This window comes from Lissotriton vulgaris, chromosome 12 (genome assembly GCF_964263255.1).
Source record: "Lissotriton vulgaris chromosome 12, aLisVul1.2, whole genome shotgun sequence".
NCBI classification, from domain to species: Eukaryota; Metazoa; Chordata; class Amphibia; order Caudata; family Salamandridae; genus Lissotriton; species Lissotriton vulgaris.
The window spans coordinates 749083548-749227726 of NC_141700.1; the positions used below are offsets into that span (position 1 = coordinate 749083548).

The following is a 144179-nucleotide window of genomic DNA, read 5'->3' on the forward strand; positions in this document are numbered from 1 at the left end:
AGTGTCTTGATACTAAAACCCAGAGGGAGCGCCAGGCCCGGTTCTGCCACATTGTCATCAGACAACCATGTGTCAGTTAGAAAAAGGGCATCTGGCTCTTCATCCTGTAACAGGTCGTAGACATTGGCGTGATGTTTAACTAAGGAACGGTAGTTGAGACCAGCGTCGGATTGGTAACGCGGGCATTCGGGCAATGCCCGAGGGGCTGGTGTCCGAGTTCTGCTGTGGGCTGCTTTTTTTTTTTGTTTTAGCAGTCTGGGGGCCATTTGGGCACTGTCTCTGTTCTTCTGATACAGTCAGCGGCCCAGTGGGTGTCTGAGTGGCCTTTCTAGAGGCGGATGGGCGCTCATTACCTCCGTTTAGCAGAGGTATCACTCCTCCCTTTGTCTCTCGGGCCGGCCCATTAATGTCTGCACATACTGAGCGGGGGCAAGGGGCCTGAGTAGAAGTGGCCTCACTTGGTTCTTTTACCAGTGTAAACTAATGCATGCATTTTTTTACACCCCCCACTAAAGTTTACAGTGGGGAGTGTAAAGATTACACCAAAGCAGTGATGAGGAGTGTTTATGCAAATGTGGGCCGTTTTTTTTTTTGCGTGCCCGGGCCGATTTTCATTCCCAATCCAACCCTGGTTGAGACTAAGCAGTTTTTTACTGGGGCTGTTGCTGAGTAGAGGGCCTGGGGGAACAGGCGATGCCCAAGAGTTAAAGCCACAGTGAAGACAGCAGAAAGGACCCTCTGAGGTGATATGTGGAGGGTGTCTGCAGGAGCCTAAAACTCTCTGAAAAGATAAGAGACCCGCTACAGAGTAGGTAATCCTACCTCTGGTGAAACCGGCAGCGTGACTGGCATCTGGCAATGGCCAGGCGCGGACGGGCGCAGACGGGCTTGCGTTTGGCGCACCTTTGGCGCACCAGTGGGGCACCCGCTCCACACATCTGCTGCACGCTCGCCAGGGTATCGGGTTAAATGGAGACAACCCAGAAATGCCTCAAATGCGCGCCCGACCAGCTGACCCTGTTGACATGCCCTCTGCACAATCGGCACTCAGCCGTGACTGAACGGTGCGGAAGTCAGGGAAAAGTGCGTGATTCCTACTTGTTTCAGGGAGAGACAGAAGCACTGCCCTGAAAACAAGGAAGCCTAAAAAAGAAACCCACCTCCCACTTATGAGCACACGTGCAAGCAGAGTATGCAAGAACAGTGAGTAGACATAAAATCAAATAAAAGACAGTGTAGCTGTAAATTTAAAACTGAGAGCAACAGACCTCAGCGCATCCGCTGCATGCTCGCCTTGGCATCGGGTTGAATGGAGACAACCCGAAAATGCCTCAAATGCGCGCCCGGCCAGCTGACTCTGTTGACACGCCCTCTGCACAATCGGCACTCAACCGTGACGGAATGGGGCAGAAGTCAGGGAAAAGTGCGTGACTCCTTCTGGTATCAGGGAGAGACAGAAGCACAGCCCTGAAAACAAAGAAGCCTAAAAACGGACCCCACTGCCCACTTATGAGCACACGTGCAAGCAGAGTATGCAAGAACAGTGAGTAGACATAAAATCAAATAAAAGACAGTGTAGCATTTACAGTGTTTGATTGACTAGCCATGGCATCAACAAACCTTCAAATACAATATAATAACAATAATATATTGCAACAAATAAGTGGTTGTGACTGTAGTATGTTAAGGGATAAAGAATTTTATATCATATTGATGCCACCTGCCTCTTCCTAATTAAATACTCTTAGAATTTTCTATATGGTCTCAGCTAAAAAATGGCATATGATATTCTACAAAACAAATCAGAAATAAGAGCCAAGCACTGAGGAGGGTAAGCATGTCGCAGGTAATTAATTTAGACCTCATTGAAGGAGTCTTTATTTTCGCTGCTGGGTCAGTTGAAGTGGGTTTGGGCTAATCACATTCAAAACATATTGTGAGGTCAAGAGTCGAACGTGCCAGTGGCTACAGAGGTGGCTATGTCTTAAACATAGATGAGGAACAGTGTTTTTGCTGAACTGCTTCATCTTCCACCCAACCTTCCCAGGCCACAGTTGTGTTATTTGTGCATGTCACTCTTCCTGGATCAATCCCTTTTAAACCGATTCCTTCATCGGGGACAAGCAATTGTCAGTATTGAAGCTGAATGCTTTAAATCCTTTTCACCTTCATGCTCTTGCCTGCATCCTGACCCATCAGATATTCCTTTGTGTTGATCTCTGATCTAAACAAGAAGATGTAACATTTGGGGAAGAATAAACAGGAAACCAAGGATGAGCTAGAAGATAAGATTGCAAAAATCTCCATGGCCACCATGTACTTGCCTCGAGTGCTGAGATAGGCTGGAATAAATGAAAGCCATACGCTGAGGAAAGCAAGCATGCTGAAGGTGATGAATCTGGCTTCGTTGAAGCTGCCAGGCAAATTTCTAGCCAAGAATGCCACAATGAAACTGAGAAGAGCCAGAAAACTAAGATATCCCAGCATGCACCAAAAAGAAATGGGAGATCCTTCATTGCACTCAACTATTATCAGCCCAGGATGAATGTGAATGTTATATTCTGAAAAAGGGGGAGAAAAAACCAACCAATGGACACAGAGAACTACCTGAATGAGGGTACTGGCAATGATGATCGTATACGACAGTTGAGGGCCAACCCATCTTCTTAAGTTACTGTTTGGTTTGGTGGCTTTAAAGGCAATGACCACCATGACGGTTTTGGCCAAAATGCAAGAGACACAAACTGCAAAAGTAGTGCCAAAGGCTGCCTGCCTCAGGAGGCATTTCATATCTGTGGGGCAACCAATGAAAGTCAGTGGGCATAGACAGCACAAGGTAAGGGACATGAGCAGGAGGAAGCTGAGGCTAGTATTGTTTGCTTTCACGATGGGCGTGTTCCTGTGGTAATAAAAGAGTGCCATAATAATAATAGGAATCACTGAAGAGAAAATGCTGCTTGCTGCCAAAATAGCTCCAAAGGGTTCCTCATAGGAGAGAAAGTCGGTGTTTTTTGGAATGCACCAATCTCTGTTGTCATTGGACCACTGATCCCAGGGGCATTTAAAGCATTCAATGGAATCTAGAAAAGGAAACATGGAGAAATACATAAGAGCTCTTTCCTTAACAAATTTAATATTTTAACAGAAGGTCACTCATGTGCTGAGCGTCCTACCTGTCTGATTTGATATCTCCCCTAATCTGCATGGAAAGCATTGAAAGCAACAAATTGGCTTTCCTGGTCTGATTGCTTTTCGGAATCCTTTTCGACAGCTGGGAGAGCAGACAGAGACAGGGACCTGAAAGCAAAACATAGGGCCATGTTTAACTTTCATGAATATGATTGGCTGAAGCAGTGATCATTACTGGCATTGAATCATCACAGAGATCTGCTTGAAAAAGAGCTTCTACAAAATATAGCAAAGCTACAGAAATATGAGCCTGCTAGGCACAATGTGAGGCTTTGGTATTCATCTGTAAAATATACTTATTTTCACTTTTCATAATGAGAACAAATGTTTTGCGAATGGCTCTGGTTGATGGGCTTTTGCAACAGGGGACAATGATGGTGATACTGTCAGGCTAGTGAAGGACACGGCCTCAGTTGATAACAAGCCACAGATTACAACAGGCCTAAAGATGGCCAGCATGACTAGCTTACAAAGTTCATTTAGGTTTCAAATCCATGGCTACAGACAGGGAAATGCATCATGGTAACCTCTTTGCCACATTTCCCAGTTATGTGACAAATATTATATTGATCAGGTGGGAGCTTTCTGCATGTCTTTCTATCATAGACCATGCCGTTCACCATGATGGTAAAGGTGGGCAGGTCAGAACATTGTGAGGAAGAGTTAAGCGTTGTGGCGCGTGGCAGACAGGCTGCTCACATGACACAGTTCTTAGTGTGTGCTGTGTGCAGCTCGCTCTGTCAACTTGAACGTGTCCATTAGGACAGTTTGGTGTTTGGCTGACAGAGTGAGGCATTTGCCAGCAGCAGGAGTGGTGATTGATAATCTGCTATCCTCAGGGCTACTATCTTCAAATAAATCTACCTATTGAAATCACCTATGATCCAGTGTGGTTTGCTGTAGCACCTAGCCAGAGGTCTAAGGGCCGGATGTAGGTAGACATTTACCGACCGGTAACGGCCGATTCGGCCGTTACCAACCGGTAAATGGCTATTCTAGATGTAGATGGCCTATTTTACTGAATCGGTAAATTTACAGAATCAGTAAAATACCGAATCAGTATTTTCCGATTCGGTAAATACCCATTCCTACAGAATCAGTAATTCAATTACCGATTTGCCCTACATCTCCCCCCTTCTATTTTACCGATTCATAAATAGCGAATCGGTAAAATTCGTTATTTATGAATCGGTAAAATTAACTTACCTACATCTGGCCCTAACTCTTCTAACTAAGTCAAAGTGTGACTTTCTGGTGACCATGTCAAATTTTATGCAGTAGGACAAAGTATAACACAGACAATGAGCCAAGTAGTATATCACATTGCATTTGCAAAAGGGTTTGCTTAACTGAATTTACAGGCATATATGAGACATATATTGTTCTGAAATCTTGCATAGCTGTTCCTACACATAAGGTCTGTGTCAGAGCGGAGCAATCTATTGCTTGAGCCAAGCTCACACCTTCTTTTGGATGCCAACTTCTATGTCATTAGGACATATTGATCATCTTGCATATGTTTTATTAGATGGGTTCCATTTTCCCTCACAGTAATGTGTATGATTGATTGAAGGGGACATTTGGAGCAAAGCAACAAGACACATCTGATTGATGGGACTCACTGTGCCCTCCAGTAATGATCTGAATAGGATCTGTCTCACGAATATTCGAATATTAGTATTATTTTTTGGCATCAATACATTGTTAGCTGCTGCTCAACTGACCCTGCTAACTACTGTGCTCTTGTCGGTGAGCGGCTCAATGACCTGCCCAATTTTGACGTAAGCCACCACGCTTTGATCACACATATTGAAATGCATATTGAGGCTAACTGAGTGTTACAGGGGCTGGGTGAAGCCGTGTCTTGTTCTTCTAAGCTGTATCCAAGTTTCTCTAGACGATGTGGGAACAAGCTTTGACTACCTAATCTGCTTGTCTTTGAACATCTTGACTCCTTCTTTCATTTTATTATCTGCGATGAACTCAGAGCCCAGAATAAAACAACAATCGAAATGGGTCTAATGGTTCACCACAATGGCTGACAAAAAGGACTATAGAGATATGAAGGACCACAAAGACAGCAAGGAACAGAAAGCTTCTCTCAAAAGGGCTAAACAAGATCTTCCACCATTGAATTGCCTGTCAAGCCAAAACAACCCTTATATGTCAAGAATAAAATGAAAAACCCTGGGAGGAGCTGGCGTAGTGAGACTACGCGGAGGTCCATGGAGTTGGGGGGAACTGCATGGAACTCCGCTACGCTCTGCTCTGCCACCCACCTCCACCCAATTAATAAAAAACAGTTAAAAATTGATTTAAAATTAAATAAAAAACAGTTACCTGTCCTGTGGTGTCCCTGGGCTGCCCTCCTCCTTCTTGCCACCTCTCTCCTACGTGGGGTACATTTTGAGAGAACTGTGCATGCGTGCATGCACGCAGATATGCATTTCTCAAAAGCTGCCTTCCAAGAAATGCGCATGAGCGCACACATGCACAGTTCTCTCAAGATGTAACCCATGTAGGAGAGAGATGGCGAGGAGGAGAAGGGTGCCTGGTGACGCCGCAGGGCAGATACGTTTGATTTTATTGAATTTTAAAATAGTTTGTAACACTGTATTTCTGGGATGGAGCAGGCTGGCTAACTCCACTCCGCTGCGGAGTCAGAGTTTTGCCCTATACTCCGCATTCCCAGCAGTGCGCGGATTGTGCAAATTTCTGCACACTCCACTGGCAGAGCAGAGTATATACCAAGGGTTCAACATTTACCTAATTCTTTACAATCTCTCCTCCCTTCAAAACTGGCACAATGCAACAAAGCTAACACTGATGTCTCCCAAACTGAGTTATCCACCAAGTGAAATTACCTCAAATCCCTACACACACATACAGGTGAGGCTGAATCAAGAATAAGTATGCTTGAAGGTGAAAACAGCAAAGATAAAAAAACTCACCTATGACACAGTCAAACAGATTAGCGCCCTCTCCAGAAACATTACTGACCATGAAAATAGGAACAGAAGAGAAAACCTAAGAATTTTTCGACTGCCCGAAGGGACCAAAATCAAGTGTCTTCATGAGTCTCATTCCTAGAACAATGGATCCCGTAAACCCTAGGTATCAAATTTGTGAGGCCAATTGTAATCAAAAGGGTACACAGAGTTCCCAATAGGCCTACCCTGGATGCAAGAATCCCATGCCTGCTCATCTTCAGACCGCTCAGACTCCAGCACCCTGAGACTATCCTGTCACACATGAGGAAATCAAAATCTCTAACATGGAATGACACAAAGATCAGAATATCCCAGCCCTATGCAAAAAAAACAATTATCAGGAGGAAAGTCTTTTTTAGCCCTGCAGAACTCATTCACTCCTTTGAACATCAGGCTCTTGTTCATCAGCCCAGATGGATTCAAAATCATCAACATGGGGAAGACTTTTATTTTTGATTACCCAACTGAACTTGACTCTTACATCCAAAATCAGCAACAAGACATGTCCTTATGAACAAACCTCCAAACTGGTCCTGTGCTAGGATCATTTGATGACAGTTCAGATATGCTCTCCACTCATTCAGATAAGACTCAGGGCCTGATTATGATGCAGGTTGGATGGTCAATCTGAATTGAATAGCAATGAGGCCCACAGTCCGCACATTCTCCCAACATCTCTCTACTCTTTCTTGATGTATTGTTTTTGTAGATGATGCATCTGATGTTTCCATTACTTTTAAGGTATCTGACACTATTGAGGTGTTTATGTTTCAACTAACATGTAGACGCTACAATATCTAGGTTATGTATGCTAACCATACAACCTAGAGTCTAAAGCCTGCATACACACACCTCTAAGACTCCAGGGATTTTAGCTTACATGTAAGCATGTCAGCTCTTCTCACTTTCCCTCACATGCACTACTTCAATACAGAAGCTGGGCCCTCCACTGCAAAGCGGCTCTTGCACATGTTATCTTGCACTAGTGGATAACAATTCAGATAAGGGGGGCGCTCAATCAATCAAGATAAGCCCACGTCCTAATCGGCTACCTCCTCACCTATCTATTCACATTGTGGTTGGAGGTGAAATCAACACCAACGAATGGGAAGGAGGAAGATTCACTCCACCAGGAAGACAAAGGGCAGTACAAGGGGTTAGAGGTGATAGTGCCCGCGCAGTGCCCCTACCTTCCCATCAACAACAGAGAGTATCGGTAAGAGAAAGTCGGAGTAGCTAGTCCAAGTCATATCTATAACATGATGAGGTCCAGAAGATTAAGGAAAGAAACAGTAAAACATTGCAAGATGCAAAATAAAGAAACTATCAAAGAGCCTACGTATATAAGTGTGGTTCTAACATCCCAAATCTTTGTGCAACTTACCCCGACCCCTGGGCACTCAGCCTCCCTACCTCAGCATCTAGAACAGGGCCCAAATCTCTTCTGGCTGTACAACAGAAGTGGACATTTTAACACTACATGATGAATCGAATACTCAAGACAACAAGGGAAAAGAAATAGTAGTTGATGCACAAAAGAGGACCCTGAGAGATTACTTCAAGAAAAGCAGAACTAAAACTTCAGTGTCAAATGGCCCCAACAAAATGACAGCACCGCGTATACAGTTCTAACAAGCATGCCTGATAGCAGATCCTGTGCAAATCAAAGATCATATATGATTCATGAGCAGCCACACAGGCAGAGCTCCTGTTTACACCCAGATGGTTTATTTAAAGAAGAAAAATACTCTACCCCAGAAACCTTAAGTTAAGAGTAACTTCTCATTCATGGGATGACACTAACCACCAGTTGCCAACTCTACAAAGTCCCAACATACAAAGTTGTTCTCCAATTACCATCTCAAGTGAGGACTCTTCCAATAATCTGAGGCCACAACAGAAATTTAACCCACATACTGACAACACAGAATAAGCTGGAAATAAGAATACTTTCAGCTCCCAATGGACCAGAATTTCTCCAGGTAATATCAAACTACTAACCCCAATAACGCCACAAGCCCCTGTTAACTATGACCACTCTGAAATAATACTAGGAGAGCCCAACGATCAATCCTTATTAGATCTATTATTTATTTGTTATTTATTTATTTTTCTGTTTTATAGAGCGAAAACTTGACCCGTTAGGGTATCAGTGTGCTTTACAGGATTAATAGATTGTACTCAAAAGACATGGAGGAGGAGTGGAAAAATTTGGGATAAAGACAGGTACATACATTTGACAAGACCGAGAAGTCCAAGAGCCCAAGGGTGGGATGCCCCGAGGTGCCGGGTGGGTAGCAACCTGTAAATTCAAGGTGTAGCAGTCATCGGATATAAAGCAAAGTTGCTGAAGGGAATGCAATGCAGGAATCTAGGTGAGGAATTTGCCCATTAGGAAGTTGTTGGCCTCCTTTTTAAAACCTTCCAGAGTCGGAATTCCTCTAATAGCAGGCGGGAGTGAGTTCAATATTCTTGGTGCGGCCCCCAGAGAAAGCCCGATTGTACGATTTTTTCTTTCACAAGCGCGGAGGCTGGAGCAAGAGGTTTCCAGGGGACCAGGAATTTCTGCCTCCTCCGGATACCATGAGTTTTGTGGCGAGAGCGGCAGGGGATTTGATGTGAAGAGCCTTGTGAGTGATGCAAGCCAGTTTAAGTTGAATCCTGGCCTCTAGAGGGAGCATCTTCAGAGCTTTCAGGTGTGGTGAAATGTGGTCAAATTTCTTTCATCCTGTTAGGTGTCTGGTGGCGGCATTGAGACAGGCTTTTAAGGGAGCCAGAGAGATCTTGGGTAGGCCTGAGAGCGTAGAACGTCCATATTTGAGACTGGAGATGACTAGTGCCTGGACTGCCACTTTTAGGTCAGGAGTGTTGAGGAAAGGTTTGAGTTTTCTTAGATAGATCAGGTGAAATCTGGGGGTTTGACCATCGAGTTGATGTGGTCACGCATATTTAAGCTGCATTCTAGGGTTTGTCCATTCATGTATGTCAGTGTTGGTCTTGGGTGGGGAGATTAGAAGAAATTCTGTTTTTTTTGCTTTAGGCTCGAGCTGTTTAGGGATAAGCCATTGGTCAGTTAGCTTCAAGGCTTCATTCAGGGAGAGAATCTCCTCAAGAGAAGAGATTTTGATGTAGATCTGGGTATCGTGGGCATACATGTGGTAGGAGATATTGGCGGTCCCAAGAACTTCTGCTAGCGTTTTGAGGAAAAGATTGAAGAGGGTAGGGGAAAGGGTTGATCCTTGGGGGACTCTGAGAGTGGTTTTGAAGGAAGGACCTAAATCATTTGAGGACTGGGCCACCCAGTCCCATCCTGAGATTGAGGCATTCGAGGAGTATTTTGTGGTTGACCCTTTTGAGAGCCGAGGATAGATCTAAGAGGATAAGGAGACAGGTTTTGCCTTGGTCAAGGGCTTGGAGGGCATCATCCACGATGTGGAGAATGGTGGTTTCAGTGCTTTGTCCAGGCCTGAAACCGGATTGGAAGTCGTTTAGCAGATGGAAGTTGGTAATGTGTTGGCTCAACTGCTGTTGCACACATTTTTCCAGAACTTTGGCATGGAGTGGTATATTAGATCTACTCTAAAGTTGTCAGGGGAAGCTGGGTAGGCAGGGTTCAGCATAGGTTTTTTAAGATAGGGTGACTTGACTGGCTTTTAGAGAGTCGGGTATCGACCCTTGAAGAAGGGAGGCGTTGATTATTGCAGTCCCACTAGAAATGATAGATTGGGAGGCAGAGACTAAGCAGTTTGAGGGGAGTGGGTCATTAAAGTGGTTGTTTGTGTTTAAGGAAGGTAGCATTTTTTAGATGGAAAGGTCGTCGTACACTTTAAAGTTGGATCAGTGCGCTTTTTGAGTGAAATCTGGGGGGGCAGTGCAGAGAGATGAGGCAGTGTCAGAGGGGGTTGGGAGTAGGAAGCTGATCTAAGTTTGTTTCCTAGGGCAGTCATTTTTTAAGAGAAAAAAGAGGAAAATTCCTTGCATGTTATTAGAGATTTGGGGGTTTCTTTGGAGGTTTTAGGCAGTTTGTTAGATTGGTGTTTGACCATTTTGAAGAGCTTGCAGGGTCTGTTCATGGAGTTCCCCAGTTCTGATCTGAATAATTCTTTTCTTTAATTAAGGATGTTCCTATTATAGGCATTTCTGGTCTGGCAGAGAAGTTTTAATTGGGATGCTGAGGGGTGTTGTCTTCAGTTTCTTTCTGTCTGCCGGAGGGTTCTCCTTTCATTGTTGAGGAATCCGTTGAACCAGGGGTTTCTGTCTTTGATGTGGTTTCTTCTTAGCTTTAGCGGAGCAAGATTATCAAGAATATTAGCCATAGTAGTGGTATAGTGATTTGTGAGGTTGTTGTATATTAGCAGGGATGCGCTGCTTATTGTGCGCCATGCCTCCGTCACCGACTGGGTGTGAGTGTTGGATTGATTCAGATGCTTCGTCCATCACCACCCCCTTTTGTATTCCTTTTGGTCCCCATAAGTGTGGCAGGGTATGCTCAGACGTGAGTCCCTTGCTCACTTTGCCACTGGATTCAAGCAAGCCGGGCTGAAGACGGCTGGAATGCCAAAAACCGGTCCTCTGTAGCTTGTTTCTGGTCCAGGGAAGACATGGCTTGGCAGTTCGGGCTGGACTGTTCTCATGAGGCACAGGGTCAGACTGATTTGCATATAGCATGTCTGAACTGGGGTGGCAGAGTGGGCTAAAGAACAGTGATGGATTAAATCCAGATCTTTTGACTGGGTATGAGTGTTTGATTGATTCGGATGCTCCGTCCATCACCACCCCCTTTTGTACTGCATTACAATGAGGCGCACCAATGGGCAAAAACGCCACAGATGCATGACGCATCTGTACGTAAAGCTGTGTCAATCCTTACGCCTGCTTCAAGCAGGCGCAGGGTTTTGACGCAGCATGGGCCCCAAAGTGACTAAGTGAAGTCTTGTAGATTTCACTGAGACACTTTTAGGAGGCATTCCTGCGCAGGAACGCCCCCCCCTGCGCAGGAACGCCTCCTTTTTGCGCAGGGCTTTACAACGTGACGTAACATTGTAAGTACCCCGCACCATGGCGCATCTTTTGCGCCGCTGCTGCATCAGAAAAGTGATGCAACAGCGGAGTAAAAGGGGCGCAAGGGGCTTGTAAATCTGCCCCCCAGTGTCTCTAAGCCAACGTTTGGGAATTACAGGTTGCAGTGCCCTTGTCTTGTGGTTGCCAAGTAAGTGGAAGGTAATAGTATGGTGATCAGACCAGTCACATGGGTTATCGAGATAAGCTTGACCGCTGATTCCTTAGCTATGATCCAGTCAAGAGTGGCACCTTTCAAGTGTGTTGGGAGTGTGCAGGAAGTCTTTGATGGCGTTGACCTGAGGGTCCTTGAGGTCATTCCAATGCAGATTGAAGTCACCAAGTTTCTTTCTGTCTGCCGGAGGGTTCTCCTTTCATTGTTGAAGAATCCGTTGAACCTGGGGTTTCGGTCTTTGATTTGGGTTCTTTTTAGCTTTAGCGGAGCAAGATCAACAAGAATATTAGCCATAGTAGTGGTATAGTGATTTGTGAGGTTGTTGACCATTATGCTATAAGGGGGGAGGTCAATCTTGCAGTGTGCAGCCAGTTTCCCGAGATCAAGGTTCTTAGTGTCTCTTACCCAAGGTTTTTGAATCACAGGTTGCAATGCCCTTGTCTTGTGGGTGCTAAGTGGAAGGTAATAGCAGGGTGATCAGACCTGCACATGGGTCATTGAGATAAGCTTGACCGCTGATTCCTTAGCAATGATCCAGTCAAGAGTGGCGCCTTTCGAGTGTGTTGGGAGTGTGCAGGCTTGGGTAAGAGCTTGGTCAGTCAGGAAGTCTTTAATGGTGCTGACCTGAGGGTCCTTGAGGTCATTCCAATTCAGATTGAAGTCACCAAGGGAAATATCTTTGGAATTGGGGGAAACCTTGACTGTGATGATTTCAATGAGGTGGTCAGTGAAGGTGTCCTTCATGCCTGGGGTGTAGTAAAAGATGTTCAGTCTGCACAGTTGAGTGGCATTGCTGCATATGAAGAGTACAAGGTATTTGCAAGAGTCTGTGGGATCTGCCAGAAGTTCAGATAAGAGGAGGTTAGAGCGGTAGATGCAGGCAATGACTCCCCCTTTTTATTTTGATTGCCTGTCTAGCCTTGTGATATTATAGTTAGGAGAGACTAAGAAGTCTAGGCAGGGAGATGAGGATTTATTGAGCCAAGATTCTGTCAGGATTGATTTGTCAGATTTTTGGCTCAGGATGAGATCAGCAACATCGGCGGCATGCTTTACTGCAGAGCGGTAGTTGATTAAGAGGCTGGACAGAGAGGTGTCAGGGTGTGTGTTGCGATTTTAGGCGGAAATGGGAACTTGTGCTAGGCTGCTATTAATAATTCCTCTGTTGTGGAGAGTAGCGGATCTGTTGGAGTTGATTGCAACGGTATAGATACAGTGTTCGTCACTCAAGTCAAGAGGACTTGGGGTTTCGAGGGCAGATTTGTAGGTGACCTCAACAGGATTGCTGAAACACACAAAGGTCGTGATATGGCTGTGATCGAGTTCAATGCACCCTGTCCTCGACTTCTGTAAACCCTACAATCCACAGTAACTGCATTAACTTATCATTCTGATAAACTTGACTTACAAGTCGATCTTTCAAATACACTTGCAGTATACACGGCAGGGATAGACCACAAACTGGAATGTCTTAAAAACTGATCATAAAAGCACAATCCAATGCTAATATGGTAAAATCAGTATGTTGTTGTTCTGCAATAATCTACAGGCTGTCCTCCCTCCCTCATACCCCTGCTACAGTCCTGACAGAAATCAGGAAACTATCAGAAGCGCTGCAGGACCAGCCTCAGTACCCCCATTCACATCCAACTGATTCCACTGCCCAGACAGTCTCTAATGAGCTTAGGGTAAAGCAAGAAATTAATACAGGAAACAAGGACTTAGTTGCAAGCGCCATCACTCCACTGAAAGACACCTCAGGAGTCACCCTATCCCCGGTAATCAAGCTGAAACCACTAAGCGCAGAACTTACCAACAATTTAAACTAGATAATTAGGACCAAACAGTGTTGAAGACAGAACCACAGACCACCTTAAAGACAAGGCATAGGGGATCCTGGGGATACTGGTTCAGGAAATGGAATAATGAATAAACCACCACAAAAACAACAGCTGAGTAAAAGGGAGAAAAAAAGATTGCCAAAAGAGCACAATAAGTAGAGTGCTGCAATATAATGCATCTTCAGCGATTAATTTCCTAAACATAAAAACAATACATGATCTGTCTTGATAAGCACTGAAAGTACCAATAGAAGCTCCTTTCTGTCTTAACAATCATCCCCAAAGCATTCAGCTGTGCTGACATGCAATGTGACATCCGCACAATGCCACTATAATGAACTTAGGCAAACGTCTGGGCATCAGGGGGAAGCACCACCAAAGAAATCACCACCTTGACCCCAGTTGAGTTAAAAAAGGACTCTGAGCAAGTTTTTTCATCAAATTCTTTAGTGACTGGAATTGAAGTCCCAATAAACCCCATGAGCACGGCAAACATGATCAAGTCAAAACAAAGAAAGGTAGTCTGAGCAACACAATGATGAATTAAAGTTAGGTGGTAAGGAGAGCCTTTGGATAACACTCGCAAAAAACCCGGATACTGCAAACACGTGCAAAAATGTTCCTAATATTTTGGTCTTCCACCCTCACAGTGAACAAGAGGAACATATGCAACAAGTAACCATCGATCAAAGGAGGAATGATCTATCGCAGAAAAAGGACAACAGCAACTACATGGCCCCATGAGGGGTTCCAACCACAATAAGTCCAACATATTAATTGCTATTTATCCTGGAATACTCTCCCCAAGGGCTGCATGATATCTTGAACAGAGAGAACATCCTTCAATTGTTCAACGTTTCTACGGAACTGCGTAATCTTGAAACCAGTGATATAATATCTATTGAATTCAAGGTAAACAAACCATTGAACCAACTTTATTTACACTGGCATGAGCAGCAATCAAGGAGTTTGGCAATATCAAGGTCTGACCAATTCAGCAGCTGGGGTATCAAAATAACTCCTTAAATTGAACTGTGGTACCAGTCGGTACTTTCAATACCTTTGGCTCCTAAAGATAATTCCAGCAATCCAGCTTTTTCAATATTAAAATCGGCTCAAAGTTGAGCTCCTGCATTAATTAACCAATCAGCAACAGAGAAGTCAACGACTATGAAGGAGGACTGGGCCTGGTGCCAGTGGCCCTTTCCGAGAGAAACCATGATTGAAATAGCACCCAACTCAGACTTTCAGTGTGTTCTTGGGATTATAAATGGACTCATCATGAAACCCCAGTCATTGGACGTGATAAAGTTCCTAAAAAACCATGAGGTCACACTTCTTCAGGAAACATGGTACTAGGAAAGCCTCCCAATAGAAGTGCACTTGGAATATAGGTCGCCTCGCTCTAAGATCGCACAATTTCGGCAGACCTATGTTGCCGGCAAGCTAAATGCAAACATTGACCAGCTATCATTTGAAGGAGATTCGATTACCGGTATAAAGATAAGAAGTTCCAAATCAATCAAACAAATGCTTCTGATTAATATATGTGTATATATATGTGTATATATTCCAAGAATAATCCGATGGAGCGCAGAGCTTTCCAGACAGCTGCAAAAACGGACTCGAACCCAAAATTTTGTGCAAATTGATGATTTATTTAGCAGATGGTGTTCCCTTAGTCATCACGACGCGTTTCGCGCTTCACAGAGCGCTTGATCATATGTGTATATATATATATATATATATATATATATATATATATATATATATATATATATATTAGCTCCGACGTTTGTACCACTTAATGCACACTTCAGGCACTCTCGGGGAAAGTAAAAGCAGACTCTTTTAATTATAGCAGACGCGTTTCAGCAGTAGCTTTCATCAGTGCTTTTAAAAGAGAAAACAATGTTCGAATGTTCAGCGCGTTTTTTTAAGCACATTAGGTCTCTCGTGATTGGCGCTTTCAAAAGGTGGTGATTAAGGAAGGACTCCGATGTAGTTATCTTCCCCAAACTGCCTGCACAGCAAGAAAGTATTTAAACAGTCATATCGACTTTGTCATGTTTTATAAGGTAAAAATCCAAGTTCTTACTGTTGCGGCATGTTTTTAGTTCTTGCACACATTTCCGATGTTTTCACCACCAAAGTGCTGCGCATTCAATCCCCTCGCCAAGCCTCCGTTCAAGAAACAGGATGTGTCTGGTGGCAGCAGTACGATTACCAATTGCCATGAATTTGGATAATTCACAACTTGCGTTGACAGAGGCATCCCGTGGAGACGGTTCTCACTCCTGCTACATACCACAGCTCCGATTTTTCCATCACAGCAGGTTTTTGTAGAACTCTTAAGGCGGGTGCCATGCGAATGTGAGGATGGAACTCACAAATAGATATTAGCTCCGACGTTTGCACCACCTAATGCACACTTCAGGCACTCTCGGGGAAAGTAAAAGCAGACTCTTTTAATTATAGCAGACGCGTTTCAGCAGTAGCTTTCATCAGTGCTTTTAAAAGAGAAAACAATGTTCGAATGTTCAGCGCGTTTTTTTAAGCACATTAGGTCTCTCGTGATTGGCGCTTTCAAAAGGTGGTGATTAAGGAAGGACTCCGATGTAGTTAGCTTCCCCAAAAATCACCAAATGCTAGAGAGAAAAGGACCAAGCTAGACCATCTGATCCGGATTATGGTCATTCTATTAAGTGAATATAGAAGTATAGCCTGTCTAATTTCAGGGGATTATAACACAAATCTCTTCCAAGATCCTCCAGATGAGCACAATGAAACATTCATGTGGAGATATAAATATACAACGGAACAAATAAACCCAATCAGCAACAAACACAGCAAACTAGCAAACCAGGTGACTACATGGTGTTGCAGCTTAGCATTCTGGGCTACACAACCCTGAACAGTCACTTTCTCATGGACAAACCCTAAAGTTGGACAACAACACATTTTCATACTCATTCTTTCTTACTACACTATATGCAATATGGAAATGTTTTCTTTGATAGAAAATTACTCTATTGGGGCACGGGGAGAAAGTGATCATCGACCCCAATTACCCTGTCCTCCAGTGTAGCACAGCATGCCATGACAAGCCTGACAACAAGCGGAATATATACAGAGAACCTTAAAAGGTTAAAATGGACAGACTTCTCTACACCAACAATAATGACAACATGTAGATTTCTGTTATGTGCAAGGGGCCTTGACGACATTCCACTCACTACAGTATGGGGGACTTTTTCCAGTCAACTGCTTAAAAAATTCTCATTCATCCCACAAAAAATCATAAGAGACAACTCAACAATCGCATCTGTATAGACTTAGAAACTAAAAAATCTACTTAATTTGCCATTAAGACAAGCACAGAGGTGCCTGGGGGACGAACAGTAATATAACATCTACAAGCAAGCTCAAAAAGCATTTAGGCAAGCAGTATTCCTAGAGAAACAAAGATTTTCCGACTAGTTCTGGACAAAATTAGTCCACGCAAGCATAAACCCTAATCCAAAGGATTTTTAGCCCCTTGTGAATGGGAGAATCTATGGACAAAGCAGTGCAAATAAGTGTGAAGACGAATGCATATTGTTTTCATTGGCTCATCTCAAAGTGTCTAAAAAGGAAGAGGGTCCATTTGTCAAACCCATGCCATCGGTCCTCTCAACCAATCTAAGTCAACTGCAGTCTGCCCTAGGCACAACGAGTTGCGGGACATCTGAGCAGCTAGTATATATGTCTACCTAGATACCATCAATACCCGACACGGAAACCCCTCCCCAGCCAGAGGAGCCTCCTCAAAAGGCACTAAAGGCATCATAAGCACTGACTACCCAAACGGCATGAATCATAACCAGTGGCCATTCAAATTGGGCCCCTGGACCAAATGCCCTCTCTCAGGCCTTATATAAGCAGGATACTGAGTTTTGGGATGAACACCTGGTACCCTTATTTGTCTATTGTTGGTCTAGTCAGCTTATTCCAGAGTCCTGGCGTGGAAGCATCATACATACAATCCACAAAGGTGGCAAGAGATGCAACCCCATAAACTATAGGATGATAGCTCTTTTGGATGTTGTATCTAAATACTATGCCAGTCTACTGCTTGAAGGCCTGTAATTGTGGGCCACAGAAAACCATCTTCTACCTTTTAATCAGACAAGATTCATGGCAAAATCAGGAACTATAACAAATTTGCTTGTGATATTAGTACTGATGGATAAAGCATCGGCCTCAAGAATGCTAATTCATTGCTACTTTGTTGACTTCAAGACAGCGTTTACTCGTGTACCTAGGGGACAGCTATGGTCCAAACTGCAGAAATGGGGATTCCATCCACCCTCTTAAAGGTTAAAATTCACCACCATACAAACACATGGTTCCGTATAAAATTGGGTAATGGATCTCTAACCTCTTTAACTCAGATCTATCACAGTCACTGAAAGATGTTAATTCCCACCCTCTCAAACTTGGAACCTGTGTCAGTAACTTGCTGTATGCAGATGACCCAGTCCTGCTCAGTCAAACAAGGGTTGGCTTACAGAGGCTGCTCGATCGGTTGCTTTCCTACACAACCTGCAATGAGTTGGAATTAAATCTATCAAAGACAAGGACAAGCACAGATGAGACAAGAAAACATCAAGGTGTTGGCTGGCAGTTAAACTATAAAGGGATTAAAAGCACCGCCTCCTACTAATACCTTGGTGTTCAATTTGACTCAAGGTACACCTTCTCAAAACATAGGGATGAGGTCTGAGCGAAAACACTGACAATTCAGGTAGCACTTACAAAGCTTGCAAGGCGGCTATCCGGTTCAAGTCTGACTTCTTTAATAACCGTTATGAAGAGTAAAACTTCTAACTATCTATATTAGAGTCAGGAGATTATGCTGTGGGAAGATATCAAATGAACAACAAAGAGAGAGAGAGAGAGAGAGAGAGAGAGAGAGAGAGAGGAATAAGAAGAAGAAGGGAGACGTCCTTATCCCCAGATCCAATAGATCAGCAACAAAGTGGACTGACCTGATATCGGAATCCAGATACATGGATGCCTCAATGCCATACACAGGAATGGGTAGGTTTTGAAGAATAACCCTTACCCACCAAACTAGTTGGTGGGGTGGCATGCCTCATCATTGGGTTCCCAGCTGGGCTGCCAAATGCAACCCAGCTGTGTTACAATGCCTGAGTTACAGTGAAATTGGGGTTTTTTTGTGTGAAAGGAGTGATTTTACTGCGGTTTAAAAATACCTCTAGGATTCTAGGATTAAAAGCAAAGAGGGGATATCATGAAGATAGAATTAATCTTCATTAGCCCCATAAAATGGTCAACATGTTTCAGCCTCACCAGAGATACTCAGGCTTTCTACAGGACCAAGACTAGTGAAGTGCATAAAAAAATTGAGTGACTACGTGAAATTTTCAGCACACGTGCTAAGGTGCGCTGTGGGTGCAAAGGTGTAGCCGTACTTATGGTTCCCACTGTCAGGTGCAAAAATCTGAAAAACAAAGCACAACATAAAAGACATACAAAACAAGTACACTGAAATAGGAATGATGGCAGGTTTTGCAGCCACTTCCTCTAATATGTGAAGGAGTACTATCAACTGTATACCAGTGCAGCCATTGAGTCGTTCTATTTGATACCTGGATTCTAAGGCAACATACTTCACACCTGGGTATGCAAAATACACATAGTGTTTGCTGAAATATTGCATGGTGGGTAGTGCACACAAACATGCCTCATAGTGAAGGGAAAAACATGTGATGGCCTCTAATCCACAACTGTGGGTGAAGCCATAATAGCATTTCTTGGTGTGTGTTCAATTTGAGGTAACATGCGGGTGTGATTGGTTTAATTAAAATAATCTGCTTAATCGATGTAATATGGTCAAGACTAATGGGGTTTTACTGCACTAAAGAAAACCCGGATTAAAACTTGTGTAGGCAGCAGAAAATGACAACAAAAAAGTGACATATTGGGGAGAATAGTCTTACAGAAGCTTCGTAATTTAGGCAGCTAATAATAATCCCAGAGGGAGAGATGAACAAGGGAGACAGTTATTCTCAAGAGTAGGTCATCGATTTAACCCGGAAAGGAACATGAAAAATTATCACCCAGCTAGCCCCCAAAGCTTACTCCATCCAGGAAACCTGTCCGCTGTCAATACCTAGTGTGGTACTGTTTGGGATCCCAACAGTATTGTGGCGTGGCGGAGTCTCTGAATATGAAAACAACTAGAGCATCTAAAGCCCTCTAGGTAGAGATAGAGGGCATGCACCATGAATGACGGCTAAGGGATACGTTGTCCATGAAAAAAGGGGGGCACAATGCTTGGGAAGTGCTTAAGTAAAAAATGTTGTGTAAAAATAGACGAGTTACTGTTGGTAATGCAGTTGTGAAAATAGAAGTTGGGGATTATTATGCCATGACATTGAGATCGCATAAGTGCTCAAATGTTAAAGGATCTGCAGAGCCGCCAGGGGATCTGCCAAAATTGCTTTGGACACCATTCCATCATTTACATGAGATAAAATAAGGGCGATTGATAAAGAGCAAAATCCTCAGGAGGCCGGGTATGATGAAACACGTACAGTGCCACCTTCTAGTGTGGCACAATTAATGATGCAGGAGTCCAGAAAAATGCACAAAGTATTTCGTCAAAGGATGCAGTCTCAACACATTTTAACATTTTGAGTATGGTTTGAGAGCTTGAACATCTCAAGGCTATTGTAGTGATTATGAGTTCTTTGTACTAGAATGTATGAGCTGTGTCTTGGCAATATCTGATAAGTATGCTATTGCCAGGAACCGCTGTGTGCGTAGCTTTATTTCAGAATTTATTTAGTGAGTTCCAAGGGATATTGTCATTTAGACCTTTTTTATTAGTTGATAGGCAGTAGACCCACCATTGCTCTTTTTCAAAGAGATGGTTCTGAAGGTTATTGGCGTTTTTATCCAACTGCTCAATGACCACCCATTGGAGGTTGTTAGTTGTATGTCCTGTCTCCGGATAATAGTCTGTCATCCTAGTGGTGTTCCACTTGAATCTGATATTGTTCCGAAGCTCGCAAATGATGACATTGATTGTCCGGCTGGTCATTCCGACATAGCGGAGGCCACAGGGGAAGGTGATCAAATAGATCACATTGCAAGAGTTGCAATAAGTATGTTTCATGATGTGCCATGTTTTTCCAGGTTCCAGATTGAGAGTTTTTACTGGTTTAGTTAGATGACACACACTACAGTTCCTGCATGGGAAATGTCCAATAACTTTAAGCCCCCAACTTTACGAATATTGCAGGTTGAGTAGTGGGGCGAGTCGCGGCCAGACTGTCCGTGAGGCTCTGTGCTTTTCTATAGAAATCACATCTGAGTGGGGCTAAGTGAACTTTGGTGGTTCCTGTGAGGATAGCATACCATAGTCAATTTTGGAGAGTACCAGGGATTGGACAACCCATTTGAAGTCTTCCGTTGGAATAAATGGTTTGATTTTCTTCAGATGGCAGAGAGTAAAGAGAGCTCCTTTAGCAGAGTTTTTTATGTGTTCGGTAAGGGTTAGATTTGTGTCGATGATAATACCAAGTGATTTCACTGAATTGGACAAAGAGAGCGGACAGTTGAGAGAATTGAGATCGGATATCCAGGTTTGGATTGGACCCTTCCCCACCTCTTCCCCTACTTGATGCCCCACGCCTACTATTATCTAATTATGCCTTACCCGCAGTCCAGCACAGAACCCTTTTTTTCTTCCTCTGTCACTCCCTATGTAAATGTATCTGTGATTATTGTTTCTATGTTTATAAACATCCAAGGAGTGCCTTTTCAAGTGTATTGCCCTTGGCTCATTTCAGTTTGATTTTACTTGCTTTTATGAGTTGCTATTGAACATTCCTTTATTTGTCCTGTAATTTTGTTTTTGCACATGTAAATTACTCTAATAACCCCGGGTCTAGCCAGCGCTCTATAAAACTTTTCAAATAAATAAATAAATGCTTAATGACCAAAGGACGATGTTTTGGGGTGAATGGAACAACTTGGTGTTCACTCCTGCTGACAAGCCATCCTTGCATCCATAAACCCAGAGAATCCGATGCTCTTGTCATGAGAGCAGCAACAAGGCTTACCCAATGGGAGAGCCAGTAAGTCAACAATTACAATCCTGCATTGGGCTGCTTTAAATCCAACAAGACCTCAATTGGCATATTTTACTGCACTAATTGATAGTGGCACGGTCTGGTACACTGGCTGCCCTTTTCAAGGCTCTGTGTTTCTTGGGATTTTAGAGTTTTTTCCATCTTCTGTAGGGATTTATTCTTTTATAAATAGAGCACTAAAGCCTGTGGAATTGCTAGTAGGATTTTAATGATTAGAGCCCGCTCCCCTTGTTTTAGTATAAAGTTAAAATGTAATCATCTATTACTGCTCCCTAACTGTGATCCAATTGAAAGAGTTTTCACAATATAATTAATCCTACAACTCTTTCAAAATACAGTTCTAAGCAGAAGTAGCATAGAATTAGAAAAACTATGAAATTGTAACAGGTGCTGACTTGGTTTTATGTAAGTATCTATCACTTAATATCTCAATCTTTTATCATTTGCTATTTAAATGTGATGTTACTAATGGATTAAGGGCTATATTTAGGATTTTTACTGAATGTGAAGAAAACATGCAGTATGGTTTTAGAAACTGACGAGTTGTTTTTCAAAAAATGTTCTCTATTATAATGATTTTTACTAATCAATTAAGCATGTATACCACTACTGTGTGAGGATTCTAACCTTTCAATGGTTCTAATACTGGATAGACTATCCACCTGTAAACGTAGATCAGAAAATCCCATAAACAAATACAAAAGATAACCACTACACATAATCTTACTGACATCTGGAGGCTTTTTCACACCACAGGTAGCGAATTAATTTTCTACTCAAACCCACATAATTTTCACTCGAGGGTCGACTATATACTAACCAATAAGAAACTAACTCTCTCCTGTCTGAACCCTAGGATTGAACCAATTCTCATCTCTGACCATGCTTGCATCTCTGTAGATGTCATGCTATGTAACATCCAAAATTCTAATAAGCATTGGTGCCTCAATGACCCCCTACTAAATGGTCCCACCTGTAGAGAAGGAATATTTCTGCTATTGTCAACTACTTCCAAGTGAATGCCTCTGCAGGTGTATCTTGAGAAACCCTCTGGGAAGCAATGAAAGCCACACTCGGGAGCAAACTATCAGTAGTATGACTAACAAAAAAAAACCTTCCAACAAAAACTTGAAGGAACTCAAATCTGAACTCAAACAGCTTGAGCGCCTCCTAATTTCAAAACATTCTTTAGAAACAATCAACAAACTCAAGACACTAAAATATTGATCCAATAAACTGGATAGCAGATACCTGGCTATATACATACGAGGCAAAAAAAGATGTAAATTTAACAAGGGCTGGAATTCCTTACAAACTGCCTAAAAGTGAAAATCCAGAGCTCCTCGATTTTTGCAATCAAAGGCAAATTCAGTCGAACTGACACTAAGACTAACAAATAGTGAGCCGCTTTTCACAATATTATAAAGAACTCTATAATCCAGATTGGCACCCTAACATCACAGACACCGAAAATTACCTCCGAAACATAAATCTCCGTTCTCTTAAAGAAGCAGCCCAAGTAGCCCTTAATAAACGATTTGAACAAGAAGAGCTAGATAAGGTGATCCAAAAACTTAAAATAAAGAAAGCTCCTGGGCCAAATTGCTTCATAAGCCTTTTTTACAAAAACGTTCAACCTCTACTCATGCCACAAGCAACATTCCACTTTGCCTTTTAAGCCTCCAAAGACAAAACGCTTTCTAACTTCACAAAAGCAATAATACCAGTCATTCACAAAGACAACAAAGACACATTAGACACTAAAACTACAGACCAATCTCATTGCTTAATGTAGTCAGTCAGTCAGTCAGTCAGTCAAATATATTTATTCGGTTTATGTGCAAACCATAAAAGCATTCTAAAATACAAGTTTTGTCAGCAAATGTAAAACCTTAATATATAAAATACAGTTAATACTCATAAGTACATATAAAATCAATAAATACAAGTGGTACAAACTGATTACATTTTGACACAATGATAAAGGTATACATAGTTATAAAATATTAAGTTATTCTCCTCAGGGTTCTTACAGCTGCAGACAAAAAATTTGCAATATTAAAGGTTTCCCATTCATTTGTCAGCATTTGCAGATAGAGAAGGGCTGGTCTCACTTGCATAAAACCTTTGCTAACTAAAATTGGAAAAATGAAACGCTTCCTAATGACAGTAAGGTGCTCACAGAAAAATATAAAGTGTATGATATCCTGCCCCGAAAAATTATCACAGGTACAGGGCCCAAGGTCATCTACCTTCTTCCAACCTTTCTGTTCACCGAGAAGAAAATGAAATTGATTAAATCTAAATCTGATCAATAAAAATCGGTAACAAAGCCTAGATATGGTTCCATGGATATTGTTGTTTTACATAGCTGGTGGGCCCTTACTGTCGCCTTTTCCAGCTCTCTCTCTTCTCTATCCATGGTGGCTATGCGCAAGTATGTATCCTTGGACCATTTTATATCTCCCTTCTTTAATGTTTCCGGGAAATTATATAATTCTGGTCTACCCAGCTTGACTGACAGCTTCTGGACGTATTTGAGCCAGGGTATACATAGCCCACGGTCGAGTGACATGCAATCTTTCAAAATATCATGGTTTAGAACTAAATCAGGGTTTAGCCAAGTAGCTATCCATTGCTGTAGGGGTGCCACAGCAATTGCATTTTCAACAAAGCCAATTCCACATTCCTGGTGGACGATGTAATTGGCTGTTGTTTTTGGGACAGTTAGGAGATTCTTTAAAAACCTATCTTCGACAATCTGGATGGCCTTCGTATTTTTAATGCCCCACAAGTCTGTCCCATACATTGCTAGTGATATACACTTCACTATATATATTTGAATTAGGGCCTTCATTGGCCTAGCTCTTCATTTCCTGGCAAAGCCCAAAACATCCGATGTGGCTCTGATCAGAACAGTTTTTTTCGCTGTAATTTGGGTTCCCCAGGATCCTTGGTCGTCGAATAATACTCCTAAATATGGGAATGACGACACCCTGGTTAGTATATGCCCCTCACAGTAAAGGGTTTTGACCTTTAGGGATCTCTGACCAATGGCCATTATATGAGATTTCGAAAAGTTTACACTTAAGTCTAGTGAGGAGTTTAGCAGTAACTGGAGTCCCACTGCCGTTCTGGCTAAGAGTGCGGCGTCATCCGCATATAGAAGTGCGGGAATCATGCGTTTCCCTGCACAGGGACTCTTTACAGGAGGCAATTAGGAAGGAGTCTAGGTTGTTAATATATAATGTAAAAAGCAGGGGCGCCAAAATGCACCCCTGCCTAACTCCATTTGAAATGGGTATAACTTCCGTACAATTACCCAGCTGGTCATACCTCACGTTGCAGATAAATCCCTGTGCAGGTCCGCTAGAAAATAGACGATGTTTTTGTCTACGCCTAAAGTTAGAAGATTGGACCACAGCTTTGACCTGTTTACTCGGTCAAAGGCTGAGGACAGGCCCATGAAGGCCAAAAACAGTGCACCCTTCTTCGCCACAGTATATTTGCCTATCAATAGTTGCAGATTTAGGCATTGATCTATTGTGCCCATCCCTTTTCTGAAGCCATACTGGGTGACAGAAAGCGTTCCCGTCTCCTCAAGCCATCCAGTCAGTTGGCTTAAGACCACCCTGCCTTGTACTTTTACAGAGGAATCAATTAGTGATATCGGACGATAGCAACTCGGATCTCCTCTGTTCCCTTTCTTGTAGATTGGTATGATAACAGATCTTGCCCATGTAGATGGCAGGGCCAATTGACAAGCGTTGACAAAGACATTATACAATATCTTTGTCCAGGTCTTAACATTTGCTTTAAAAAGGTCTGCCGGCACACCATCTGGTCCCGGGGCCTTGTTGCTCGTCATTTGCATTATTGCTTCTGTTACTTCTAGCTCTGTAAATGACAATGAATATTTTTCCATGTTTAGGTCTGGACCTGCGGGCATCCCTTCCCCATCATAGACCTGTTTCAAAATGACTGTGCCAGCCATGTTCCTGTATACCACAGTCAAGCTCACTATTGCTTTTGTCCTGGAAAAATGGCTTATTGACCACAGCCCAAAATGTGGCGCTATTTTTGATCACATCAATGGATAAAAGCTCATTCCAAGCCTCCTCCCTAATTTCCTTTTTCTGTTTTTTTGGTGCCATTTTGTATAAATTCCTAAGTATAGCTACTTCCGCTTTATCAGGAGGGTTGGATTTCAGTGCTGCCATCAACTTCCGATGGGCTATTGAACAGTTCTGGTCAAACCATTTCTCCCCGTTCCATGATTGACCCTTAACTACTTTTTTAAGATCACAATCGATCTGGGTACAAATTCTACTGTAGGCCATAAGGACCTCCTCGCTGACTATGCCGTCTGTCAAGCAGGTAGACATTTCTTGGCCAACTTTTGCCAGCAAGTTGTCCTCGAACTCCTTAGGCATCACCCAGCACCATTTTAATCGTCGTGCTTGGTCGGTGGGTCTTAAATCTAACATATCAACTGTCAAATTGGATTTATCATTTTTCTTTAGGTCATCTACCAGGGTCAGCATTACCGGGTTATGATCACTATAAGTGGACCAGGAAACATTATACTGGCATACCTTTGTTTGCCACATTTAGGCTGACAAAGATATAGTCAATAGTTGACCCAGAGCCTTTGCCTCTAAAAGTTGGGACGTCCCCCTTAGATTGATTTGGGTAGATCAGATCATTTCCAGCCACCAATTCTTCTAAATATGATCCCTGCGGGGAATGCTCAAAATGAATATTATCTTGGTTAGCTGGTCCTAAACTGTCCCAGACATAACAATTACCATTGCAACAATGAACATTAAAATCTCCAAGCACTATAACCGAATAACAGTTTGTATTGTTAACATTATACAATTCTAAGAATTCATATAGACTGACTAAATTTTCATTAAAAAAGGCCTTGTCAAAGGAGTTATAGAAATTAACAATGAGCCAGATACCAGTGGTTTTGGTTGAAATTTCCACGGCCAAACAGTAAGGTGTACCTGTCTCCACTTTAGTGTAAGTGCCCTCAGTTTTTAATGAGATAAGGGTTAAAAGACCACCCTTCGCCCTCCCCATGGGGGATGCAACTGCTGGCGACCAAAATGCTGCATACCCATCCAAAAGAAAAGTATCTTTAGTATCCCAAGTTTCCTGGAGCCCGATGATATCACAATCAGTAAGACAGTCCATCCACTTAAGATCATTTGCCTTACTATTTAGCCCGGCAATGTTCCAGCTAAGGATCCTAGTTCCTGGTCGAGAGACCCTAGCTGGAGGGGTTATACCAGAGGTCTCTATGTTTACAACGGTTCCACTGGGCATTTTAGAATCTTCTGATGAATTGTAATCCAGTGAATTGTTCTCCTCAAGGTTAGAACGGGACTCATATCTATTTTTTGTTGGGGATGCAAAACACATTGGGAACCTGTGTATTAGTCTCTAGCCTGGCAGGACCTAAAGCATTTTTAGGTGGATAAAAGAAGCCTAGTGGGAGAACATTAATAGAATCGTTATTTATCCTATAAGAGTCTGTCTGTCTTAAAATATGTTCCACCAGAGCAGGAGATGAGAAATTTACCACAATACAATCCCCAAGAAAGTTTTTCCTTGTTTCCCCCACCCAGGTCACTCTTCTCACATCTTAAATTTTTTGCAAAGGTTTTGTCCCAGGACTGTTTTGGTATTCAAAAAGTGAAGGGCTTTATTTTTAAGAGACACCCAATTCTCAGGCCTGCCGGTTGATACTTTTGGTACTTTAGCCAGAATAATAGTGTATGGGCATGCCTCAGGAGGGAGATGGAGAGGTGGTTCATCTGGGAGGCCATTATTCAGATTGCTCTGGCTCACAACTGGGTCTCTGGCCCTGGGCATAACTCCGGTTTTATTTATTGTATCCGAGGCCACAGTATTAGCAGTTGACCCTACTGGGGCCACTGGAGCTTTACTAGGTCCTGAACTTGGTAATATTGTGACATGATTTGGGCTATCGTCAGGAGTTGATCTGTTGGACTGAGGTGAATGTTCTTTAAGAAAGAGCTCATCAAGGGCCCCCAGTCTCAGATCAATCGAGGCCAGCTTATCCATTACAGGAGAGATTAAAGCTCTCAACCTGTCCTCCAATTGGGTGAGAAGTGCTGAATTAAATGCACCCCTGTTCTCGTCTAGATCGAGGACGGCAGGATTATTCCCACCTACAACAACTGGGACTGTCAGTTGGCCTTCATCTGACTCGTCTTCTACTCCCAACCCGAGTATGGGGTTCCCTTTTTTAGCATGCTTTGCACTAAGTCTGGGGCCTTTAGGGGCACTAATCGCCTTCCTTTTCCCCGGGGGCTCCCGACTCTTAGAACCTACTGCACCCCTTAACTGTCTGGAAGGGGTGATGGGAAGAGAAGCTGTGGGGCTCACTATAGGCGGACAAGCAGAATTAGTTAAGTTAGTAGTCAAAGCAGCATCATTTTCTAGGGGGTGTAAATAAACCTGCCTAGGGCTCTGTGGAATATTACTACTTCTTGTAGCAGGGTCAGGGTCCATAATTATAGGTGAGCAAAGCGGGTCGGTTGAGAGCCTTCTTCCTACGAGTTCGATCTCCTTGTCCACAGCTATCTCTGCTTGTTGGAGATAGGCATTGAGTGTCCCGATTCCCCCTTTGCAGCTAGTTTTACTCATAGCTAACCTTCACTATATTAAAATCACATGGAATCCACAATCTTCGCAAGGCAAGAGCTCGACCCAAAAGTTGGACTACAAAGGCAATATAAGCACAAGTCACTTATCTTGTCTATAATCCCAGTCTCTAGCTCGAAGTCTTAAGGGGCTAGCCCAGCCCGGCCTTGTCCGGACCCCCGACGGCCTCAGACGGCCCGCCCTTTGCCCGGGCTTAGCCCGGCGCAATACCGCAACGTGGGGGCTGACCTCCTTTAAATGCGACTCCTGGCGTGGCAAATACCGGTGGCTGCGGCTTCCGCTTCAGGGCGTCTGGGAAATGTAGTCCCTGGACCCTGGTGCCCTCTGATCCCTCTGAACCCCCTCCTCTCTGCGGCGGCTGGCAGGAGGAAGCGGCGGCGGGAGGGAGACAGAAGGAAGTGGCAGGAGGTAAGGCTCCAACCAAACAAAGGTCCCATTGCTTAATGTAGATTGCAAACTGTATACAAAAACTATAGCCACCAGGTTGGAAAAACTACTCCCATCAATAATTCATCCCTCACAAACAGGCTTCATTAAAGGGAGACTGGCTTGATATAACATCAGACTATTTGCACATACTTTAGAAAAAGCTCCCTTCCTCCATTTCCCTGCACTGGCCATGGCCTTAGATGCAAAAAGGACTTTGTCAAGATCAGCAATGCGCAATTTTGACTGTGGCACCTGCTTTGAGCAGATGGTATTTCTACTGTAGGATAATTCCTGGGACAAAGTAAGGGTAATTGGCTCCCTCTCTGAAAAATTCAATCTATCTCAAGGTACGAGGAAAGGTTGCTCCCTCTCACTAGTATGCTTTCTTATAGCCATCGAAGCCCTTTTTCTGAACTATGTCATCTTAGCTCTATCATCAAAGGCATCCCATTTGACTCTACAACTCACAAGGTAGCTTAGCATCTTATGCAGAAGATGTCCTCATCTTTTCTGAGAATGCGGAATCAGCCATCCTGGAAATCCTTAACCTGATAATACCTACTCCAATGCCTCCAGTTACACACAAAACAAGGGCAAAACTGAGGTCTTCCTTCTCAACCCTATATGTACCCCAACACATCTCAGAAATACCAATCTCAGATGACAAAACTGCCACCTTAAATACCTGGGCCTACAATTAGGCAAGTCAATGCCTAAATCTTGCACACACATTAAATACAGGTCCTCGTTGAGACATGGTCTACCAAGCACATGACCCGGTGGGTCAGACTAGAATGCACAAAATAATAATAGCTCAGCAGATGAACTTTATAATCAGTATGTTCCCTCTTAAATTATCTGACTCTTTTTTAAACCACTCAGCATGGCCCTTACCCAATTCATTTGGTGAAGTAAAAAACCTAGAATTGCTACTAAGATCCTATTACTAGACAAAGAGAAAGGCAGAGTGGGGCTTCCAAACTTAAGTAAACTCCAAATGGCATATCTGCTCCAGCAATCCATACACTGGTTCCTTCCCAACCCCCTGCTCCCACCGCCCATTTGGACAGCAATTGAGTAAGACCTCTTTCTACCATTCACCCCCTTTGCCGCCATCTGAATTACCCACTTCAAACCCCCACACTATACAAATATAATTAGCGATACAATATTTCCAGTGAAATATTTAAACAAGAAATGCACTGTCAAAGCCAAACACTCTTCCTATTCATCACTTTGATGCAACTTTCTAATAAAAATTGGTGGTAAAACCCTTCATTGGCACTCCTGGTAAACTCACAATATCCTAAACATTAAAGATGTCATTGACAGATTCAACCCTTTTCTGTTATCGTTCTACAAGCCTCCTTCAGTATTCCCAACAAGGAATTCTATACCTTCCTAAAACTCAAAGTTGCAATCAATCGCAACCACGTCTTCCGGAACCCACAGAACCCAAGCATACTTATTAAATTTGCCTTACTCGCCTCCTAAGACCACCAAGCCTCAAAAAGTTACAACATTCTCCAGCTATTTTTGTCCAACCCTATACTTAAATACCAAAAATAATGGTCTGACTTGTCTTAGGGAAGGCTAGTCTCACCTAACAGAAGACAATTGGTCGCTTAATTTGGAAATATGATACTAAGCTCGATATCTCACCTGTTATGCTTCAATGCAAATCTTAGTTATTGCAGAGATCCTTTTGGACCACAGCAAAACTGTACAAATCGGACATATTAAACTCTAACAAATGCTGGAAATATTCTTCAGAGGTTGGCAACCTCAAACACATGATTTTTTATTGTCCTTTGCTCCGCTCCTACTAGAAGGATATTAACAATACTATTAACAATATCCTCCCCGAAAAGTAACTCTGGACCCAGTGCTAATCTCCTTCCCCATTGCTCCACCACTCAATACAACAGAACTCCTACTATTTGATTTGCTTCTCACATTGGGTGTCAGAATGATCCTTTTCAATTGGAAACATTGCAAATCTATTTCTTACAACACTTGGCGGGCCTGGGTATGCTTCCCCAGAACAGTGGACCACACTATCCTTAATCAAAACTTCAAACATGAAAAATTGAGAATTGCTTTGGTCACCCTTAGACACTCACATACAAACTAACTCTTCTCCCCAAAAAAGGTACTGAGCGGCAAATTCCTGACTAATTTTCCCACTCAAAGTGTGATATCCACATACACTTCCAGTTTCCAACTACATACCTCCTATCCTCTCTTCTCTATTAACTCTTCTTTCCACAAAAATTAAATCCCCACCTGACCAATGGACATATTCTGGCAGTTGTAGCAACCAATGGATGTTGATGTCTGCAGTCCCTCAATGGCCTGTACTATTCTAATTAGGTTGATGTCTGAACTATATAAACAGTCTTTCTTTTACTGGACTTGCAGGTGAATGAATGAATTGGGAATTTATATGGCGCAGGCATCAAGGCGCATCTGATAGAAAAACAGCTGAGTGGTCGGAGGCATCAGTAGGAAGCAGATATTACAGGTAGGATTCTGCAAATAGCCAGGTTTTTAGATTTTTCCGAAAAAGGGCAAGAGATGGCTGGCCCTTAAGGTCAGCTGGAAGCGTGTTCCACAGTTTGGGGTCGAGGGAGAAAAAAGCCCTCCCTCCCCACCTGGCCGTGGCGATCCGGGGGATCGTCAGAAGGTTTTTGTGAGCCGATCTCAGGGCACTGCCCGGGGTATAGAAGGACACGAGGGACCCAATGTCCTCAGCACCCAGGCCATGTAGAGCATGGTAAGTCAGAACCAGAACCTTAAAGTTAATCCTGGCTTGTACAGGCAACCAGTGGGGATTTTTTCTGATTCCTGTGACAGAAACACGTCTGGTGGCATTCACCACAAACCTGGCTGCAGCGTTCTGGATGATCTGGAGGTGATGAATAAGCTTTTTGCAAATGCCAAGGTAGAGGGCATTGCAATAGTCCAGGCGAGGTGAGATGAGGGCCACAACAACCTGTTTCCGAGCATCTGGGGAGAGGTAGTGTACTAATTTCCTGAGGATCCACAAAACCCCACAGGAGGTTGAAACAGTTTTGTTCACTTGTTTTATCAAACGCCAGTGTGGTGTCAAAGGTGACCCCCAAATTTCTGGCAACCAGAGACGGCTTGGGACAGGTTCCAAGGGAGGTTGGCCACCAGTCATCAGACCAGAGATCTTGATTGCCACCAAAGATGAGGATCTCGTTTTTTTCCCCATTAAGCGTGAGGAAGTTTGAGGACATCCAACTTGCCACGGCTTCCATGCATTTCTTAAAATTAAGGGCCGTGGACTCCACAGAATGGGATAGGGAGACCATTATCTGGGTATCGTCAGCGTACAATAAGACTTCCAATCCGTAAAATCTAACAAGCCTTGCAAGTGGGGCCACATATATGTTGAACAGTGTGGGGCTCAAGGATGAACCCTGTGGGAACCCACAGTGCAAAGGGTTAGCAGAGGAAAGGAAGTCACCCAGTTTGACCTTTTGGGCACGTTGGTTAAGGAAGGATGTCAAAAGTCCGAGGGACGGTCCTTCCACTCCTATCTCACCGAGGCGCCTAGTCAAGATGGAAGGAGACAGGGTGTCAAAGGCGGCAGTGAGGTCGAGCAGGATCAAGATGGTAGGATGACCTCTGTCGACCTTAGCGCGGATGTTGTTGACCACCACTGTGAGGGCCGACTCGGTGCTGTGCGCCTTTCGAAAGCCATGCTGTGAAGAATCTAGCAGGTTGGCATTGTCCAGAAAGGCGCTGAGGTGGTGATTGAGGTGGGCCTCAAGCATCTTGGCTGGGGCAGGGAGAAGGGATATAGGACGAAAGCTTTTAAGGATACCAGGATCCAGAGTAGGTTTTTTCAATAAGGGTTTTACAATAGCCAGCTTCCATGATGCAGGGAAGACGCCATTTGAAATTGCTGAATTCATTACATCAAGGTAAGGGGGGAGCGGGACTTCTCTGCAGTCTTTCAATATTTTGAGAGGGCAGGGGTCCAAGGGGGATCCCGATTTAAGTTTATCAAGAAGAGCATTTAAAACTTCATAGGATAGGAGGGGGAAATTGGACAGGCGTCCTAGAGATACCGAGAGCAAAGTAGGACGGGGCAGGGGGTAAGGCGGAATCCTGAGTGGAATTGAGGGCTTCTAAGGCGGAATGAATATCCACGATCTTGGTGTGAAAAAACATGGAGATCTGGTCGCAGAGTTCTTGAGACGGGACAGTGGGATCTGGAGACGGAGTGAGAGACAGAGAGTCCACAATTTTAAAAAGATCTCTAGGGGAACTGAGGGAGGTGGTCAGGTCGGTAAAGTAAGGGTGCTAAACAGAATTCAATGTACCACCTTTAGTTTTTGCTTTTCTTCTGTGAAATAGAGGCACAAATATAAGCATGTGGTATCTGCTTGTATGGATGTCTCAAAATCTGGTGTTACATATTTGACTTATTGCTAACATACACCCAAGATTTTGCTTCTTATTCTTGGAATACACTTCCTGAACTAATCAGAGGATTATCTTTTCTGCAGGTGGAGATTATGTAGGGGCCCCCAAAAGGCTCTAGGGACCCCTTCTCCTTTGTGAATGGATGGGAAAATATTTTTTAAGAGCAGGCAGTGGTCCGTGGGACCACTGCCTGCTCTTAAAAAATAAAACAGAATTTAGTTAAAAAGCAGTCACAGACGTGGTGGTCTGCTGATCCCAGCAGTCCACCATCCCTGGGAGTGATAGCCATTCACAATGAAGTTGCAAATTGCACCTGTCTCATGAATATTAATGAGGCATGCAATTTGCAACCCCATTAGGACTCAGAAAGAGTGTCTGAGACACTGTTGTAAATTACATTTTGCGAGTCGCAAATGGCGAGTCACAAAGCGATGCAATTTGGGAGTCGCAAATTGTAAGGGTCGTACTTCTGGCCCTTGATCCCTAAATATGGGTGATAACAAATAAGAGAATGTAAAACGATGTATCAAATTTCCACCTGAAATTTGCTGACTCCTACCTGTCTGTTCCTTGTTGTCCATTGAACAGTGCTGGCGTTGATTGTAAATGGTTTCCCTGTCGGTGCACTGGAGTCATAGCTGCCCACCTTCATGTGCTGGATGGTCCCTTTGGGATCCCACTGCCAGTTTACAATGTCATACCGTGATGGGGGGTTGCCATGTTCATCAAAGAATGCTTCTGTGTCTTCTGGTCTTAACTTCACCTTCTTGATGTAGTAAAGGAGCTAGGAATAAAGCAGGGTGGAAGCAGGTTTAAACAATTTCTCTGCAAGTCTTGCTATATTAAAGGTGCACTTTTGAACCACCCTTCTTCTATTTCTATGATGGTATTTTTCATAGGAAATGTGAATGTTTAAGAATAGCATAGCTTTGCAACATTCCCTAGATTGTATATTCCACATGAAATATTAGGGAAGGCAGACATATGCAACTCAAAGTCCTGATTCACAAAAATGCTGCTTTGATATGTTTGGTGGCAATCTTAGAGCCTACTGTTTGTGAGCACTGGGGAGGCGATGCAGCGAGCATAGATTCTAGCATATGGATGCAGGTGATCTGGTATTCAGTAGCTCCCATGTGCCACGTGAGCATGGGAAGAATGAGGAATCAGCAAAAGGAGACCTCTGGTACAATGTAGCAGAGCTCATAAAGGGCTAATTAAGCCTCTTGGATTGCTAACATATTAGGGCTTCTCAAGAGCCCATACTCCAAAATGCCAGATAATTAGACGTATCTCCTTATCCATCACACACACCGAATCATCTTATAATTAAGGTGGCAAGAGCTCCAGACTTTCGTCAACACACTCTGAAGAAAATTCACCACATCTCCCCAGATCATCAAAAAGCAGCTGTTCAATGACTGGCCAGTTTCAGGATTGACTTTGGATATGCATTGCTTGTAAGGCTTTACCAATCAAAACCTGCCCTGCTTAAATTTGTACTACAAACCACTGCTACATTAATTCATTCTACAAATAAATTTGACCATTTCTCCACCATACTGCATGACTTCTGCTGGCTCCCTGCCTCTGCCAACATTCACTTTAAGATTAGTTTTTATGTTCATAAATCTAAACATGGCACATCTCCTCTCTGTAAGACCTACTTACAATTTCAGGAGGAACAAGAGACAGCCAAAGCCACTACTTTATGGCCTTGATGACATGCTGGTACTTACATTTTGATCCCTGTGCAATCAGCACTTTGTCTGTGGATCTGAATTCTAAGTTGTGTGATAATTATCACACCCTTACTGTTTTTCCCTGATAGATTTTGGCAAGTAAAACCTACCTAAATTTATAGATGAGAAAAGGCAGAGAGAGCGGCAAAAATGCAAATTTGGTGTCTAAAATAAACATTAATTCTGTGTGTAATACTTCATTTTTAAGTTGAAAACCCAGAACAATAGCTATTGACTATACCAGATAAATACCTAACCCCTGGTAATGGTATTCATAGGGTGGAGTAAACACCTCACCATATTGCTCACAACTTGGAACAAGGGCCTATGTCTGTATAATGACAATTGCTTTTTTTCTGAACTTACTTAACTTTAAAATGTTATTAGAAAATATCGGATAATCCATATAGGCCTTTACTTGGATCATTAATTTACATGATGAGGACAAAAGTATAAAAAAATACATATTTGATGCTAAAACATCCTATATTGGATGAGAGAGATAACTATCCTAAAAAACCTCCTCAGGTTGTTTTCAAATCATATACCAGACCCTCTATCAAACACTAATCCTGAAATGAACTGCAAAAACTATGCACTCTTTTTCAAAGAAAAATCATCAAAATGAAATTTTACCTTGTGCTGACACCAACATTTCCCGTTACTATGAAATTCAATAGGCCACGTTACATTGCATGTGTTTACAACACATGTCATTACAACGCGGCCATTACAACAACTGCATTGTTACATCGCATAGCATTACAACACAAGTCATTTCAACGACTTGCTGTAGGGGGGCACTGGATTTTGGAATAGTATAATTTACTATTCCAACTCCAGTCTGCGCAACAGTGGGGAATGTGTTGGATTTTAAATCCAACACCTTCTGCCCCCTACAGCAAGTTGTTGTAATGGTATGCAATGTAACAACGCAGTCGTTGTAATGACCGCCTTGTAATGGCATGCATTGTATCACACGCGTGTTAAATAATGTTTAACTATGAAATTGATCCATAAAACCATAACCACTTAGTATGAATTCAGAGAAAGCACATGACCTGATCTGTGTAAGACAACAGCAAAGCTGAAACCTTCTACCTTCCTCACAGACCCTGTTCCTTGCTGCAACTTCAAAGAGGTTATGAGCTCCTTAATATCATGCTGGATAAATTTAATCCATCCATCACTATCACAAGGCATCATCTCAGATTGCCTACAAGCTGGTCAAGCTGTCACCCTCCTTAAAAAGTCAACGGTAGATCTCGAACAGTAGAACAAATATCAACCAGTAGCAATCCTTCTTTTCCTGGCCAAATTCCTAAAAAAAAGTGTTAAAAAATCCAACTAAATTTGCTAATTGCTCATAAATAACTTGTTGATGATTTCCAGCCAAGTTTCAGGACAGGTTGAGGCACTAAGATCGCAATGCTTCAAACTGTAAATGATGTACTACTCCGCAATATGACTTCTACCATATCAGCCTCATTAATCTCTCAGGGGCACTCAACACCATTAACCATGATCTCTCACCTTAACTTTCTTGATGAAAGGATGGGTCTCAGAGAATTGTTATTAAAACAGTGCTTTTCATGTCTGTACAACCTCTCTGAACCCATAAAATCCCTAAATAACAGCACCAGCCTCATGTCCCCCCAAAAATGGACATGCTAATGTTCTATAACCCCTACAGTGTGGAAGCATGTGACCCCTTGCTAAAACTGCAAAAAAGTCTCCTATCTTTGTAATTTAGATGACACAGAGCTGTATATGAGAGTATCTCTCCAAAAGACTGGCTTTCTTGCTTTAGACATGCACAAAAATACATTCTTGGATAAACAACCACCAACTCAAACTGAATCCTTAAAAAATTGTACTCCTACTGATTTCACCACCTAACTGCACAACACCAGGGCAATCTTGGCTAAATGCCCTCAATATCCTTGACTTTCAGTTCTTTATAATCCACTGAGCAAACGTCTTAGAAAAGGATGGCAGAATTTAAACCCACATCAACCCCAATGCAAGGGGCCTGTTTACAAATAGGAATTCCTCACAGAATCAAAACCTTCCTGCCAGCCAAATACTAACCAATTAGTCCAATCCCTAGTCTTCTCTAGATTAGACACTCATAATTCCTTGTTAACAAGTATACCAAGACTTTACCTTTCTACACTGAAATCCTCTCTTCATATAGGTGTTGGGCTAGTTTGAGGTACCAGGACATTTGGCCATATCAAACATGTCCATATCTCCTTGAACTGGCTCACAGTTGAAGCAAAAAGTATCCTGAAAGGTGATTGACCAAAGTATTGAAATCAAATATTGTTTGGCCAAAATAGCATAGTAAGAATATAAGAATATCAAGGAAAAGAATATTGTGAAGGTATTTTGCTATGGATAAGCAAAGTTTTACTATTCTTAGCTACAGATATATATAACTTGGTGATATATAAATATATATCTTCAAGAAGCTTAGATGTGGAGATGTAGTGTTAAGAATAAAACATCTATGTTTATCTATTTGCGCTTACCTTCTTGATATTCTTGTTCCCGGCAATATATTTTTGTCCTAGATAGTCTGACAGATAACCATCTTTAAATTTACCAGCATTATTCATAAATCTCCCCACCTTTAAGCCACTGAATTAATTCTCTAACCAACTAGTTGTCTCAGGAGGACTACGAAAATGACATAATGCAAAAGCCATTCTGTGGGAATTCATTCTCTGAAAAAAGAAAATAAGCTTTAACCAATCCTTTACTGGGTGGGCACCAAAACCATAGAATTGAGGTCCACACATTAACAGGACAACCCTGGGGCATATTACCAAGCAACAGCGATAATTATCGCTATGCATGGTTAGCGGCTAAAATGATATCGCCGCGCTCCGACGAATTTTACAGGTGAGATACCTTGATATTATCAAGGTTTATCTGAAAAGCGGAAAAAATCCTGCGAAATGCATGAATATCGCTGAAAAATCAGCGATATTCATGCATTATCGTGACAATGCTCTTAGCCATGTTATCCACCTTCCATTGGATAACATGGCTAAGAACTGCTCTGACCAGGCGTTAACTTTTGGAGATATTCGCGCTTAGCGCGAATATTTCCAAAAGTAAGGCTTTGTTTATAATTGGAGATAGCGATACTAGCGACTGGTTCCAATCGCTAACATCTTGGCATGCCAACTTTGCATGTCATTAGCGATAAATATCGCTGACATGCAAAGTGGGCCCCAAGATGATCGCTATCTCCTACTAGCTGTCGCTAACTGGTGTCAGCGACAGCTAGGTAATAGGGCGATACAATTATTGCCGCTTTAGCGGGAAAAAGTCCCGCTAAGGGGGCGATAATGTCCCTTGGTAATATGCCCCCCTGTTCTTTAAATATTTGATAGCAAACTGAAAAAAATGTTAGTCCAGCAATAATGTCTAACTTAACTAATTGCCTCTTTTTGCAAATGAAACTTGCTAATACATTTTCCTTGCCTTTGAACTAGACTCACCTTCACAAATTGATCATGATCTAAAATGGTCCTAATGCAGTCTCTCCTTTTTAGATTTAGGTCAGGTACAATGTAGCGACTAATGTACTTTTCTGAGTGGATGATAGTATGGAAAAGCAATTTGCCTCCTTGTCCCTGTGATTGGACGGCAGAGCAATCTCTGCTGCATTTTATATTTTCTGAAAACTCTACTGTAAATTCTTTCAACTTCACCTCAAACACATTGTGAAATCACTGGTGTTTAAGAAGTGCAGAGAGGCTCTTGTGTACCTCCAGCTGTTAGATAGCTGCCACATATGTTTTGGCAAATTTTGCTCCCTGAAAACGTCAATCTGCAGCAGCAAAACGAAGAAGGGGTAATGAGGGAGAAGGAACTTTGAAAATGCACTTTATTTACAGCATATTTTGCACTGTATTAAGTTTAATATTGACTTTACATGGATGTGTTAATATGATTTGTATGCATGCGTTGATTTAACTACATATTATTGTACCTTGTTGATAAGTTTATGCTCTGTTCTTTTATGATCTTTACTTAGATATTAAATAAAGATATTTTGATTGATTGATTGGTCCTAATGTAGTTTATAAACTTAAAAAGATAGTTGTCATTTAACAATAGACATATGTACCAATGCCCATAATACCTTTCACTGCTCTACTGCACGTTGTAACTACTTTATGAACTTTTAAAGATTTATTTGCATCTTATCTCATTCTCATACTAAGCAAATGTCATTTTTTGCTTAGAAATCAGAACCACTTTGAAGGTATTTTCCTTTCCTTTGGTCTTTTACATGCTACACAACATCTTGAATAAATAATACATTATTTAACCAACTGTCAAATTTCCAATCGTAGGATCTCTTTGGCGGGATCCTGGACTTCCACCCATTGTAACTTAAATAATGTCATCGATTCCCATTATTTACTTAGCTGACCTCTTACAGCGTAGTGGCTCACTGTTTTTCACATAACAATATTTCAGGGTTAGCATGTAGAAAACTAGGGTTGCTGTTTAAAGATGAATTAGAATGTACCTATTACGTAGATATTTAAAGAGAAAGGAGGACAAGTCACAAGGACATATGGGAAAGCTCTATGCAATAAAAATAGATACCAGTATGAATTCCCAAAATTAGTGAGAGCTTCGAGCTCGGAATAGATATGAAGGTCTGCATTTTCTTTGAGAACACACCCTCTCTAAATAGGAATATTTTCGCTCATATAGTCTGTCTCCTTGCAAAGGACCCTTATGATATCCTTTGACTCACATCCATGCTCAGTGCTCCTTTGCTCTCCAGCCAGGTGTGTCCTTTACAGATCCCCTAACACACATACATTCATCTAGTTTCTTCCAAATACTAATGTTAATAAAGTGATACTCTTGAATAATTCAACAGCGCCACTGTCTACATTAATTCAAACAGATTGTTGTGCTTGTGTTTTAAGATCCAATTGAAGCATATTTTAAAGTGTAAACATAGTAGAAACAGTACTTCTCATTCCCACTCTAATCTCATTGGTAACAGAGAAGATCTATCTGGTGCCATCTGTGATGCTAGTACGAGTTATATTTTCAGACTATTTGATAGTTCACCCCCATAATGCAGTCTTCCTCTCAGTTCACAAATACATAGGCATGACAAATGTTTTTTCTGCCAAAAGCTTTTACTAACAAATGTGATCATTTTTCAAACAGTTGTTTACTTACCCCTGATTACAGTATGTTTTTCCTGGGCAAAATAGATACATATATTGAAAATGTGTAGCAGTTCAACTAGCAGCCAACAGTTGCTGTATATTTTTGTTTAGGTCTCACAGCAAACAGGAATTAGTCTTCAGGTAAATATTAGTCAAAATTCTACATCGGTCACAGGAGGTTTTCCCAGAACTATGCTGATCTCCTCTAATATAATCTGTAGGTAATTCTGAATATTGTTGCTTTCCCATAATAGATGGCAATAATGCCTTGTACATTACCATGCTGCATAGAGTGGATACCTGTATTGATCATAAGAAACAGAACAGAGAATGTAACTCCTATGTAGCTCCCTAAAATAAACCAGCCTATGAAACACTCCCTTTAATAGCACCAGGATATCCCCTACTGCTTTTTTTAGTAACCTGCCCCAGACATGTACCATGATGATGTATACTTCATTTTGATGTCACGTTAATCATAGTGAATCTATACTTTGCTACAAATACTTACATTTATGATATTTTAGTAGTGGATATTGTGGCCACCATATTTTTGTAGAGTGATATTTATATCTATTGTACTTTGACATCAAATCCTAACTTTTATATTGACTATTTATACAGATATTGGGGACATTTAAAAGGATTTGGTGCTGACTATCACCATTCAAGTTATTTGCAAAGCTGAGGAAAATAGAGTCTTTAACCCAGCTCAGGTGAAAAGCCACTAAGATCAGAGTTGTACGATAGATGGCTATATCTTCTGAATCAAGACATGTTGATTGAATGCATTAGAAGATTATACTATTAAGGTCTATGCAGATGTGTACTTCACAGGTAATAGGTATATGACTATAAGCATCTTTGACATAAGCAATGGACTGCTAGTAGCAGAGTTACCCTGTGCTAATTACATAGGAGTGTAACAGTTAGAGAGCTAAATACTGGAGGGACTTTAATTGCCCTCAATGTGTTTACAGTGATATGCTAAAGTGACAAGATATTTTATGGTCATGAGAATGTCCAGGACTGGGCAAAAAAGCCTCACAATTTAAATTTTCTCTCACACAGACAGTATGCAATGACAAGAGCAACCATATAAGTGAATTGAGCTCACCATCATTTCCAGTGGCTGAGCTTCTGAATTAGCACATGCCAATGAGTCTTAGTCGCATGATATCAGCTTATGTTCAAACAGTGCAATCGGCAACTTTCGTGGCCTCATCAATAGTCAGGTTAAAATGCCAAAAGATGCAGTCAGGTGATGATTACAACAGCTTTCTGTTGAGTGCAAAGGTTTTATCTTGATGTTCTGATGTCTTTGTGGAGACGTTACCTTCTGCTCTTTGATCATAATGTATGGGCATTCATTGGGGCCATGGTTAGCAAATACATGAAGCACCAAGTTCTCTTATTTGCAACTAATACTCTGGGAGCATATCTGTGTTGAAACTATCTGTGCTACCCCTGCTCTCTTCTTCACATACAAATGAGATGTCCTTATAATATGCTTTAAGTGAAAACATACCTGCCATGGGTGGAAGTCTGAGATATTTGCACAGATCTCTTGAATGAAAGGCCAACCACCCTTTATGCACATTATCAGATCCTTTAAAGCCAGTGCTGTGGCATAAACTGCTTTGTAAATATTGTAGGTGGTTCTAAAGTCCAGTGTGCTGCTGATTGAAAGGCTTTCAAGTTTCTCACCCCCTACGCATTTCTTGGTTGTATTGTCCTTCATCAGGAGTGTGTCCTCATCTGACCACTGACAGCCAAAGGCTTTTTCCCAGAACCTTCTCACAAAGATATCTTCTGGAGCTGTAGAAGGGTGGATTCTCATAAAGAACTCTTGAAAACCCACCATTTCTCCACCATATATTGCAAATCCTATGGTGCTGGACAGGATTTCTGAGTATTTCTCAAATGGGAAGAGGATAGATGTTGACCAGCCTTCGCTGGCAATCCAGGTCTTCCCAGTTACATTTTGCCTCACCAGCTCATCTAAGAGAGGAATCAGGTATGCAATAGAGGAAAAGATGACAATGGCAGTGGCTTCTGAGTTTTTGATAACTTGGGCAATATGAAAAGCATTTTTGTCCACTCGGCTTAAAAGAATGTTCTCGGTGAAGGCCACACAAGCCCCATTCTTGATTATTGCTTGTTGCACTATTTGACTCCCCAGTTGTCCATAGCTGTCATCCGTGGCTACAATGCCCACCCAAATCCATCCAAAATGTGTTACTAATTGGGCGAGTCCTCTGGATTGGAAGTCATCACTGGGGATGGTGCGGAAAAAGGAAGGGAATTGGTTCCGGTCACTTAGTAATGGACTTGTTGAAAGATAACTGACCTTTCCCAAAATAGAAAAATACACCTTTTAGCATGAGGTTACTTCAAATGCGCACATTCTCAAAAATGAGCTGTATCCTAAACCTATTGTTGAACTAAATACCTTATATAAAATACAAATGCAAAAACAAGAAACATTGACACCAATAATTTTAAAGGGACTGTAAATAGTAAAATCAATAAAGGTGGGGAGGCATCTTGATTAAACAGCGGAGGAATTCTAGCTTAGTGACAAATTGATGCATTTACTACGAAAATGTTATCATAAGTCAGTGGCAAAGAAAAGTGACAAACTGTTGATAGTGCAACAGTGTAAAGTGCTACATACCATCTGACCAGTTGAAGTTGGCTTGTCTAAAGAACATTACAGCAGCCATTTTGTCTAACAACTTTATATAACACCTTTTACCTATAGTGCAGCACTGCAATTTAATGGAAAACCCAGACAGGACTACACCCTAAAGTTTCATCACAAACAGATACTGTGAGAAAGTCACAATTTTGGCCATGATCATCCCCATTGTTTGCTTGATTCTGTTAGTAACTAACTCTGATTGTACCCTGGTCTGTGCTTCCCAGAGCCAGGTCCAGTGCTCTGATTTACAGGTATAGTGCTTATGAATAGAGCGGACTACGTAAGTGAAGCCCTATGGCAATTGAAGGACAACAATTGTTATGTCAGGGTGGAGAGTAACTATCTCACAGACCTACAAGAAAAATACCCTAACTTACTATAAGGGTGGGATGAGACAAAAATTCTTACCTGGGACGATTTACATCTTCTTAAAAACAGTACACCAACCTCACTGACCTTATTCCTCCTGCCTAAAGTACATAAAAGCACCATCATCCCCGGGGACACCCATTGTTTACTCTAAGAAGAGTATTTTTGAAAATACTTCAATTTTTATTGATCATTTCATGTTTACCCATGTGAAAAACCTGGACTCGTATGTGCGAGATACCAAAGACTTTCGGTAAAAAATCCAAAACCTGTTTTGGAGAGGGAATGTTGGCTAGTATGTTTAACCCCTTGCATGCTTCTGATGCCCCCCAGGTGTCATACGTCACGGTGGGCGATTGCGGAGGACAGTCAAGGGCTGTTCTGAATTCCACCCACTATTTAAACTGCCCAAACCGCGTGAAAATGTGTGCTCAGGAAATGTGTGAAAGTTAGCAGAGTAGCAGGCATTTCACCTGGAGAGGGCACGCTCAGCGCAAAGCAACGCGCGAAGGGAAATGGCGCATAGTTAGCTGCCGAGTTGGATGGTCATTCATCAGCAAGCTTTGAGGCTCCAGAGACGTTTACTGGCAAGATACCCGTGTGCCCCACCTCTCCGTCAGGGAAGTCTCTTCTGCAGCGGAAGCCCACGCAGCAGGCGAGCGTACGTTTGGCAGCTCCTCGATCACCTCTGACTGAGTGTGAGAACCAGCACGGCAGGCGAGGCGAATTTTCACCACACGTTATTGTTGCAATACATGTGACTGGACTGAGACTTCATAAGGCTTCATCAAGAACTGTTTGGTGGTTTCAGCGCTAGGCAGTGGGTGTGAATGAAGGAGTTTTTGCCACCTCTTTTAGAACTGTGCTGGCAGTAGGAGAAATCTTCGCGTTCTCACACCCTGAACTGGTGGTTACTCTTGTTACCTCTGCCTACAGTTGGTCTCAGCTCCTTGGTGCAAGGGCCGTGCTAGAGAATTTAAACAATTGTGCCATTATATTGCTGTCTGTATAAGTTATCAGTACACTTTAAAGTCCTTTTCACCTATTCACGTGGATGTAGACTCAAGAATACTGCTGTAACTTGTTTATTAACCAATTGTAAGTTCAGTATCCTCGATCCTGAGGGATACTTTGCCTTAGCAAGTCAGTGGCCTTTAGTAGTATCCCTTGACTTACCTCTTTAGCACAGGCTCCTTGTGGTCACCCGTCTCTCCGATAGCCTTACTAGAGGGTTGGTGCAGGCTTCCAGGTTCTAAGCTCACTCTTAGACCGTTGTGGTTTTAACATGCAAAGTGTAACCCCTCCACCCTTCTTCCTAACCAACCCAGGTGACCCCACCATCCTATGGAAAAAATGGAAAAAAGTATTTTTAAATTATGCTACTGTGTGTGGGCCTAACCTGGGGATTGAAAGAAAAGTTGCACTGCTGGCCTATTACTTGGGCGCAGAAGGAGAGGAAGTTCTAGACCATCTCCCGGATTTAGGGGCACAGGAGGCAAGAGGGCTGAATGAGTTTGAAATTAGTCTAAAGAAGTTAGATTTGCACTACCTCCCCAAGACTAGCACAATTATGGAGAGGTACCATTTTGGTAAGAGGGCACAAAAGGATGGGGAATCTATAGAAGATTTTGTGTCTGAGTTGAGGAAGTTAGCTGCAACGTGCAAGTTTGGGGGAGCGAGCGAGGAGAGAATTAGGGACCAGTTCGTGTTGACCTGCAGGATGGAGCGAGTGCGTGAAGAGCTTTGGCTTAAAGATGACCCGCCATTGAGAGAAGTTCTCATCATAGCCAAGCAGGTAGAGCACATGTTACAGTGTGTCAAGGAGATTAAGCAGGATGCAGGGGAGAAGAAGAACGATGACAAGGCCAATGTCAGTGAGGTGATGACCGAGAGTGAGACTGTCTCTGTAGTGAAGGGTCAGAAGGCAGTGAGCAAGGAGCAGAAGGAAAGCAGACCGGGAGGGTCATACAAAGGTACCTGCTACAGGTGTGGGAAACAAGGGCACCTAGCCAACGACAAGGAGTGTCCCGCCCTCAGGTTCACATGTAACAAGTGTGGCAAGAAGGGCCACTTCAAGCAATTTTGCAAGAGTGGGCAGGGGGCCAGTAGACAGAGTAGAGACAGAACGAATGTGGTGAGCGACGAATTTGTTGTGCAAGTTCAAGAGTTGAAGGCGCCAGGTCCAAGAAACCTTTTGTGTAAGGAAGTTACAGCACAGGTTGAAGAGGAACAAGTTGATAGTCCTAAAGACACCATAAAAGTTGGGAATGTTGACCTAGATGCATTGTTTGACTCTTGTTCTCGAATAACTATCATTAATGCCAAGGAGTTCTCACGTGTGTCCAAAGGCAAGATAATCTTGAGGAGGTTAGACCTTAGACCTGGAGGGTATGCGGGGCGCCCCATCTCCATGAAAGGGTACTTCCTGAGTAAAATTGAGTACAGAAACAGGTCTACTGTCTCCAAAGTATATGTATCCACTGTGGGGGACAACATTTTGGGGTGGCGTGCTCAAAAGGGGTTAGGAGTGTACCTCAATCCCAACAGCAATCCCCAGATTTTGATACAAGAGATACAGGAAGGTGAAGCTGACATCACAAGAGAATTTGAGGAGGTGTTTAGGGAAGGGCTTGGATGTTTGAAGAACTACTGCCACAAAATCAACTTGAAGAAGGATGCCAAGCCCGTTGTGGCAAAAGTCAGAAGACTTCCCATAGCCATTCAGGAGGAGGTCAGAACTGAACTGGAGAAACTGTGCGAGGCTGGAGTCATCGAACCTGTGGAGGCGACCGAATGGTTGGCGCCCATCGTGGCAGCGAAGAAAAAGGACGGGTCAGTCCGGCTCTGCATTGATTTGAGGGCACTTAACAAAGAGGTAGTCGTTGACCGATACCCCTTGCCGAACATCACCCAAATGATGAGCATGCTAGAGGGTGCCAAGGTGTTTTCCACCCTCGATCTCACCTCGGCCTATTTCCAGATAAAACTTCACGAGGAGTCTCAAGAGCTCACCGCTTTTGTGACACCCATGGGTGCTTACAAGTTCAAATGGATGCCTTTCGGCCTAGTCTCGGCGGCAGCCGTCTTCCAAAGAATCATGGGCAACATCCTGAAAGGCATCCCTGGCGTCATGTGTTACCAGGATGACGTGCTGGTGTTTGCAAAGAACCAAGTTGAGCATGATCAGAGACTGAGATGTGTACTGAGGAGGTTTTTGTCCCAGGGTCTTACCGTGAAGAAGAACAAATGTGTCTTTAGCTGTGCCGAGTTGGATTTCCTGGGTCACAAGATTACAGCAGAAGGCATACGTCCCAAGGTCGAGCTCCAGGACACCATTGTGAACCTGCCACCCCCCAAGAACAAAGACGAGATCAAATCTTTCATGGGGATGCTGGAGTTTTATGGAAAGTTCATCAGAAACTTGGCAGGCAGGACTTATGCCATCAGGCTGTTGCTGAAGAAAGAAAGCGAATTCAGATGGAGCCAAGAATGCCAGAGCGAGTTTGAGGATGTAAGGAGAGGTCTTGCGGAAGCCCCTAGTTTGAGGTCTTACATGCCCGGCCGGGCAACGATCCTCACCACTGATGCTAGTGCAAAGGGGTTGGGAGCGGTCCTTACCCAGAAAGGTGTGGAAGGAGAAGAAACCGTGGCCTTTGCCTCAAGGTCACTCCAAAAATCTGAGAACAACTACTCAGTCATTGAAAAGGAGGCATTGGCGGTGTCCTGGGCAGTAGGCAAATTCAGAGACTTCCTGTGGGGTACGCAGTTCACCCTCCGAACCGACCACAAACCGCTGGTAGAAGTGTTCAGCAAGAAGGGTTTGGATGCCATTTCCAGTAGGATTAGGCGTTGGGTGGTCAGTCTCCAGGAGTACACATTCAATGTCGAGTATGTCCCAGGAACACAGAACCTTGCAGCTGACTGCCTGTCCAGGCTTGTCAGCGATGTAGAAGCAAGTGAAATGCGAGACAGAACAGATGAAGATGAAGAAGGATTCATGGGTGAGAATGTCTGCACCATCCAGAAGGCGTTGGGTGAGGAAACGTGGAGAAAGGCACAAGAAGAGGACAAGACCATGGAAGAAGTTTGCAGAAGAGTGAGAGATGGATGGAAGCACGGGGACAAACGTGATGAAGACCTGCGGCCTTTCCAGGCTGTTAAGGACGAGTTAACCATTGTTGACGGATGCCTGTTCAGGGGAACAAGACTCGTACCACCAGCAACTGTGAGAGACAACCTGGTCGAGATAGCTCACGAAGGGCACTTAGGTATCACAAAGACCAAGCAAAGGCTCAGGGAAAGCTACTGGTGGCCGAACATGGACCTGGTCACCGAAAGGAGAATCAGAGAGTGCATCCCGTGCTGTAACAGTGACAAGGTCTTGAAGCAACAGTCACCACCCATGGTATGTAGGCCGCCCCCGTCAGGACCTTGGGACGAGCTGGCTTTGGACATAGTGGGCCCTATGACTGGGGAGCTGCGAACGCCTTACATTCTAGTGCTCGTAGATCTGTATTCTCGGTGGCCAGAGATAAAACTCGTCAGTGAAGTCACGACCAAAACTGTCATCGGATTCTTGCAGGAGGTATTCATCCGAGAGGGGCTCCCACGCAACATCCTCACCGACAACGGAGTGCAACTATGCTCAAAAGAGATGGAAGACTTCCTGGAAGAAAGAGGCATCAGGCACAAGCGATGCGCGTTATACCACCCAGAAACCAATGGCATGGTCGAACGCTTTAACAAAACCATCAAGGAGAGCATCCAGCTGGCCAAAGCAAGTGGTATAAGCTGGAAAGAAGAGTTGTGGAGGCGTCTGGAAGCATACAGGTTCACGCCGCATCAGACGACAGGCGTCACCCCGTTCGAATTGCTCCGCGCAAGGACACCCAACACTAAGCTTGCCCCGGGGTGGATGGAATGGCATAAGGGGTGGTCGGACCGAACCAAAGAAAAGGAAAGCCTGAAGAAACATGAACAAGCCATGAAGGCGAGGAAGGAAGGTTACGGCCAACGCAAGGCCACACGGGAGGTTGAGTTCAAAGTAGGTCACAATATCAAGATCAAAGCTCCCACAGGGAAGGCAAGCTGGTCAGAGTACAGCAGTCCCACGAAAATCACTAAGCTCTTCAAGAATGCAGTCAAAACCCAAGAAGGGAAAATATGGAACCTAGGGAGAGTTGTAAAGTACCACCCTCCTGTAGAGGTCCCAGAAGGTGCAAGGGGGGAGGAGAGTGGTCCTAGTAAGGTTAGCGGTTTCACTGTCAGGAGACCGTCAGGTGTTTCTCATCCAGGCCACAGGCCCGACAGGAGAGTGACCAGACCTCCTAGGCGTTTTGATCAATATGTGATGATGTAACTGTTGCCATTCTACCTAATGTTTAGGTCTTACCTTCTTCTGGTTCCTGCACATTGTTTATCTAATGTTTTCTATTTCCGCAGGGAAGGGGGATGTGTGGTATCTCCCTATTTGCCTCCCCGGCTGCTCCGCGTGTGATGGTGCTGCTCGCGGTGACATCACTTAGAATGTCACCGCGACCAGCGTTCCAAGGCGAGCGCCGGGGACTCTGAGGGAGACAGCGTTACCGAGAGGCTGTGGCTGAGGTCGCAGGTGTTATGCATGAGCTGAATAAACACTTCTGCTCTCATATGTGACGGCTCCGTCTGTTTATTGAAGCCGTCACCACAGGGTTAAACGTGGAGATCCTTTATATGAGCATCAGGTACCAAGATGGATTAAGTTCATGTAAATATTTTTTATGGACTAGAAATATCAGCATGTTGGAACACACCCATATGTTACATAAGATGATTGAGAAATGGCTACACGAGAATTTTTACCTCTTTGATAAAACTTTGCACAAACACATACCAGGAATTGTGTTGGGTACCTGCATCACCCTTAGTTATGTCAACCTGTCCATGGGCTGTTGGGAGGAGCAGGTACTCTGGGGCAATGATCTGCTGGAATGGACACAGATCATCAGAATATAGCTAAGGTACATCAACAATATTTTCTTTGTATGAGAAGGAAACGAGATAGACCTAACTTTGTTTCTATCAAGCTTGCACTTGAATAATATCCCTCTGAGGTTTACGATGTAACATAGCTAAGAAACCATTGATTACCTTGACACCCAGATAAATATCCATGAGTGCACTTTTCAAACTGTGCTATTCGGGAAATCCATTGCAGGGAATTCTGTCCTACATGCAGCCAGTTAATTTCCCTCTAGTTTTCAATGGAGTATCCTGTGAAGTGAATTTCTAAGAGTGAAATGAGCTACTGAAGACCAAATCAGAAATGACTGAATGATTTCAGGCAAGGGATTACCCACCGAAAGTTGTAAAGTTGGCCAGAAAAAAAGCAGGCAGCCTATATAGGGAACAGATACCTTTACATTCCTCACCCAACAGGGAGAAAGAGAACAATGATTCCTTGTGGTTGATTACCCTTTACATCAATCAGGCCAGAAAACTCAGGGGCATACTCAAAAATGGATGGGGTATCTTAACACAAGATGCCGTCCTAAAAACCAAACTAGGCAGTACACCAAGCATCACTTTTAAATGTGACACTTCCATGAAATATCTGTTAGTACAGAGTCTATGACCAACAGACACCAACTAGCTCACACAAATAAAAGGTTTTAAGAGATGGGGGTCTTTCAAGGCATGTAGACATAGAATTAACATCCAAGAGGTCAAGCTGGAGAGGATCAATAAAAACTGGAGGATTCTGAAACTCAAAACATGTAAAACAGACTTTGTGGTGTCTGTAATCACATGCATGAGTGGAAAGTGGTACATTGAATCCGCCACTTTTCCAGTGCAAAAGAGAATCCTTGAACATTGTAGGGCCATCACAAACAATGACCTAATCTATAGCACAGTTAGAAATTTTCTAGAATCACGTCAAAGTGACTGGACCTAAACTAAATGGTTTGGCCTTGACACAGTCTTTAAACAGCAAAGAGAAAGAAGAGGAAATAAACTTTCTGCCCTACAAAGACTTGAATTAAGGTTTATACTACAAGAAGGCTTCCAGATCTCATTTAGAATGAACAATGACGAGGAACTTTACTCACATTTATGAATACAATGATGACCTCTCTACCCTCTTTCTTCCCCCTAACCCCTCCTCTACTTTTCTACCCCCACACGGTCAGGTGGCCAGACGCCCCCCTTTCTTCTGAGTGATTCTATAACTGCATGTAACTTATTGTGACTTTTTCATCATCTATGTTCCACCATCACCCTTCACTTCCGACCGGTCCGGTCTTGCACCTTGTCTGACTTGCCCTTCTATCTGTGATTGTCTTTGCCGCCAATCTCTATGGTTCTGTTTATCCTTAATGTTTGATCTGCCCTGTGTTCACTTATTAGGCTTTTTGACTTTATTCTTACGGTCATGCTTATTTTTAATGTTCTGATATGCCTATACACATTTATTGTAATGCACTCTGATATATCCACAATGTTTGATCTGTGCTTTGTTCTTTTATTAAGCTTTTTGATTTTATTCTTACGGTCCTGCTTATTTTTATTGTTTTGTTACACCTATACACATTTATTGTAAAGCGCTCTGATACCCGTAAGGGTCTTGTTCGCGCTATATAAAACTTTCAAATAAATAAATAAATTGTGATGTTTTGTTTTGTTCTTTATTGTGGTTTGCTATCATGATATCTGTTTGATGCATTAATACTGGCTACTTTCCACCAAACTCCCCTGCCTTTTGGACCCCCATTTGTTGAACCATGATGTACCTAGGTTTACTAACTATATATATTAATGTCTGGTAATATATGTGACAGATACCAAAGGGACACTGTGGTCTGCAGAAGAACAACCACTTGAACAAAGGGAGTTAAATGCCATGGAGAAGTGACACCATTGTGAAACATCTTCTTTGAAGTATGAACGTTACCAGATTAAGGCTACTAAAGCCGGTACACCCCATTTGTCTATTTTCATAGTCAGAGGTAACTCCAACCCCTTCAATTGTTACAAACTCCCTCGGGTACTATACCATGTTGTCTAAATGTGAGAATCTTCTCAGCACTCCTCAACAAATCACCTACCCACAGAAAACCACAGACAGAGACATTACCCTATAATGCAGACTTGCCCTAGTACAATCTGTAAGTCCCTCTGTATATCCAGAAGTTAGAATCAGGGCATGTCATAACTTTACACAGTTTTACACCTAAGTTGGTGAGGTGCAGCATATGTAACAAGACATTATCTCAGGGCACAGCACAAATATATTCATGCGGTGCAACAAGTATGTCACAAGAAGCAACATAAAATTGTACAGAGAAAAAAGGAGGAGACGGATCACCAGTCTCCATATCTCGAGCCCCTGCTCCTGACAACAAATTTCCAGCTTAAGTGGAGAGACAATGCAGTGAATTGTCACCAGAACTAAAGTCTTTGCTACTTTTCTGCATGAACTATAACAGCATTGAAATAGCTGAAAAGCAGCCTAAGGATCAAATTTTCTACAATGTGAAAAACCATTGTTGTTATGTTGTAATCTTCTATTGCAGTTGTTCAAGCACTGTGAAAAAATGTAAACAAATAAGAATGTATTAAGATTTCATTTTGAACATTAGGCAATGAAAACAAGATATAATGGTGAAGTAGAGATGTGACTTCTTAGATGCAACTTAAGGGTGCTGGCATCATAGTACCTCTGTTTAGTTTGAATGTGTAGTTTTTATCTGTATTAACAGAATGTAGTCCTGTAATGTGTTATAAATTCATTTCCTTCAGTTAAAAACAGCCTTTAATTTCTAGATACATGCTATAATCAACAACCCTAATAGGTTGAATAATGACTCAGAAACTCAAAATTCATATACATTTCAACACAATAACACTTTTTGTTATCGTAAATTATCCTAAGAACTTATATATTTGTTAGCTTTTTACATAGTTTTGATTTGAATGACATCTCTATGTCATTGCACTCTCTCCATCCTGTTTGACATCTTTAATATATTGTGCAGTTTGTAGATTTTATATTAACTCCTTCATGAAATATTTTTTCTATAGTTGTGAAACTTCTTTTTGAAATGGAAATTTTTCCAGCTACAAAATTTGTAATTTCAATTTCTAATTTACTGCCATCTGCTCTTCATCATTGTAGAATGAATATGACATATTTTTCATACATTTGTAATAACAACATGCACCGAAGTGCTAATTTGCAGTTTGCAGGGGTCGTATATTGATGGCCGTTTTTGGTTATATTTTCAAAGGCCACAGCTGTACAATCTTGTAACGTCAATTAGAGGAATTGTTCCAAATTAATTTTAGGGCTACAGGTGAACTCACAATGTTCACAGTTATTGTTCCATTTGTAACTGAAACCAAATAATGCATTGATATTTGCATCCTCTTCCTCCAATAGTCCTAGCATTACCAATAAAAATGATTGAGCCTCCTGCTGAACAATTTTGAAAAACACACTACTAATCTAGTACAATAATCTACTTTTTTGACCTTTCTGCAGCTCTGTTGGCGTTAACTCGCATACTTGTTGTGAGTTGAATTTGAGACTGTGATGAAATGCCGAAACCGGTACGAATTTGGAGGTTTTTTAATTTAATGGAGCCCTCTACTAATAATATAGAGACACCTTTGATAGCTCATGTCAGAATTTGTATGAGCATAATTGAAAGATAATCACAAAACCAACATAAGGATGGTAGGGATGGAATTACAATTGATTGCAAGGAACTTTGAGAGAGGATTTGAGCCCTGAGGAAGTTGCAGTATAACTCACCCAGAGTGACGAAACACGTGTTGGCTTTTTGAGGCTAAAGAGTTATACAGTGGACATAGGATCAACAAAGTATAAGGAAAAAACTGTTAATCTTTGTTTACTTTTTGACAATATATGTTGGCATGTGCTAGTGGTTATTGCCTGTCTTTGGCTTCATACAGACTTTAGCCTGAATAGCCTGAAATGGGTGGATACTTTGGAAAGGAATTGAGTCATAAACATTTAAAACCTTGAACTGGCTCTGAATGGGAACCCATATTGACTTGTTATGCAAAGCTCTAGCTGACATTTTATTATCCTTTACTTTATTGTAAAGTACTTACATATAACTTACTGTGTGGACAATACAAAGCATTTCTCTACAAATGAGTACACAGCAAACTTTTTCCAGTTATCATTTTCTTTTTCACGTTTTACATACAACTCAACACTCAGTGTATCAATCTTGTAGTGAGTGTGTCGACAATATATGCAAACATACTCTGGTTTTTCACAGCACACTGTGATAAATTTTGTAATCTTCTTCAAAGCTATCAACTATCATACCTGCTTGCTGTTTTGCAACTCCTCCTATTATCAACTTTTCATTGTCTGTAAAGTCCTGCTCTGGACAAAAGGAATTAAACCGCACATCATCACAAATCTTTTTTACCTCTGCCACAATACCATAGATAAGTGCTCTTTTCATTTCTTCTCAATATAAAGCAACATTTTCACAAAGTACAACCTCCTAACTAAACTTCACATTGTTGAGAGGTGTACAGCTTACGTTTTGAAATAATGAAAGGTGCTTTGCCACAGGCCCGGCCCGTGCAGGGCGTTATACCGGGGCGGTGACGTCAGGCGGGGGAGGGGCAGGGTGGGGGGTTTTAAAATGCGGAATATGGACCATTACAGGTAAGTAACGAAAAAAAAAAAAAACTAATTTTGTTGCCTACGCATCACATTTGGGGATGCAGCGCGGGCAACAAAATTCGTTTTTTTTTCTTTTCGTTACTTACCTGTAATGGTCCATATCCTGCATTTTAAACCCCCCACCCTGCCCCTCCCCCGCCTGACATCACCGCCCCGGTATAACACCCTGCACGGGCCGGGCCTGCTTTGCCACACTATCTTTGATAAATAAGGTACTCAGTGTCCCTCCAAATTTGTATGCTTTACATCTTCGCAAGAATCTAATCCTTGTAAAGTGCGTATTTAGGGGCCGATTAGGATGGCGGAGGGATTGCCACCACCATGCAGGCGGTGGCGATCCGTCTGCCATCCGTGCCTGTCGGCCACCTATTTCCCCCCCGCCATATTACAATGGCGGGGGACCGCAGCAGACGGAAAGATGGTCCACCGCTTTTCCACCCCGGTCGCCTTGCGGCCCGTGTGGAAAAGGTTTAATATGGTGGCAGTGTCTATTAGACACCGCCAGCCATATTATGATGGGCCAAAACAGATGCCTCGCCACCACGGAAAGGCATGCTGTCTTCACTTCGGGACCCCACGTGGGCCCCCGGAGTGAAGGAGAGGTGGGGGGTGCACACGGGGGGTACCTGTGGTACCCCCCTGCATTTGCATTAACAAAGCGGCCGGCACCGCACGGTGCCTGCCTCTTTGTTCATGCAAATGCATTTGTGAATTTTTAGCATTGTGGCTGGCGGTGCAGATAGCACCGCCCTCCACAATGCTAAACATGCAGGATGCGCCTGCCACAGTGACTGGCGCATCCTAATATGTGTTGCTGGACCGCCGCACCTATGGCGGACGGTCGCTTTTACACCACGATGGCGGGCAGACTTTGTCCGCCCGCCATCGTAATCGGCCCCTATGTGTTTTAAACTTCACCTTAAAAAGATATGTAGAGGATTTCTTAGTACATCAATGGATTACTGTCAAATACAAACACTACTATGACATCATTTATATACAGCGGTACAAAAGGGGGTGGTGATGGACGGAGCATCTGAACCAATCAGATCACTGACAGAACATCGACAGACAAAATATCGAGAGGACAAAATATCGAGGTCAAAATATCGACTGCAAAAATATTGACTTCCTATCTTCAAACAGGTAAGTACAAAATTATCGACTCCAAAATATTGAGTGTAAAAATTATAGACTGTCAAAATATCAAATTTTTTAAATGTCTTAAAAGTAAATTAAAAGTAATATAATAATAAATTAAATTAATTTAAACATATTCAAAATACTTAAATAAACGTAAAATTGAGAAATAATTAATATAACTTAAAAAAATATATATTTTTAATACATATATATATATATATATATTGTCAAACAATGGCCTTGCAGCTTGGGAGATCACTCGACGGTGCTCATGTGTGATGCAGCCTCCCTCCTTACTTCACATAATTTTTCGTTTTTGCCCAACGCGTTTCAAGGTAGAAACTGTGCCATATATCATTGGAGGGAGGTGCAAGAATGAAATAAAACCGGAAATGGTATGCGAGGCTCAGATGTTTTCATTCACAGCCCCAGAAGAAGAGGTTTCTACCTTGAAATGCGTTGGGAAAAAACGAAAAATTATGTGAAGTAAGGAGGGAGGCTGCATCACACATGAGCGCCGTCGAGTGATCTCCCAAGCTGCAAGGCCATTGTTTGACAATATTTTACACGGCAGCCTGACCGTGGGGAGATGCACCATCGTTAGCTGGCAGAGACAAGGAAAGCCAGCTAACTGAGGCTTCAGCATTAAACCCTTTAAACCTGCTGAGCACAGCGCTGAATATGCTAATGAAGTCTGCCTGAATGCAAATCAACCTACGAAGGTAATAATATGATTTAAAAGGTGAAAAAACATTGAATTACCATCTGACTCTCGCACTGAGAACTAAATGTCCCATCATGCACCATAATGCCTTGAACTGTGCCATATATCATTGGAGGGAGGTGCAAGAATGAAATAAAACTAGAAATGGTATGCGAGGCTCAGATGTTTTCATTCACAGCCCCAGAAGAAGAGGTTTCTACCTTGAAACGCGTTGGGCAAAAACTAAAAATTATGTGAAGTAAGGAGGGAGGCTGCATCACACATGAGCGCCGTCGAGTGATCTCCCAAGCTGCAAGGCCATTGTTTGACAATATTTTACACTGCAGCCAGACCGTGGGGAGATGCACCATCGTTAGCTGGCAGAGACAAGGAAAGCCAGCTAAGTGAGGCTTCAAGATTAAACCCTTTAGGCCTGCTGAGCACGGCGCTGAATATGCTAATTAAGTCTGCCTGAAGGAAAAACAACCTACGAAGGTTAGAATATGATTTAAAAGGTGAAAAAACATTGAATTACAATCTGACTCTCGCACTGAGAACTAAATGTCCCAGCATGCACCATAATGCCTTGAACTGTGCCATATATCTTTGGAGGGAGGTGCAAGAATGAAATAAAACCGGAAATGGTATGCGAGGCTCAGATGTTTTCATTCACAGCCCCAGAAGAAGAGGTTTCTACCTTGAAACGCGTTGGGCAAAACGAAAAATTATGTGAAGTAAGGAGGGAGGCTGCATCACACATGAGCGCCGTAGAGTGATCTTGCAAGCTGCAAGGCCATTGTTTGACAATATATATATATGTATATATACATATATATATATATATATATATATATATATATATATATATATATATATATATATATATATATATACATATTATTTACAAAACACATACAATATTTTTACCGTAGGATAGCGAAATGGTTACATTTACTGTAACGACTCCAGTGAGTGCAACAGTAGGGAAAGCGTTGGATAGCGTAGGGGTAAAAATTACTATTCCCACTCCAGAGAGTGCAACAGTAGGTAAAGTGTTGGATAGCGTAAGGGTAAAAATTACTATTCCCACTCCAGAGAGTGCAACAGTAGGGAAAGCGTTGGATAGCGTAGGGGTTAAAATTACTATTTCAACTCCAGTGAGTGTAACAGTAGGGTAAGCGTTGGATAGCGTAGGAGTGAAAATTACTTTTCCAACTCCAGAGAGTGCAACAGTAGGGAAAACATTGGATAGCGTAGGGGTAAAAATTACTATTACCACTCCAGAGAGTGTAACAGTAGGGAAAGCGTTGGATAGCGTAGGGGTAAAAATTACTATTCCAACTCCAGTGAGTGCAACAGTATGGAAAGCGTTGGATAGCGTAGGGGTAAAATGTACTATTCCCACTCCAGTGAGTGCAACAGTAGGGACAGTGTTGGATAGCGTAGCGGTAAAAATGACTATTCCCACTCCAGTGAGTGCAACAGTAGGGAAAGCGTTGGATAGCGTAGGGGTAAAAATTAGTATTCCCACTCCAGTGAGTGCAACAGTAGGGAAAAGTTGGATAGCGTAGGGGTAAAATTACTATTCCAACTACAGTGAGTGCAATAGTAGGGCAAGTAAATACTTCATATTTAAATATAAATAATATAAATATTAACACCAATTACAAATTAATTAAGATATTTCACAATTGTGTAAAATATAATAAATAATCAATTTAAAATACAAATAAAAATGATTTAATAATAAAAACTACCTACTAATAGTATTTACCTATTAAAAATAAAATAATTAATAATTTAAAAGTATTTTTAAAATTTAACTCAATAACATTTTTATTCAAAAATGTAATTACTTACAATTAAATTACTTCACAAGCTATTCCCCTAAAAACACACAACCCACTACAGAAATTAATTTACTAAAAGTAACATGATTATCAATTACAATAAATAACACAAATAATTTTAATTAATTAAAAATTAATAATTAATTTACGATTAATTCTAAATAAATACAAATAATTAAAATTACATATTTAAATAATTATAATTAAATTACTTCCTACTCTATTCCCCTATAAACCCACAACCTGCTACAGAAAATAAATTAATAAAATTAACATATTTATCAATTAATCAAATAAATTTAATTACCAATTATATTTTAAATAATTGCCAATTAATAATTAAATAACAATTAATTCGAAATAAATACCCCAAAATGAAATTACATATTTAATTAATTATAATAAAATTACTTTCCACCCTATTCCCCTATAAACCCACAACCCGCTACATAAAAAAATTATTAACATTTTCATATTTATCAATTAATCAATTAAAATTAATTACCAATTATATTTTAATTAATTGCCGATTTTCAATTAACAAATAATTCCAAATAAATACCAATAACTAAAATAACATATATAATTTATTATAATTAAATTACTTCCCACCCTATTCCCCTATAAACCCACAACCTGCCACAGAAAATAAATTACAAAAAATAAAATATTAATCAATTAATCAATTAAAATTAATTAGCAATTACATTTTAATTAATTGCCAATTAATAATAATTTAACAATTAATTCTAACTAAATACCTATAAATAAAATAACATATTTAGTTAATTATAATTAAATTACTTCCCACCCAATTCCTCTATAAACCCACAACCCGCTACAGAATTATATTACACAAAAATTAAACATTAATATTAACTTACCTTAAATTCGATATTTTTGTAGTCTATATTCTGTCTAGTCGATATTATATCCATTCTATATTTTTGATTCAATATTATTGCTATTCTAGTCGATATTAATTTTTTCTAGTTGATATTTTTTTAGTCTATATTATGTCTAGTCGATATTATGTCTATTCTATATTTTTGACTTAATATTATGTCTAGTCGAAATTAAAAACTCGATATTTTGACTAGTTACCGAACCAATCAAACACTCACCCCCAGTTAACAGATCTGGGTATAATCCAACACCGTTCTTTAGCCCACTCTGCCACCCCAGTTCAGACATGACCATATGCAAATCAGTCTGACCCTGTGCCTCATAGGAACAGTCCAGCCCGAACTGCCAAGCCATGCCTTCCCTGGACCGGAAACAAGCTTCCTAGGACCGGTTTCTGGCATTCCAGCTGTCTTCAGCCAGGCTTTCTTGAATCCAGTGGCAAAGTGAGCAAGGGACTCACGTTTGAGCATACCCTGCCAAATTATGGCAAACAAAGCAGTACAAAAGGTGGTGGTGACGGACGGAGCATCTGAACCAATCAAACACTCACACCCAGTCAACAGATCTGGGTTTAACTCATCACGTTCTTTAGCCCACTCTGCCACCCCAGTTAATTTATATACAGGGCCTGACTATGCCTTCCCTGTACTTCTTCTGCAATAACGTGTTCTACATTTCCTGATACCATCACCTTTTTTGCTATAGGAGTGCCATTCTTAATTTCATAACAATGTTCTCCTTCATCAATAGCATGAACTAATGCGTTATCATGGCAATAGCTTTCTTCATTAAAGAGAGGCTCTGTGGTAGAAGTTTGTATCCATTCTCTACTAAAAACTGTACAAAAGATACTTCTATTGACTAATCCTTTCTTCTGGTTTTGTCCCCTTACATGCAACACTATTTTGTCAAGACTCTTCAATCAGTTTATTATCAAAATGAAAAGCTTCCTCTTCAAAAGACAGGTCTTATCAATGACTCACTCAACTTGTTCTTTCTGCATCAGTGCCTCTGTCCTTCTTCTATACTTCTTCATATTTCTCAATACATTTACAACCACTATACTTTGAAACATTTGCCTCTAATTTCCTTAAACTGCTAATATCTCCTGTTTAAGGAGTGCCTATCTTTGTTACATTATTTCCCTTTTCTTTTAATATAGATTTTGTTCATTCTCATTGTTTCTCATAGTTTGGTTTTTAATTATTTTCAAACCTATTCAGATGTCCAAATGTATTTTTAAGAAATGACTTTGTCCTCTTAACAGTAGCTGTTTTTTTCTTCCACCACTTTTTCTGCATTGTTTTTGTCAGTTCCACAGCAATACTGTAGTTACCTCAGCTACTTTTTCCTCTGAATGTTTTTAGGCATTCTAATTGTCTGTAGTTATGTATATATTGTTCAGTAAAAACAAATAAGTATATTTTAATTTTTACTCTAGCCAACTTACCAACTACTTTACTACTGACTTACATATAATACAAAAACAGTTTTTATGTTATGTTGCAGTTCTAAATCTACATTTGAACCTAGATATATAACTACATGCACTTACTTCAATATACCAAACCCAAAGCAAAACACAAAACTTTATTTATTAGTTACCTTTTAACATTATAGCACCCTTTCCTACAACACAGGTGCATCATATCTCAGTTTCCACTTATACATGGAGAAAGACCATTTTATCCCTTCTGTAGTAAATTTTATAATGAACATCAACCAAAGTGTTGATGTAGATACAGTGTCTCAACACTGTAAATCGGAAAACACAAAATAAGACTTAGTTGTGTGCCTCTCTACCACTGTGCCACTGGTGTATTTAGTATCTAAGAACTTTTCTACTTAATTTTATTTAATATTAAATGTTGTGAAACTGTGCATATAAAAATCTGGACATTAATCTCTATCAGAGCATATAGCTCACCTAATATTCTGAGTATATGCAAAGAAAGTGTGTGACAAGTTTGTTATATATTTCACCAGATGGTTCTAAAAGACCACACATTCCTAACTAAAACTTAAAAATACATGTGTTTATGGTTGAATACATAAATACTGCGTGGATGATTGCATAGGTAGTGCCTAGGTGATTTCCTGAGTATACAGGTAGTGCCTGGATGAGTCCCCGAGTATGTGAGAACTCCACGGGTCCTTTCATATATGCATAGGTACAGCCTTTGTGTATGAGAACATCACTTCTATCTAGGTGTTTGGATGAGCGTATGCGTAGTGGTACCTTAATGATTGAAAAATTGCATCACTAATGCCTCAATATTTCAATAAATGCAACAATAGTGGTTGGATGATTAAATTAGTGCAACTCTAGTGCCTGGATGATTGCAGAACTGAATGCATAGTATATAGGAGATTTATAGATTGCATGGACAAGGCATGTATGACTGTTTTAGTGCGCACATAGCACCTGGCAGATTCGTTGTGTGCATGAGTAGTGTTTCAGTGATTGCATGATAAAAGTGGACAATGCCTCTGACACCATAGATCTCACAAATTATTTATAGTCAATGTCCTATTTATTGACAATGAACGCTTAAATACTTTAAGCACCTTAATTTACGCTTTTTTCAAATAGGTACACATTGGGTGTAAACATTTCATTTTGATTATCTCCTTATGTCATGTAGCACATTCGACATATATTTACAACAACTAATAACTTGCTGACTTAAAAAATAAATCAACGTGAAACAAATAACCAATACATAGTGATTGAAATTAATAGATTCATATATCGACAATACACAGTGATAAAATTAATACCAAGGTCCTACTGTCGGTCTGACAAAAATTATGTGGGTGTCCTAGGGGTATGTTATCAGTTTTTCCCTCAAAGGAGTGTTTAATTGTCCTGCGTATAGCCGGGGAAAGTCACTTATTTAGTGAAGGATTATATGCCTTGTTGTGAGATACGTCTCTCACGGTATGTCCAAATTATTTTGACTGGATCATAGGGCATAAATTTCTCCTGGCTCTGAGGTTGAGCCTACGCGTTTCGACCTATTGGATTCTTGACAGGATGAATTATTTAAACAGGTCTTCATCAGGGCTCGCTGTAGGTGCTGTGGGACATCGTATTACACCTAAGGGAAAGTTATAAGGGGCATGTTTTAGTGATTAAATCAGGGTTGTAGGACAAAATAGCAGTGCTTTTGAGTGTTTTCTGGTGCACAGTAGTACATATAAAACTCACGTACCCAATCTAAGTAGAGGCGATTCTGCATGTCTTGTTATGCATATAAAATACAGGAGGCGCTGGGGTGGGTCCCAAGGTGGCCGGGTTGAACTGGGGGCCAGCAGTCGTGAATTACTGCGGAGAAAGTAGGACAAATAAATTGACGGTGGGTCCATGACAAACTGGAGGCATCTTTCCTATTGCAATTGGGGGCCTACTTAATGCCTCTTGGCGCTTATGGGAGATGCCTGTTTGCAAGTGTCTTTAAAAATGCGTGAGGGGAATGCTTTCCGTTTTATCAATAAATCCCTGGTAGATCTGGGGGCCGCCATGGAAGTAGTGTACCTTCGGGTGATCTCGCTGCTCGATTTCTTGTCTTTTCTTTGTCACAGCGTAATCATCGCGGAGCTGTCAGTCCGCGGAGTGGACGGGCAGGGGTGCGTTGCAATCCTGGGTTTCCGCTTCTCCCTTCGGAGCGTGGCGCTTCTCTGCCGGCTCTCGCTGTTGTGTGTTTAAACAGCGCGCGTCCGGCGTGTAATCTTTTCTCCCGGTTTCTGAATGTGCTTTGTGTTCTCATAGGTTGGTTCTCCGGCCCATGTGTCTCAGCGCTCCTGGATGGTCAGTTTCTTCGCGTCTTAAACATATGATCTCGTTGCTGTGAGATCAGGACGCTGGTTTCTGTTGTGCATGAATAACTGCGGTGAATGCAGGCTGAAGATGTTGAGCTAATTTTAGTATGGTAATTAGCACGTGAAACTGGATATTTCCGCTAGTTCATTTAATCCCTGATTCACAGTGTTAAGATACATGATAGTTTTCGCTTCTTGTTTAGACAAATTGTTGGCCACATTTTTGCCCTTCACATGTTTAACAACTGTCCATTTGAGGTCGTCTGGTCCATGGTGTTTATCAATACAATGGGGAACCATGGGTGCGTTTTCTTTCTTGCACCGAATCCTGGAGCGGTGTTGGGATATTCTCGTTTTTATGGGTTGGCTTGTTTTGCCCACGTACGCCAATCCGCAAGGGCATATGACACAGTAAATAACGTTACAGGTGTTACAGTTTGTAAACGCTTCATGTTTAATTTGTTTCTGGCCATAAGAGAAAATTGTACCTTCAATGGTGCTGTCACACGAAATGCAGTTTCCGCATCTGCGATGGCCTTTGACTGGTGGGAGGTTAAAGAGTGACTGAATGGAACTTTCATGCTTGGGTAGTGATGTGTCTGCTCGAACCAATTTATTTTTCACACTCTCGTTCTTTTTGAGTGCGAAGATAGGTGGAGCGTCAAAAGGTTTCAGGCTCCGCACTGTGTTCCAATTTTTAGTGACTATTTTCTTGATTTCTGTTGTGGCTCCAGAAAAAGTTGTCACACATACAATTGGGGTGTCTTCCTTGTTTTTTTCTTTGGGGATCAAGAGGGTTTCTCTTGGGATGTACCAAGTTCTCTTCATTGTTCTCTTCAATAATTTCTTGGGATATCCTCTCTCGATCAGCTTATTCATCAGCTCCTGGGCATGGTGGAAGTAATCAGTTTTTTTTGTGCAATTCCTGCGCAATCTCATAAATTGGCTTAGCGGTAGATTTTCCCGGAGATTGCGTTGGTGGAAGCTGGAAAAGTGTAGGAAGGTGTTCCGGTCAGTCTCTTTAGTATATAAGGTGGTAAACATGGTACCATCTTCATGTTTAACCATCAGGTCCAGGAAGTTGATTTGAGTTTTGTTGTATGCCAAAGTGAATTGAATATTGGGATTGCGGTCATTTAACCAGACAACGAATGCTTTAAGTTGTTGTTCTTCACCTCTCCATAGCATGAAGACGTCGTCTATATACCGATGCCAAATTTTGATATGCCCATCAAAAGGATTGTTATTATAGATCCAAGTGGATTCATAGAGAGCCATGTACATTATAGCCATTTCTGGCGCAAATGGACATCCCATAGCCGTCCCCATGGTTTGGAGGTATTGGACGTTGTTAAATTTGAAGAAATTGAATTTCAAACAGATTTCTGCAAGTTTCATTAGGAAATCAGTGGGGACATTATGAGGTCTTTCTCTCTTTTCGAGGAAGAATTCAAGGGCTTCCAAGCCATCTTCTTGGGGGATATTGGAGTATAAACTCACAATGTCCATGGTTACCAGGAATTCCATTGACTCATCAAAAGGTTGGCCATCTAGAAAGTTTATTGCTTCCATCGTATCTTTAATGAAACTTGTAGTCTGGCCAACAAGGGGTTTAAGAAAAGTATCGACATATTTAGCTGGTCGTTCCAGGATTGAATTAACTCCTGAAATAATGGGACGACCCGGAGGATTCAAGGGGTCCTTATGGATTTTGGGTAGAATATACATCAAAGGTGTGCGTGGGTTCTTGTTTATTAGATATTCTCCCTCCTTTTTGGATAGCCAGCCTTCCTTTTGACCTTGATTTACTAAAGTTTCCAGGCGATGTGTCAGTTTGTCGTTCCAGTTGTCGTTTGTTTTTTTATAGTACTTTTCATCCGTGACTTGCCGTGTGACTTCAGCTTCATACATTTCACGTGGGAGGATGACAATCCCCCCACCTTTGTCTGCCGGCTTGATGATGAGACTTTTGTTGTCTTGGAGTCCTTGTAGTGCCATTTTTTCCTCCATTTTGAGGTTCCATTTGATGTATCTTTTCTTCCTCTTTTCGAGCGTATCTAGGTCCCGCAACACGTTCTTTTCGAATGTTAGTAGTTCCACGGGCATTTGACTGGAATGTGGAAAAAAGGTGGAAGGATTTTTTAGTCCAGAGTAATTTCTAGTCATTAGATCTGGCTGATGTTCGAAGAATATTTTGAGTCTCATTTTTCTGAAAAGTTGGATTAGTTCCAATTTAGTTTGGCAGATATCTGGACGAACTGTCGGAATGAATGTTAATCCTTTCTGTAGCACACTCATTTCACTCTCCGACAGTATGTGGTTGGACAGATTGAAGACTGCGTTTTTATTCGGGTCTACCATCGGTAAACTCGTCTCCTCGTTGTGATTTCTCCTTGATATTGTTTGTTTGGGCGGTTGAACCACCACGGTTGAACCACCTGTTGCCTCTCGGGCAATCAGTGATTGCATGAGCACATTGCTGCTGCTGACGTGTTTTGGTTGAGTGAACAGGTAGTGCCTGGGTGTTTAGATAAAAAACATGGGTAGTGCCTGGATAATTGAATTAGTGCATCAGAAGTGCCTGGCTGTTTAGATGAGTGCATAACTAGGTTGTGAATAAGTGCATGAGTCCATTGTTAAAGTTGGAGTGATTGATTAGAAGCAAGTGTACGGCTGGGGTGATTGTATTAGTGCAACAGTTTTGCCTCAGTAATTGAATAAGTGGATGATAGGTTCCCTGCAATAGTGCTACCTGCGTAATTGGATTTCGATGAGTGCATAGGTTGTGATTGGGTGTTTGGATGAGTGCATGGGTTTTGCTTGGGTGTTTGAATGACTGAATAGGTACAGCCTTGGTGTGAGAAGTTGGCCTGGCATATGATGTCCACTATTCTAGTTGGCACCTTGCACCAGTCCAAATGAGCCTTATTGATGGTAGGTTTAAGACAACCTTATAGAAAGCTATCCTAGTGATAGCTGTGGAGAGCAGCCTTCAGGCTAAGTCTGAAATGAAAGAGCACCACACCAAGTATATATCAAATATATATGTATTTCTTCTAAACACAAACCCCTCTAGTCTCTTTATGAGGCTAGAGGCAAAAGTACAGTACAAGAACTTTAAATAGCACACAGTAAATAGCACAGTATAGGTTATGCCCTAGGGGCCTCACAAACCATATACTAAAATAGTGGAAAAGGAATCACGTGAGAGATATAAGTGAGGCCTAGGGCTTGTAGAACTGCTGGGGCAATCAGGAACCACCCAAGGATAAGGACTCAGGAGACCCACTGGGTCGCGTGCAGTGAGTAAACACAGCCGCGGATCCCCGTAGACATCAATGAGGAAAGTTTAAGTTACAATTTTTAAAGTTTAAGGACACTTAGGAGTGGATTGCGGTGAAACCCATTTAGACTAGGACACTTCGAGAGTCAAGACCTACGGGACGGAGCACCAGAGTACTCGTGTTACCTCACCCAGGGAAGCCGGGTGCATAGGTGTCTTTTCGTGTGGGGTTTCGTCGTCGCTTCCAATAGAGAGCTGCGAAGAAGTGCTGCAGGCGACCAGAGGAAAAGTGTCTGGGTAGATCCAAGGGTGGATCAGAGTTATGAAGAACCTGAAAGCAAGGGGACAGAGTCTGGGTCACAAGCCAGTGACCAGGATGGAGACAAGAAGATGCCAGTCAATGTTGGGTGCTTTAAGGTGAAGTCGGTGAAGCTTCACTCTTCAGCCACGAGGAGGTGTCGACGACAACCAGGAGCTGGATTCGAGCTGTCCCACAAAGGATGTTGAGGGCTGCAGCGTCAGAATCCAATTTGGACCCAACAAGCCTTGACAACAGCAACCCATGCAAGATGCAAAGATTGGCTTCGGTGCAGACCAGCAAGGTCTAAGGGACTCACCCTTTGGAGGGGAGTCAGAATACATCTGGAGCCACCAGGAAAGGTCAAGAAACAAAATATTGTCCTTTGTGGGGACCCACTAGCCCACGGACTAGAGATCACAAAGGAGCCTTGCGCTGTGGTGAAGATAATAGGCCCACGGGTCACTCGTGGAGTGTAGGCCTATGAGCTTCAGTGCAAAAGGTGCTCAGGGCAAGGGCAACAAATAGTCCATTGCACAACTTCGGGAAACTTTTGGAAGTAAGTGCACTTGCAAACTTGCAGGATGTCCCGGAGTTCTGGTCCCACGTCTCTTGTGTCAGCTGCGGGTCTCATCTTTGCCGGGTTTTCTTCCATCTTCCAGTTGATATGGAATGTTGAAGGTCCAGGATTTCATCTTCAGAGTTTTGTCCAGGGAAATGTAAAGTCTCAGTGACTGAGTTCCTATTCTTACACTAAGTTTAGGGGATGGACTAACTCTAGGGTCCCACCTATGGGAGGACCTGGGGAGGGGGTGGTTACACCTCTTCCCCTTTGTCCAGTTCCACGCAAGAGCTGGGGCTGAGTGCCCCAGCAACCGTTTTGAACTGGGAAATGCATGGGACACCTTGTGTGCCCCAGGCAGTGTCTGAAAAGCATTCACTGAATGCAACCCACCCTGCCCCAATACACTAAAGCCTGTCTGGGGAGGTGCTGGCACCTCCCTGGACGGGAAACCTATTGTCCACGCCTCCCCTGCCGGAGTGTCATCCAGCAACAGGAGGTCAGACTCGTGTCTGTGGCAGCAGCATCCATTTTGTGATGCTGAGGCTCTTTAAAACTATTACCAGGTATACCAGTGTGTACATGTCTTCTCCCTTTAGAAGGGTGGAATGCTACCCCCACCGCCAGAACTGGTAGGGGGGTAGTATTCCAAAGTGTTTGACACCAAACACGACATGTTTTGATAAAGCCAAACAAAAGTTAGCATTACCACGAGGATTATAATTAGGGCTCCCGGTTTTATGGTATTTATTTTTTTCACATTTCCGTCTGTATTTATCCATATTTATTTTTGGGTAATTTTACCCATATGTATCCACATTTATTTTCGACACAAGAAAAAAAAACGCTAAAGCTAGTATTTTTCGACATTTATTTAAGTTGACATGCACACTTGCACTATAGCTGTTTTTTTTATTTGGAGCCTATGCTAAGTGCACTTTACTTATTGTAAATGACAATGCCTTTTATTACTGTTTTAAAACTAAAACAAAAATAAAAGACTTTGTTATTTGCAATGTCAATAGCTCAAACTAGCGTAAATGCAAGACCTATTGCATTGCAAAGGCTTGTTTTTATTACATTGTAACTGGTGCTGATGTAAAGTATGCCAATACCTTTGGCTTGAGTTCGCGCTATATAAAATTGAAAATACAAATAAACCACTTTTGACAGATATCATTAGTGATAGAAAGGTAAGCATGAAAACTAAAGTTGCACTCAGTTTAATTGAGATATGCACTTCTTTTGAGAAACACGCACTATCATCATTTAAGAGAGCACTAGCCTCAACGTGCAATGATGGAACACCATGTTTTGGCACCTACTGCCACGCTATTGGACCGCCACATTTAGTATCAAATACTAAATAAGGTGCATTAATAAGAGTTTAGACCCGAGTCAGGAGGGAGGGTCCCGATTTTTTTAGTTAAAAAAGCCCTTTATTTTGGTTGTCTTCCGCCTGACGTTGCCTCGATTTTAATTTTTCTAAATCCCCCACTTTCATCTTCTATCTATATTGTTGGCATGTACGCAGGAATTCGGGGCACAGCTATAACAGACACAAAACGTACCTTGCACACTCTGAAGTTCAGTGCACAGAAGCAGCGCTGTTCTTGCTGCTTGTGGAAAGAGTAGGAAATAGACTGTGCTGGTAATTACTTTGCTGCCATCAGGTTTAGCTGGAGGTGTGGGGGTTTTCCATTGTGGAGAGGCATCTGCATATGAAAGGAGGCAGTGCAGAGCCGAGAATGGGCATCGGCTGCTTACACTGCTCCAAGAATTATCTTGTGAACTACCGCTGTGAGGGGTGCTGGAGTGTCTATGCAGACACAGCGCTGCCAGTTCCCCGGTCTCTGGAGCAGTTTGAGGGCAGCAGTCCCCATTTCTTTTGGCCGCCCCTATGCTCCTCTGACTCGGATTTTACAGAGGAGCCCAGAGGCAGGAGGAGCATTTGTTTTGTTAGTATTTTCCCGTTTTTATATATAAATACAGACAAAAAACAAAAAGTTTTCCGTCTGTATTTATATGTAAAAATCTGTTTAAACGGAAAACCGGGAACCTTAATTATAATGCACTTAAGAGTATATGGTATGGCCATATTACAAAACAGCTATAAGGAAGGGATTGCAAAAGCTGCAGAGGGGCTCAGCTCATACTAGGGCACCCTCTCACACAAAACCAAGCACTCTGCCTTCAGGATTGTCAAGGCCTGCCATAGGAGTGACTTATAGGTTAATATGTGTCTGTTTTAAATGGTGGATATAGGTATACTATATCCCAGTAAGGGGTGCTTACACCACCATACCCAGGCTGCAAGTGCAGACCTGTGGTGCCATTTTGGAAGGCTTCTCAGGGGTGGCATAATACATGATTCAGCCCCTGGTAGGCCTCTGTGTTACCTATGCCCTTGGGACCTAAGGTACCATATACTAGGGACTCACAAGGGTAATCCCGTGACCAATCTGGTGTGTACCTAATATACATGGAATCAATTTAGAGAGAGAACAGCTAATCTGTAATCCTGATTAGCAGGGCCACAGCCAGACTAAAGTTGAAAAACCAGTGAAAAACAGCAAAAGTGGTGGTAACCATAGGAAGCAGATCCTACTCTACTACACTTGGTGATTGTATAAGGGAATGGTTAGTGTCTTGGTGATTGGATGAATGCATGGGTACTACCTGTGTAGTTCAGTGACTGCATAATTAGTGCCTGTGTGATTGCACAGGGCATGTGTGTGCATGGGTGTTCCTTGAGGGAAGGTGATTGGAGGTGACTTCAGTCTACTATCATTCTAATGGAGGGAGTAGAACCGTAAATAGAGCCTATTCACAAGGCGTGTTGATATAATTCTTTACCCTTTTCCTTAGATCAGGGCTTATAAACTTATGTTAGGGGATAGATTCATTAGTATTAGTGATAATCCGTCCTTTTGTAAGAGTGTTAGTATACTTTCCATGGAGTTATGCTTATTTCGGGCCTTGTAGGCCTCAAACGGGAGAGACTCCATCTTTCTTTCTGCCCCGGCAGCTTGAGATGCTTTTAGGTCAAGTGTAATGTTTTAGTTACGAAGTGTTGTTCGCTTGGAGAGAACCGGCTCAGGCTGGCCCTTATCGAAAGACTGTATTTTTCTCCATTCCGAAGACACAACATCAGGCCGGCCGGCTGGGAACGTGTCCTTGGTACGGGGAGGTACAAGAATTTGGTGGGCGGCAGGTTACTGGCCGTAACTTTCCATGAAGGGACAAGCTTCCATATTAGCGAAGGCATGAGGTAGTGAATCAGTCAGTCTGTAGGCGGCAGCTAGTCGTTAGCATTAATGCCATTAATTATTCCAGGGCAGACAGTTGCCATTTTGAAGTCCTAGAAAGACCGAGAAGCTGATACTCTCTTAGAAAGATTGAAGTTATTTTAGTAGGAGCAGCTGGCGAGCTTTGACATTAAGATCAGAGCATACAAAGTAAAGCAGTTAGTTGAGGGAACGAATACCAGAGTGGCAGAAACTGAGTTATAAGATCGAAGCCAAGAAGTGAAAATGGTCTGTGATTGAGAGGAGAGAGGAGTAGTGCAGAACAGCCAGAGAGAAAGCAGCTGATGAGAGAAAGGTTCCAGTGACTTGGAGGGAAGCGGAGAACACAGAGCATAGCGGTGCAGACGTGTATCCGTGACTGCAGAGGTGTGACCCTAAGACGAGCCAAGGCACAGACGAGAAGGGAACCCAGATGACTACTGAGTCCAGACTTCATATTAATAAGGTGACGTCGACCCTTTCTTGTTAGCGTGCACACATTCTAACCTTTCATTTTCCTTTGCAGGCTATATGTTATAGTATAGTGTTATATTGTTATTGTTATTGTGATAAATAAAGTACCCCAGTTCTTAGTGATCTAGAATGTGCCTCTTGTTCTTGTATAATAAAGGTAACCTGTTCTTCTAGTCAGGTGCTGTTTCACGAACGGACACAACCCCCAATCAGGTAAATGGTAACTGAATAATGAGGGAGAGAGGAGCCCTTGAAATGGAGAATAAGTTGTACATCATATAATTTGGCCATCATTGTTTGATCTATAATATTGTAGTATTGTACCTCTAGTAAATAGCGAGAGATTCCCCGACATGAGGAGCTAACGGTATTCATAGGAAAGTGATCGTCGTTGTGCGGCGGTGTTAATGAGAGCATCAGGGGGGACACTGATGTATATACCCACAAGATTGTGGCTTGCACTGAGATAAAAGAGAGTACCAGGGGGGATACTGGTATTTATACCCACTAGATTGTGGCTTGAGTGAGCACTGGTTGCGGCCAGTGTGTAATGGTACATAATCAGAACTGCCTTAGGGTAGAATAGTCTGGGCCTGAGTTGCCGTGAGACTATATGGTAAGAGTGTGATATTGTAGAAAACTTAGGCATGTATATTGCTAATTCCCCATCCTTGGGTAGGAGACATAGATACCTGTTGTAAATAGGTCCTAAGGAGGGAGGTGATTACGTTCCGGCTGGGTTGGTGGTGCTCTGGTGAGCTGATTCTATCTGGTCCGAGAATCCGGTCGTTACAATGGGTGATTAAATAAGTGCATGGATCATGAATGAGTTATTCAATGATTGCCTGAGTAACAGCTGGGTGATTGGATGAGTGCTGGATTAGTACCTGGCTCACTGTGAAAGTACCTCCATTGCTTTTAGATACATAACAGTTGTGACTCTATCTGTGACTCGTTGTTGAACTCATTCTGTAAGTATGAAACAATTTTAGTGTATCTATCCTTTTCTACTGAGCTACATGTGAGTGAAGTCTACATATCACACTTGATATATATGATACATGGCTGTCTAGGAGCATAAATAGCTCTGTAACTCAGAGTGCACATTCATCACTAACGTTCTAAAACTGAAAATAACAATTCTCACTTTTTCAAAGCACAAAACCTTTTCTTAATGGTATACCTACAGCAGTTCACAAATATTTCTTGTGTCTTTATTTTGTCTTTAATATTCCCCATTTCTCAAAGAAAAGTTACACACCAAGGGACGCTAGCACAAGAGCTCTCAGGAGACATTCAATACTATTATCCCTCCTCAATTTTAAACAGAGCTTGTTTAAAGAAATGCATCACCCTCACCATATGCATGAACAGCCTTAAAGAACAAGGATCACCATTTAAACATGTATGCAATTTCATAATAGATATGCACCTTCATGCAATCTTTCAAACAATATATAGTTCTCTACATATTTAAATAAACTTAAGAGTCTCATCATTCATATTACTATCTGCAACCAGAAAAACAATATTGCATCATCTAAACATATGCATACCAGTCATAGAAGTTAAAAACCACATTGACAAATACTTCCTAATACATACCAAACAAGTATTACTACTTTAAAATTGATATACAGGCACAGCCCATTTTCTTATCTTTTATTCATTCCTACACTACTCCTATTTAATAATGTGACTAAAAGTACTACCATTCCCAGAATGCAAATAACATAAGTCTGTCTGTTCAGCACATGATTCTTAAACATTTAAAACACTGTCATTTTTAAAGGCAATGCTGATTTTTTCTTTAAACAGTACTCACATCTTAAACACATACTCTGTACCAGATACAGTTCATCGGATATATTCGTTTCATATCACTGTCATACTTTTTTTTATCTAACTCTAATATACTTCTTAATTTCAAATGTACCTTTTTTAAAATAATTAAAAAGTTATGTATATACCAGTAAATTGATTTCAAAGAATAAATTGCTCTTTTAGCTCTTTCTGGATAGTTTTGACACATTTAAGATTTGTAAAAACTAATCACAAGAATGGTACACCACTCTCATACAAAACAACTATAAAATGGCATCCTCTTCAACTTTCCACTCTATGATCATGAGAAAGACAACAAATAAATGAATTTCTTTCATTTTAGAGTACTCTATTTCCACTCGTGAATGGTTAGCATCTGTTAACCCTTTCTATCTCTTCTAAAATAAGTTTCTAGTCTATGTGTGTTTGCAATGTTTTCTCGATCATATATATTTAGCGTCATTTTTTTTTTAATACAGATCAGTTTACAACATAGTCCAGAATTGGAAGCAAAATTTCATCAAATTCCACAACTTTAAAAAAACAGTTCTGGCGGCTTTTTAACACCCTTCCCCCAATATACTCTTAGCTCAGTGTACCTAGCAACCCAGTAGAACCAGTAGGTCACACATTCACAGCACATTCTAGTAGTACCATGCTACTTCCAAATAGTATACAGCAGGTGTGGTTTACTCCACTGATTCAAAAGAATATCCATGTCTCTATTACATTTCGTTTTTTAAACAAGAGCCAAAATTAGGACTTCGAGCTAATGCATCCTACATACTACCTAATTGTATTCACTTATATGCTGGCAGCATCGAATGAAACATATATATATATATATATCTTTTTTTAAATAAACTACTTTTCATTTGGAAAACTACCTCATTCAGCTCCAGCCTTCTCCTGACTATTGCTCCTTCACTTCAAAATGCTTGGAGTGTGGATTGGTAGCCACAGGAATGTCAATTGAGCTAAAGAGGCTACAAAAAAAGAAAGGTATTGACAGGGACTTGGGTTTACCAAATGTGGAGATTACTTGGTTTGGACAGAGAGGTTAAAGTTTCATCAGTTGCTTGCTTTTTTTCAAACCATTGTGGATTACCGAGCTCCTATCTCATGATTGTGCACTGTGGTGGCAATGACATAGGCAGATTGACCAGGTTAGGACTGGAAATCCTAATGAATTATACCTTTGCAGAACTGATTTCGCTTTTTCCTCACACTGTCTTAGTGTACTCTAATATATGCCAAAGACAGAAATGGAAGTGGTCAAATCCATTCTGTCTACAGATTGATAAAGCCAGGAATCTTGTTATTAAAACTGTTTCTGCTTTCCTCAGAGACTACAACATGGGCTCTAACTACAACAACAATCTATGTTTTAACATGCATGGAATCTATAGAAGTGATGGAGTTCACTTTGCAAATGAAGGGAATAAGGTGTTGCTAAGCAACCTGAAACTCTGCATACGGTCTTATCTGTACCTGTCTTATACACGCTCTCAACACAAACGCTCTTGTCAAAGCCACCCAAGAGCACAACAATTTGTTCATTTTCGAATTTATAAAATCTGCGATGATGACTTGATGATCGTGATCATATCTCGAAATCGCAAACTAAAAGCAAACATTCAAAGGCCACCACCACATTCCCAAATGTTAACTCAAAAAATGTATTCCATTACAATACACACATTACTAACTACATCGCTGCCTAAAAAATATGTTTGTACACATATTTTTCTAGTATTTCATTTTTGTAAACTGTATTTGATCTCTACTTTCCGTCTTCACAATAACTCCGGTAACTGTGATGATCGAGCCTTGTTGAAGAAGTGTAAAACAGAGATATGCACACAATGTACAGTATTTTAGACACTTGGGGTTTATTAGTGCACTGTTTAAAGTCATATTTGTATAGGCAGTTTGTATAAAAAAAATAATTGAAACCGATTTTCCAAGTTCATGAGTACTCCAAGAATCACGATAATCTCGGTAATTGCGGTGATCGGGCCTTTTTTGAGAGGTGTAAAACACATATAGGTACACATTGTACAGCATTTTAGACACTACGGATTTATTAGTGCACTGTGTAAAATCATAATTTACTAGGGGGTTTCTAAAGAAACCTTCTTTAAAATCGATTTCCTTTTTTCAACCACTGCGAATACGTAATAAAATTACAGAAAATAAAAGCAGACATTCAGTAGCCATCACCATAAACAAAACTTATAACTGCAAAATAGATCACAACCAATACACTAAACCTATTACTATCTAAAATAATCTATATTAACATGTATGACACCCTTAATATCTCTATAACACAGTGTAAAACTCTTTCAATGGAACGTGTGACTGCATGCACACTGTGTGAGTAAGTCTCTCATTTACTGCATAAGTATTTTAGTAGACCTGTAAAATGGTGCATCAATCTATCAATAGTTCTGTATCGAACTACGTGACTGTCTCAGTGCATCTACGAGTGGGTGCATCAATGTCTCAATGGATCTTTGATTCATTGGATGACTCAGTCAATCTGTGAGTTGATGTATAAGTGCCTTTGTGCATTTGCAAGTAAGTGTATAACTGTCTGACTTGATCTGTGAGTGGATACATGAGTGTCTAAGTTAGTGAGTGGGTGCATGAGTCTCTCAGTGGGTCTATGACTGGAAGCGTGAGTGTCTAAGTGATTCTGTGAGTGGGTACGTGGGTCTTTGGGTGCAACTATGAGTGGATGCCTGAGTCTCTGAGTATATGAGTGACTGGGTGTATACGTCTCTGAGTGGGTCTGTGAGTGGGTATTTGAGTGACTGTATGGGTGTGTGAGGGGGTCTGTGAGTGAGTGTACGAGTGTCTGAGTGAATCTGTTAGTGAGCATACTAGTGTCCCAATGGGTCAGTAAATGAGAGCATAAGTCTCTGAGTGGGTGATGCAGGAGTGTCTCAGTGGGTCTGTAACTGGGAGGGTGATTGTCTGGGTAGGTCTGTGAGTTGATGCATGAGTCTTTGAGTGGGTGTATAAGTGGGTGTGTGTACATCTGAGTGAGTCTGTGAGTGGGTGTGGGAGTCTCTGAATGTATGAGTGATTGAGTGCATAACTCCCCAAGAGAATCAGTGACTGAGTGTGTGAGTGAGTTTATGGGTGTATGAGTGGGTATATACATATATGAGTGGGTCTGCAGTGTGTGTGTGAGTGTCTCTGTGGGTCTGTGAGTACATGCATGAGTGACTGTGGGTCTGTAAATGGGTGCTTAAATTTCTGACTGGGTAGGCACATGGGTGTGTGACTCTCGGAACAAGTCTGTAAGTGGGTGTATGAGTGTCTGAATGTTTCTCTGAGTGGGTTCATAAGTGCCCAGGTGGGTCTGCGAGTGGGTGTAAGAGTCATTAAGTGGGTATTAATCAGTTCACATAAGTCTATGAGTGGGTCTCTAAGTAGGTTCATGAGTCTCTGAGTGGGTCTGTTCATGGGCGAGTCTGTAATTAGGTGCATAAGTACCTTAACAAGTATTTGAGTGGGTGCATGAGTATCTGAGTGAGTATGTGACTGATTGTATAAGTATGTGAGTGGGTATGTGAATGGGTGCATAAGTCTCTAAATGAGTTTGTGATGACATACATGAGCCTGTGAATGTGACCTGCGAGGGTGTGTATATCGATATAGATACTTTTTGTTTTCTATTTCCACCAATAATCACAATGTCACAGCAATCTTCATGATTTCCCAGCAATAGTACACAAGGCTGTGCTGGCGATCTCGTCATCTTTGCGAGTACTGCGCGTGATTAGAAAATCAATTTTGGACACATAACTTGTGTCACTAATACCCCCATTTATCAAACATGGGGTCAGAGTATCTCCACCCTGACCCCTTATCTTAGCTTTGACACACATTTTCAACCCCGGGAATCGTTCCCAAGTGATAAAATGGAGGGTGCAACTTTCTGTTCAGGTTGCATCCAGCTCGAGCTCGGCGGTGATGGGTAGGTCACACAGCAGGGACGCAGGCTAACAGAGCAACATCTTAAGGTGCTCTCCTGATGTTCTTTTACCGCCGAACACTCATGAAGTACATAATCCTCGACCCTTAGGCATAGGATATAACTACAGATGTATTTAAACCTTCTTTTCTTGCATTCCACACATGACACTAGCATGCTGCTGTATGATTGCAATTTTATCATTTCTACACCCTTATGGTTCTGATGAATCGCGGATAAATTCCTGATGCGAGAAACATGTTGACCAATTCCCCATCCAGCCTCATCTAGCACCACAATACCTAACTAGGTGGTGCCAAGTGAGTTGGATTCACGTTTTTAACCGTAGCAGGAGACCCCCAGAATAAAGTAATACTTTTTGGTACTCATCACTACATTTTAATTACTTCCTTGACTATTTGCTCCATTCTTCCACATACCCGCACTTCACCATAAGGCAGTTGGATCAAAAGATCTCCGATAAAGAGCCCCTCTTTGAGGTGAGCCCGACGAGGAGCAAACGCCAATGATGAAGCATGACACCCATTCGGGTGTGTGAGGCAAATACATCCAACACAATGGATGCCCCAGGGTGCCACATGTACACCCCCGGTCACGCCAAATACACATAATTCTTTATTCTTTATTCAGGAACGGTTCAGCTACCCACTTTGTTTTCATTGCATCCAGCCAATCACAGCATTCTCGCTGGTGTGCACTTTCGCGATTTACCTTGAACACATCGCAATTGAACTGCAATAACCGTGAAATTGCTGCAAATTTTCTGCAGTCTTAGATGTCACTATATTGTTTGGATTTATTTTCACAAAAAACTACTGAACGGTTGCGTACTGACAATCAGAGCATCCCCGCTGGTGAGCGCTTTCACAATTTACCTCAAACTCATTGTGTTTTCACTGCGATTACCACAAAACCGTTGTAAAATATTCACAGACATCCCTATATTGTTTGGATTTATTTTCACAAAAACGACTAACTTGATTTGCACCAAATTTGATGTAATTCCATCCAGCGGTTCTGGTTGTAGGTTCGATAATTCATTCCTATGAGAATTAATTACAAATACACCATTATTTCATGCGCATATTTCTCAGTCCATACAACACAGATCAACCCCAAACATTCCATGACACTAAGAACCCACTATAACACACTTTTTGGGAAATTTTATGAACATTGGTCAAACAACACCAAAGTTATAGGCAAGTCAGAAATACTTCTCCTATGGAAACTAGGTCCTAACTATAGGTACCTACTGGTGACGGCCAGTAGGTTTCAAAATTTCTAAATATAAATATCTCTCTCTATATATATATATACATATATATATATATATATATATATATATATATATATATATATATATATATATATATATATATATATATATATATATATATATATATATATATATATATATATATATATATATATATATATATATATATATATATATACATTACCTACTGGCAGTCGCCAGTAGGTAGTTATAGTTAGGATTATTTTGAATAGGGAAATCACAACATTCTATTGGGAATAACTTTGGCGCCGGTTGAGGAATCTGCCTGAAAATTTCCTCAAATTTGCCTCGCGGGGCTCCGCTCCCTGAAAGTTTGGGGGGGATTCGTCAAGCGGGGGCCGAGATACAAGGGGGGTCCCAAAACGTGTTTTCCCCATGTTAATTTCCATAGGGCGGTCAAACTCACTTTTAGCCCGAACGGCTGAATGGATTTCCACCAAACTTGGCAAAATTGTAGGGACTGGTAGCCCGATGTACCTTTGCTATGTCTCAAGATATGTGCTCCAGTGGATTTTGAGTAATTTAGGTTAAAAAAAATGTATATATCTATAAGCGCGCCCCGGTACGCGCACCGGGGCGCGAACCAGCGCGCTACGCGAGTTCGCGCGCGGAAAGCTGATTGGATCTCGGGTGTCTGTCAACAATCCAAACAGTCCGGAGAGGCCGCCATCTTGTGTCTCGGTAGGATCGAGGCACAAGAGGTGGCAAAAACAAAGGGGGAAATCACCATAAGGGGGCAGAGTAGACCCCCCCTTACCCCCTAGGATTGATGTGGGGGACATAAAAGGGCCCCGCGGGGCAAAACAAAAAAATTTCTATTTCAATTTGCCCGGGGGAGCGCCCGGTACGCGCACCGGGGAGCGGACCGGGGAGCGGACCATGGGGAAAAAAGAATGACAGAGTTTTAAAAAAATGTAGCCTTTTTTTATAAATTGGAGGTAGTTCTAAAAAGAACTGTTTCTTCTTTTATATTTTTTTAATGTTTTTTCGAACATTTTGTACTTTTTTTGGCTTTTATGAACAATTTTATATATTTTTTGTTATTTTTATGGGGAGAAACAAAAAACAGGGAATTGTAAACGGCTCAACTGGAGCAAAAAAAAATCTGGAAAAAATTATAGTTTTTTGGGGCAATTGTGGTTGTCACCAGCACGGTTGATGAGCTTTATGCTTTGCTCACCATAGGTGATGCTTTTACCACAAAAAATACAAGTGATCTTGTATTGCCCAAACTGTGGTTGTATGTTTGGGACCATCTCCCTTGTCTCTGGTCCCGATGGAGTGGGTTGCTTTCTTTTGGAGGTGCTGGGTGAAGATTGGGGAGGGTTACTGGCCAGTTCTCTCACCTCTGCCGCAGCATAGTTGTTAGGGTGCTTGCGTTGCATATGGCGAATCATGGTGTTATTGCCAAATGAGTATTTCTTCTTAGGGTTCCCCCTTGAAAGTTGAGTGCCACAGATTAGGCAAGTAACCCTTGGCGCATTCACTTATTTTTGGTCCTTTGGGATGGAAAAAAACTCCCATATAATGTGCTGCTTTGGCCTATATGCGGTATTATCTTCTGGCAGGAATGTCCTCCTCCTTTCCTCCTCCTCCTCCTCTTCTTCATCTCCACCACTGTGGTGTTGTGGTGGTCCTCTTGGTGGTGGTGGTGGCTGAGATGCTCCTGCTGCTGCTGCTACTGAAGCCATTTTTCAGTCCAAAAAGGTACAGAGAGGTATTTAAACAGGTCTTCTTCACTCAAAGTACAAAGTGAGAATGAGGAAAAAAGGTGGGGGCTTACATCATTAGGAAAAAAAAACTGTCCTGAACCAATGAAAAGTGTTATTTTCAGGTCACATGACCAGGGCTTTCATCATTTGGAAACCAAAACTGTCCTGAACCAATAAAAAGTGTTATTTTTAGGTCACATGATCCGACGCGCTTAAGCTACGCGCCCCCGGGCGCGCCCAAGGGCGTGTCGCGTAAGCGCGTCGGATGCTTACGTTGCGCGTTGTGTGATGTCACTGACCATGTCATGAGTGATGTAATATGTGACGTCATCAGCAGTGCATTGCAGGCGCGCAAGTTATAGTGAGTCCAACTAACTATAACGTGGGAATTTCAATGGTTTTATGTCAGTAAAATTTCCTGCTAACTATAACTGGTGTGGCCCTTGTTTAGTAGTCTCCTGAGCCTAGTGGTAGTGGCGGTGAGGGGACCCAAGGGGACGCTTTGTGACTCTGGACATTGTGTGGGGAGCATTGGGACCTTACCCGCATTGAAGACTGCATTCCTCGTTTGATACTCGATCAAACTCCGCTTCACCAAACCCAGGTGCTCAACCAGGGGCATTCTGGGAGTTGCAGGAAGTATTGGACTCCACAACAGCAGCAGGTGAAGGACATTAAGCGGGGGAGGAGCGTCTAACTTTTCTTATGGCAAAGGAAAGCGGGACTGAGAACACAAACTCTTTTTAAGTGATGGGCGCTGATGAGGGCACACACATCCGCCCGAAATGCATACGCCGCCACTTGTTTGCAGTGCCTGATGCCGCCACTAATTTGCAGTGTCTAAGGAATAAAGCCTACCTGAAGGATTCCCCTTTGGACCCCAGCCTGCTTTCTTTGGAGGGAGGAGTTTTTTCGACATTGTAGCGCTAGCCAGACGCGCACTGTGGGTGTCCCTGCCGCAAAAGTGATCCGGACGGAGCTGGCATGCTTCACAGCAGTTTCTGTATTCGAGGGATCGACTGGTCCGGTGTCCACCGCAACGCTCCAGAGGGACCTAGGAGGTCCGAGGTATTCACCTCGGGAGGCTCGTGTACACTACATGTGGCCCCTGTTTAGTAGTCTCCTGAGCCTAGTGGTAGCGGCGGTGAGGGGACCCAAGGGGACGCTTTGTGACTCTGGACATTGTGTGGGGAGCATTGGGACCTTACCCGCATTGAAGACTGCATTCCTCGTTTGATACTCGATCAAACTCCGCTTCACCAAACCCAGGTGCTCAACCAGGGGCATTCTGGGAGTTGCAGGAAGTATTGGACTCCACAACAGCAGCAGGTGAAGGACATTAAGCGGGGGAGGAGCGTCTAACTTTTCTTATGGCAAAGGAAAGCGGGACTGAGAACACAAACTCTTTTTAAGTGATGGGCGCTGATGAGGGCACACACATCCGCCCGAAATGCATACGCCGCCACTTGTTTGCAGTGCCTGATGCCGCCACTAATTTGCAGTGTCTAAGGAATAAAGCCTACCTGAAGGATTCCCCTTTGGACCCCAGCCTGCTTTCTTTGGAGGGAGGAGTTTTTTCGACATTGTAGCGCTAGCCAGACGTGCACTGTGGGTGTCCCTGCCGCAAAAGTGATCCGGACGGAGCTGGCATGCTTCACAGCAGTTTCTGTATTCGAGGGATCGACTGGTCCGGTGTCCACCGCAACGCTCCAGAGGGACCTAGGAGGTCCGAGGTATTCACCTCGGGAGGCTCGTGTACACTACATGTGGCCCCTGTTTAGTAGTCTCCTGAGCCTAGTGGTAGCGGCGGTGAGGGGACCCAAGGGGACGCTTTGTGACTCTGGACATTGTGTGGGAAGCATTGGGACCTTACCCGCATTGAAGACTGCATTCCTCGTTTGATACTCGATCAAACTCCGCTTCACCAACCCAGGTGCTCAACCAGGGGCATTCTGGGAGTTGCAGGAAGTATTGGACTCCACAACAGCAGCAGGTGAAGGACATTAAGCGGGGGAGGAGCGTCTAACCTTTCTTATGGCAAAGGGAAGCGGGACTGAGAACACAAACTCTTTTTAAGTGATGGGCGCTGATGAGGGCACACACATTCGCCCGAAATGCATACGCCGCCACTTGTTTGCAGTGCCTGATGCCGCCACTAATTTGCAGTGTCTAAGGAATAAAGCTTTCTTTGGATATATATTACCTACTGGCGATAGCCAGTAGGTATATATAGTTAGGATTTTTTCTCTATGGGACTTTTGAAAATTCTATGCCTAATAACTTTGGCGTTTGTGGACGGAATCGGCTGAAATTTTCAGGAAAATGGCACATTTTGTTTCTGAGCAGCTCCTGGAAATTTGGGGGGGGGTCGTCAAGGGGGGGCTGAGAAAAAAGGGGGGTCCCAAAACGCGATTTTCCCATGTTAATTTCCATAGGGCGGTTGGACTCACTTTTAGCCCGAACGGCTGAATGGATTTACACGAAACTTGGCAAAATTGTAGGGACTGTTAGCCCGATGTGCCTTTGCTAGGTCTCAATATATGTGCTTCAGTGGATTTTGAGAAATTAACGTTTAAATCAAGATATATATCTGTAACAGCGCTCCGGGCAGCGATCCGGTTCGCGAACTTTTCGCGTATCGGAACTTTGCGATGCGAAGCTGATTGGCTCTCCGGTGTCTGTCAACATTCTAAACAGTCCGTAGCGGCCGCCATCTTGTCTCTCGGTAGGATCGAGAGACAAGAGGAGGCCAAAACAAAGGGGGAAATGTAGGAAAGGGGGCAATGTAGACCCCTTCTGACCCCCTAGGATTGATGAGGGGGATATTATAGAGCCACGCGGGGCAAAAAAAAAAAATCCGATTTTTTCGCCGTAAAGACGCGTCTTGGTTCGCGAACCGGGCAGCTAACCGGGCAGCTAACCGGGCAGCTAACCGGCAGCGTAACGTGAGTCGGAGGAGTAGCTGATTGGCTGTCAACATTGTAAACAGTCCGGAGCGGCTGCCATCTTGTCTCTCGAGAGACAAGATGTGGTGAAAAACGAAGGGGGAAATGAAGGAAAGGGGGCAAGGTAGACCCCTCCTGACCCCCTAGGATTGATGAGGGGGATATTATAGAGCCACGCGGGGCAAAAAAAAAAAATCCGATTTTTTCGCCGTAAAGACGCGTCTTGGTTCGCGAACCGGGCAGCTAACCGGGCAGCTAACCGGGCAGCTAACCGGCAGCGTAACGTGAGTCGGAGGAGTAGCTGATTGGCTGTCAACATTGTAAACAGTCCGGAGCGGCTGCCATCTTGTCTCTCGAGAGACAAGATGTGGTGAAAAACGAAGGGGGAAATGAAGGAAAGGGGGCAAGGTAGACCCCTCCTGACCCCCTAGGATTGATGAGGGGGATATTATAGAGCCACGCGGGGCAAAAAAAAAAAAATCGATTTTTTTTCGCCGTAGAGACGCGTCTTGGTACGCGAACCGGGCAGCTAACCGGGCAGCTAACCAGGCAGCTAACCGGCAGCTAACCGGGCAGCTATATCTGTAACAGCGCTCCGGGTAGCGCTCCGGTTCGCGAACTTTTCGCGTATCGGAACTTTGCGAAGCGGAGCTGATTGGCTCTCCGGTGTCTGTCAACATTCTAAACAGTCCAGAGCGGTAGGGATTGTTTGTTTGATGTGCCTTTGCAAGGCCTCAAGATATGTGCATGTGTGGATTTTGTCTAATTAAGGTTAAAAAAATATATATATCTGTAAGCGTGCTCCGGCGCGCTTACGTTACGGGTTTGGTTTGCGCTGCAGAGGCGACGCGTCATGAGGCGTCTCACGTGGCTACGTGATACGTCACGTAATAAAGAGTATATTTTACAGCTACAGATATTAGCTTTTAAAAAACCAATGAAATTCAATGAAAAAACCACAGGTTATAGACTATATATAGTTAGGAATTAGCATTTACAAAACCTTGAAAATTCACTGAAAAAACCATAGGTTATAGACCATATATAGTTAGGAATTAGCATTTACAAAACCTTATTTTACTCGCACAAAACCATTGAAATTCCATATATAGTTAGTTGCACTAACTATATATCGCGCACCCGCAATCCACTGCTGATGATGTCACATATTACATCATTCATGACATGGTCAGTGACATCACTGATGACATCACTGATGACATCTCAAATGACATCACTGATGACATCACTGATGACAACATCCAGTGACTGTATGTTTCTGTAAAGTTAAAATATGTCTTATATTTTGAAGAATGAGTGGATGTATAAGTGTCTGGATGAAGGATTTAGTAGGTGCATGACTGACTGATTGAGTGAGTGATTAAATGTGTCTCACTGAGTGCATGGGTTAGTGACTAAACTGTTTTAATTTGTGCATCATTATATCTGTTGTTCTACAAACTGCTGCATATGTTGATCAGTAGCTATATGAGTAACTGTATGGGTTGATTGGTTGTCCAAGTATTTGTATGGGAAACTGAGTGTGTGTGTATGGGTGGCTGGAAGGTGTGTGACTCTGTACATAGATGTGTGAGTAGTTGATTCACTATATGTATAGATTCAAAAGTGCATGTGCAAACAGCTGTATGGGCGGTTGACTGTGCATGAGTGTATTAGTGAGTGAATGGATATCTCAGTGCTACATGTCAAAATAAGTACATATGTAAAACACAGTACATGTGAGAGTTGACATCTATAAATAACTGTGCATAAGAGCCAGTGAATGTGTGAGTGGCTGTATGGATCATTGTGAACATGTATCAGAGATTGTATAAGAGAGTAAAGTAAATATGTGTTAGTATATGTTTGAATAAGTAAGGTGTGTATAACTGTATAGTTGAGAAAATGGAGGTGTGATTGATTTTTGGCATAACTGACTAGGTGTGTGAGTAACTCCATGGATGAGTGACAGTCTGTGACTGTCTGTTTACACTGATTGTATCTAAGGTTATATTAGAGTCTGAAGAGGTTCATGGTATTATCACATGAATGATATCATCAGTGATGTTATCAGTCATGTCAAATGAGATGTTTTCAGTGATGTCATCAGTGATGTCATTTGAGATGTCATCAGTGATGTCATCAGTGATGTCACTGACCATGTCATGAATGATGTAATATGTGACATCATCAGCAGTGGATTGCGGGTGCGCGATATATAGTTAGTGCAACTAACTATATATGGAATTTCAATGGTTTTGTGCGAGTAAAATAAGGTTTTGTAAATGCTAATTCCTAACTATATATGGTCTATAACCTATGGTTTTTTCAGTGAATATATATATATATATATATATATATATATATATATATATATATATATATATATATATATATATATATATATATATATATATATATATACCAACAACAGTTTTTAGCCCTCGGTGGAAGAAGCCTTAGGATTGAAATTTGGATCCATTTCTTTAAGGAGCAGCTGCAAACAGGAGACGGAGGGAAGACAGCCACCTTCAGTTCATGCAAGCCAGACCGGTTTCGGGAGTTTATCCCTTCTTCAATGGCTTCTGCTCAAAATGTTGATGCGGTATGCACTCGTGCATTATAGTGCCTGCCTCCTGGGCGTGGTCAAATACATTAGCTTTCTGGGTCTTGTAGTGCATACCCTTTTGCCTTGTGTGAGTTCAACATGATGGCAGTCAATAAAATAAATGATTAGAACCCAAGTGGGCAGGTGAGAATGTTGCTCTGGGTGTCCGCTTGTGAGTAATCAACTGCTCCAGGAATTAATGCTTCGCGCCTCGTACCTTTCTTGTACAAAAGTCACAAATCAAAACAGTTCTAGCCCACCCAGCGTCGCGGGCCAGCTGTGGTGTGTTGAAGACCTGCAAAGAGTACCTTTTAGAAATGTAGGGCGGCAGCGACCTCTCGTTGAGCTTTTGAAAGCACGGCGTCCTCAGGCGTTTGTTCTGGAGGTTGGTGTAGGCGTTGTCGGGGCCCTCACAGTCACACGCATTGCAGATCAAACTCCTCCTTGTGGAAGTCAGGAGCGCTGGCGTCGGCAGGTGTGGAGTGCTGCAGTACAAAGGGTGACAATTGCAAACAATTGATGGACAGAATGCAGAACAATGTCATACGTTCATACCAGTGCAGAGATCTGGGCCTAAATCCATGTTTTTTTTGCTCACCATGTCATTCCAGTTTGGACCGAGCCATATGCAAATCAGTCTTGGCCCTGCGCCCAATGGGAACAGTCCAGCCCGAACTACCAGACCAGGTCCTCCCTGGACTGGAAACAAGCATCCTAGGACCGGTTTCTGGCTTTCAGTCCTCATCAGCCAGGATAGCTTGACTCCAGTGGCAGCAGTGCGTCGTGCGCTGCCCTCAGGTCGCGGTGCGAGCAACGGCTCGGTTGCGGCATCAGATGGTCGGTGAGACCAGGGTCCCTGTGCAAAGTAGATGCGGGGCTCATCACGGTGCTGGCAGGTTGCGGTGCAAGCAGTGGCGTCGAACTGGAGTCAATGGCACTGGCGTCAGTAGGAAAAGGCTGCAGTACGGGATGAGGGCGTTGCGTCATGTAACATTACGAGCATTGCCCCCGAACCATGGTGCAAGCAGCGGCGCCGATTCTGGCATGCAGTGGCATCGCCAGGGCTACCAAGGCATCGTCATGAAGCAAGGCGGTTCAGAGTGCACTGTCCACAGGTCGCGGTGCAGGCACTGGCTTGGTGGCGGCATCAGCAGGCGTCGTCGGTGAGACCAGGGTCATGGTGCGGCGTTCCAGCGATGGCCTCTGAAGTGCCGTCAGGACAGGGAGTCGGCAGCAGCGTCATCGACGTCATCAGGTTACTTTTTTTTTGTTGCAGCATGAAACACAAAGTTCCCAGTGCTGAGGGCAGAAGAGCTTGAAGTTTTTGCTGTTCCCTAGACTTCTTGAACAGGGGGCAAGCTCTACCTCAAGCTCTTGGAGACAGGCTACTGCTGCTTGGCCTGGAGGGTCCCCCCTCCCAAATGGACATCCACCCTTGGAATACCGGACTGCTTAATGGTATGTCTGACTGGTACCCAGGCCGTCAGCGCCTTTTGTAGCTCCTCTTTCCTAGTGAGGCCTCAGACTTGGACTTTCAGGTTCTTGCAAATAGCTTTCAATTCTTTCACATTGTAGGATTCCAACCGATCCTGCTAAAAGGCCATTTCCAGGGATGTAACAGATGATGCTCTTGATTCAGGCATGATGAAGTGGCAAGTTTAAACTGGCAAGATCAAAAATAGGCCACAAAGAAAAAGAACCAGTACGTGGTACATAATGGTCTGCAATATGGTAGTAGTGCATACCACAAGTCCTATCCTCACCACTGACAACCAATGTTAGAAATGGGGGTCTCTAGTTGGCAAGGGTTTGCACCTTTGTCCAAATAGGGACCCTTCTTACTAGTCAGTATAAGGGAGTTACAGTCCTAAAATAACCCCTGCTCACTCTCTTAGTAGCTTGGCACGAGCCGTCAGGCTTATCTCAGAGGCAGTGTGTAAAGCATTTGCACATAGCCAACAGTTATACATTGTAAGCACTACAAAAGGACACCACACCAGTTTGGAAAAATATCCAATATTTTTATTTATTTAAGAAAAGACCAAAAACTAAATAAATCCACAACACAGTATTTATAAATCTTTAGTTATCAAAATAACACGGTGCCGTGGGCAAACAAATCCAAATAGTTCTGGCTGACTGCAGCGTTGCAGGCCAGCTCCGGTGTCGGGAAGGCGCCGCAAACAGTACCTTTTATAAATGCAGGGCATTGGCGACCTCTTGTTGAGCTTCCGAAAGCATGGCGTCAGCAGGCGTCAGGTCCAGAGGTCGGTGCAGGAGTCGTAGGGCCCTCGAAGTCACTTGTGTTGCAGATCGAATTCCTCTTTGTTAAAGTCAGGAGCTCTGGCGTCGGCAGGCGTCAGGTGCTGCAGTGCGAAGTGCAATGGTGCGGCGTGCAGTGCAGGTCAGGGTGCAAACAGCAGCTCTGTGGCAGAGTCAGAAGGTGTTGTCAGTGAGACCAGGGTCACAGTGCAGCGTTGCCCTCTGCGGTGCCGTCAAGATTCAGAGTCGGCAGCGGGGTTGTCGACATCATCGGATTGCTTTTTCCTCTGTTGCAGCACAAAACACACAGTTCCCAGTGCTGAGGGCAGTAGAGCTTGAAGTCTTTGCTGTTCCTGAGACTTCTTGAACTCACAAAAGTAGATTGCAGAAAGTTCAGTCCAGTCCTTTCACTGCCTAAGATAGAAGTAGTCACTGTATGCCAACACAGCAAAGCACACAGCAAAGTGGTAGTTCCTCCGCACAGCTTCTTCAGCTCTTTTTCTTGGCAGTCTTCTTGCTCCAAAAGAGTTCTAAAGTTCAGGGGTTTGGGCCCCTCTATTAATACCACAAAATCCTTTGTTCTCTGAAGGTAAAGAGTATCTGTACCCAGCCCAAACCAGTTCTACCCTCCCTGGTGCAGCTTCCTGGCAGGAGGTGGAGAATGAATTGTTGAAAGCGGACATGGCCCAGGTACCTGAAAGGAAAACTCCTCCCCCTACTCTCTATTCTATGAAGGCTCAGGCAAGTGAAAGGAAATCTCCTCCCCCTACTCTCTATTCAATGCAGGGCCCATTCAGCCCAGCCCTGACCCATCAGACTGCCTGCTGGAGCCAAGGTCCACTCCAGCCTTCTGCCAATCAGAAACCAGACATGGAATACACAAACCTAGCAGAGGCATACTGGATGCTTAGGCAAGAAAATACCTACTTTCTAAAAGTGGTATTTTCAAACACAGAATGTAAAAATCACCCTCACTAAAAGATGCATTTTAACTTTCTGAGTTCAGGCATACTAAACTAGTTGTTCCACTTTGTTCCCTGGGTCAGTTAGGATTATAAGATGTTATAATCAAACTGCCCATTCTGGCCTGTGGGAACAGGTAGCCTTGCAATAGTGAAAAACAAAATTGGCTGTAATTCACTATCCGGACATGCCACACACCACCAGGGCATGTCCTACCTTTCACACAAAAAAGCACCCTGCCCACAGTGGTACCTTGGGCCTACCTTAGGGGTGACTAACATGTAGAAAAGGGAAGGTTTAGGGACTGGCAAGTGGGCACACTTGCCAAGTCGACATGGCAGTCCCAGACTGCACACAGACTCTGCAATGGCAGGCCTGAGTTACATTTATGGGCTGTTTGTGTGGGTGGCACAATCCAGTGGTGCAGCTCACTAACAGCATTTGATTCACAGGCCCAGGCACACTCAGTGCACGTTGCTAGGGACAGACACATAAATGAAATAGGCCAATCATGAAAACACTAATCCATAACACATTTTACGGAGAACATATCCACTTTAGCACTGATTAGCAGTGATAAAGTGTCCAAAGTCCTAAAACCAACAACGCCAGTACAGGAAAAACTAAGGAGGAAGAAGCATAATGTTTAGGGATAACCCTGTAAAAAATGCCATCTCTAACATTCAGTGAACACATACTGCATACTCTCTTGCATGGCAGGAAAAACAAAATTGCCTACTTTCATTCATGCAGTCATTTGTGAAGTAGCTGCTATAATTCTCCAAGAGGGGTGTGGTATTTTATGTTGAAATAAAATAAATTCCTGACATAAATATTTCTGTTTTAGTCAGCTGCTTCATTCTTTGATTTTTGATTTGCAAAAGGGCACAATAATGCAAAGAAGATTGATACAATTTATACCATATCATACAAATAAATGCAGAGCAGATTTGGTTACCTACAAATAATTCAAAAATTCTTATTCTCCAAATATTCTTTAAAGTCTCATGATTTTAGTCCCCCATTATTTAATGTGTCTAAACAGACGGATGGACTGTCACGTGACTGTATATTCAGTAAATACAATATACAAATATTTTACTTATGAAATTTGAAACTAATAATTAGCCATGAGCACTGTCTATTTTTATTGATGCACTGAATTTCAGTGAGTAAGGATAACATTGTGCGTGCTTGTTCTCAGAATATACCACTATCATGCCTTTGTTCTTTTCCTTTATTTACTGCAAATGGAAATAGCCAGACATAAGGGCACGCCTGATGACGTCACATAAGGTGCTATTCAAGTAGTAGGTAGAAGTAGCCAGGATCCTGGAGGACCAGCACGTACACACAGTTAGCGTTGCTCCTTACATCGCTCTTCTTCTTATGCACTTTGTTACTCGTGCAGGTTCTCAGCAGCAGAACTGTTTTGTTAACAAAAAGTGTGCATGAAGCCCTAAAAGAGACTTTTTTGCTGCAAAATTTGGCTCTCATGATTCTCTATTTCATCAGATGTAAGAGAGAAGGTGTGGGGTCAAGACACAACTGCTCCAGTTTTGTAACTGCTAATAGTAAGTGTTTCAGTGTTTTAATGTATACAGCTCTTCAATGTCTTGTTTTTGTTCTGAGCAAGAGAAGACCATGTTTGGATGTTGCAAAGGAGGAAATGGTCTTGGCTTTTTTCCTGACTTGTGGTTGTTACCAATAGGACTCTGGGCACTTTACCACTGCTGATCTGTGCAAAAGTGCATATGCTCTCTGTGTAAATTGCTTTTGTGATTGGTTATCTATGATTGGCATATTTGATTTACCAATGGGTCCCTAGAAAGTGCACTGAGTGTGCCAGGGCTGGTAAACCAAATGCAACTAGTGGGCCTGCAGCACTGGTTGTGCCACTCACACGAGTAGCCCTGAAAAGATGTCTCAGGCCTGACACCACAGTGCATATACGTAGTTTGTTAACTGCCATGTTGACTTGACAAGTGCACCCATTTTCAGCCCTACCTTTGGCTCCTCTTACACATTGGACACCCCTTGGTAGGCCCAAGGTACCTTTATGGGCAGGGTGCAGTGTATGTGAAAGGTAGGGCATGTACTGGTGTGTGTAACATGTCCTGATAGTGAAATACTGCCAATTTTGTTTTTCACTATTGAAAGGCTATCTTGCCCCATAGGACAGAATGGGGAAGGCTTTGTAACATTTTACAAGCACATCTTCCCATAGGGATTAGATAGGAAAATTGAGTTTGGTATCCCTGAACTGAGGATTTTATAACACATCTTTTAGTAAGATGCTTTTTAAATTGTGTTTGGAAATAGCACTTTTAGAAAGTGGCTATTTTCTTGTTCAACCATCCTGAGTGCCTCTGCCTTTTTGTAGTTTGACTGGCTGGCTTTGGAGTGACAGGGGCTGGGGAGGTGCAGTGGCTCCAGGAGTCTGGATGAGTCAGCACTAGGCTAAATAGGCCTGATCTGCATTTGGAGTACGGGGGGAAGTAGCACCTGTACCTGAATAGGGCTGTGCCTGCCTTCCACAATGCTGGATCCGCCCCCTGTGGTGTGTCTGGAACCAAGGCTCACACTGACAATGGGTGTTGTTGTGCCCTTGCAGAGTGCCCCCAGAACTGGTTTGAACTGGGCTCAGAGACCGTTGCACAAAGAGAACAAAGACATTTTGGGGTATCAGTGTTAGACCTAAAACCCCTGAACTTTAGATCATTCCTGGATTTCAAGAGAAACCTTTACCAAGGAGAAGAGCTGGAGAGACTAAGGAGAAGTACTGCCCTTGCTGTGTGACTGGGTTTGGATTGCAGCTGCTGTTTCTGCCAAGGAAAGGAGAAGGACTTTGCTGTGTGCTGTGTCCTCTGCTTAAAAGAGATCTCAAAGGGCCTGAAGTGAGCTGGCCTCCTGTTCTGAAGTCTCAGGGACACAAATACTTCACCCAAGCTCTCCTGAACTCTGCTGCTGTGAGTTCTAGCCTGCCAAGTGGTGCCTGTGCCAGTTTTAGGCCTCTGGAGGTTGTTGCTGCTGTTTGGGAGCTGGAAGAAAGAAGAAACATGAAGAACTGCTAAGAACGACGCATCAAGGGATTGCGGATGAAGAGGACCAATGCAGCGCCACTCGATGCCACTGCATCTATTGCTGATGCATCCTGGATGTCCACGTATCGTAAATATTTGGCACACTTCTCTGACGCGTCACTTGCGAACCAGAACTGTCACGAAGAATTTACGCATCTCTCCCCATACAGGCCGGATTCAACCAACTCATCCTCTGCATGTCACAGAACTGTCTCATTGCCTCCCCAAGGTCTCAGGAGGGTTGCATCTCTTTGTTTTCCCACTCTCTAGCTGTTTGGCTTTTGGAACTTTGACGCATCTACAGGTACTTTGGTAAAAAGTCCTGCATCCATAGTTTTCTATGTTACAAGTTCTTGTAAACTTTTAAAACCATATTTATAGCTGTATGTTGGATTGTTGTTCTTTTGGTCTTGTTTAGTTTAGATAAAGATATTTTATTTTTCCAAACTGGTGTGGTGTCCTGTTGTGGTGTTTTCACTGTGTTACTGTGGTACAAATACTTTACACATTGCCTTTGGGATAATCCTGTCTACTCGTGCAAAACTATCCAGGGGGTGAGAAGGGGTTATCTAAAGTGTGATTCTCCCTTACTCTGACTAGAAGCAAGGGTTCCGATTTGGACAAAGGTACTTACCTCTGCTAACCAGAGACCCCCATTTCTAACATGAGCATTCAGGTCACCATCAAGCCTTTAATTCACCACCTGTGGAGGAGTAAAACACATCTATGTGTTCATCTATAAGAAGATACGGGGTGTGCTTGATGTCTTTCTGGAGAATGTGATTCGAGATACTGTCACCTACACCCAGCATGCCAAGATGAAGACCGTCACATGCACTCTCTATGGATTTGGTAGCTTAATATCCTACATTACAGGTTTTTATGTTGCCTGTGTTTACATGGTCACCACATACTGTCTAGATAGTTTGCAGTTAGTGAACAGACTGGAATCCAAATTCAGACCTGAGAAAACTATTCAAACCAACCCCACACTGGGAGAAGGATTGAGTCATTGCAGCCATCCTGTTTGAATGTAACCTCCTAGTTTGCAGCATAAATAGAAAATGCCAATTAAACTGATTGCCAGTACTTGTGTTTCTCTCTGGGAGTTTTTAGGTCTCGCCTACGCAGCCTGCATGCACTGCAAATGCAAAAAGACCTTTTGCAATCGCTTTGGCTTTTCAGCCCAAAAAGTGGACGCGTTCCGTTGCCTTCAATGGCAACACGTGCATGTGTGGTGATCCACTTGCGGGAGCGTGCGGCACCATATGGTAGCAATTATCGCTGCTGGCGCTGCTCGCTCTCGCAAGTGAAACGCTTTCACTGGCCCCCTCCTCTCACCCCTCCCCCTGCTGCCTCCTTTTAGCACGAGAAACGCGCATCTTACTCAATGCTTCTAGAGGCGGATGGTATAAGCACTGCAAGAAATTGGGATGGTTATTAATAATTACAAATAATCTTATGTGCTGTAGATGAGTGCGTGCCGGGCACTCAATTTTGTTGGCTCTTCAAAGTATTGTCATATAAATCTTGAGTGTAATTTGTCTTGTTAATCAGACCCTATTCGCTCTTGTAATGTACCATTGTGGTTCCACGAAAGACCTGGAATACTACTGGCCCTGGCACACATTGTGAGGATGTACTATCCAGTGATCTAAAAACTCAGCTGTCTCTCCCCTTCAGGCAAGCGCAATAGCCACTGTCTTGGGGAACCTGACATGGAGACAGTGCAAGAGACAGAGAGAGAGGAGAGAGGATAATTTGTCCAGTAACCTTTTTTCTGAAAGATCTGGCGCTATGATACCAGATTTAATGCTCGCCGCTTTCACCTCCTGTGATCTGCAGGTCTTGAGCTGTCCTCCCGGTAAGGTGGATGCTGCCTTCCAGATTACCAAGCTCTGCAAATGGCATACCATCACAGCCTATAATAGTAACATATGCATCAGGCAAAGCTAGATAAAAACACACTGCAGTTGCGTCACTGCTCAGCCCGTTGACCAGTTACCACCACGCTGATGAGAGTGGTAGATTCCATGTCCCCACTGATGAGAGTGGAAGAGTCCATGTCCTCAGCATGTGAGTGCAGTGCCCAGTTCAGCATCTGCATACAGAGGGGCCAACCGCCATACCAGTGTGTGTACCCCTTCCCCGATCACCACCCACTTTGTACACACACAGTTTTCGAGCAGGACACCAAGCCACCTGTGTGTTCTCACCCTGTCATTATTAATTTGGGTTTTATTTTTAGGCTTACAAGGCATATTACAGAGCCAGACCACTATCCCCTAAGCACTTAAGAGTAGTACATATTATTAAGCAATAGATCTCGCATTTACGCGAGTATATGCTATTGGCATTGTAAATGACAATGCCTTTTATTTGTTTTCAAAACAAAAATAAAAGGCATTGTTATTTGCAATGTCACAAATGCATGGATAAACTTATAAGGTCCCAAATGCGAGACCTATTGTCTATGCCAATACTTGTTTGTTATTGTTTCCAGACATATAACACAATGAACAACAACTAACAGCTGTATAACAGACAATGAAAAAGACTGGTTATGCTGTTGTCAATGCTTGTCAGTAGTAAATGAGTGATAACTATTTTGTTTGAATAATTGGAATTGAAAATGTATCAATTCTCTAATCATTACACTATGAATTAATCATTACTTAGGTTTGTGGAAGAGCAATTAGTACTCATAGTGTCTCAATCTCTAATGTTCATCTCTTCACACCACTTTCCAATTTTGTCCCTCACTGTGTTATCCCCTCACATCCTTGTACCAACATCTTTCTGAGATCTTCACTTTCATATATATATCACGTCAACTTATTCCTCCTCATCGTTGTCATTTCACTCTCTCCTTCGGTACTCCCTTGAATTACCTGTTCTTCACCACACACCCATCCACACTCTCTCCTCACCAGTACACACCATTTTATTTTCCTTTGTCCTGTCAATTTTCGCCATCTGTGTAACAGTTTCACACACTTTAATGCAAAATGTTTATTACAATTAACATATATATGATCATCGCTGTACTGTCTCTGCAGACAGGCCAAGGACTGGATGAAAATGCAGTCTGACCACCTTTATCACCCACTGCCACAATGAGAAACTATCACTGCTTTCCAACTCAACTCCAGAGCTCCCATTTGTGCCCTGTCTTCATCACTGGCCCATAACATCAACTTACCCAGTCACTTAGAGGTGATTTAGTTTACAATGTGCACTACACAAGAGTAGCATGTTACTTGGGGACAAAACTGCAGAAACAAAGAATCAAAAGGTACAATGCAAACAGAGACTCAGACTGCATTGTTGAAATGGATTACTATAAAGGTTTACAGATCTTGATCTGAGCTGCGTTGGATAACTAAGTCCCTGCTGCTATTTGGGAACCCCGTGCAAGCTTCCGATGTACGATTGCTCTTCTCAGTCAGAAAGTTTCACCAGATTCGTATAGAGGACAGAGCAGAGCTCAGAGGGGCATATTACCAATGGCATTATCGCCGCATTAGCGGGACTTTTTCCCGCTAATGCGGCGATAATTTTATCGCCCTATTACCAAGCTGTCTCTAACACCAGTTAGCGACAGCTTGTAGGTGATAGTGGGCATTTAGGGGCCCACTTTGCATGTCAGCGATAATTATCGCTAATGACATGCAAAGTTGGCTTGCCAAGATGTTAGCGGCTGAAAACAGTCGCTAACATCTCTAACTCCTATTATCAACTTTTGGAAATATTCGCGCTAAGCGCGAATATCTCCAAAAGCTAACTCCTGCTAAAGCCATGTTATCCAATGGAAGGTGGATAACATGGCTAAGAGCATTGTCATGATAATGCATGAATATCGCTGATTTTTCAGCAATATTCATGCATTTCACAGGATTTTTACCGCTTTTGAGATAAACCTTGATAATATCAAGGTATCTCAGCGGTAAAAATCCTCGGTGATATTTTTTTCCCGCTAACCAAGCAATAGCGATAATTATCGCTATTGCTTGGTAATATGCCCCAGAGTGCCTCAAACTTGCCAGGACCTTGCTGGGTACTTGGCAGGATGCTGGTGCCAGGTGCAACGTGCACCTCCAAACTGACCCTCTCGGCTAGCTGGCTGTCTGAGTCCTCCACACTGCTAAGGGTACCAGCTATATGTTGCTCACAATCTACTGCGATGTCCCTGGGGTTGCACAGCACCATTCTGACAGGATAAGATAGGTCATGCTCAAGACATCCTGCAATGCACTTCTCGACACAGTGCAGAGGACCACAATGCAACAGCGAGATGCATTGTAAAATATGGGACCACTGCTATTTTCCAGGGTAATCACAGTCTTTTCTGGACTTTTCTCAAACTGCCTAGGTCACATGAAAAGAAGTGATCAATAAAACATGTGCAGCTTTCAAAATACTACAGTGAGAGCAAAGCACCACAATCAATAAAGAGAAGTAGCTAATTATACATGCCAGTGCATTTAGTGCAGTGATACAAGATATGCACCAAAGTACAATAGACAAGCCCTCAATGGTTCCACTAGGCAGGGGTGCTACGTCATTTGTGTGCTTACTCTAGAACTCAAAATATGCAGAGTTTGTCTCTGTCTGCTTCATGCTGCATGGAATTAGTGTTTCTGCTTCAGAACCTATAGGGTGGAACAAGCACAAACAGAATATATTTCTTGTATCTCTCTGCTCTACGTCTTCCAGGATTAGAAATTTGAGCAACCTGGACCTCTGAATGTGTTTTTTTAACACTATCATATCTTGAACAATGGTTTTCCTCACTTCTTAATGAATCAGGTTAAATGATGTGCAATAATGTCAATGTCTTACCTGTGGATATCTGTATAGGCCCAGTATGCGTGCAATACTAATTGAGTGTGTGGATCCAGAATCACCAATGATAACTGCTGGTGGCAAACTCCTCTGGCACCGAAAGTTTGGAATCGGCTCCTCAAGTCCTGATAGAATCCATAGAGTCCCCTTCAGTGATCGCTGGAGCATCGTACAAGTGTCATAGATCTGGAATCCCAGGGTAATATTGGGTAAAAGTGTTGGGTTGTTGTTAATCTCTTCAATGGCAAACAGCATAGCCTGCACCATCTGGTAATTCTGTAGTCCAAACCTGAAATATGCAGAGTTTACTAGCACGTTATACATTGAGCGGTTATGAAATGCCAAAATACTAAAGAAATGGACATTGTTGAAATAATTTCTAGCTCCAATTCCGTAGCCATGTCTATAATATCAATATAAGTAATACTTTATTTAATTTTGTGAAAATCATAAAAGGGTGGATCTTACCACCATGGGATAAAGCTTTACATCTTTGAATCAGCATAAAAGCAACATAAAATTGCATAAAAAGATTATACGTTAAAATAACACAAAGCTTAGCAAATTGCTCAAATGTGCAGTTACTGTGTAAAGTAAAAAAAAACACAAATGGAGCTGGGCAGGGGGATAACTATCTCATTACAGCTGCCAGACAACAAAAGGGTGTTCTAAGCGGTGGTACAGTGCTTGGGGGTTAAGTGTAACTTGATGGAAATAATACATTGTTAACTCAGAACTTGATGGAAATAACACAGTGTTAACTCAGAATGAAGTTTTTTTTTTTGCTGGAAAAGTGAAAATTAAGGGTATCCATTAGGAGATTGAGGGGGAGTCCGGGATCAGCCTTGGGGAGACCAATTGGCACAGGTCGTCTTTAATTGTTTCCTTGTTGTCCAACTCTTGGGTAGCGTGGGCCAAGAATTTTATAGTTTTGCAGGAAAGTTGTATCCAAGACCCGCTAAGGCATTTTATGACAGCCGCCCTGCAGGTTCTTACTTGCGCTTCTCTTAGGAGTGGTAACAAGAGCGTCTTCCTTAAATTTTGGAGTGCCGGGCATATGCATAATAAGTGCAATAATGAATCTACACCCTTGCCGCAAAGGCAACAGTTTGAAGTTGGCCAAGTCCGCAGCCATTTGGGGGTAAGGTCTTTGCTCGAGAACCAACCGAGCCTCAGAAGGCTTAGTTTCCTCTTGTAGTGATCCCTAAAACAGTCTTGTAAGTATGGCTGATGTTTCAGATGGTTATATGTTGGTAACACGATGCAGGCATGGCTTTTGCCAGCCACTGCGCCTTTGTCCATTATCAGCGATGCTATAATATCAATATATATTATAGAGCAAAGTAAGCTGGTAGGAACGATTACTGTTTCTTCTGCTTCAACATTATACAGAGATGTACTCGATATTTTTCTTAAATTTATTGAAGGCAAAAGGAGCTATCAGATTTATTTTCCCAACCAAAAAAACTTGCTCTCACTGATTACTCTAATTGCTAACTTGTCATGCTGATTCATTCATGATTCTCTATTTCACTGGGGCCATTTTTCTTACAACAGAATGTAGCACCTTCTGGAGCCATCTTTTTAGTGAAGCAGTTTTGGGAATGGCCAAGGAGACCATCAAGCAGATATGTAAGCAGAGGGCTCCCATACCACAGTTCCTTTGTATCGGATAATTATCTTCAGCATCAGCACCCAAAGTGCTGGCTTCAGAGTGGTGCCTCACAGCACAGGTATCCTGGATGGTGAGATACCCATAGCTGTTTTCAGTGACTGCCTTTGTGAGTGATCAAGGTGCCTTGCCTCAAGGCCACTCCCTGAGGAGTCAGTGTGGCATGAGCTGACCCGAGTCAACGACATGTAGAGAACCAGTCCGGCAACAAATTATGCACCATTGCAGGCTCTGCCTGTTTTGCATGTGCGTGGGCCGGTGTAAGAAACCGGGTCATTGGTTGGAGGGGTGAAACTCTACTCAAGTAACAACCACACAACCCTTGTCAAGGTGAACCACAAAACTCACTAATCTAACCTGTGATTAACCATGTGATAGCTTGGCACAAAAGCAGTCATGCTTAACTGAAAGACATTGTAGTAAGTATTTATGGAGCACATGAACAGTGATAAAGTAAAAACAAAGCACAAGAAAAATCCCAAGCCAATTTAGGAAAATATACAAATAAATTATAAATAAAATGACTCCAAACAAATTGAATCCAGCCTCGGGAACCGGTGTTATGAGTTTTTAAAGCTTTTAGAGAAAACAAGCACATAAAAGATCAAAGCACTAATCACTGGCATCTAGTCACGCAAGCCTAGGCCAAAGTCAAAAGTTATGGCCGACTGTAATTGAGGGAGGTTCGAATATAGATGGTGGATTGGGCTGGATCTCGGCTCACCTTCAGACTTAAAATACATTTTGAAGAGAAGTTCCAGAGAAGTTAAAGCTCAGAAGGGCAAGGCAGCTGTTGGTGTCCATGGAGGATACATCATTGTCAGGGAGCCACTCCACGAAATTGTGTTGATGATTTCTGCGCTCAGACTTTGTCACATTTTTACTGGAAGTCAGTCAGTCAGTCAGTCAGTCAGTCAAAAGTACTTTATTCGGTTCATATCAAAAACCATAAAAGTATACACTGGAAGTCATAAACCTCCATCAGGTCTCGGCTGCAGGCTGTAGCAGACAAGGGATCCACAAAGTGAGATACCTTTGTGAAGAGGTTCAGCTGAACAGGATTTGCTGCTACAGAGAAGAAAGTAGAGGGAGCTACCACAAAGTCAGGGCAACTGGATGCACCTTTTGCAGATCGTCAAGCAGGTAGGTCCAGGTCTTCTGTCAGTTCTCAGGCAACTTTTTGTTGGCATATTTTTAAGTCATATGTTTTGGCAGGAGAAGCACATTTAGCATCAGGGTTCAAGGTATCTGGAACTTGGTATGTCCCTGTAGCTCACAGAAGAGGACAGCGGACAGTTCTATCTGTTCCTAATCAAAGACTAGCTCTAATCAAGTGTTAAGAAGTTACCCAAAGTTATCTTATGGAAAAGGTAGGACTTGCATTAGTGAAAAACTAATTTAAGAGTGTTTTACTACCTGGACATAAAAAACTTAAAAGTACATTTTACACTGTTTTAATATAATGCACACTGCCCTATAGGCTGTTTAGGGCATACCTTATTGGTGATTATGAATTAATAAGGAAGGTTTAGACTTGGCAAAAGGTTTATTTTGCCAGGTTGAAATGGCATTTTAAAACTGATCAAAGACTGCAATGGCAGGCCTGAGACAAGTTTTAAAGGGCTACGTAAATGGATGGCACAATACGTGCAACACTAGCAGCACTAAACATAGAGGCCATGGTTACATGTTGTACCACTTTACTAGGGATGTACACGTAAATTAAATGTGCCAATCAGGAGTTGGCCAATTCTACTATGTTTTAAAGAGTGAGCACAGTCACTTTACACTTGTTAGTTGTGGTAAAGGGCCCAGCATCATAAAGCCAACAAAACCTAATTTCAGCCAACAGGAGGGGAGAAGGATAAAATGTGGGGGAAGTCCACACTAAAGACTGTCAGGTCTAACACCTACTATGCTGGTTGAAAGCTGAAAGTCCAGACCTTTAAACAGAAGTCGGAGACCTCAGTAGACCTCCATAGATAGCCAATTATTGGTGACTGAGACACCATTTGACTGCAATTAGAGAAAAGTCCCATAGAAGATTATGGTTATACATCTGATTAACTTCCATGCATCCAACCTACATCGTATCACATTAGATTTTCCGGTGCGATCCTATCATCAGCATCTACATATATAATTTTCACACAAAACTCAGATTTACCCCTTTGGTGCTCAACTTCCCCCGGATTGTAACTCTGATTTTATAGGCCTTAAATCACCAGAATGCTCTTGTGCTCTATGCTTTAGCTCACTGTTCAGTATGCCTCCAGATATGTGCTATTTTAAACATGTTATTGCTATTTGTACAATATGACAGAGACTAGATATAGAATGACCCTATTACTGTTTCATTTTACTGCATTATTTGCATTTATGTATCTATGTATAGGCATTTCCATAGTGCAAACCTAGCACAAAGGTATGGAAGCACTGAACAGAGTCAAAGAGTGATACAAGAGGTATCTCTGTTGTGGATGGTGAATGCATTGTGATCTAGTGTTCTTTGAAAAAGAATGTCTTCAACTATTTTCTAAATTGGAGCAGCGTTAGGGTATTGTGAACAATCCAAATTTCACACAAAGAACAAGTGCAGCAAATGAGCCACTTCAATTCTGCAGGAGAGTGATACGAATATAATGTGTAGCGCGTAGTGCATTTAAGAGCTCAGAATCGCAAATATATTACTAAAGCATAGTGTGCACTGTTGTTTACCGAAACCAAATTTTTTATTGCAATGACCACTATATTGTCACAGACTTGCAGTTTTACTGATAAAGCTATACAGTGCACAAACAATATGTGGGAATAGAGTTTTCAACAAATAATTATAATTTTTGCATCACCCTGAAAAGTGTCTTGATTTTGTTGAGATCCTATCAACATCTTTGTTTCCATCACATTCAGAGACATAAAAAATTTGCCGCATGTGTGCTTTCCTAATGACTGATGTATTTGGAAATATTTGTGCAGTTCATTTACAGGTATTTGAATGTTGTTGTGAAATTAACATGCTATTGATTTTCCTTTTACACTCCCACGATGCCAGCAAGATTGTCACATTGTTCACTTTACAAAATCCTCCCACTTTGTAGTCAGAGAAAGAAAAGAAGAAAATATAAGTAAAAACGAATCTCCAAGTTAAAGAAACAGAGGCAATTTCTCAGACGACATAAACTTACATTTGACACACAACAGATGTAACAAGATAAAAACAAAATGTGAAGGACTCATTCAGCTTTTGGAATCCAGCATGGTTTCTTTGGGGGTGCTTCACCCCCAATTCCTACGTCGAGGGCCTATGCTCTCCGCTCTAGCGAGGCTTTTATGAGCATTTGAATCATCAGGTAACTTTAAAGGTACATTTACTACAAAACAAATTTTACCCAAAACAAACCTACAGTTTTTTCACCTATACCATTAAGTGCCATGAGTCTTTCCACTTTGGGCACCTGAAGTTTCAACACAATTTGCTAATTTATTGCAGAGCTGTTTAGATCTGGTTCCTCCTGCTCTACTCAACGTCCCCTTGAGATTAGCTGAGAACAAAACGTTCTTTCTGAAAGTAGGGCAGGTTCTACATGAGTGAATATTAGGCTCCCACCTCTGGTGCCATCTCCCAATGTTTAATATTTAATATTTCTCTTTTGCCAGGAGAATGGATGACAAAATGCCCATTAGCCTACAACTCAAGAAATACATTCACTGGTAATCTCCTTATCCACAGTGCCTCGCATTTTAATCACTGCATGCTATACAACATGGCGACGAGGAAGATCTGACAGGGTGATAAGATACTATTAAAAAATACTGTCTCTATGTTATGTGCCCCGGGCAGTTCACAATGGCTATCATACTTAACGTTATTCTTCAGCTATGTCTAGTAAATAAAGACAAACACAAGGAGATTGTAGTAAAGGAAAATGCAGAGTCCACTGTAGAGATAAGTTCCTTTATTGTAAGTTCCTTCCAAGATATTAGGTACAGAAGTAAGACCCCACCAGGAGCTAGCTGTTAGCAGCTCAGCCTGAGTTAACCAACTGCAACAGCCAGGTAGAGAGAGACACTGTGACCCAGAGAGTCACCCAGGCATTCCATTATGTCACAGATGACATAGTACAGTCTATCTAGTGAAGAACATTAGAGAGGACATTTACTACAGAGATGATGGGTGGAGCGCTGAAACTTTTAGACACTCACCCCCAGTCATAGAATAATGACACCTGCAGCAGGGGTGACTGGATGTTTGACAGCATCTGGAGAATGGCTGTAGAGCTGCATTCTGAAGACTGCCCTCTAAGGGGCTGGAGCAGAATCAAACGTTTTACTATTCAGTGAGCTTTGACTACCTGTATTTAGCTACTAAAGCCAGCATTTGGAGAGAATTGTTTTATTTCGAACACTAGCCAGTAGACTGCAAGCAACACGCGATATTGCATAGGTGTTTGCATGATAAAGGTATCACTGGCCTTTCTAGTTTTGTGTTGCTTTTCTTACACAATAGCCTGCAATCAAACGATACATATTGTTGGAGCCGTGCTTGCTGTGGCAGCCTCCTACACGGACTGGTGATAGTAATGTTGCCTAGTTAAGTTATTATCAGTTTAGCTGATTAGGAGCTTATATAGGTACACTGAATAGAAAGACCTACATAACCCCTGGTTTCCCCAGCGTTTATGGATTTCACACATCTCTACAGCATTCCAGCAGAATGCATACTGACCCAGCATACAAGAGACAATGTGAATAAGGCACCAACTTGGGAAAAACACTGCTCCTGCCTTTAACAAACATTCTCACAGTTTTGTGCTAACTGCCTGCAGGAAAAATGATGGTTTCACATAATTGTAAACATACTGACCAAAGCAGATTGAGTATTTTTGCAGAAGTGCACTGTTCAAGAAATGCTGAATTTTCTAGTTTCAATTTTGGGTTTTATGAACAAAGAAGTAGTCCCATAAATTGTAATGGCACTGACCAGTAATGGAATATACACCCGTACAATACAACTGTAGTGAACCTTCTTAAGACATGGGTGTTTTCTTAGCTTTATTTAAGTTGCTTTAGAGAAAAATAAATATTACATTTTAGAAAGTGGAATATTCAAAAAGCAACAACATACAACATGATAGAGGATCACACCTCAACATGAAAAAGTAACTATTACATGAGAAACCATACCAAGGAATCAATATGCATGTTTAGTTTTAGATTTAATATATGTGCCGTTCTAGGTGACTATCACATTAGCAAACTTTGGGCCAGATGTAGGTGGCCAGATACCGGTCGGTAATGGCCGATTTCAGCCGTTACCGACCGGTATTTGTAGTTTCAGATGTAGGGGGCCTAAATATTACTGATTCTGTAAATTTAGCGAATCGGTAAATTTACTGATTCGGTAAATTACCGAATCGGTAAATTTACTGAATCGGTAATATGGGATGTAGGTGGCACTGAAAACAGTGCCACAGGCCCTTAAGAATTCGTTATTTACCATCAAATACAATTTGATGGTAAATAACGAATTCCTGTGTACAGGCACATCTGTGCATGTACACCTGTGCCATGTGGCACAAATACATGCCCTAAGGGCATGTATGTGTGTCACATGGCACACAAGCCTGAATCAGGGGTGCAACAGGGTGTCAAAGTGACACCCTGTCCCCCTTGTCAAATCTGTAATTTTACCGAATCAGTATTTACCGATTCGGTAATTGCCATTGGTTCCTATGGGCCTCAACGCCCATAGGAACCAATGGCATTTACCTAATCAGTAAATACCGATTCGGTAATTACCGAATGTTACTGATTCGGTAATTAATTCGATAAAAATACATAGCATTTACCGAGTTGTAAATACCGAATCGGTAAAATTCGGTATTTACGAATCGGTAAATGCCATTTACCTACATCTAGCCCTTGGTAACTAGGGACTATTGTGGCTGAGGACTCATGTCAGTCGTCAATAGTACTGTTTTACATTCAAAGACAGCTGACCAAACACAGTACTAGGTCCCTGAACCACCATTTTACATTGCTACTACATTGCTACTATCACTGTTGTTATTCATCAGAACACAGCTTTAGGGCTTCTGGTGTTAAGTTGAAACAAGTATGCAAACACTTTGTTCACTAGTGAGAAGTTATGGACTTACATCTGGCACCGGGCTGGCTCAGGTTCTTCTTGGAAGGTGATCTCTTTCTGCACCACAGAAAAGTGAACACGGAAAATCCCAGCGATCAAGATGTCTCCATTTCTTGAAAATCCACTCGCATTGTCTCTCTTGAGCTGGCACCTGGGCACCATGCCGTGGGCAACAGACACTGGCATCAAGCAGCACAAGAGGAGGTATATGACTGTGCGAATGCCCAGAAGATTGTTGGTGAAGGCCATCAATGTCATATCTCTGCTTGTGGGAAGAAATGTCTTGCCCATTGTATTGATGAATTTGTGATCTAAAAACACTGTTCAATTGAAGTGTGTTTTTGGCATTAAACGTGAGAGTACTAGTTATGCATCTTGCTATGATCATGTGTCTGCTCATTTTACGGTATTGCATCATCACATAAATCTCATGATAATTCTCATGTAATTGTATTACCAAAAGAGAGGCAATGTACTATACAAGTGAACAGAAATATATGTTATTATAGAAAGTATGATAGTGAATTTCTTTGCATGTGTGTGTGTGGGTGTGTGTGCGTGTGGGCGTGTGTGTGGGGGGAACGTGTGCTTGCGTGTGTTAGTATTAGATTGAGTGTCTTTATATGAGAGTTCAAGTGAGTTTATCAATTATTTGCAGAAAGGGATATTTTCTTCAGTGAGGGGATGTCATATAGAAGCTGCAAAAATCCATACAAAACTGTCACAATATAAAAAAGTCTGCAGTCTAAAAAATCTTTTTCCTAAAACTGTGTAGCTGATCTGCCTCACAGTGGTATTTTGTTTCTCTATAAAGTTTTCGTACTCTCTTTAATACCCTTCAGTGCTGCCAAGGGAAGGACTGGAGGGTCCACAGAGGATGGTGGTAATTGTGTTTAATAGCATGAGATCTTGGATGGTTGTTAAAGCTCAAGTGAGCATGTGTTCACTGAACAAACTGGGGTCGTGACATTAACTGGTGGCTTAGGAGATGACAAGCAGATAATTAGAGTTAGCTCCCCAGAGTCTGTAATAGGTTCTATCACTATTGCACACACATACCTTCTTTAAATTGTGATAATTTATTCAACTGATTTTATGACTGAATGATAAGAAATTGGCAGGGTTAACGGGGAAGAGGCATTACTAATGATTAAACTTGATGTATAGAGTTGATTAAAATTAATGTAATCATTTTAAATAACATGTATTATCACGTTATTTTTTTAATTAAAAAAAGATAACAATATTTCATATCTAAATAATAAACATGATTATATTCCGCTTTCAATATGGTTAAGCACGACAACCTATTGTCCCTACTGGAACAAAAGATGGGCCTAACTGGCCCAGGGCTACAATGGTTCAACTCCTTCCTAAATAACAGAAACTAAAACATCAAGATGAAGCAATCAATTTCTCAACCCTCCATGGTCACCATAGGGGTTCCACAGGGCTCAGCAGTTTCACCCATTCATTTTAATCTACTCATGGAACCTCTGGCAAAAGCACTAAACTCTGCAAACCTTTTATATTACCTGTATGAGGACGACATACAGCTATATATGAAAATCCCCTCACCAGATTACTTCATACTCAAAGTTGGCTCACTGGCAACCACCTCATGCTTAACACCCAAAAAATGTAATTCCTTCTCATCTGCCCCATCACACAGCCAAGATAGACTTATGGCTGAAGCATCTAACTTCCTTTGACTGTGCTCACCACATAATTGACTCAGCGAAATCCTTGGGAGTCACCCTAGACAAACACTTGAATATGCAGGTGTAAACCAATAATGCCACCAAGGGAGCTAATCATCAGATGAGTATCCTAAGGAAACTTAAACCCTTCCTCCCACAGACCGACTTAAAAATGGCAGTGCAAGCCCAAGTGTTACCAAGATTGGACTATGGAAGCACCACTCTATGCGGTCTTCCCAAATACAAGCTGGCCCCACTGAGGGTATCTCTTAACGCTGCGGCCAGACTGGTCTCAGGAACTCAAAAAAATAACCACATTTCTCCGACCTTGAAAGTTCTAAAAAGGTAACCCTATGAGGCAAGAATACAACTAAAGATCTCCTGCATGACCCATAAAGCCCTGCATACCAATCCCCCCAGTTACTAAGCACAAAAGCTAAAGCAGTCGGGAGGTTGCAGACAATTGCGAAGTGCGAGTTCACTACTACTCTAACCACAATCCTTCCATAAAAAGAGAACTGGTTGCAGACCATTCTCAGGGATCGCACAGAAGATTTGGAACTCCCTACCTCCAGATGTATGCAGAATCTCCTCCTTTACCTCCTTCAAAAAAGAAGTAAACATGCTTCTAATGAACAAATTCACATCCTAAGACTTTGGTTCGTTAATGACTACTAGCCACCTATGCTATCCATATACCACTGTCTACCACTTTTGTATTGACTGCCAAATTTTGAATGTATTTATATTACCCCAATAATCTAATATTTAATAACTGTGTATTGTAAAGCGCTCTTATACCCCTATGGGTCATGTTCGCGCTATAGAAAACTTTATAAATAAATGAATATATGTATATATATCACACAATTGGTGCTGCAGGGTGCTCTACATAGATGCTGCTCTCCACCTAAATTTGGGAAATACCATGAGTTGTCTGCTTTCTATTTTGCATAATTTATTCAGCACTCTAAGCCTGAAAGGGTACTGTTTTGATATGTATACATATTACCTACTGGCGGTCGCCAGTAGGTAGTTATAGTTAGGACCAAGTTTCCCTAGGAAGAACATTTTTTGTTTTCCTTATAAATTTGGCGTAGTTTGTTGAATCTTCATGAATTTTATCAAACTAATTCCTTGTTGATATCAGCTCCCATGATGAAAGTTTGGGGGTGATTCGTCAAGGGGGGGCAGAGATAAAAAGGGGTCCCAAAACGTGTTTTCTCCATGTTAATTTCCATATGAAACTTTAGACAAGGCTACAGGTCGAACGGGTGAACGGAATTACACCAGATTAGGCAGGGGGATGGGTCAACACACCTTTGTTTCTTTGGTGTAAATCGGTTTAGTAGTTTTTGAGAAATATCTAAATCTACAGATAACGATATTTGGGAATTCTGCCTTCTGATTGGCTGAGGCGTTACGAGCACAAGCTTGCTGCTGATTGGCCGCGAGCACTGCGAGCGGTTGCAACTAGGAAGTGTTGGCCACCATTTTGTGATTCAGTTGAAGCGAGTAAGGGGAGAAAAGGGCCAAAAAAGTGGGAAAGAGGAGGATGGGAGCACTGTAGCCTCTGTGGGGTGTTTACGGTGTGCTATAGAGGGGGTGCGAAGCAAAGTATTCACCCCTACCAGTGGTGGGCTATGGAAATTAAGTGAGGTATTGCCTAGAGTGTGATGATGCTAAGGTGAGCTGGTGCGGGACACGGGGATTAAAGCGTGAGCCTAAACTGTGTGTCTTATGCTGTGAAGTCATGTGCCCTGACCCGGCTGTGGAAGTAGTGTCAGCATGTGTTTATACCTACTAGGATGAACTACTGAACCGTACTGGTCTGAAATTCCTGGGGTACGGAAAATATGTGAGGTATTGTCTAGAATCTCGTGCAACTATGAAGTGTTGGCCGCCATTTTCTGATTCCGTTGAAGCGAGTAAGGGGAAAAAAGGGTGAAAAAAGTAGGAAAGAGTTGGGTAGGAGCACTGTAACCTCTGTGGGGTGTTGAGGGTGTACTATACAGGGGGTGCGAAGCTAACTACTCATACCTACCGGTCTGAAAGTGCTGGGCAATGGAAATTAAGTGAGGTATTGCCCAGAGTCTGATGCTGATAAGGTGAACTGGTGCAGGAGTCGGGGATAAAAGCTTGAGCCCGAATTGTGTGTCTTATGCTATGAAGTCATGTGCCGTGGCCGCTGCACTAAACGTGTGGAAGTAGAGTCAGCATGTGTTTAAACCTACTAGGATGAACTACTGACTAAGCATGGGCGAATTTTGCGAATCTCGCGTTCGCGAATTTTGCGGATTTGCGAACTCGCAATCCGCAAAATCCGCGAATTCCCGCGAATTTGCGGATTTTTTTTTTTTGTGTTCGCCCGTGTTTCTGCCAGTTCGCGAGGGTTTTTACATTTTCGCAATTTGCGAACTTACCTGTCGGGTCGCAAGTTTTGCGAACTTGTTGTTTCTACGTGTCCAGCCTGTTTGGGACACTCTTCTTCATCACTGCCACTCTCTGTCACCACTGCCACTCTCTGACTACTCATGCCACCCTCTGGCCCACCCATGCCACCCTCTGTTTCATCACCACACCCTCTGGTTGTCCAGTGTACATTATTTTCGGCAAAGCAAAGCACACCTTCCCTGCCTCAAGTGACCTGAATTAATTTGGGGCTGATTAATGTGTCACAGAATATTTTTTTAGCTGGCACCTGCTTCCTTAGTGCGCCCTGATTAGTGATCTTTTGCACTTGCTAAGTGCTTTCATTGTTGCAAAATTAGTTACAACACCTGCCCTGCCCCAACTGACAATAATGAATTAGGGGCTGATTAATGGATTTTAACTTCCAGCCTGGCTCCTGCTTGTCTCCCTTAGCTGTAATTCAGGACCTTTGTGGCATATGTGTAACTATTCTGAGGTTCAGAGCAGGGTCACATAATAGTTGCAACTGGCAACTGAACTCTGGAGGGGCCCCTCAGGAAGCACTACAGGAAATGGCTACTAATGATGAGCCTGAACTTTTGAACCTGGTAAGTAGTTTCAGTTTTGCTAAGATCGTATTTCTGCAATTTAGCACTTATTCGCGGGGCGCGAAGTTGTACTGGGAAGCCGCGAACTCACGCGAACAGTGCGAGCAGTGCGAGCAAAATCCGCTGCTCGCGGATTTGCGGATTTTGCGGGAGATTCGCGAATCTCGCGGATTGCGAATTTCCCGAAAATCCGCAAAATCCGCGAGCGAAACGGATTTTCCGCCCATGCTTACTACTGACCCGTACTGGTCTGAAAGTCCTGGGGTACGGAAAATATGTGAGGTATTGTCTAGAGTCTCATGGTGCTAAGCTGAGCTGCTGGCGGACTCAGGGATGAAAACATGAGACCAAACTGTGTGTCATATGCTGTGAAGTCATATGCTCTGGCCGCTGTGCCACATCTGTTGAAGTAGTGTGTGCATGTAGTTATACCTACTCGGATGAACTTTTGTTTCAAACATTGTAACTTGTGTATGGTGCTTAGTGGGTGTTATACAGGGAGTGCGAAGGTAAACTTGCGCGTATCAAATTAATTCAGTATTTGTGAAGTGGAAACTACTCACTCCTATGGATGGGTCTGATGTCGCTGGGGGCGTAAGCTGAGCTGCTGACGGACTCGGGGTAAAGTCGCTCAACTACTGTCCCCTATCGGTCTGAAAGTGCGGGGTACGGATATTAAGTGAGGTATTGTATAGAGTGTCATGCTGTTAAATTGAGCTGCTGCTGGACTCGGGGATGAAACCGTGAGACTCAACTGTGTGTGCTATGCTGTGAAGTCATGTGCTCTGGGTGCTGTGCCACACCTGTCCAACTTGTATATGGTGCTTAGGTAGTGTTGTATAGGGAGTGCGTAAGATAAATCAATACAGTCTTTGTAAAGCGCAAACTACTCACCCCTATGGGTGTGTAGAGTCGGTGATCAAAGCAAGAGCTCTGTGTTGCAAAGTGAGATAGTGTGGCCGCTGTAGCACAGCTGTGTGGAGAACAAGTTTTGATGAGGGTCCTGGAGTTGCTGTTACCTGGCCCTAAAATAGCGGGCCTAAGTTGTAAGTTATAGGGTGTCTCTAAAAAGAGCCCTTGTGTTCATTAGTTGGAGCTACATATAAGTGCAGATGCACAGCTTCAAGTTATTCAGGAAAACTCGATTTCCCTGATCTGTGAAGTGTACTCCATCACTTCTGGAGATATCAGCCATATCAAAACGTATGTTGTTGTTGCAGGTGGAACCCATTTTGTGGTCTCTGAGGTATGCAGACACAGCTTTGTTGACTGTTTTCCTACATTTTTCAATCTGAGGACAAAATTGTCTTGACCATTTCCACTTCTGTCTTTGGCATATATTGGAATATACGAAGACAGTTTGAGGCAAAAGTAACATCAATTGTTCAAAGGTGTCCTTCATAAGTATTTCCAAACCTACCCCAGTCAATGTGCCTAGGTGGTTTCCACCACAGCGCACAATCATGAGGTCAGGGTGTTGGAGATGCAAACAGGTTGTAGCCAAAGGCAACAATTGGTGCCACTTCAATCCTCTCTGTGGAAACGATTTAATGTCGACATTTTGTAAACCTAGGTCTAAATCAATACGTCTCTGTTCTGCATACGTCTTGCACTAGAAAAAATAGCTATGTCCTACGATCCACGCTAGCATTTTGAAGGTATGACTGGAAGGTATGGAAAGATGTCTGTAGCTCATGCAGTTCCTTAGTAGAATGAGAGATATGTTTAAAGAACGCGTTTTTTTTCAGATACAAAACGATACCTGATTGGGAGATGAAAAACATTGTTTTTGAAAGTACGGTGCACATTTGTTTTGTGGAAAAGCATGTTTGTGATTGGTTAGGAAAAAGCAGTTTGAACGTGGAGTACATATTATAAAGTCAAGTCAAGTCAAAATTTATATAGCGCGCTACATACCCAGAGGGTCTCAAGGCGCTTGAGGAAGGGTGGGGAATTACTTGTCGAATATCCAAGTTTTAAGTTGCTTTCTGAATGCTAGGTGGTTCTGAGTGAGGCGAAGGTGAGTGGGAAGTGAGTTCCAGGTTTTGGCTGCCAGGTAGGAGAAGGATCGTCCTCCCATGGTGGTTTTGTTGATGCGAGGTACAACAGCCAGGGCTTGGTTGGAGGAGCGTAGCTGGCGGGAGGGGGTGTAGAAGGAAAGTCGTGAGTTGAGGCATTTGGGTCTAAGTTCGTAAAGTGCTTTGTGTGCGTGGGTTAGGAGGCGGAATGTTATCCTCTTATTGACGGGGAGCCAGTGGAGGTTTTTCAGGTGACTAGAGATGTGGTCTTTACGCGGGATGTCTAGTATGAGTCTGGCTGATGCGTTCTGGATGCGTTGGAATTTTTTCTGAAGTTTTGCGGTGGTACCGGTGTATAGGGTGTTACCGTAGTCCAGGCGGCTCGTGACCAGTGCGTGGGTGACCGTTTTTCTAGTTTTGGTGGGGATCCAGCGAAATGTTTTTTTGAGCATGCGAAGAATGTTGAAGCAAGATGATGAAATGGCGTTGACTTGTCTGTTCATCGAGAGGTAGGAGTCTAGGATGACGCCCAGGTTCCGTGCGTGGTCCGTCGGGATGGGTGCTTTTCCAAGGGCCTCTGGCCACCAGGAGTCATCCCAGGCTGAGGGGGAGGTACCTAAGATAAGGACTTCTGTTTTGTCTGAGTTCAGTTTCAGACGGCTGTGCTTCATCCACTCGGCTACTTCTTTCATTCCTTCATGTAGGTTTGTTTTGGCGGTGTTCGGGTCTTTGGTGAGTGAGAGGATCAGTTGAGTGTCATCAGCGTAGGAGATGATGTTGAGGTTGTGTTGGCGTGCGATGGTCGCGAGGGGGCTCATGTATACGTTGAAGAGGGTGGGGCTGAGTGAAGATCCTTGTGGCACGCCGCAAATGACTTCAGTGGCCTCTGATTTGAATGGTGGAAAGCGGACTCTCTGAGTTCTTCCGGTGAGGAATGAGGTGATCCATTCCAGAGCTTTTCCTTGGATTCCGATGTTTCTGAGGCGTTGTAACAGGGTGCTATGGCAGACTGTGTCGAAGGCTGCGGAGAGGTCAAGGAGGATGAGGGCGACTGTGTCTCCATTGTCCAGTAGAGTTCGAATGTCGTCTGTTGCTGCGATGAGTGCGGTCTCAGTGCTGTGTTTTGCTCGGAAGACGGACTGTGAGGAGTCGAGGGATTTGTTGGTTTCGAGGAAGGCGGCGAGTTGGTTGTTGACAGCTTTCTCGATGACTTTGGCCGGGAATGGAAGGAGCGAGATGGGGCGGTAGTTTTTGAGTTCAGTGGGGTCAGCTGTGGGTTTTTTCAGAAGGGCGCTGAGTTCGGCGTGTTTCCAGCTCTCCGGGAAGGTGGCGGAGTTGAGGGAGCAGTTGATGACGTCTCCGAGGTGTGGTGCTATGATGGAGTCTGCTTTGTTGAAGATGTGGTGAGGGCATGGGTCTGTTGGGGATCCTGAGTGGATGGAGTTCATCAGGCGGATGGTGTCCTCAGTAGAGATTGGGTTCCAGTCATTAAGGATGTTCAAGGGGGGTGAAGGTACGGCAGAAGGTTGGGTGGGTTGGTCTTCGGGTTGGTTGTCGAAGCTGGTGTGGATGTCTGCGATTTTGTCGTGGAAGAACGAAGCTAGGGAGTCGCAAAGGGTTTGAGAGGGAGTGATGTCGTTGGAGTTGGCAGTAGGGTTGGTAAACTCTTTGACGATGTTGAAAAATTCCTTGCTGTTGTGGGCGTTGTTGTCTAGTCGGTCTTTGAATGCGGATTTCTTGGCAGTCCGGATCAGTTGGTGGTGTATGCGGGTGGCGTTTTTGAAGGCGTCCCTGGTGCTGGTGTTTGGGTCTTTTTTCCAGGCCTTCTCAAGGGAGCGACAGAGTTTCTTGGATTTCTTAAGATCATCGTTGATCCAGGGGGCGTTTTTGCTGCCTAGTTTGATTTGACGTTTTTTCAGAGGTGCTAGGTTGTCGGCGCTGTTGGTTAGCCATTGAGTGAGGTTAATGGCTGCTTGGTTGGGGTTCGAAGAGTGGGCAGAGGGGTTTTGAAGAAGCGATGAGGAGATCTGGTCGATGGTGATTTTGTTCCAGTTTCTTCGCAGAGTAGGTTGAGGATGGTTGTGGGTTGTGGTCTTTTTGTAGACAAAGTGAACGCAGCTGTGGTCCGTCCAATGGAGAACTGTGGTGTGACTGAAGGAGATATGTTTGCTGGAGGTGAAGATGGGGTCGAGTGTGTGACCTGCGTAGTGAGTGGGGGTATTAACAAGTTGTTTGAGTCCGAGGTTGGCAAGATTGTCTAGAAGGGTGGTGGCGTTGCTGTCGTTGCTGTCGTTGCTCTTTTCCAGGTGGAAGTTGAGGTCTCCCAATAGAATGTAGTCCTCGGAGGGGAGGGCGTGTGGGGTGATAAAGTCAGTGATGTCTTCACTGAATTGTGCACGGGGTCCTGGAGGTCGGTAGAGGAGGGTGCCTCTGAGTGTGGTCTTGGGGTCGATGTGGATCTGGAAGTGAAGGTGTTCGGCGCTAGCGAGGTTGACGTCTGAGCTGGTTGAGATGCGGATGGAGTTCTTATGGACGATGGCGATGCCTCCTCCTGTTTGCTTGGTGCGGTCCTTACGGATGATCTTGTAGCCTTCCGGGATGGCAATGCTGATGTCTGGGGCTGAGGAGGCGTTCATCCATGTTTCTGTTAGGAAGGCGACGTCCGGAGAGATGGTGTCTAGTAGATTCCAAAGGTCGATGGCGTGTCTGTGGATCGAGCGGGTGTTGAGCAGGATGCATTTTAGGTGGTTGGTGTCAGATCTCTGTTTGGTGTTAGTGGATGAGGAGTTGGTCTTGGTGCCGTCATACTTGCAGGAGTTGCATGTGAAGGGTCCATGGGTGTGTCCAGGAGCGGCTTGGGCGCAGTGGGGGAGACGGCCGGGGTTTAGGGCTAAGAGGGTGGGGGCGTCATATGTGATGCGGGTGGGGTGGGTGGGGCGGGGGACAGGGGGTCTGGCGCTGGGCGCTGGCTTGGCGCGGACGGGCGTAGACGGGCTTACCTTTGGCGCACCTTCGGCGCGGCCGCAGTGCATGGACGCTGCGCGTTGGGGCATCAGTCATAAATGGAGAGAGGAGGGAGCGGAACGAGGGAGGGGCCGCAGGGAGGTGTGATTGTGGTGGAGGGGCGGGCTGGCAGGCACAACAACAAACAAAATGGCCGGAAGTCCTAAACACAAACACTACCAGATCGGCAATCAGGGAAATGAAACATGCAAGTGGGCAGAGGCACAGCTAAACTTACAAGCGGGCAGAGACAACAATAGTCACAAGCGCAGCAGGCAATTTGCTTTGTAACTCGCGCAACTGAAATGAAAATAAAAATGAATAAAAATCACTCGCGTGATGTGGGCACGATAATGCTAGTAAGCGTCACCAAAATGCAGAGCACAAATGCTGAGGGTGCAATAAAGAAGCTAGCGCGCTACGATACCCAGAGTTCAGGGAGCCTGGGGGAGCGACCGAAGCTACACGAGTCACAGAGGAGGCTCAGGCGGGTCAAGGCACTGTTCGAACTTGAAACAATTGTTAACTTTTAAACTGCACGTGCCGTTAAATGTTTGAGAAAATGTTGCAAAAAAATATCGTTAGGTTTAAAAGAATTGATGAACTTTTAACCTGCATGTGTTGTAGAATGTTCTAGAAAGTGTGTTGATAGAATACGTTGTAGTGCTGACTTCGATGTGTCGTTGAATATGAAAAAAACTCTTTATATGGAAAATTAAAAAGAAACTAATAGAGAGAAGTTTTGAAACGTAAAAGAATCAAGGAAGAATTCTAATTGGTTTTTTACATGTATTTACGTGTGGAGGAGTAAAATTATAGAAACAACAGCAGCAGGAAGAGGAAGAAGCAGGGAGTGGAGGGACGAGGGGAGATGGGCAACATGGCACACATGTACAATCAAGTACAGCACAAGTATAGATAAACAATGGCCAAAATGAAACACACCAACAAGGCACATAAGTCACACAATCCATCGACATCACACCACTGAACGAGCATAGAAGTGAAAACCACGCTGTATTCATACAAGATGTGTACAAAGGCCGTTCGTGCGTGTTGTGGGATGTCTGCGAACATGGTCTTCATGGATGAGATGCCCAGCATGTGGCACATGGGCGGGTTCACTGTGTGTTACGTTGCCAAGCAGCTGCTCCTCCTTCCCACGAGCCCCCCCACTTTAAAACGGTGCGCTGTTGTAGCACGTGCACTCGTATGGCACAGCATTGTAATGCCTATTCCGGCATGTCCTGTGGCATTCGAACTACACCATGAGAGTGCCGTTTGGTGGTGGTGTATGCCACTTTACAACATTGTCTGCTGCGGCCCTTGTGGCAGGCCACACCAGAACACAGAGACACACTTACCGCACTTCCTGCACACGGACATGTCTGAGACACCCCGTTTCCCTTGCCGGATAGACACACCCCTGCGCTGACTTGTGTACGCCGGACCAGCACACGTGTGTTGTGCTTGCAGGAGGATGCGTGCGTAGCTACATTTCCAGGGTCACTGCCAAAGCTGAGGTGACATGGTAACGTCTGCTGAAGACAGCACGCTGTGATGTTGCAGGGTCCGTGCCTATCATGTTAACACACTTGCTCAGATGTGGGTTTGGGGGGCATTGGTGGTCCTGGGTATGTTGCGATGAGTCTTGTGGCCCTCATGAGTATACCTGTATCGTGCTGTTTGACTCTATGGCACCTGTGGTTGCTCTAGTGTGGTTCTTGGCTGTAGTTTCTTTCTTGCTGCAAGTAGTCGTCCTGCCTAACACCAGCAGAAAGCAGGTGTAAAATTCCTGGTGGTAACGTGGGTTATCGCCGGAATTAATTTCGCATTGCAGTTGTGAAAGAACTGGCAGTGTATCCCGTCAAGATCCAGCACCTGACGCACTATTCCTAATCAATATAAATACAATGAGATTTCTTCATTGATTTTGTGTGTACACTGTAAGTGCAGGCACTACCTCAGTGCACTTCAATACAGGATTTTAGTATTTAGAATAAATCGCAAAGGTGCACCTCATGTCTTTTTGCATGGGCACGGCTACTATGCATTTCATTATCAGCACCTTAATGCAACTAAAGTTGAGATAAATCTAACACAGTATTCAGAAGTTGGTGCAAACTGCAGAGATCACCAGTAATTCTGCGATAAGTGGTCCAAAATGTAACACCATGGTGGATACCAGCAAATAACAGTAATAAGAACAAGAAAGAGTCACATAGCACTTAAGAAAACAACCTAAAAGGTTAATATATTTTTTGTCAAACTTTCTTTTTTTATAAACCATAAACTATTGTTACATTTTATTTTTTTATTATCATATATATATAAAGAATAAACCAATAAACAGAGAAGGAAAAACAAGCCAGAGAGAGAAAGAGAGGGAAGGAAAGAAAGGGAGTGAGAAAGGGAGAAGGGAGAGAGAGATAGAAGGAAAGGAATGAAGAGAGTGAGAGAGAGAGAGAGAGAGAGAGAGAAGAGAGGAAAGTTAGAAAGAGACAGAGAGAGAGAGAGAGAGAGAGAGAGAGAGAGAGAGACTGTCACCTCTGCGCATCCATGAGCAAATAATTACCTGGTGCCAGCGGAGTGTGCAGCAATGGGCAGATTGCACGTGCCCGTCAAAACCCCGCCGATCCCAGATGTGTTGCTGAGTCCAGAGTCCTGAATGGCGGAGACCACATCAGATACTCGCCGATCTCAGATGTGTTGCTGAGTCCTGAGTCCTGAATGGCGGAGACCACATTAGCTATTCCGTGGATGTGACAGATGTCGCTGAGTCCTGAATGGTGGAGACCACTTCAGCTTTTCCGTGGCCCGGCTGATCTCCGACATGTCGCTGAGTCCTGAGTCGTCAATGGCAGAGACCGCCTCAGGGTTTGGTGCCACTAAGCCTGTTGAACTCAAGTTCGTGCCACATGGTGGTAGGCTCCTGATGGCCATATGAGTTTGGGGTGGCACTAACCCTATGCATATGAAGTTCGCGCCAAGGGGATGGTAGGCCGCTGATGGCCATACAGCTGAGGGTGCGACTAACCTTCTGTGCAACTTTTCATGGACTCTCTATGGTTGAGACCCGTGGAGTGTTCGCCAGCTAGTCAGCACCGGCAATGAAGGATGTGACTATGTCAATCTATTATATTTGCGTGGTCACATGGCCTGTGCCGGATAGGTGTGTGTGCAAACCTGCCCTCAGGGAGTGGTCGTGAGATGTTGAGAACTAGACCACTGACCTGCACACCAACAGCGAGTATGCCTGCGGCAGGTAGGTATGTGGGGCCAACGTCGGAACGTAATTGGAGTGGCGTGGCGTACGACGGGACAGGGCAGGGATTGACACAATGATGCGGATGGCTCGTAGTACTGCATCTGGGAGTCATGCGGAAGGGCCACAGCTGTCTCTCTGCGAGCCTGGGTCCGAACGGTTGATAACTCACAGTATATAAGTATTGAAAAAACATTTTGTGATTCAGTCCGTCAGCTGGCATCTGTCCGAGGCATTTGTGAAAAGATATAGGTGTTATTTCTGTGAGTGATGCCCCTTTGATGCTCCCTCTCCCCACATTACCAACATACCCCAAACAACCTTCTTGGGCCCCGAAGTGTCCCTGTGTGGTTGGAGAAAGAAGAATCTTAGTCATGTATAGATTTGCATATAAAAAAATATTTAAAGAAAAGAACAACAAATAAGACTAAAGGGAGTCTGGTGCTGTGGTCGCTGCCACGAAGTTGGGGTCACTGCCATTCAGGACTCAGGGCACAATTACACATGTGGGATTGGTTTGTGTTAAATAGGGTTAGTGGCACCAGAAGCATTGAGACTGTATGAGCCTGTGATGGTGCTTGGTGTGGATGGCCTCACTGGGAGTAATGTGTGTTGCCTACTGTCCTGCGTCATGTGGAATCAGGACTCTATCTGAATTGTTAGCTCTGCTGACCGTAGTGTAAGCCAGAGGTAGCAATGAGGAAGGGCCAACGGCCATGTGCATACGTTGGTGGCCCCACCATCCTGCGTAGTGCAGGTTCAGTGGCACCACTTGTCGGCAGACTTCAATCTGTAAATACTCCTCACTAATCGAAGGGAGTGAGGTGCTGTGGTTGCTGCCATGAAGTTGGGGTCACTGCAATTCAGGACTCAGGACTCAGTTACTCATGTGGGATCGGCTTGTGTTAAAGAGGGTTCGTGGGACTACGTTTTGCCGGCCTTGTATATCGAAATATGCCTCACTGATTGAAGGGAGTGAGGTGCTGTGGTTGCTGGCACAAAGTTGGGGTCGCTGCAATTGAAGACTCAGGACACAGTTGCACATGTGGGATTGGCTTGTGTTAAACAGAGTTAGTGGGACTACGTGTCGCCGGGTTTGCATATCAAAATATTCCCCACTGATTGAAGGGAGTGTGGTGCTATGGTTGCTGCCACAGACTTGGGGTCAGTGCGATTCAGGACTCAGGACACAGTTACACATGTGGGATCGGCCCTTGTTGAACAAAGTTAGTAGCACCAAGTGTCTCCACCTTTGATTATGGAAATAAGCCTCACTGATCAAAGGGATTCTGGTGCTGTGGTCGCTGCCACGGACTTGGGGTCACTGCCATTTAGGACTCAGGACACAGTTACATATGTGGGATCGGCTTGTGTTGAACAAAGTTAGTGGCAGAACATGTCACCAGCCTTCCATATGGCAATATGCCTCACTGATTGAAGGGAGTCTGCTGCTGTAGTTGTCTCATGGAGTTGGGGGTCACTGCTATTCAGGACTGAGGACACAGTTACACATGTAGGATCAGCTTGTGTTCAAGACGGTTAGTGGCACCATCTATCGCCGGTGTTCCACAGTGTAGGCCAGAGATAGCGGTGAGCAAGGGCCCAGAGTAACGTGTATACATTGGTGACCCCACTGGCCTGCGTAGTGCAGGTTCCGTGGCAGCACGTGTCGCTGGCCTTCCATATGCCAATATCTTTCACTGATTGAAGGGAGTCTGGTGCTGTGGTTGCTGCAAAGAAGTTGGGGTCCCTGCCATTTAGGAGTCAGGAACCAGTTACACATGTGGGATCGGCTTGCGTTGAACAGGGTTAGTCGGCACCACGTGTCACCGGTCTTCTACAGTGTAGACCAGAGGCAGCGGTCACCAAAGGCTCACAGGTAGGTGACGTTGACTTGAGCTGCACAGATTGGGAGCATTTGGTCTTCTTAAACCATTATAGTCTCTTACACAATTTGCGTCGTTACTAATCTTGAATTGTGACCCATGTAACCCCAGTGTAGGGTGCAGGCAGCGGTCAGGATGGGCGCACAGCCACGTGGCATTGAGTTGAGCTGCACCGTTAGTGGCACCTGGAGCACTCACCATGTTCGCACCCTGCGATCATACGTGGTCCTGGCGGGCCGCACTAGGAGCAAAGTCTTGCCTTGATAAGGCCACGTGGAGATGACTTATGGTGCAGTGAGCTTGCGAACTGGACTGCGTCATCTGCAATCTCCACTGCATCTGAATTGTGAGCCCTGCTGTCCGCAGTGTAGATCGAAGGCAGTAGTTAGCATAGACATCGAGGAATGCTTTTTGTCACTTCCTGACAAAATCGAGTACATCGAGTACAATTCTCAGTGCAATTAATACATCAAGGCTGAATTCAAATTGTGAACCCTGCTGTCCGCAGTGTAGATCTAAGGTAGTAGTCGGTACAGACATAGGTATGCGGTGCTGTGGCACTGGGTTTGCAGGGTCCTGTGTGGAGGAGGCTCGCAGTCATGGCCGCAGGCACGTGGCAGGGTGAGGGTCGCCGCTCTGGCAGAGTCGTTGGTCTTCCCACACGTAAACCACGCCCAGGGTGTGTCCTATTTATTCATACTCCTATGCTGGAGTGGCGTACATTGGACCAGCACACTCCGCTTCCACTTCCAGGAGGGAACAACACAGCTACAAGACCGAGATCTTTCCCACTGCCTGAGGTAACATGGTTGTGTCCACTGCGTACTACACTAAAAGTATAATAGTATATCTCCACATGGAGTGGTTTGTGGTTTGCATAGTGAGGTCTGTGCAGCTCATCAGCTTTACACTTGGCATTGTGTGCATTATTATTATTGATGGGTGACTTGCTTTCTTCATATATAGTTGGTTACCACATCTCCCAACATTTAGCTATTATGCGGCTGAGGGGCCATGGTATTTTGGGTAGGTCTGTTGTCCTGTTTTGCACTGCCTCAGTGGTAGTAATGGGGGGTGGTCTTGGGGGGAGGTTCTGGTGGTGGTGGCGCTGGGTGTTGTGGTCTTGTTGGGTGTCGAAGCTGCCTGATCAGTAGCTCTATCACGTGTTGGTCTTTAGATGAGGCTGTGAGTTGGGTCTAATTCACGTAGTAGATTGTTGACCTCCTTACCCTAGTTAAAGGTTGATGTAAATTTGTTACTGGTAAGTCGGCTTATCATCTGCTTTTAGGATTGCATTGCAAATTTTTGTTGGTTGTTTATAATATGGGAAAGTGGTGTTTTTGTGTTTTTTTTGCACAGGAACGCCTACTTTGCATATCATTAGCGTTAGTTATGGCTCTCATTTGTGGAGATTTTGCTGGCGGAAGGTATCGATGGAAGAGTGGTGAGATTCGCAGTTTTCACCAGGTTGAGGATGGGAAGATAATTAAAAAAAACAGAAAAAAAGATATGTTTAATGAACATTATAATTAGAAATTAGGGTTTAAAAAACCATTGAAACCATATGTTTTTCAGACATTATAGTTAGGAATTAGCATTTAAAAAACCTTAGAAATTCACAGAAAAAAACATAGGTTTCAGGGACGTTATAGTGTGTGGGACATTTCCCTCATACAAAACAATAGAAATTCCACTGTTATAGTTAGTTGAGCTAACTATAACTCATGCCCTCGCAATGCACTGCTGATGACGTCACATATCACATCATTCACAACATGGTCAGTGACATCACTGATGGCATCTCAAATGATATCACAATTGACATCATCCACGTGACAATTTGATGCACCTCATCAGACCTTAATATATATGATACACCCACCCTAAAATACAGACTATATTTTTTTAAACCATGAACACACCAGTACAAGTTAGTACATATCCACTGACTAATACCTAGGTCTACACATGCATCAATTCATTCACCCATACAGTCATTCATACACACAGTCAGCCATCAATACAGCATTATCATATCCAGTCACATATCTATACAGACACTCAGACACCGCCTCTCATTCATAGAGTTATTTACACACAAATAATTAATCACACTTTTATTTACTCACCTGTAAAGTTATGCACATACCACCTCATTTATTTGAACATAAACTAACACATACTTACACTCTAATAGAATAACTAATACAAGCACACACTGATCCAAACAGGCACTCTCACAATCACTCACTCTCACATATAGTCATTTATACAGTCCAACAGTCATATATATACTGCCTTTCACATATGCAGTTACTCACACATGTACCACTGGGGTATCCATTCTCTCATCAAGACACTCATACACACACTCACTGAGCCATACAGCCCTTCACAGATACAGTCTTGAACACATGTACCCAGTGAATTATCCACTCATTCTATGCACAGAGTCACACCCCTCACCCACCCACACCGACACTCAGGCACCCATACAGATACTCAGACAAGCAATCAATAGCCCATATAGATCTTCATTTAGCTGCTAACCAAACCATGCAACCACTTACACACCTTCTGACAACCTAAATTGTGTGAATGTCTGTATCAATCGCTAACACATGCATTAAGCAAGACACAATTAATCACTCTCTTATACAGTCAGTCACACACCTACTTAATCATTCATCCTGACTCTTATACACCCATTCATTCGTCAATTCACTTTGGCATGTATATATAAAACATATTTACATTTTATAGAAACACACATTCACTGGATGATGTCATCAGTGATGTCACTGACTATGTTGTGAATGATGTAATATGTGACGTCATTAGCAGTGCATTTTAGGGGCACGAGTTATAGTTATATATATATCATTTTGTATGAGTGAAATGTCCAACTAACTATAACTATAACTCCTTCAATTCCCCTGGTTGTACCCAAACAGTCCAGCAATCACCCTCTCACTTCCCATGCACTCCTCCAATCACCCAGCCACTACCATGTAATAATCCAAACACTCCACCAATACCCAAACACTTATAAATTTACCACACAGTCTCCCTGCAGTACTCTAATCTTCTACTCAGTACCCATGTAATCATGCAAAGACTCAGTCACAAACACATGCACTGCTGCAGTCATCTATGCACTACTCATGCAGTCCTCTAACCACTTACACACTTCTCATCCGCTCCTAAACCTCTGTACATATACTCATTCAATCACACCTGCATTAGCATGCAGTTATTTCTCCTGTTTTTAACCAAGTAAGGTAGTTCTGAAATGTTTTTCTTCTTTTGTTGCTTTTATAATTTATTTGTGTTTTTTAAACCTTGGTTTTTTTAAAATGGGAAAAACAACAGAACTAAGTTTAACTTTTGCAACTAAGCATTGCAACCATAAAAAAAATAACAGTGGTGATACCTTGCTGCGCGAATCATAGCATCTACAGATTGCTCCCCGCACCAAATGACAATCTTGCACTTGATGCAGTGTTTCTGCAGATTTCCAAATTCAGGCCGTATTTTCTGGACCTCGAGATGAGGAGCTTGAGGCTCCTGAAGTACTTGGACCAGCTTCCTGGTCATTATGTTGCATCTCTAGTTGGGCACGTAGCAGTTGTTCACGTCCCAGAGGTCGAGGGTGAATTGTCTACAGATGTTTCAGCATGCTAGAGGTTCCACACGACTACTTTCTGTCACTTCCCCTCGACAGTACTCTAGGACAAAGAGTACAGCTGACCTTGCGTGCATTCATCTTTTTTTCACCAGGAATGGTGAAAAATTTCCACACAATGGATTCCTTCCTTTTTTTAAAGGCAGGTCCAATTCCTCTTCTTCAGTAGCAACATCCACAATAGGAATCAAAGAAGACATTTCTCTTCAAGTAGCAAAACACCAACAACATATATGAACCAGCACAAAAAACACAGCAGTTTGTATCTACTGGAATGGTGTAGAAAGAATGAAAACAATGGGTGGGGTCCTTCAAGTTCTAGTATGGAAAACCTTATAAACCAATGAAATGCTTTCTTTTAAGGTCACATGGGAGTTGCGCACCCGACACGACTTCGCAAAAGTTTATTTAAAAGTAATATAACTTAATTGAAATTAGAAATATATGATTTTTATAATAAGTTTAAATAATCTCTTGATCTAATATACATACTGAACTAGTATACATATATGATTTACACATATTTTTTTTGGGTGGTAGTCGTGCACCCAGCGCAACCGTACACGTACATAACGTTACGCGGGGCAGGCACCGCGCATCCAACTCATTAAAAACGCGCACACAACGCGATCCCATACATATATGATATCACGTATGGCCAGGCACCCCGCACTGATGCATGTGAAACGCGCACACGACGCGATCCTATACGTATATGATCTTACGCAGCAGCAGGCACCGCACACCCGTCGCTTGGATCCGCGCACCCACTGAGATAGGTACACGATGGGTATGCGACTCCACTTTTTTCTAAAAAAATATATTTATTTAAATTTAACAAGACATTATATAATTTTAATAACATTGAAAAAATTAACAAGTATTTTTAGGATATTATAATATAAAATATCTCTAAAAAACATTGCTAAATATAAGAAAAACCATAGGTTTAATGAATATTATAGTTAGAAATTATCATTTAAAAAAACATTTAAATTTACTGAAAAACCCACAGGTTTCAGGGACATTATAGTTAGAAATTAGCCTTTAAAAACCCTTAGAAATTCACTGAAAAAACCATAGGTTTCAGGGGGGATATTATAGTTAGCTGGACATTTCGCTCATACAAAACCAGAGAAATTCTGCCGTTATAGTTAGTTCATCTAAATATAACTCGTGCCCCCGCAATGGACTGCTGATGAAGTCACATAATACATCATTCATAACATGGTCAGTGACATCACTGATGACATCACTGATGACATGTCATGAACAAAATAGAGCATTCTGATTGGCTGAGGTGTCTTTTTTCCCATCGTTCATCCCACTCCCGCGGGAGTCAGGGTCACATGGGAGTGACCACTCAGCATAGCTGGCTGCAAGATGAAAACAAATATTGCAGTGGCCATTACTGGACTCGGGAAATTAGTACCCTGTCCCGGAATTTTTTTTTTTTAAATATAAAAGGGCTGGGTTATGGATACCCTGCCGCCCCCTTAGACCTTGTGGGTGGACCAAACTTTAAAGATTTTTCATTTTGCTGAGATTCCGCTGTACTCCACTGGGGTTGCAGTAACAAAATGTCGGGCACAATTTTATTAATTAAAATGAGTACCCGTCCTGTGAAATTCTGCAGTTATAGTTACATGACCTAACTAGATCTTAGATCTTACAACCCCGCAATGCACTGCTTATGACCTCACATACTACATCACTCAAGACAAGGTCAGTGACATCACTCATAACATCACTGAAGGATGGAGCAGTAGCACCCAGGAAGCGGCTTGAGAAGACTGTGAAGCTAAATGGGGCAGTTTTTAAAATGAAGTCATTTAAAAGAGACCCAAGCAAGTAAGATTTAAAAGATCACATTTGATCGGATGCTGTAATGATGGCATCTTTTTAAAACAAGGTTGTGGTATAACTTTAAAGTAAGTACATTTGTGATTGGCTATGTGAGATATGTCTCTAATTGCCGACAGTCAGCCATACCTGCAGTCTTGAGTTTAGGAGTTAACATGCTGCTGTACAGATTGTTGTGAACTTTTGACCTACTGTTAGGAGATAAGGTCACAATTTTGATTTCCATGCTAATAGAGCTACAGGTGTTTGGGGAAGGGAACTAAAAAGACCTAGAATGTCAGTGAGGAGACATTGTTCATGATTTTTCATTCGGTCCAATTTAAGGATGTGTAGGAAGTGGTGTGTAAGTAGTAGTGTTTAGCATGAGTTTCGAATAAAAATTTTGGTCTGCCGCATTGATTCACTGATCCATCACAAGGTTACATGGTGGACGCGCTGAGCGCCGTGGATCCGATTGTGGAGCTGCGGATCCCATCCAAAACCACTACTATATTGGGCTCTATTTAAATTGAATTGAATTGACATTTATATAGTGTGCGTATACTTCAAGGAGTACCCCGGTGCTGACCCTAGGGGAAAACTTGCCATCTGCCATAAAAGGTGATCGTGTTACTCTTTTTGTTGGAACAGCCACGTTTTTATTCCTGAAATCGGGAAGATGTGGAGTAGTCAAACAAAGAGTTAATAAATGTGACCATTCAGAAGAGCTGTATGATTAGTAAGTAAATGAAATCAGTATTTCAATGTGTTTGCAGCCTCTGAAACCTTGAAAGCAATGTTGAATTGGGTGTCATTAATGGTTGCCTTGTATGAGAGTGGGCTACCATGCTTCTGCTCAGTTTTTCTGTGCTTTCTTGAGACAAGTTTGACATCTTGATACTGAAGAAAAACAGCCCAACATTTACCAATTTTTGTGAATTAAGCTATAGTATAAAAAATTATTGAAGGAGAGAGTTGAGTAAGGTGGATAAAAGTGAGCAGAATATGTAAGAAAATTAACTAGAAATGTTAAAAGAGAGCTAAAAATTAAAAACAAGTAACACCTACTGATCAGGAAGTATGAGTAAAATGTTGTGAAGAAAATCAAAACAAAGGTATAATCCAATCTAGGGAATGGCACAAGGAGTGAAATGCTAATCCCATTGCAGTGCCACCACCATGGGGACATCAAAAAAGGTCGGCAGATGAGCAAAACACTAGTAATCTGGTGGGCGGCCCGGCCATGGGATTGGCGGTGCTCTGGTGCAGCGGACCTGGCGCTTCACTGACAAACTCTTAATCGAACCATAAGTCACTCCAAGAGATATTGATGTATGCACTTAGATAACTAGCTAAATAGTCAAATGTAAGATGAGGTACCTAGACAACAATTAAAATACATAATTATTATCTGCAGTAACATGCATATAGACAGAGGCCCAAGTTAATGGGACAGTAATAGAGGTATGACATATAGATAAGTACTGAGTGACCCTAACCAGACACTGTAATGCAGGGACAAAGTAAATAGTAACATTCCTAGAAAGATAGCTAGCAAAGGATATAAAAGTGGCATTTACAGGACCAGGTATATCTTGAGACACACAATAATAGACTAAGTGAAACAGTAATGTATGTAGTTATACACATATGCACACATGAATCTTTAGAGCAATACAATGACTGTATCTGTAATACCTATCTATAAGAGAGGTAGATGGATAGAACGTTACATGTGTGTATGGTACAAAGCAGAGGAAATAATAAATGGGCAGTATTTTTTGCATAACTATTTAGAAACTGTACAGTACAACTACACGGAAGCTATGGGCACAGTGATGCACTCACTAACACAGTAACTCACTGACTTATGCATACAGTTAGACACCCTGGGAGACATTGATGCATATAGTTATACACCCATGGACACATTTCTAAACACACTTTTGACACAAACACTATATAGACACTCAAAGGTACCCTTATACACAATAATGCACTCACTGACTTATTTAGACTCTAACTTATATATACAGTTACACACTCAGAGACATATTCATTCATACACTGACATAGCCATGCACATAGCGTTGCATTCACTAATTCACTCACACAGTCACTTACACAGTCAGTTTTGATATATTTACTAAGACACCCATGCATACCGTGATGCACTCACTGAGTTACTCATGTACTCACTGACACATACACTCAGACACTATTGTAGACATTAGTACATACACTGATACACTCATAAAAACAGAGCTGCATTGAGGGATATAGTGACACACTCACTTATTCACATACTCAGATTCCAGAACAGAGTGATATATATAGTAAGACAGTGACACACTCAAGTATACAGACAGTGATATACACTATGCATACACGAAGGCATCTGTGGATACACAGATACAGTCATTGACTTAGTCACATAATCTGATAAATACAGCAAGATATTCTGAAAGAGAGTAACACATACAGTGGGACACCCATGGACATATTATTGCAGTCACTGAGCCACTGTCACACTCAGTTATACTTAGCACATCTATAATTCATACATTCAAGAGAGGTAGATAAATAGAGAGCAAAAATAAAATAAAAAGTATGTCTTGACAAAAGAATAACCAGCTAGTCAGTAATTGTGCAATAAATGTATTTGTTGTGGATGTTAATTTATTGTTTTTTACAGACATCTGATTTTATTTTTGAAATAAGGTTTACAATACCTGACAAGAGACAAACATGAAAGAAACAGAGAAAACAGTATTGCGAAAAACAAACTGAGGGAGGCAAACAAAATATGGAGTAGAATAAAAGTAAAATAAAAAAGATAAGATGATGAGAGTGCTAAGCAGTTTCCTCAAAAAAAGATGTTGTAAAATGCAAATTGTGTCAACAGCTTTATCTAAAAATTGAATTTACCCATCCAGTGGAAAAAAGGAAGGAGTACATGTTTCTGAAAGTAGGAGGTGCTCTAAAAAATAAGGGAATTTGTCGTGGAGACAAAAACAGTTTAAGGAGAGCTAAAATGTTTCGAATCAGAGTAATACAACATTTGCTGAAAAGGATGAAGAAAGTATAAGAGAAGTGCTGTATTTAAGCAAAAGAAACACATTGAAATGTTGTTGAGAACTCTAGCTTTGAAGAGGAAATTATTTATATTAATATTGAATAGAATGAGGACACTAGACGAAACAGAGTTGTGTATGAAAAAAATAAATTAGAAAACAGCATATTAATAGAACTTTAGTTTTAATGGTGAATGGAAGCATATCTCTAGTATATAACTTTATTTTAATGAACAAAGCTATTTACAAGAGAACACACCAGTGCATGCAATTGCTTTAACTGGTCATTGTTATGAAGTAAAATATGGTACTCCTGTTACAATAGAGGAGATGGTTTCTAGGTATGTAGAGAAAGTGGTAGCTGAAGAGGTGCAAGTAGGCATACACAGGCCCCATTATACAAAAGGAGCTGTAGTACTATTTGCAGTATTCCTCAATAGTCAATGATTTATTTGAAAAAAAATTATACATGACTTTCCAGCCAGAAGTCTCAAATGGAAAATTTCAATTTTGCAAGGATTAGATCCATGCAAAGTGAGACAAAATACTAATTTACAGGGACATCCATAAATTATTAAGGGCCTTATTAAAGTTTTGCGGTCCTCCTGTTGGCCCGCCACAGGCTTGCTGACTGGAGGTGCAATAAGCTTGTGGTGAGCCTGCCTGCTGGATTATGAGTGTAATCCATTGCGGGTGGGCTGTGTTGCGATGGTCTGGTACGCTCATAGGAGAGCCTAACATGCAGACCGCCACAGTGAGTGCGTCAACTTAATGTTACAGCACAGTGGGGCATGTATGCCACATCATGCAGGAACAGGGGTGCAATTTCAGCGGGACACATGCTCCTGCAGGCACCCCCAGGTCTAGGAGTGGCAGAGGGCCATGTTAGGGCCCCCTTAGTTGATTTTCCACCACCCTTTTCATGGTTGGCTCACCACCATGAAAATGGCTGTGGACAGCCAACTCCTAATATGTTCGGCAGGGCTGCTGCAGCACCGCCAGCATATTAGTGCTCCTGACTGCTGCCCCACCATCGCAGCAGTAACAGCAGTGGCCCTGTAACACTTTGACTGCCTCACTCCTAATACTGCGGGCAGGCCCACACTGTGGCAGCGTTTGGACCACTATCGCGAGTATGACAGTCCTATGGACCCCTGTCCTCGTAATAATGACCTAAGGGGCAGATTTAAAAGCTCTTGTGACACTTTTGTGCCGCAGTTGCATCACTTTTTGTGACCCACCGACAGCGTAAACAATTCGCCGTATTGCGGTACATTTAAAACGTCACGCATCTAAGGAGATGTGTCGCATTGTAAAGCCCTGGTCACATTATAATTGTGTCAAGTATAATGTATGCAGGGTGGGCATTCCCACTCAAAAAAATCCTCATAGAAGTGACGCAGTGAAATCTACAAGATTCACTGCACCACTTCTAGGACGCCACTGCATCAAAACCCTATGCCTGCTTGGAGCAGACATAAGGAGTGACTTTGTGTATTGGGAATAGGCCTCCCTGTGCATTGCTGGAGTTGTGTTGTGCTTGCGACTCAACTCGAGCAATGCATTATTTTTGGGTCAACAGATGCGTCAGAATGTCTGAGGCATCTGTCAATCCTTGCCCCATGGTGCACCATATTGTAGTTACGGTGTATCCATAGTGGCGCACGGGTATCACAGGCTGTCGCAGGGAAACTGACGCATGTCTACAGATGCCTGTTTCTTGTAAATCTGCCCCTAAATATTTATGAATCCATTCTAAAACCATTCTAAAACAGTGTATGCATCCATTCCAAGCCATAGTTTGTATGGAGGCGAATACAGGAAAATTACCTTCAACTGAGCTCCAGAAAGACTACGAGAAAGAGTTCTTTATTTATCTTTAGATTTTAAACAGAATACTGAAACTATAGGGGTAGATAAAGGTATTGAAGAACACATATTATTTTAGTAAATGATGTTCGTTAGAGTTAGTAGATGTTAATAAAGTCAAAATAGATACATTATACTTAGCAAAAAATAGCGTTTAGTATATAAATGTTGACGTTTCTAAAAATGTATAGAGGATGAGACATTAGTATCAAGTGGACAGATTGAAAAAGTGGATCCATCCAGATCAGAAAATTGCAAACACTACAGCATCCATCCCCTGCATTCCAAAGAAATAATTGGTGATGCTATTGAGCTGTTTCAAATGAAACAAGCAAAAACAGCTCCTTTGAATGAATGGGAAAAAAGTTAAGAGGCTCACTGTTTTCCCCAACTGTTTCCCACTGGAGCAATAGGCTGCTATGATGACCATCCTTTACAGATGCTAGCAGCTGTATACCATTTCATGCTACTATATTGAGAGGATTCAAGATTTTTGGACTTTCATATGCTGTGAATTACATACTGAAGACAGGTGTTAATCTTCAAAATGTCTCTGTTAGGGACTTTGTTGATAAAGTTTATGAAAAAGGTGAAAAATTAAAACACATCTTAATAAAACTGATGACATTCCAAAGTGGCACCAACAAGTATTGTCATCATTGTCATGGAGAACTCAAATGCATGCTGAGAAACCTGGGGGGGGCAACTTGGTTTATTATACTTAGTTGTGCTAAATATGCATGGGATGACCGGCTTGAAATTTTAAGATAGGCAAACATTGAGGACATCAACGTAAAAACAGCAGGAGAACTTTGCTCTTCAAATCCTAACGTTTGCAGATATTTCAACCACAGGTTCCAAGCCATGCTATCATTTATCTGTAACAAAAGAAATCCTCCTCTTGGCAAAGTAACTGATTTCTTTTGGCATAACTTGTACCAAGCAAGGAGTACTCCTCATATTCACATGCTGTTATAGATAAAAGATGCTTCAAAATTTGGACAGACAGTAATGACGGTGTGTCATCTTTCATAGAACAGTGTGTGAAATGCGCCATCCCAAAAGATACTACTGACAAATGCCTGAGAAAGCATGTTCTGTGTTTCCAAACACATAGATGTGGAAAGTACTGTTGTTGAAAATACAAAAGCAAAGGAAGATTTTACACAAGATGTTGTTTTGGCTTTCCACTACCAGTTATTTCATAAGCAAGAGTCAACAGCTTTTTGTCTGCAGTCAGACTTACAGTACCATGGAAATCAATGAAAAATATGTACAACCTAAGAAGACAGAGTGTTGGACTTGGCCCTTTTCCCCTCAAAATTTTTCGCTTTTTGCCCCCCTAATTTGAGATGTCTCCCCCATGGTAATAAACCTCTATAGGCCATGTGTGGTGTGAGATGCCTTGTTAATATGTAATGTCATGCAATGGTGTGAGCACTTGTCAATTTCCCCATTGTAAAATGTACCTTGTTGAAATGCTGTGTTTTTAAAATGGATGCCCAGGCTATGTGTGTGCCACCTGACTGCAGGAGGTTAGCAGTCTAGTCGTCAGGTACCCAACCACCCCAGCATTTGGAGGGAAAGCCTGGCACCCAGGGGGCTCTACTCCTCCCCCTGAGCCAGTTTAGACCAGTTGCCCCAAGATTCTAGAAGGTTCTTTAACTGCCTGGGAGGAGGGTATAAGTACGGGGGATGTGCCACCATGCAGGGAGACAGAGCTGAGACAGGAATGCGAGGGGACCTGCTGCAAGGGGATACCGCCACTTGGGCCTGTGTGCTGGACCCTGCACCCATCCAGAACCCCCCTACTGTCCCCAGGGCTTGTAAAGCTCCACTTCAGGAGTTCAAGGCTGCTGTGTGGGAGGAGGACCACGCTGCAGTGGGGATGGTGAGAGCCTACCACCCTGCTTTGATGATGCCCCCACTACCTGCTGACCTGGCCCAGCAGTGTTACAGCTCTGTCCCCAGGGCCCCTGAAGAAGGAGGGCCCCCCTAGGTCCCTGGAGCTGTTGGGACCCAGCATCACGCTAGCCATGTGCGAGGAAGCGCCCAGAAAGGGAAGAAGTGCATTGGACTGGACTCCCCACCATCCAGGAGGTGAGAAGAGGTACCTTGGGGCCTGCTGTTGGGACCGTCCGCCCCCCTTGCGTTGTGCTGTTAAGTACTGCCTACTCTTCAGCACTATACAAAGGGGACTGTTGCCTGCCAAGGTGCTGGACTGCCTGCCCTGAAGCTAGGAAGCACTGTGTGCTGGGAGGAATGGCTGCCTGAGATGTACCTGGAAGACCTGTCTGCCCACTTGCAGTGTTGAGCCCCGAAGTGCTCTGAAGCCCTGAGCGCTATAAATTGACAAGCACCCCCCTGCCACCAGAAGCGCTGTGCCTGTGTGGCATGAGGGAACTGTATTTACTTCAAAGCGCCGCGAGAGCCTACCCCGCGTTTTGGCGCGCTTTTGGCCCCTTGAACCGGGCGGGTGCCTACCCCGCAATATAAATAATTAATAGAAGGGTGCCTACCCCTTGTTGCCGCAGATCTCATCATCGCGGCCCGCCCCTGCATTGAGGGACTCCCCGCTGCTGTGGGTAACGGCGCGGCGGCCCCCGGTGCCAGGAGAGGGCCGCCGGAGTGAGGAGTGGGCCGCGCCAGGCCCCCGAAGCCGAGAGTGCCAGCATCATGTGGCTTGGGCGCCGGTGACGTCACCGACCGCACCCCCAGCCGCCGCGGACGGATTGGCCTAGCGGTTGCGCCCCCAGAAGCTGCGAGCTGATTGGTCGAGCAGCTGGAAGAAGCCAGCAGGAGGTGTTTTGCGGGGCTCCCGTGGTGAAGAGGGAGCCCCGTTCGTGAATCCGGACCGGAGCGGGAGCCCACCCTGCTGGTCCGTGCCCCCGCTGGTGAGGTCGCATTGGAGGCTCCAGAAGTCGTCTGGAGCCTCGTGCACATCATCGGAAGCCCCGGGTCCCAGGAGGGGGACCCGGGTGAAGAACGGAAACGTGTTGTCTGCTGCGCGGCTCTCGTTGAGTGAGGGAGAGCCCCCGCGTGTTCCCGCGCCGGAGCAGATCCCTCCGGTGATGGCGAGAGAGGCCCTGGACTGTCAGTGAGTGGGGCACAGACGGGACTTGTTGAGGGTGTGCCGGGGTACATTGCCGGATCCCGGCCCCAGGGCCAGGACTCTGTTGCGGGCTGCTGCATCCCTGCACCGGAGGGGCAGTATTATTTTTGTTAAAGACCCAGAAGAGGGCTCCACTGTGCCTGTGCCCTTGCAGTGTTGTAACGTTTGGGGGCAGTAGGGATCCTGAGGTGTACAGAGAGGACGCCAGCTTGCCCAGTGTTCTTTTGGGGCCAATATCGTCTATGTACCAGGAACAATGTTGCTCTTCAGGTGCCCCGGTGGCAGCGGGCACCTGCAACGAAGGGTCCTCCTGACTTCCGCCCCGATATGTTACCTTCCCCCTGGGTCCTCCAAGGAATTATTGATGCCCCATGAGTTAGGGCCAAGCCTTTTGTTAAAGCTGGGTGCTTAGACTACTGCGCCCCCTCCCCATGATTGGTTGTGTCCTGTTGCCAATGTATACTGATGTTTCACGCCTGTTGGTTGAGCTTACGCTGATTCCATGCTAATGATAAAGCCTTGCTGTTTTATTACAGGTGTTCCTGGCCCATGAGTTAGGCCCATGCCTGATGTTAATGCTGGGTGTTTATGCCTAATGTTGCATTTTACCCTTACAGTTTACTACTAGGCGAGGCCAAGGATGAAGGCCTGAGTTTGCCCTGCGAGATCGCCCTTGGGCTTCATTAGTATTTCCTTCTTTCCCTCACGTAGTCTACTAAGGATTCATGCTTATGACCACACATTATTTTTGTTTCAGCCATGGACTCACGGACGTAACCATTTTTCCCATTGGTCCCTTGTAAATAATCCCCCTGATATACTTTGCTCTGGCACCAGTTGGCGCCCTGTTGTGATTACCACTGTTTTTGTACTTTACCTTCACAGGTTGGAGATAATACAGAGCTTCTTTTTCCAACTCAAACTGGTGTTGTGTCTCTTGTGTGGTGTGCCTGGTGCGTCGTATGGGGGTACTGCATGGATGCTTCACATGTCATCGGTAGTTTGGCCTGCCCGCTCTGCTTCATGCTACCCCCTGAAGATTTGGCAACCCCATTTCTAACATTGGTGGCGAGCGGTGGGATAGGACTTGTGTTTGCGCCAGTACCACAGAGCCACAGGTTACATTGCAAATAGAGCACTGAGAAGTAATCACTGTTTTTTGGGATTATTGCTTGGCTGAATATTGATTTTCATATTATTACTTCCTCCTGAAAATAGATTCAGAATTGTGTCTCCTTGTTCCACTGTGGGTGTGTCCCGGGTGTACCTTGCCACGATGGGGATGGTTTATGATGAGGACGAACTCATGGAGTACACCGAGCAGGAAGTGATAGATTTCTGCAAGGAGAGAGGGATACCCCCAGTAGGCAACATTAGAAGAAAGTTGTTTCTCTATGAGGCCCTCAAGAGGGGGGAGCCCTTAGAGATCGGTGGGGACCTGTCTGATTACCCCCTGAGTATTTGAAGGGTGGATTTGGTAGAGGCCAGAGGGAGGGCTCCCAATCCATAACCCTGGAGGGTAATTACCCCGATGAAGAGGAGGAAGAGTTTGATAGGACGGAGACGCCAGTAGCTGATGAAGACACCGTAGATAATAAGTCTCGCACTGGGTCCTGTCCCGGGGGCACCGCCCCATCCCTTTCCCGGTACCCAGAAGAGTGGGTAGACAGAAGGGAAGAAAGCGAGCATCCGCTGATGCTGGCGAAGCTTAGGCATGCCAAGAAGTTAGCGTAGCTGAGGGTGGAAGAGCAGAGGCTAGAGACGGAAATGGTCCTAGCGCAAGAGAGGATGATGGAGAGACTACCTCAGGTGGGTAGGTTGTCCCCTGAGAGTGGTTGTTTTTTTTGGTCTAGATTCACTGGTGAAGGTGGGATCCAGTGGTCGCAGCGAGAGTAGTTCCAGTGCAGGGAGTCCCACTCCCAGAGCCCAGGAGATGGTGCCTGATTCCCAGGAAGAGGGGGACGGGTTAGTGTTCAGGGGTAGGGGGAAGCTGTCCCACCAGTCCTGGAAGGAGTTTGAGGAGGAGGGTGGGACTGCATTGGAGGATTGGGTGGTGAGTAGAGCAGTGGAGGATTGGGAAGGGCTGTGCCATGCAGTCATCAGAGAGCACATGCTGAAAAGCTGTGTCCCAAGTCTGCGTCCCCATCTGTTGCAGTGTGGGTTCTCAGACCCCAGGGAACTTGCACGGGAGGCAGACCTCTGGGTGAGTGCCAGAGAGTCCGAGAGGGCATTGGGGAGTGATCCTGAAGGGAGTGGTGCAGGGATCTTCCGACCCAGCGAGGCGAGAGAGGTGAGGAGTAGCCCAGCTAGGTCCCAGGATAGTGAGAGGGTTGTAGGGCCTTACATCCCATCTACAAGAGGGAGTGAGACGGGGAGGTGTCCCAAGGTGCCCCAACCGCAGTCACAGGGCCTGGAGAGTTCTTTAAGGGAACCCCAGGTTGGGAGCCTAGGCTGTCCTGATGTGCCTTCCAGTGAAGGGGATCCCCTTGTGTCAGGAGAACCTGGAGTATCTGTCATCGGAGCTCCAGTGGTTCAGGGGCCTGACCAATCGCAGGGTTTAGATCCTGGACTGGGGTTCTAGGTTCAGGGGTTGCCTGACCTGGAGGGTGGGGTACCTGTAATTGAGGACCCTACCAGTTTGACTCCCAGGGGTACTTCTCCAGGTAGGAGGGTACAGAACTCTGGGAGGGGGTGCAGAGGGAGGAAGGTCTCTCCTCTGTCACCAGCTCAGCCACAGGGGGCAGATCCCGGGTTGGGTGGCCAGGGACAGGGGTTTTCTGCCCTGGCGGGTGGGGCGACTGTAAACAGGGTCCCCCCGCAATTGACTCTCAGGGGTACTTTTCCGGGTAGGAGGGTGTGGAACTCTGGGAGGGGGTGCAGGGGGAGGGAGGACTCACCCCTGTCACCGGTTCAACCTGAGGGTTTCTACTCCAGGTTGGGGAGAGAGAGGTTGTCTGAGAGTGTCCCCAGGAGAAGAGGGCGGAACCCCAGAAGGAGAGGTAGGGGGAGGAGAGCCTCGCCTCTGGGTGCTAGTCAGCCTGAGGGTTCGGACCCCAGGTGGGAGGACCAGTGGCAGTTTGGTAGGAGAAGAGTGGTCCAAAGGTACTTCGGGCCTGAGGCTAGAGCCTCCCACTCTGTGAGAGAGCAAGGGCCAGAGACTTCTGGATGGCCTAGATGCCAGTCCTGGCCAAATCCCACTAGAGAACACCAGTGGGGTGGTTTGGTTGTTGAAGGGAGGGTTGCGAGAGTGAACCATCGGTTCCAGAGTGAAGAAGAAACTGCAGGTGCGCCTGTAGTTGCAGGCCTGCGTCCACCTTTTTCCACCCCAAGCAGGGAAGCCCATCAAGGTATTGATTGTTCTAACCTGGCTTTTGGCTGGGGGGGAGTTGTGTTGGACTTGGCCCTTTTCCCCCAACATGTTTTCGCTTTTTGCCTCCCTAATTTGAGATGTCTCCCCCATGGTAATAAACCTGTATAGGCCATGTATGGTGTGAGACGCCTTGTTAATATGTAATGTCATGCAATGGTGTGAGCACTTGTCAATTTCCCCATTGTAGAATGTACCCTGGTGAAATGCTGTGTTTTTAAAATGGATGCCCAGGCTATGTGTGTGCAACCTGACTGCAGGAGGTTAGCAGTCTAGTCGTCAGGTACCCAACCACCCCAGCATTTGGAGGGAAAGCCTGGCACCCAGGGTGCTCTACTCCTCCCACTGAGCTAGTTAAGACCAGTTGCCCCAAGATTCTAGAAGGTTCTGGCACTGCCTGGGAGGAAGGTATAAGTAAGGGGGATGTGCCACCATGCAGGGAGACAGAGCTGGTACAGGAATGTGAGCGGACCTGCTGCAAGGGGATACCTCGACTTCGGCCTGTGTGCTGGACCCTGCACCCATCCAGAACCCCCCTACTGTCCCCAGGGCTTGTAAAGCCCCACTTCAGGAGTTCAAGGCTGCTGTGTGGGAGGAGGGCCACGCTGCAGTGGGGATGGTGAGAGCCTACCACCCTGCTTTGATGATGCCCCCACTACCTGCTGACCTGGCCCAGTAGTGCTACAGCTCTGACCCCAGGGCTCCTGAAGAAGGAGGCCCCCCCCTAGGTCCCTGGAACTGTTGGGACCCAGCACCCCGCCAGCGCTGCACGAGGAAGTGCCCAGAAAGGGAAGGAGTGCATTGGACTGGACCCCCCACCACATAGGAGGTGAGAAGAGGTACCCTGGGGCCTGCTGTTGGGACCGTCCGCACCCCTTGCGCTGTGCTGTTAAGTACTGCCTACTCCTCAGCGCTATACTAAGGGGACTGTTGCCTGCCAAGGTGCTGAACTGCCTGCCCTGAAGCTAGGAAGCGCTGTGTGCTGGGAGGAATGGCTGCCTGAGATGTGCCTGGAAGACCTGTCTGCCCACTTGCAGTGCTAAGCCCCGAAGTGCTGTGAGGCCCTGAGCGCTATAAATTGACAAGCACCCCCCTGCCACCGGTAGCGCTGTGCCTGTGTGGCCTGAGGGAACTGTATTTACTTCAAAGTGCCGCGAGAGCCTACCCCGCGATTTGGCGCGCTTTTGGCCCCTTGAACCGGGCAGGTGCCTACCCCGCAATATAAACAATTAATAGAAGGGCGCCTACCCCTTGTTGCCGCCGATATCACGGCCGCGGCCCGGCGCTGCATTGGAGGGACTCCCCGCTGCTGTGGGTAATGTTGCGGCGGCCCGGGTGCTTGCCCAGTGTTCTTTTGGGGCCAATATCGTCTATGTACCAGGAACAGTGTTGCTCTTCAGGTGCCCCGGTGGCAGCGGGCACCTGCAACGAAGGGTCCTGACTTACGCTCCGATACGTTACCTGTCCCTGGGTCCTCCAAGGAATTATTGATGCCTCATGAGTTAGGGCCAAGCCTTTTGTTAAAGCTGGTTGCTTAGGTTACTGCGCCCCCTGCCCTTGATTGGTTGTGTCATGTTGCCAATGTATACTGATGTTTCACACCTGTTGGTTGACCTTACGCTGATTCCATGCTAATGAGAAAGCCTTGCTGTTTTATTACAGGTGTTCCTGGCCCATGAGTAATGCTGGGTGTTTATGCCTAATGTTGTATTTTACCCTTACAGCTTACTACTAGGCGAGGCCAAGGATGAAGGCCTGAGTTTTACCTTCGAGATCGCCCTTGGGCTTCATTAGTATTTCCTTCTTTCCCTCACGTAGTCTACTAAGGATTCATGTTTTTGACCACACATTCTTTTTGTTTCAGCCATGGACTCACAGACTTAAACTATTTTTCCCATTGGTCCCTTGTAAATAATCCCCCTGATATACTTTGCTCTGGCGCCAGTTGGCACCCTGTTGTGATTACCACTGTTTTTGTGCTTTACCTTCGCAGGTTGGAGATAATACAGAGCTTCTTCTTTTTCCAACTCAAACTGGTGTTGTGTCTCTTTTGTGGTGTGCCTGGTGCGTCGTATGGGGGTACTGCGTGGATGCTTCACATGTCCTCGGTAGTTTGGCCTGCCCGCTCTGCTTCATGCTACCCCCTGTAGATTTGGCAACCCCATTTCTAACACAGAGCCTTCCAAGTTCATTACTGTGTTGGTCTGTGAGTACATGTGGGAGTGGCTGTGCAGGTGTGTGAGTGGCTGTGTGGGTCTGTGAGTGGCATTGTGGGTCTGTGAGTGAGTGGGTGTGACTGTATAGGTATGTTAGTGGTAGTGTGAGTTGATGTATGGGCGTGTAAGTAGGTGTGTGAGTGTGTGAGTGGCTGTTTGAAAGTGATTTGGGTCTGTGAGTGGGTGTCTGTGCTTTTGAGGGTCTTTGAGTGGGTGTGTGAGTCACGTATGAGTATGTGAGTGGTTGTATGGATATGTAAGTGGATGTGTGAAAGCTGTGTGGGTCTGTGAGTAGGTGTATCTTTGGCTCTATTGGTGTATGAATGGATGTATGAGTTGGTGTGTGAATCGCTGTATTTGGGTGTGAGTGGGTGTGTACATAATTGTCTGAGTTGGTGTTTTAGTGGCTGTGTGTCTGGGAGCAGGTGTGTGAGTGGTTTTGTGGGTATTGGAGTTGGTGTGTAAGTAGTTATATGGATGTGTGAGTGGGTGTGTGGGTGGTTGTGCAGCTGTATAAGTGGGTGTATGACTGAGTGTGTGAGTAGGTGTATGGATTTGTTAGTGAGTGTATGTTTTTTTACTGGGGTCTGGATCCCATGATCCTGCCCAGATCCCCCCTGTATTCCACCCGAATCCAATAAGGATTCGGGAAGGATCCACAACTCCTGGCTTGAAAAATAAAAAGATTTTTGTTCAATTTCTTACCCTCTACCCTGACCCCTACTATCACTTTTTAACATCATTTTACTCACAGGGACTGAGTCCCGATGAGCAAAATGGCAGCTGCGACTTTCTTCTCATATTGCAGCCAGCACTGATACATCGAATTGTGAATCCGATTAGGATCCTCATCCCAATACAAATTTGAATTTCAGTTTATATCTCTAAAACTACTAAATATATTTACACCAAATCAGAAAAAGGCACTTCTTTGGACCAATATCTACCTGTATGCTAAATTTTGTGTAATTCTGTTTAATATTTCAGGCTGTAGCTGTGTCTAATGCCCCTATGGGAATTAACATAGTTCCGGAAGAGCAGCAGGCGGCTTCACAGGGACAGCGGGGGCAGCATCAGCACAAGCGCTGCTTCCCAGGCTGCTCCCCAGAACAGCCCAAGATCTGAATGCCAGTGTGACAGAGTATCCTGGTGAGACTGCATTAAAGGGGCAAGAAAGGAGTGGCCCCCCGAGGTGGAAGAAGGAAAACAGAGGTAAAAGCTGTCTCCGAGTGGGGCCTGCAGGGGCACTCTTGAAGCCATCCCGCACTGCTGAACAACACCCTGGTGGGATCCTGGTCCCAGGGTGTAACATTGTGCCTTTCTTCTCATCCCGCCTGGCTGACACACACCATGGTGGGACTCCAAGTCCCAGGGTGCTTTGCGTGTCACTTCGCCTTCCGGCCACCGCAGCAGAGGGGGAGGCGCTCTCCATTGTGCAGGGCAGGGCCACCCCCCTTACAAGTCCTTTTACAAGTTGGATTGAACACTTACCACTATGATCATATTTCATCTGGCCAAACTCCATTTGTACATGGGACTGTCGAAGTCGAAGGCAATGTAATTGGCCTGCAGACGCACACTATGCTTGGATTGTGTAAATCTTGAACTTTTTTTTTGTATTTTGCCACTGTTGCTGTTGCTGGTTCGTGGTGTTTCCCTTTACCTTCAGTGTTAGGGATACTGCCTAGGTACTGCCCTTCTCCCGTCTGGGCCATGGGGAAACGGAAAACCATGGAAAGCATAGAGGTAGGTAGTAATACCAATAGTGGTGTAGGCAAGGGAAAAAAGGCTAGGAAAAGTCAGAAGCACTCAGCTGGTAATTGCGCCATCAATAGAATTGACACTCTTATCACTGAGTGTGAGGACACCCTGGCCTCAGAACCCCTTTTACCATGTAGTAGTGGTCATTCCTAACCTGCACATGCAAGTCCGCCATGCCTAGTCACCATCCCCGCTATGTTCCAGAAAGTTTCTAGGAAGGGAAATTCCGATAACAGCAATATCCCACTTGTTTTAATAGGAGGTTTACAGGATGAGGCTAATAAAGAATCAGCTTCTATCACTGACTTAGATGAATGTGTTTCTTATACCACAGTTCCTTGTTCAAATACGTTTGCTGTGCTAGCTGTGCCTGATTCTAATCCAGGTACAGATATACAGCTAACAAATACAGTCCAAGTACTGCCTCATCTGCGAGGCAGTATAGATCTGCAAACTTCTGTTCCTCATGGTGATTATACGTCTATTGACTTACTGAAGGGGGAAATATCCACTATGAGACAGATGATTGAAGATCTCACTGCAATGGTTAAAATGTTATTAGCCCTCGCCACACTTCTTCCGCAGTACCCAAGTAACCCTTCTTTTCCTAATGGGAATAAGGATATAATGGCTAAGACACTTTCAACTGAAAGGGATAATCCAAGCTAACTTGCTAGTCCATGCCCCACATCCTCTACGACCCCAGTCTCCAAAAGTCAGAAACCAAATAACAATAGAAATAACATTGTACCTAAAAGTCATCCTGTCACACAGAGATTGACATCTAGAGAATGCCCTAAAAAATTGATACTTAGTCTGAGACCGGAGCAAGCAATACCTATTGATATACCCTTGACTAAAAACTACTCTTCTGCCAACTCATACCAGCAGATTTGTTATTCATCTATTATCCTATATCTACCGGGCAAACGATTTATATGACCATAGTCCCTTATCTTAGCCCTAAAGTTGTTCACGAGAGTTGTGACTCCCTAAAAAATAAAGTGATACATTTGATTCGACAAGTAAGGGGCTATCGCTCCTTGAGTCGGGAGGAATTTGCACTTGTAGATGCTCATCCCAAGCCCAAACACATGATTCTTTAGAACTTACATTATGTTCTAATGACCTAGCAGAGAAACTTATTGCCTTAGAATTTACTTAGAACTTGTCCCCCATCTGCCTCATCTATACAATTTAGGAGCATCCGCTCGCACACTGGGGTGGAACAATTGGCACCTCGGAAGAAGGGTCGTCCTTAGAAGCAGTTGACGGACTAGAAACCATCCGTTCTCCTAACATAGCTCCAATTACCAACACCTGTAGCTCCAAGTATGACATGCAAATCTCTCTATTTATTCCTGACATTTCAGATATTAGAACATTGGAATGTTGGGAGCTCCCTTGAAAACAATGGAGTGCTCCGGGTTTATAATGGCTGGTATAAGCCTGGAGCGCCAACATTCCAATGTTTCTTTGTTCACAGCTATGGCTTCAGGGAGCCGAGGGCATTCCAATCCCCTCACGCTCCCATAAGGCTTTGTTTTTTTTGTTAGAACATTCTGCCCTCTAGTGGCAGAATGTTCTGATAGCCTTATAACCCTTCGTAGCTGGGCTATACCGGCTATTAAAGTCCCTCATCCTTGTTAACGCTGGAGAGGGCCTTTAATAGCCGGTATAGCCCTCTACGGCAGGCTATAAGGCTATAATGTACATAATTCCTTATTAACTTCTGATACACATAACAATGTATTGGAAACTGGGGGGAACGTGGGATTAAGTCCACACACTGAGTTCAACCAGAGGACATGTGAGACGGGGCTAGACAAACTTCTAGTTCACCCTGGAGAGTCTGTTTCGCAAATACAACCGAAAGTGTTTGAACTGACAAATGATAGCTTAGTCCTGACTCCTTCGTCAAGCCATCTTAGGATTTTATTGTGGAATGTTGCGGGACTACAAAATAAACTTATATCCCCCCATTTTATTGAATTAATTGAGGGATTTGATATCTGTATTTTTCAAGAGACATCGAGTCTTGTGCCACTACATAAAACAGGTTTTGCTTGTTATTGCATTCCAACTACCACTGTGGTGAGAGGGCGCCCCTCAGGAGGTCTGATCGTATGGGTGAATATTGCCATGGGTTGCCAAATTCACATGCATTCACTTCCAACTCATGATATTTTGAGATTGACTTTCAGGGGCCCAAATGGTCGGGTTATTTTAGAGTTGTTCAATATTTATAGCACGAGAACGAAGGGGGGAACCAATCTCCCACTATCACACTTTTAGAGCATGCATTATCTAGTTGCCCGCCAAGAAATTGTATTATGATTGCAGGTGACTTAAATTGCACATTTTAGCTCTTGAGCTCAGATGATTTGCTGGAGTATGACAGGGCTGATGGTAAAAGAATGATCCCTCGACTTAATTTATCCCCCATTAAAAAATGGACTAGCTGAGCCATTCAACTCAATGCATTGGCCACAGAGTTTGATCTTAGGGCAACAAATGGAAGAACTCCCTCAGATAAACAGGGGACAAACACCTTCAAAAGAGTTGGCAGTTCTTCATTAAGCGATTATATTTTACTGTATGTAAACTTATGGGACTGGAAGATTGACATGTTTGTAGGTGATACGACGGATAGCGATCATACCCTTATGTATGACCATGACTAATGCCTGGGCTCCTGTATTAAATCCATTGACCAGTAGGGCAGCAACTTGTATTACTAACATCATACCCTCTAATTGCAAGAGGCATCTTAAGCGGGACAGGGTCCCTCTGCATGAAGAAACCTTATTGGCTATCTGCTAAATCTTGTCCGAGAAAACTGTAGAACTTAGGGGCCCATTACCATGTCGGGCGGATTGCCCCCGCCAGGCTGGCCGTAGCCACCGCCAGCATGGCAGGGGCAATCCGCCCGACATCCACACTCATTTTCCATATTAATATAGCGGGGGGACCTAGGCAGACGGAAAGACCGTCCGCTGCTTTTCCGCCCCGGTCGCCTTACGGCCGGGGGGCCCCCAGAGTGAAGGAAGGGTGGGGGGTGCACACGGGGGGTACCTGTGGTACCCCCCAGCATTTGCATACATGAAGCAGCAGGCACCACGCGGTGCCTGGCGCTTCGTGTATGCAAATGCATGCATGCATTTTTAACATTGTGGTGGGCTGTGCAGGGAGCACCGCCCTCCATAATATTAAAAATGAGTGATGCGCCCGCCACTGTGGTGGGTGCATCCTAATGCCAACATCGAGACCCCCGCACTTAAGCCATCCTAATGAGGCCCTGAGTGTTGTGGCTTCAGATAAATCAAAGTGCGATATGATCTCGACAGTCCATTCCAGTACTGTAGTGACACTCAACTCGTATTTTCAGGCTCCTTGTAAGGACAGGACTTTGCGTGTCTGCCATAAAACACAAAATACTTGGTTTAAGCCAGATTTCAAATTCAAAAGACAATCTCTGTAGCTAGCTATTAGAAACAAAGATTGTTCTACAGTTAAAATTGCTAGGAAAGATTATAAAGTAGCCCTACATAAAGCTAAAATTGAGTAGGACGAGCGATATTGGTTAGCGCTGAAGGACACTAGTCTGAGGAAAAACAAGAATCTCTTTTGGGCCCTAGTGAGTCGGGGAAAAGATAGGGATTTAAATACCATACCCAATCATATTGCTGGACTCGATTGGCATAACCATTTTGCGAACCTATGTTCCCCTACAGAGAATCAAAGGTGCACCAGGAGGTGTGTTTGCAGAGTGGTGATGTCATTTGAGATGTCATCAGTGATGTTATCAGTGATATCATTTTAGATGGCATGAGTGATGTAATATGTGAGGTCATAAGCAGTATATTGCGGGAGCATGAGTTATAGTTAGCTCAGCTATCTGTAACTGCTGAATTGCCCTGGTTTTGTGAGTGAAATGTCAGCCTAACTATAACGTCCCTGTAACCTTATTTAATTTAGTGAATTTTGAAAAAAGTATATTATGTCCGAATTATAACGTTCCTGTAATTTTTGTTTTTTTAGGGACTATCTGCTTCGCCGCAGCAGATATTCCGCCACAGTGTGGAAAAAAATGATGCGTGCCTCTGGCCGTCCGAAGGACATGCCCACCACGACAAGGCTATATCTAGTCCACCACGAAAAGGCTATATCTAGCCACTAGTCCCAGAATGCAGCATAAGTGTAATCTCAATTGGGTGGCCCACTTAAGGTCCAAAATCATTTAAAAAGAAAATGTCACCGGTTTCAAAATAATTAAATTTGTGATGACCAATTCGGAGTGTGCCTCATCTCTTTTTGGAAAGGAGTAATTGGAACATATCAGCGGCGTGGTTCTGCCGTAGAGTACAGCACCACCACAGTGAAAGCTGTTCTGCCCATATAGGACTAGCACTTAACTATGTGTTACAACTTACAACAGATTACATAAACATAGAAAACCTATGCACCTGTTTGTGCTCTTCAACAAAAATCATAAAGTCATAAAACTGCCTTATAACTGAAAACAGACTTACAATTTGATACTATTTTACATAAGTGAAAGAAGGTTTTTCTGTTCAGCCATGGCATATATACAAACTTTGCTGTGGGGGAGAGAGGTTAGGTGATTAGGATACATCTTTCAGTTTCCAACATTAGAAACAGAGTTTTGTATAAGTGTTTGTAACCACTGTAGCAAGAAGAACGTTCAGGTAGCTGGGTGCACGAAGCAATGCATGTGATAAAACAATCAATATCAAATCAAAATAGCACTAATATAAAATAAAGATGCAGAAATGTGAGGCCAAGTGGCCTGACATCCACCTGAAAAGGTAAGTGTGATTGTTAATAACATGTATCTTAAACACATGGCAGCACCGCAAAATATATACACTGTTACTGATAAAAATGTAAAGCTTTCC

At 43.3% G+C, this 144179-nt stretch overlaps 1 protein-coding gene across 1 annotated transcript; it reads right to left on the reverse strand.

Moving 5' to 3' along the window:
- Window positions 1–2151: 2151 nt before the first annotated feature.
- Window positions 2152–95877, reverse strand: LOC147678571 (vomeronasal type-2 receptor 26-like). The gene is made up of 4 exons (XM_086945699.1): window positions 95620–95877; window positions 33564–33788; window positions 3174–3297; window positions 2152–3080 (listed from the first exon to the last, which is right to left on the reverse strand). The coding sequence occupies exons 1-4, from the start codon at window positions 95875–95877 to the stop codon at window positions 2152–2154; spliced, it is 1536 nt and encodes a 511-aa protein (XP_086801825.1).
- Between the last annotated feature and the right edge of the window lie 48302 nt (window positions 95878–144179).

Excerpts from the sequence above, each read along its gene's own strand:
- LOC147678571 (XM_086945699.1), bottom strand. The coding sequence starts at position 95,877 with ATGCTGTTTGCCATTGAAGAGATTAACAACAACCCAACACTTTTACCC. Across the intron at positions 3,298-33,563 it reads GGACAACAAGGAACAGACAG|GTCCCTGTCTCTGTCTGCTC; the intron begins GTAGGAGTCAGC and ends TTTTGCTTTCAG. Across the intron at positions 3,081-3,173 it reads GGAGATATCAAATCAGACAG|ATTCCATTGAATGCTTTAAA; the intron begins GTAGGACGCTCA and ends TTCCTTTTCTAG.